At 34.7% G+C, this 137,181-nt stretch overlaps 1 protein-coding gene across 6 annotated transcripts; it reads left to right on the top strand.

Moving 5' to 3' along the window:
* Window positions 1-17,214: 17,214 nt before the first annotated feature.
* Window positions 17,215-121,479, top strand: Brat (tripartite motif-containing protein brain tumor). Of its 6 annotated transcripts, XM_072894495.1 has the most exons (4): window positions 42,560-42,857; window positions 43,409-43,494; window positions 78,635-78,727; window positions 95,887-121,479. In XM_072894495.1, the coding sequence occupies exon 4, from the start codon at window positions 95,906-95,908 to the stop codon at window positions 98,417-98,419; it is 2,514 nt and encodes an 837-aa protein (XP_072750596.1). In that variant the 5' UTR covers window positions 42,560-42,857; window positions 43,409-43,494; window positions 78,635-78,727; window positions 95,887-95,905; the 3' UTR covers window positions 98,420-121,479. The 6 variants fall into 6 exon arrangements, with proteins under 6 accessions (XP_072750597.1, XP_072750596.1, XP_072750595.1 ...); XM_072894496.1 differs by lacking the exons at window positions 42,560-42,857; window positions 78,635-78,727 and adding an exon at window positions 17,215-17,573; XM_072894494.1 differs by lacking the exon at window positions 78,635-78,727.
* Window positions 121,480-137,181: the final 15,702 nt, after the last annotated feature.

The following is a 137,181-nucleotide window of genomic DNA, read 5'->3' on the forward strand; positions in this document are numbered from 1 at the left end:
CGGCCGCTTTTCTTTTCCTCTTGAAAAACTCATTTCGGACGGAATGTCTCGCGTATCGATTGGACCGCATTTCGCGTGTGCTTTCAACATAATTCGCGTTTCAATGAGAAATATTCGAGTTTAAATATGTTTACCTTATACAATTATACGAATCGATACAAATTAGAGACTGTTGTGTTAAATATAGAATTAAAAAAACTTGCAAATTTACTTTGTTTTTGACTTTCATAAATTAAAGCGATAATACGATAAATTCTGTGAACTTTGCTTAATGAATTGAATGTAAAACACAGGCATGTAAATCAGTGTTTATAATTTCCACTAGAATGCAGATGCAAGTATCGATTTCCGTTTCGTATAACAGTTGCGAAAAGTTCATAATAGATATATGTGTATTGTTTTCCAAGATCTTTCCAAGGGCGAGAAGAAAAATCTACAAGATATTATCTGGAACAATATATGTAAACCTGGCGTTTCAGTTCGTAGAAACTCATTAATTGTTGAGAGTTTTGGCTATATTTTTAATAGTTCTTGACAGATTAAACAAATAGTTCTAGCCATCAAGTAAAAAAAAAATCCTCGGCACAAACTGAGACGCCAAGTTTCGCGCTGTTTTACTTTGTCTGCCAACTATTTTTTTAACATTTCTTGCTAGATTTTAAGCGCTTGAGAGTTTCACAATAGTTCTATAAAAAGTTGTATGCATAAAAATTATTAGAATATTAATTAAACAAATTGCCAAATTAAACATTGGTAATATTTCGATAATTCCATCAATTTTAAATGAGATTTCGTATTATTCCATAATCACTTTTAATTTTTAATAAAAGTTGTATGCGTAAAAATCATTAGAATATTTATTAAAAATTAGATAACTCGAGATGACAAACGTATAAATACCAAGGTAAGACGCTAGTCTATTTCGATAGTTCTATCGACTTTAAATGAGATTTCATGTTATTCTGCAATTTTAGTTTCTAGCGAGAATTCTATGTGTATCAATTATTTGAATATTTATTAAACAAATTAAATCGCTTAAGGCGCTGGATATAATACGAAATCTCATTTAAGTCGATAGTATTATCGAACATACGACTAGCGTCTCATCTCGATACATGTCTGGTGTCTCGGACGGTCTAATTTGTTTAATTAATATTCTAATAATTTTAACTAGAAAACATTTCGCTCTAGTAAAAGATAGTAAAACATAGAACTGTTGTAAAACTCTCAAGCGTTAAAAATCTGACAAAAAGAAATAGGTACTAAAAAAATCATTAAAAGAACAAAGTCAGACGTAGTGTGAACTTGGCGTCTCAATTTGTCTCAAGAGAGTTTTTTGGTTTAATGACCAAAACTATTTGTTTACTTCAGATCTCTAGAACTATTAAAAATAAAGCTAAAACTTTCAACAATTAATAAGTTTCTACGAAGTGACATTAGCTTCACACACACACACAAACCACTTATACCAGTATTTGATACGTAATAATAAAATTTTTCTATTTTTTAATCTGCATTTTATAAAATGTAAAAATAAATTCTGTGCATTTTTTACGATATAACATTTGATTCAGTATATCAGTTATTTATCAGTATATGCTTATCATATAAATAACACAATGCATAAAAATTGTAAACAAACATATGCAACAAAAATACATTTAATTATTATTGCATATTTTTGAAATAATTTTTGTCACATTATTAATAAATATTTTTCAATCATGTAGTCATAAAATAATATTTACTATTACTCAATCGTGAAAATAAAGTAACTTGTCTGATAAGTAATCTAACTTAACTCGTTACATAGAGATTAAATATGATATATTTAATTAATTATAAACTTGCCAGTCGTAGTCCCGCTATTTTTTCTGTAACTCATTCATCTTTCTATCTTAAAGTCCTTTGATTATCGATGATACATCATATTTGCAACTGAATCAGTCAATTAGATAATCAATTAGCATCACTCACAAAAGTCGCGATACTTAGAATTGAATAATCACACGGTATTTTTCTCGATACTACCGATGCACATTTATTTATTCATATATTATTAGAAAAAAATAAATGTCGAAAATCAAAATTTGCGATACTTCTACCATTTACTTACGCGACGATGTCCATACTTTCAATGGACATGAATATTAATTACCGATATATATTCACCCGCGTAATTATAATAATCACCCGCCATTTTTCGCTTCGTGCTGCGTGTTACGATATTGTTTGTTCGAACGAAATAATATAATAGTAATTTTGTCTTTACACGGAGAAAATATTATAGTAAAAATTACAATCTATAATATTTGTAATCGTGGAATATAATAACATATATATATATATATATATATATATATATATATATATATATATATGTGTGTATATGTATATACATACATACAAGAAATCACGCGTAATAATTTTATTCAATAATATTATATACGAATATTGTATGTGAATATTATGTTTTACGAAGGAATATTGTAATTATTCAAATATTTGGATACATAAATAAATGAATAATCGTTAATAAATAATGGAACAAAATACATAATTTATCATCTTTATAGTATGTATATATGCACAATTAATTTATTATAGATTATCCGAAATATGAGCGTTTCACCTCGGTTTGTTGCACCTCGAGCAATCTAATTTATTTAATTAATAATTTTTATGCATAAATTTTTATAGAACTATTGTAAAACTCTTAAGCGTTTAAAATCTGGAAAGAATGTTAAAAAATTGTCGACGAACAAAGTGAGACACAGTGTAAACTTGGCATCTCAGTTTATCCCGAGCTATTTTTTTGTTTAATAGCTAGAATTAGAAATGTCAGTTTCACACACACTTTTACACGAAAGTTTTAAAGAATTCAGGAACTAATATCACATACTGGTAAATACGTGATACGTAAAACGTATATATGTAAATATATATATATATATATATATATATATATATATATATATGTATATGTTATTATATACCACGATTACAAATATTATAGATTGTAATTTTTACTATAATTTTTATGTAAAACGTATCACGCATTTACTATTAAAATAAAAAAAGAAAACAATTTCGGGATCACGTTCATCAATAATAGTTAAGAATAATGTGCGCAAATGTAGTTAGAAATAATGCACAAAATAACGGTTGAATAATAGCGTGGATGATTTATGTATAACTCTCTCACTGCAATTCGACATTTGTCTCCGAATTCGCTTGACACATCGAAATCAAATCGTTCGTATTAACAAGCGAACATCTCTGGTCTGCATCGCATGTGTGTTACTTGTCAATAATTCATGTCTCGGTTAATGCATGCAATATGCATCCCAATGCGCATTTGATACAAACAATCAATGAGTTCACTTTTTTCTATTATTTTTATTTAACGCATTTGGTATTTTTTTTATTTATAACCTCTTATTATTAGTACGTATTAATAACATATAAAATAGGAATATATAATAAAAAAAATAATAGATTACAAAAAATAATTTTATAAAATCTATCAATAAAATATAGTTAAAAAAGTTATTAAAATTATTCTCTCTTTCTTCTTACGTATGTTTCTTTCTTAAAAATCATTAAATTGTAAAAAAAAATTTCTGAGTACACAAAGAAAATATTACTAGAAAATACAATATTGTAATAATAGCAAATATAATTTTTGTAATTGTGAAACATATTGACGTATAAGAGAAGTCACGCAATATTTTTACTCAATAATTCAATATATGTATTATGTTTTACAAAGGAGTATTGTAATTATTCATTGTTGCAATAAAACGAAATGTATAATTTATGATTTATATACTAATAAATATCTTTATATCTTTATATTCTCATTTTACAATAAATGTTGTAAAAGAGAATTTTTCATGTAATTTGTGTTATAAAATTTTCTCCATGCACGATTTTTAAAAACAATAATATTTGTGTGATAAAAAGAATTCAATATTATATTTCTTTATTGAACTAAGCGCTTATATAATTCAAGGATAAAATTTCGTTTTGGCCTATTTATAATTTGCAATTCAAGTAGAAAATTTTATTTATAATTTTATGTGCGTCATCTATTTTAACGTATATATATGCAGATAAGTGTTTTTTTTTCTTACTACATGACTCATAAAATTATTATATACGTAAAATTATATGTAAAATTGTGTTGCCAATTTTGTCGCAAATTATATACATAAAGTGTTAAAAGTAGATTTCAAATTTACTTTATAAAACTTTATCTCTCAAGAAAAATAAAGCATAGGTATTGTTTTCAATTTTAGTAAATATTGTGCGCTCGAATATTGTTTATTACGATGTACACGACCAGAAGTTTTGTAAAATACATATTGTCTCTAAGATATCGTATTTCGTTTTTACTTTAAGTTTTTGAAATAGAAAATGTAGTGTTTTTAAAAATAGAAAATGTAGTGAAACATGGCCTAATAATGATTATATATATTACATGTATCATGCATAAATAGATTATATAAAACTTTACTAATTTGCGATGTTACTTATAGTAATCTTCATGTAAAACTAATTTTGAGACACCTAATGTATCTGTCTGTATTTTCTTTATTGAAATTATAAAATTAAATAGCAAAATAATTGCAAGTATCGTTTCCGTTTCAAATTTAAACTGTACAGTGTCGCATGTAAAAGCGTTTAATATTAAACGATATTTACATGAGAGCAAGATGATATTTCTAATTAAAAGTTTCATTTATATTAATCTACATTATAAAGAAGTCTATTATCAAACAATCTATGTAAAAAGTTTTAACCTTCATTTGTAATTCATTATGTTAGTATACCTATCTTTTTTATATAGAAAATTCTGAATAAACAATGCTCTTTTTTATATTCTTTAGTTTTGCTTTTCCTTTGCATTTCTTCGCAAAATTAACACTTACATTAACCGTGTCGTCCGTTTCGAAAGCGCCACTAAAATATTCGTATACAGGGATTTTGTGAACGGTCTTTTGCATCATGCTTCGTGTCCCGCTACTGCGATCTTACCGGCTACGTCAGGATGTCGCAGTGCGGTATGCATGTACGAGCCAATGAAAGAAACCGGACATTACCGCGCTGCTAGCAAGCCTTAAAGTTCCGGCCGCAGCTTTAAGCCGCGCTCGCAGCGGATCTCGAGGGATTAAGCGAGGGTACGAATAAGCTGCCGAGGAAATGCAGATGTAGATGATAGAAAGCTTACGTCTCTCACAATCACTCTTTAACCTTACCGGATAAAGAGCGCTAGTCGAGAAAAAATCCCGATCTCGATTCTTATAGATGTCACCTTCTTCCATATCTCATTGTTCATTCTAAATTATTATTGTGAATTAAAAAAAAAAATTAAACAAAAGATGAATAAATTCTTATTCAAATCCTTAGCGAATCCACGATTGGAGAAAGTCAAATAAATATTTTCAGTATTTTATCGATGTGACACGATACAACAGACTCTTAAAAGGTTTTATAAAAATGCTGGATTAATAATTTAATTTTAATATCGAGCAAAAAGAGAATTATGTTCCAAATTAAAATAAAACTTACGGACCGTATTTACCATAAATTATGCATTATGAGCTCTTTATTTCAACTTTAACCTTTTTTATAAGAGGAGCGACCTACTTCAGAGAAGGACGGCCTAAAACACGTTGGCATTTGTAATGAGAAATCGGTTCGCTTTATACAGCAAGGTTACATGATTTCTTAACCGCGAATAATAGTCCGCAGTAATAATCTTTTGTTTTCCCGGGGGTAATCTCGTTCATTCCCGCGAAAATTGCGAGAAAGGGAGGATTGACCGTATTGTCGGCCGAGGTCCGTTCTCCACGTCGCAGTCTCCCTGTACGATCTTCTCCGACGGTAATCAGAGCCGATACACAATGTTAGGGAATCGCCTCAATTAACGGCGTAACTGTGAGTCATTGTCTCACCCGGAACACATACAGTAGCACCCTGTATTGCGGTACCGCAGCCGATCGCTCATCATCGAAAACGGAGCGAATGTTGCGAACGCGACACTGACTGTACCCAACATCCAATGTCCGATAATCGCCTCTATGCGGAACAAAACGTTCCTGATCGATCCTCTCAATAGTCTAGATGCGTATATATATTCGTATACTAACAATAACTCGTTGACTAATTACAGGGGAAAAAAGGAGACGACAGTAAAATCGTTCTTTTCCACTGGCTCGATATCGTGGTCATCAAGTTTCTCAATATTACTTAAAATATAATTCTTCAATTCCTGATTCTAATTTTAAAAGATTTTCTATGCAAGATGCTGCTTGTAATAGATATATAATTATTTATAAAATTTCTCTTTGAACAGCTTTTCACAGGATAAACAGATTTTTTTTATAAACTTTGTTTGAAAAACGGGAAGAAATTTACTCAACGCTATGAACTCAAAAGTAAACTTCAAAAAGTGAATTTCAAATCGACTTTCGATCATTGATATGCTCGCTTATAAGGATAGTACGAGTGATACGGAAAATCACACGGAAAAATCTCGATTAGACATCTCAAAACGACATTGCTACTATATCGATGGCGACCGAAAAGTCGATGCCGAAACGTTCGAAAAGAGAAGGCCTGAGAAGAGCCGGCTGTTGCCTCGCTCCACTGATTTCGAGGGCTTGTCGCTCGTACTCCTCCCTCGTCCTCTTTCCGCGCTCTTATCCCGGAAGGAATTTAATCAGACTACCCTTCGAATCGAGTCGACTCGAACCAAATTGAATCGAATGGCTTGTAGCGGTAGGGGCGAGAATTTCTCGTGGCGAATGAAAAGACACCCTCGCGAAATATTTGACGAGTTTGAGCGAAAATAGCGAACTGCGCACCAGATACAGGAGCAGGATACAGGAGGAGAAAGTGAAGAAAGAGAAGAAGGAAGATACCGTATTTCCGCCGACGATAAATTTTCCGTCAGTTCCTTGGATCGATCGAGGTAACTCAAAGCACGTCAAAATGAATATATTAGGGTTAGTCAACAACACACAGAAAAGGTTTTTCTGTGATAAAATTAATCTGAATAATCATTAATCTTATATTATTACACAAGAATCATCATTGCGTCGCATTACATAATTACTGTACATGATAATTACTAAGTTATTATAGTACCTATATATAAGAACATATTATACATAGTTATTATATATGTAAAAAAGTTGTTAACAAATAACATTTATTAATTAATTCGATCAATAAAATCGTTGTAAAATAATTAGCTTTAAAGAAGAAACAAAATAAGATTTATATTATTCATTGACAATTTGTTGAAGACCAGTTTGTTCTGGACAGCTAATTCAACTTTATAACAGACATGTTTTCATGCTAAGAATACGCGCGGCCTGGCACAAAACTAGAGCAATATTTTATGTAATTATTTCTCGACTTGGACCGCCTTGAGCGCCGCTTATTTTCCCTTCCTGCTATATCGTTTTCTCCTCTGCGCCTCTTTCCACCATTTCTACGCTAATTCGAAATACTGTGTTTCCTCCGTTTAAGCGTCGGGCGATGTTTTTCGAACATTAAGAGAATAAATGATCATATTCTATTACCATGCGACTAGCAGGTATTCTGTTTCTGAATAAAACACTGACTTCGGTAAAGTGAAGCTAATTAACGATAAAATATCATACCATACCTAATCATATTATACGTCCTTTGATGCAAAACTAAAATTAAATAGACATTCCTCGTGAATTAACATAAATTCTCGTTATTTCATCCTATATAATAGTATAAAGAGAATCTCATAATAAAAAAAAAAAAAAAAAAAAAAAGATCTCTAGATTACATAATTTAAAAATTATCAAAAAATATATATAAATTGCATATGTATAAAATGTAGGTACGTATGTAGAAAAGAGATCGAACATCATAAATGTATTAGCTCGAAAAAATCTCGTGGCAATCTTAAAGCTTGATAGTTTATTCGCGAACGAAGATGAATTCTCCCTCTCCGTAAATCCACGATTAGTCGTCCTGGCTTCCGAATATCATTCCCAACGAGGCGCGTTTTATTCCATCCTCCTCGTTTATCGTCACCGAATCCGTCGCAAATAAGTCGCAATCTCGTCGCAAATAAGAAATAACAATGTCGCGCGCTCCACGTGTTTTTGCGTAGATCGTCGCGTCGATGAGAACGAAATGAAATTTTGTCGGATTAATTGAGAATTACGCATCGGCGTGTTTCCCGTTTCAATCGAGCTGCGATAACTCGATTTTATTCCGCGCGTGCGAGAGACGCGGATTGAATACGTCAACGCGCTGCATCGGGATACAGAAGACGTTCAAATTTAACTTTCATCCTCGGAAGAACTGAGATTAGTGGTTTCCCTAAAAATCTGTCTCTTTCTCTCTTGAACTTTCTCGATTTTAGTCGCGCGACACAATAACATGCAATTACGCGGTGTGCATATACAATTACTGCAATACATTCGACGCTCGTAACCGCTGCTATTTCGAGCCACTATTTCGAAACCAAACCGCAATTTAGCCGCGAGGGTTAGAACAATTCAGGAAAGCTAATATTTTCTTCACGAGCAACTTAACACTTTAAAACCGACTCTGCTGGTATATTCAAATTATCAACAAGCCGTACAAATGTAAATTTATCCTCTCACGTATTATATAATTTACGTGCAAGGAGAGTTTATTTGTATCGTCGCCTCTTGGTAAATATAAAATAAATAATGAAATAAACGCATCTCGAAATATCGCTTAATTTCTTTTCCGGTAATATTTTGTGTCGAACTATTTATATATAACGTTCCTAAAACTATCTTATGAATAAAACTAAAAGCGTGTCGCAACAAAGATTATACTTTGATCAAAACGCATTGAGAGACAGAGAAAAAGATAGAAATGCTTTGGTACGTTGTAGAATTATCTGTTTTTTTTTTTTATATATTTGGACAATGCTTCTGTGAGTGCAGTCATGTGTCCCTAATTCGGACTGACGAGTGAAATCTGGTTTTTAAAATATCCGCCCAAAAGATCATATATTTTAATGCCAGCATACAAAGGTTTTTTGCACATGATTTCACTCGTATTCCCCTTTCAGGCTTTGTTTAATTTTCTTACTCATATTTTTTCACATTCATACAATTCTTTGATCAAAGAAACTTTTTATAGTTTATTATTCCACAATCTTATCTGCAATATATTTATTTTAATACTATTTCTATCTTATTTTTATAATTTATTAATTTTATAATATAACAAAAAAATAGAAAGAGATTTTTTTTTATTATAATATATTAATATTATTTCCAGAATTAGAAAACTGATAAAAGATATTTTGAAATACTCTCTCTCTCTCTCTCTCTCTCTCTCTCTCTCTCTCTCTCTCTCTCTCTCTCTCTCTCTCTCTTTCTTTTTTCTTTGAAAAATGTTCTACAGCTTTTTTCACAAATCTTTTTCTTTTAACGTAAAATCATGATACATTATTCTCTTATAACTTTTTAATCAATCATTCAAACATATAGAATGATTGATTAAAAAAAGATCAAAAAGACTTTTTTGAGCTACTCTATTTCCTCAATATATCGCCAAAGTTTTATAACTCGTTTTATGAACACTATAATTTCACAATCTATTACATAACGTACAAGAATTTCAATCCAAAATTAATTTTCTATGTAAAAAGCAGCTCGAGAGTTTATGCAAGGAAACACATAATTCGTAATAAAGAGTTAAAGGATTCCCATTACTGCCATGAACAGTATGACATTATGAATTCTCTCGACAGCTCGGATCACTTACTGCATGGTGAACTCATTGCGGAAAATTGCATTTCTGTCGACGATAAATCGTCGAGACGCGCCGTCGGTTTAACTAAAGAGCCAAAGAGAGATGGCAAAATATTCGATGTTTCACTTCGACCAACTCCGACGACATTCTTATTGTCCGGATTAAAGTTTTTCCGGGAGACAACTTTTTTAATGCGTTGTATTTTTTAATAACATTGTATCATCCGACGGATTAAATCGTGATCTACGCTTCAGAAGTAATCCTAGAGAGAAATTTTATTTTATAAACTTTTAAAGGATATAGTTAATCAATTTTTTTTAATTCACTTTTAACAAATTAGTAAAATCTCTCGAAATAATATACGCGTTTTCACATTATATAAATTAACAAATTTCGTATATTTCGTAATATATGTGCTAATGGATATGTCGACGAAGGTTCTTCGAGCTTTTAGTATATCATTAGTATGTGCATGCGTACCAATTTAAACATTTAATATTTGCACATTGCAATCCACCATCGTGCAATATCAAAAGTGTGCTATATATTTTGCGATATATTTTACATTTTCATAATATTCTACATTTTCGAAACATATTCCTTGACTAAATCTTCTGCATAAATATGAAAGCACAGTTGTAAAATTGCATGATAGTATAAATACGTCAAAGTGGATTTAAAAGATGAGTAAATTTATAAAAAAAGAAAGAGAGATCGTTTAACAATTTCATAAACTGTCCCTAACTCAAATTGGCAATAAATCAAATGTATTCATAAAAATTAATGTTACATATTTTCAACAATGATGAAAGATGATTTCTTTGCTATTTTTCTGTCAAAATTTTGTGCGAGTTTTTCTTTATAAATATTGTACATAAAGACAAAAAGATTCGTTTTTTTTTTTTTTTTTATTAAAGCTGCTGTAAATATTTTTTAATCAACTGTCAAATTTATTATTTATAAAAAGTTGTAGAACACAAGATATTTATAATTTAATATACCTGGGACACGAAAAAATCTTGTGCACACACACAAACACACACACACACACCCACACACACATATATAGATTTTAATTTTACGCAATGTGTAAGAATTTATTATTCTTACACATCTCTAATTTGTACATTGTCAGAATTCCCAATTTCAACGTATCATGCGAGCAACAAGTCGCAAGGAATAACTCTCACCAAATTCTGTAAGACGTTCTATCATCATGTCGCACAAATAGTATCCAGACGCGATGCATTTCCTACGATTTTCCTTATATTCCTCTTTCACACATCGAAATCTGCCGGGCTCGAGCGATGCGCAAGCACCAAAAAGAATCTACCTTTCCTTTCAAAACTAACTCCGTCGGTCTCCGTAGGGAGCTAAATCCATTAGGCATTCGTCTTCTCTTTTTCTCAAAGATAGACGAGATATGGGTACGGACAAGTATGATAGAAAAGCCGATGCGGAGAAGGAAATCCAAGGCAAGATTCATTGCAAATAACAGATATAAAAAGAACCCGGCAAATTAAAGTATCGAAAGCCGCATACGTTTTCTCGAATTTTTTATCGTGGTTTTGAAGAATTTGCTAAGAGATATTTTTTTCCGTTACGTTATCTGATACATTAACAATTTAAGGATGTAAAATCAGATAAAAAAAACTTTACTTTTTTCGTACCTTCAATTAATTGTTCATTACGAACTGAATAACAGGTGAAATTGCCCTGCAAGACCGACGTTAATTATAGGTCGCATAAGGGATCGTAGCATAACGTAGGTCAGGAAAGCGAGCGAGAGAACAACGAACTTTACTGATGTAAGTTTAAGACATCATGAAAAACCGTCGGACTTTAAAGTCAGTTTTTTTTTATATCACAATGCCGTGATTTCTCGAAAAAAACGAGATTTTTCTTGTATTTTCCACCAGACATTTGGTTTCGATCAAACAGAATATAAAATAAGGTATTCCTTAGTGTTATAATAAATTTAATAATTTCTCAATCCAGCCACTTCAAATTTCTATTAAGTTTCACGAAGTTGCTGCAAGAGAGCGTACGAAGTACAACAGTTGCTACTCGCTGCAATGGTTAGCCTGTTAGTATAAGATTCCAGAACTAACTCGGCAACAACTTCTGCACTTCCATTCTGTGTCTCGTGTTATTCCGAAAATGTATTTTCCATATGCTTTTTGATATTATCTGTATATATATTCTGTAGTTTTAATTTAATAATTACAAAATATTCTTATAAAAACTAATCTTTTTTTAGATTTGTATTTCTTAAAAAAAAAAAAAAAAAAAAAAAAAAAAAAACATAACTATATATGTTTATACTGTTTATTTATTATTCTTGTTCATCAAAAAATTTCATTATTACCAAAAAAATCTTTTGTTTTTCAATAGATTAAAAATTTTACAAACAAAATCTAATTTTCCGTAAACTAGAATAATATACATTAGTTTTATATATATATATTAGATAAAAATGAAATGCCACAATTTCTTAAATCTGTACAAAATAGTGAAATCACTAAATTACCTTAATTTGTCTATATATTGTAAAAATTGTATCGTCAAATATTGTAACATTTTGATATCATAACATTCATGTGGTATTATTAATAGGAATATTCCGTAACTAATATATGTATTTTGCTAACTTTGCGACACAAGAATCAATTACCCGACGAGAAAATGATCTATCTGCGCGAGAAACTCTGCGACAACGAATGGCGGGAATATAGCAATCGAGGGAATCGACATAGAAGCGGGAACGATTAGGGTATTTCAAGGACTCGAACAGAGGGGAGTTGCATTTGTCACGGTTGTTCGGCTCTGTAGAATTGTACGTGTATTGCACGTTTCCTTCTATGATCTCTCCACAGGCCTGCAAATGACAGCTCGTTACAAGAATTTTCGGGGAAACATGAGCGTTGGGTTCATGTTTGCTGCCTAAAGGATCGCTTTCATACGCAAGGTCCGTCGTAGTTATATAAGTCGGTCCTAAGAAAACACATTTTTTTTTTTTTTTTTTATCGTAGAAACATTTCCCTTTTTGGAGAAAACAGACCCCTGCCGCTCAAGGTGATTACTAACGATCCGGGAGATATTCTGAATAAAAGCGATGTAAAAACATATGTCGTGACGAACTAAAATACATAAATGATAAATTGTCAGCTAAAAGTAATGTATAAAACTTAGACTTTTCGATTTCCATAACGATTTTTCAAATGAAATAATCAAGTAATAGCATGAAATAAAAATTTTCACCGTATAATTTATATCCATATATGTATATATCATAAATAAAAAAATAAAAAGTTGTATATTATTCTTGAGTATCAAGACACAATCACAAAAAAATTCATATCGTAATACTATAAAATATATATTATTAAGAAAAAAAAAATATATATATATATAAATGTATAATGTTATTTCTAAAATTAGGATAGCGACATGCTATCTCGTAAATTTATATTCTATGTTATGATAACATCTGTCATGATGTATAGTGTCACGTAAGTTGGATGTTTTTGTATATTCTTGTAAGGATCGATAAAATAATAACATGATTAAGTAGAATAATATAAGCAAACACGTATCATGCACGCAAAACAAACGATCGTAATTAGAAATTCAATATAGACATACCGTTTGCAAACGAGATATTTTCAAACGATTCATACTATTTGTAACCTGATATTGCAGTTATAATATAGTTTCGTTGTACAGATAGAGAGGTTTTCTTCATTTAATTAGAGGTGTCTGAAAACCTCATTCGCGTCAGTAATGTTATGAATTCTTTCTCAAGCGTAACACAAATTTTATTTCAAATTCTGAATAACCTATTAGTGCTTTTTCCTCTACAATTTCACAGGCATATTTTGACAAACAGTTTCTATCAAATTCACCGACAAATATGCTGTGCTGTAGTGTCTGCGAACAAAACATGATTATTGCAAATGATAAACATATCAATTACAAATAAAAATAGAAAATAAAAAAATAGAAAGCCGCATCGCACAATGATCGTATTGGCTAAATAAATAATTCTTCCAACAAAAAAAATTACGACAGCAACGTATTCAATTGTGTAAAAAGCAATTGAAATCTCAATTTATATATATATGAAAATTAATAATTGATTATGTTAATTAATACAATATCAATGTTATTCGAATTCATACGTTTTATACGAATTAGCATAAAGATTTTTAAACATTTCCTATAAAAGTTCTAGTATCTTTCGTAAGTATCCTTCGGATAACTTTCATCACGTAAAACATTTACAACATAATCAAAAAAGAACCAGAACAAACAGTCGGAAGAAAGTTGATAAAATCAGTTTGTTCTTTCTTTTTCTGAATAAATCGCGAATTGAAAATTAGCGTACTGCGCAAAATAAAATCGATCCAAGATATTTCTCGACAACTGCCGTCTCACAAAAGAGGGGTCCACCCCTACAGCGCGATAGTAAACGCCGCATCCTCTCGAGTTTGTTTCCACCCCTCGTTTGCCCCCAGGAGCCCTTGGCCTCGCTAAAGCTCCTGCCACCTGCTAACCCCTGGCTCGCCTGCGACACGTCAATATTCGCCATCCACCCTCCGAAAACCAGCCCCACCATCGCCGCCATCCGCGAGACCAGAGGGGCGCAGGCGCTCTAGAAAGACCAGACTGCATGGAGCTAAACTGCCGCCGAAGAACAAAGCGCTCGGATACACTCATACGAATGCCATGCATTCGATAAATGCCGATACTACCGATAGTCTCATTTAGGGATCATCATTTACAAGCGACGACGAGATGTAAACTTCCTTAGATCAGATCGATATCTGCATTTGTATCTCGTCTTATTTCACAAGTTTGTATTATGATGACTATAATGGCAGATAGAATAATTCTATTAATTCAAGAGTGAAAAATTGATATTTTAATGACAAAATACCGGTGGTTTATAACTTGTTTGCACAAACTAGCAAAGTTTTATGGAATTCAATAAAGTTTGATGCGCTACTAAGGAGAAAGGAGAGAAGATATTTTCCTACATAAAATTATATTTGTTAAAATATGTCTATGTAAACAATGAAAATTCTTGCCATAATGTTAGCACATAATTTTAACATTCACTTTTAATACTTGAGAATAATTTAATTTACAATCCTTTTTGTAATATTTCAACGGATGATTATAAAACATAAATCGAATACAGAAATGTAAACTAGTCTGTAATTTTTCAGAAAAACAATGGAATAAACAGGGAGAATAATAGTGCATTAATTTTCGCTCTAAATCCATAATAATTCGTATTAATACGCGTCTAACACATAGACGCGTCCACGTGTCAAACATGATAATACAAAAGTCAATAAGCGGGGCATATAATCGAATACGGAGGAAACGCTGTCTGTAATCAAATTACAAGACCAAATGCAGCATTTGTATGCATTAGTATCGAACTTTGGCGAGTTTGGCTGCCGAAGCTGTGAGTTCGATTAAAACTCAGTTCATAATTCACGAAGCAGATGGAACTTAAGGGTACTCCATGCGCGCTTTAAATAAATATTATAATAATGCGGAATAGAGAGAGAGAGAGAGAGAGAGAGAGAGAGAGAGAGAGAGAGAGAAAGAGAGAGAAAGAAAGAAAAATAGAGATAGCACGTGATGTTACACGTAATATCTCATAATATTATATATGTCAAGGTTGATAGCGAGCAAGAAATTATTTTAAAAAATAACAAGACTTTCATTGATTTAATATCTCCATGGTTATTTCGAATAAATTCTCCGAAATATTATCTGTTAGAACAATTTTCAGGAATAATCGCTAAAGAACAATTCTTAAAAATAATCTAATGTCTTTAAAGCAATCAGGTTATTATCGAGGATAATACGTTCTTCCAGAATAAATGGTCTCTTTTTCCATTGAACTCATCTTACCTGCGTCTCTACGTATGATAGCACGTATTATACACTTTATATGAGCATCACGCAATATCGCGATTTTTCGCGCAAACTGATCATTGCACTTGAAATAGCAAATAAAAGAATACATGCAGTATAAAATTCATTGAAAATCTCCAAAGAAATTCTTAAAAAGGATTTTATTTAGATATTATTTAGATATAGAGAGCAATCTATTTTCTTCTTGTCAGAAAACTAGTAATATTCTATATCATTTTTGCAAGTTTACGCGTAAATTGAAAAAACTTGAATGGCCGCATTAATGAAAATTGTAGATATTTAGGTAACAAATTACAATAAAACAAATTCAAAAGATCTTCGTTTCGTAAAAACACATTACTTGTAATTCAGCGCGTCAATTATTCTCCATTTCGCAATGCAATAAAATTCTATAATTGTTCCGGCAACACGCTAAGAATACCGCTGCGTACCGGCTATTAATTAAAATTATTTTCGCAGCCCATAAATATTATGTGTGTGTGTGTGTGTGTGTGTGTGTGTGTGTGTGTGTGTGTGTGTGTGTGTATATATATACTGTGGACAATAAATTAAGAATGTCACCTATTAAGGAACACCATGCGCTCTACTTAATACTGACCCGTCCGGGTAGGGAAATTATTTATATTCAAACAGAATTAGTGTTGGGAAAATGAGTCTGCGCGATCATTGTCGACAGAGTTTCTTTCTCGGAAATGTAGCCAGCTGACTTCGACTAGGCCATTGTTGTAGTGCTTTCAAAACGGGCGATTCGAAACAAAGCGACCGAAATAAATGGCAGAACTGGTATTTTCTAAGCTTCCAGACTCTATGCAGAGCATAAGTAAAGAATATTAGTTTATTTTTCCCGAGATAAAAATTCTCCGAAACGAAAATTCTTAGTTTTTCTATGCTAACGTTTTTACCTCCAGAAAATAAATTCAACCTATCTAAACGTAGTATCTTTCAAAAATTAGAATGTTTTTTTACAATTAAAAAATACCAATTTTAAGAAAGGATAAATACGTCTCCTGAGTTTTAGTTTCTCTAGATATAATGAATCATACAATAAATCTCGTCAATTTCTACAAAGACGATTACCTTTAAATAAAAAGGATGTCGAACGTTAAAAGTTCCCCAATTACCGTCACTCTCAATCGTGACAATGTCTTTTGAAGGAAACGATAGGGGTGAGAATTAAGGAAACTGCGGGACGCTCGGCAATTGAGAATGAATTCGACTAGCTGCGCTTGTTTAACAGCGATTTCACGGAGAATGGATCGAAGTAATCTCCGAAGCAAAACCTGCGTTCGCACGAGCGGTAAATATCGCGAGGACGTACGAACCTGCGCCCAGGTTCGCCTCACCTCATCTCACCCTCACCTCCGCACCGCCATTGCTAACCCCCCTCCCTACGGGGTTCCGCATCCCCGCCTCGTATCCATCGCCTCGTCGACTGCTTCGTCGACTGGCGTCAGCGCCGTCAACGTCGTCGTCGGCGTCGTCGTCGTCGTCGCGGTGTCCTCGTCGACCCAAGTCCCGGCGACTGAGACTCCGACTCCGAAGAGCGAAGTTGCACGAGCGCGCTGTATCCGCGATACTCTATTCCGCGTAATCGCGCGCGTTCGGCAAACCGGAAGTGCGTGGGAGCTCGATATATATCGAACAGTTTAGTGTTATTGTTCTATTACTGTTAACGAGTGTTTTCCACTTTGTAGCGATAAGCGTTATCGGAGCTTTAAAGCGATACTTGACGAGCGAAAGAAATTTCCGATCCGATCACGGTGATTTACATTCTTGTGTCACGTGGCGAATGTAACGGAAACGTGTCGTCGCATGGCTGATCAAAGGTAAAAGGAATATTTATGTTTTTGCAAAATGTACATATATCATATTTTCTTCTCGTACATATTTACTAATTTTAACTTTAATTTTATTATCTAATAAAATTCTTGTTAATTTTCATCAATTGTATCTCTGCAAATATTTTTAACAAGGTCGAAATTTAAAAATATTTAGCACATATATTAGAGCTTTTAAATTTATCAAAACATCTTTAAATTTCAGCTTTCTTAATCAATTTCAAGTTAATTCTTTTTAACGAAATTTTAACGAAAATTTCTAGGAAAATTTATGCACGTGTAAACAAAGCTCTATAAATATTTAAATTTATAAATTCTAATTTATGAATTTAAATATTTATTTTGTTTCTGATTTATAAGTTTAAACTTATAATTATATTAACTGTTACAACAAACATGCATCACAAATATTAATATATATTTATAATACATCATAAATTAAATCTGTCGCAACTCTAAAAATTACATGTCTTTATAATCTAAATGCAATTTAAGAGAACGTGTAATATCACTAAAATACTATAAAATACTGTAAAAGATCGATTTTCCAAAGTAAACAATTCACTATGAAAAGTTCTGCTTTCTGTTTTAAGAGCGAAGAATAATTTATAGGATAATATATTTTTGGAAACTGACGCAAATTCGAAAGTTTTATAAATATGTGTAAATATTACAATCATCCATATTTTCTTACCAACATATGACTAAGTATCTATCTCCGATATACTTCTCTGCCTGACCCTTCATCTTTGCGGGTATCTCATCGTCGTGTAACCAGATGCACTTCGGCCGAGCTATTAATATGAGAACCCTATTTCGGTCTGCGGTGTGTTTACAAGCTCGAGCTTGCCCCGTGCGAGAAGCGGAAGTACGGTGGATTCGCTTCTGCATACGACACGTTGGAAAGTCACGTTTAACCAAGTGAACGACTGCCCGTCGTAATTTCCCTGAATTAATTAGATCGCGTTCGCGCTGTCGGCGAGTCAGAACTACGAGGTTGCGAATAGAACGCACGCCAATCAACGTGTTGCTCACAGAAAGATAAAAAACTCGAAGAAAAAATAGTGTTTCATTATAATTAATGAATATCGACATAACGAATCGTCATTATCCGTTACAATTTCTTTTGAGCATGAAAAAGAGGATGCGATTTGTGATTAATAATAAAATAATTAATCATGAGAAATAATGATACTTACAAAATGACATCAATTACTTCTCCGATATAAAGTATGAATGTATAAAGATGTAAAAAAAACATATAAATTCAAGTTCATTATGAGAAAGAACTTTTAAAGCTAAAGACTCGTATCGCATGTTTTTGTTATCTTGATTTTGATAAATACAAAGATGCAAAGATACAACTTAATGTGAAATTTTCATTTCAAAGATTAAAGAAAATAAAAAATAAATTCATCGATGCATATGTTTCCTCGTTTTTGCCAGACTGACTATCAGTTCCTTTCCTCTTTGTGTTCTCTCTATTTACGCTCGCGACCCAAAGATGCCGAGTAAGTGGTTGCGTAATGTACAACGGAGGAGAAAGTCAGCCTTACGAAGACTATGTGGAGTTCTGTTTGTGCGAGCGCGCAGAACGCTGATTCTGTAACCACGATCGCCAAAGCGTTACACAAAAGCGCAGATTTCCATCGCACACTTTCGACGGATAAAACGCTCGCGCGCCGGTCGCATTATCTCGCCCGCTTATCTCTACCGTCGAGTGCTCTGAAAATACACGATCCGTACTTTGACGAACGTTTTGTTGATTTTCCTCGTGGAACTGGAAGTTTCGATTGTTAAAATAACAGGCTCATTTATGTACTCCAGCCTCGAATACAGATACTTTGCGCAAATCGTGCCGAAAAACTATTTTGTTATGTTAATTTTTTACGCGAAAACAAAAATATATTTTAGCCAGAGCTGAGACAAATTTCGATATTTGATTTTAAAAAAATTGATTGATTGAATATTGCAATGTATGTAAATATGTTCGTGGCTAGAAAGAGAGAAAAGAGAACTTGATTCGAACTTTTTCCAATCCGTATAAATATAAAATTAAAATATGCATCTTTCAAATTAATTAAGGATTACGAAAAGAAATTTTATCGTAGCCTGATCGAACGTCGAAATGCACGCCAAGATAATAATTAATGGTGCAATAATACTGATTATTCAAGATGCCCACGAGCGCCACGGTGATTAATCAAAACTTTCTCGGAGCGAGCACATCGATGGGCGTTTCCTGAGAAATGTTAATAGAAAGAAAGACGTTTATTTGTTAAAACGAGAACGTCGACAGGGCGCTTTTGATTCAAAGACAAAGCTCGCTTTGTCTTCGAGTAATCGCGCGCTGCACCGATCCCGATATGGATGACGCGGTTGCAAGGAGACGGTTGCGCTTTTCCCACGAAAGTACACAGCCAAGCCTGCCTTTTTACTGTCAGATACGGCTCTCGCGGCCGTAACGATCCTCTCGCAAAGAAGTCTTTAACTCAAGCCGGATAGCTCGTTAATTTATAGCCGCGCAAAGGAAGAAACGGAAGGCTGTAAAAAGTAAATTTTCCAGTATATTGTGTTCCGCGATCTAAGAATGGTATTACTTTATATAATACAAATTATATTACAGTGTTATACACACATACATATACATTAAAATTGTAACAACGTTATATTTTATTTTGTATTAAAAATTTGACAAGGTAGTAAACTTTTTTTAAAAAGCATTTCACGCGTTATTAAATATACAACTTTTGTTAATATCGAGTTTTTATCGCGCTTTATCAGAATTTACGCTCGTAATATCTCCACCGTATTATTCACTTCAAATCCCCGAACATCTTTGTAAAAGTAATAAAAGCGTTTTGGAATTGTCGCGTTGAAAGAATCTTGATTTACGATTTGAAATCATAAATTTCCGAGGATGAATTCAGAGAATCAAGAACGGTTTTTTTATGCATGATATCGTGCGTTTTCCATCGAATGCAGATTTCTTGATACGTAAATTTGTACTCGATTTTTTAACGAAATTCATAAATGGGTGCCATTCTCTAAAAAAAAAACATCTCACCCTTCTTTCAACAAGAAATGAATTCGTACTGTGTCCTTCAAGGTTCAGATAAAATTACCCCAAGAACAAATTGTCCATCCACTTTAATGATCGCGATTGAATCGCGTATTATACACATATTTTAATTCCCGCGAATATATTAGATTCCTGCGGAAATAATTTCAATACGCAATTTAATTTGCTAATAAGCTCGGGAGCGAGTCACTTGCCTTTGTCTCAGCAATGTCTACCGGGACGAGATAATGGTGGTGGTTGTGGCGCGTATATATAAGATCGCCGCAGGTAAAAATTCCATTTTCTCATGAAAGTCGGATGAATCATATGACCGCGGTCGTTGGCGGCGCAATTCCTCGTCTTTTCTCCTCGAGGTTACGCTCCTAGCCTCCCCCCCCCCTTTCCTCCCCCTCCCTCCCTCCGATTACAGAGCAACGTAATAAGATTTCGCCGTGTGTTTCTCGCCCGTTCGCACCGCAAACTCGAGAGAGTCCCTCGAGAAAGGAGACAGAGCTGCTCTTCTGTAATTGCGCTCTCGATGAGTCGCTAATCCGTTGTCGACCTCACGACTGAAATTGTTTCAACGGGCGAGCTTATCGCGATCGAAGACGACGGAATATTTAATCAGAATTGAATCGACGATTTTGAAAGCGCGTTAAGTCTCAAATATTGATGTTGAAGAGAATACGACGGAACTTTTGTTTTCACTCTGGTTAAAAATTTAAATTATATATTAAATTCGAATCATCTATGCTTTATTCGATTTTCTATTTCAAAACTATCAAGCTAAACAAACATACTACGTGTGTAGATTAATTACGATGTTAATAAGATATTTTTATCATAGACGAAGGGATATACTTAGGATGATTGCAAGAATTGTATAGTTTCTACGAAGAGATCCTCTTTGAAATCCACATACTTTCACTCTTTGCGAATCAGAATCTCTCACAATAGATAAGTACTTTCCATAAATCCGCGAGTCTCTCGTGAGAACCCGACAGGGCTTCCTCTTCGAGTTCTCGAATGAAAATGCTAGATATATCTTGACGGTAATAATAATCAATTTTCAAGACCATTGACTTTTGCGATTTAACGAATTCGATGCTTCAGCGGTTGCCTTTTGTTTTTATAAAAAAGAACTAAAAGCGGAGGCTTGACTATTTTACGATATCGTTTATTCGGGAAGCAAAACCTCTTGTTGAAGAAGATACGTGATAAGGTGCCGACGACGACGTAAAAGTGCTATCTCTACGAAACGCGACACCTCGTCGATATCTACGTACGCGTAATAGGTGTCGATGCGTTCTACGGAAGGTGAGATCTCCTCTCCTCCTCCTGTCCCTCTCTCCTGTGTATATCTTCTCCTCTTTCAACTTTCGATCGCATTCTATTTTATGCGTCGACGAATCTAGGTTATCGCTTAGACGACCATATATCGGCCGCGTACCTATATCGGTTTCTGCACCTAAAAGACACCTCGAAATGTCGCGGTAAAGATACAATCTTCAATAAAATTGCAACGAATTTACAAGAAAGATCGTTACGTTCATCGTAACATTATAGCATGTTTAATCTTAAATCAGACAATCAGCGAAAAAAAAAATATGCTATTAACAATAATTTTACATGATTTTTCTAATCAAGCGCGCCGTGTAATGCCCGAGAAAAAGATACGAAAAAAAGTTTGAGCATCTTCTCACGCCGACGTGAAGATGGAACGAGAAAAATTCAATGAAAGATTTTGCACAACGGGAATGTCTTCGCTCTTTACCTTCTCAGACAGTTTTTGCTAGAATCGCTGTAGACGCTTTTCTACTTCGTATAATCTTGCCAGACGCTTATTCGTCTTTGCCATTCGGTTGATGTGGGTACATTCAAAGAAATTTGGTACACTGACAATGCGTTACTTCACTTATGAGCCAATATTCTATCTCGATGATAGAACAAGCGCATTAAAATTACGCTGACTCGTAAAGAATCGTCAGTATCAATTTACGCGTGCAAAGTGTTTTCTTACGCATTAAGCAACAATAATCATCGAAGAGATATTGTTATTTAAAGACTATATGGATTGCAACCATGTTTGTAAAATTGTCATTTGAATCAATTCATTATGTTCTTAGTTCGAATAAAGATAAAAAATTATTTCGTACCATCACATTTTGTGTATTGCAAGTAAATTTGTAATTTGTAATTTTAATATGACTCTCAATTATAATAGGGAAAAAATCTCGCTTTCTTACAAATACAATGATTCGAATCTCCTGGATATTTATATTAAATATAAATTCATTTTCTGAATCAAACTATTCAATTCACCAGACATAAAGTTCACTTACAATTGACTACGGATCTCTGGAATTGCAACGGTTGGTCACAGCACGGTGAAGTGGCACGAAATGCGAGGCGCAAAGGCATGAGGAAACTTGAATTAATAAAGCAAAGCTTATATGAGAGAGCGAGAGAGCGATAGAGAGAGAGAGAGAGAGAGAGAGAGAGAGAGAGAAGCAGAGAAGCAGTGGCCGCTCATGTATTTATAGATCGTCTTGCAAGTAAGCCACTTTGGTTGCGTTCAATTACGCTTCTTCCGTGTCGTACCGATATGCCCATTTTGGCCCAATCTCCGTTCTCCATTAACTCGATCGTTCGACGGCTCAATTTAAATCGCTAACGCGGTTATCGACCTGAAGAAAAAGGATATAAGACATCGTGCGAATATGCGAACAAACAGATGTGTTCTTTTTCTGAAACAAAACGTAGGTATCTGCGAGAGCTTCGTCGAAAATAAACGACAAGATTATAAAGAGAATTTCTCTTGGTATCTTGAACATGTGCTATTTTATGTCAGATTAATTTTTTCTAGAGATGTCTCATTTATATCTCATTGTCAGAAAAGAGAACGGTTTGTAACAGAGATTTAATGATGAGAGATACAAATTTAAATTTTAACATTACAAACAATATATATTATTTCTCATTAACTATTCAAAAATAATTAAATATAATTATTCAAATATAAATCCATAATTATTCAACTTGTTTATTATTTGTGTTAATTAACTGAAAAGTAAAATTCGAATACTCTCATGAATCAACAATCGACCCGGCGAACTTGCTACGAAAGATTTTTAATCGAATTGTCTGCGACTTTTCCGACCCACCCTATAGTCGAAATGCAACAAATTTAATGCACTCGGTTACAACCGTTGTTGGAACGGTAGACTACTTGTTGTACACCAAGTAGTTAAAGTTTAAACTATCCGCTCTTTAGAACCTCAAGTATCCGACCGAGTGTTCAGCCAAGTGCCTGGAGTGAATGTATACTCGAAAGCGGCCAGAAAGGAAAAACTTGGCCCTTTAGATGCCCTGAGCTCACGTTGTAATTTAAAGTTCGTTTCCGCGTAGATTCTTTTTTTCAGCGGGTTTCAACTTACAGAAAAGATCTATTAGCATATCATGAGGTATCCAACAATATAAATGGAGAGCAATTCACTTCGGGACGTTCGTCATTTTCTTCCCATTGCTCGTTTCTCGCGAAAGATCGGCGAGAGCAAAAGCTCGGAGAACCGCGAGAGAAAGCTCAGAGGCTAAATCTACGTGAAGGAGCTTTCTAACCGAGTGCATGATTAATGCCTGGCAAACTTAACTAACTGCCTCGCCATCGCTGATGTGTATACATTACGCAACGTCAATGTAACATTGGAAACTCGCCGTTCGTAATGCTGTTGAGAACGGCCCTGTTAACATAAAACGGTTAAACTTGTCGTTATATTTTAACGAGCGGAATATATAAAAAAGTTAATAAAAATTTGTGAATATATTCGCTTCATATATTAAAAAAATTAAATTTTGTTAAAAATTTTTAATTTATAAATTTCTAAATAGATTCATAAAAATGTATAAAGATGAATTATTTTATTAATGTACATATTGTGATCGGCTTTTCTTTAAATAAATTATTTCTAAATTTTAATTATAGTTTAAATAAGTCAATTTTTAACAATTTTAATTTTTCGTAAATTTTAATCAAATTACAATTTCTTTAAATTAAATGATTAAATCATAATATATTTTTGAACAGATTAAAATAATTATAACAATTGGACCAATAGTTCCCGAGAGAAAGATTCATAAAAGATACGAAAAATATGATTTTACGGAAAAGCACATTTCAGAGAATTTTATGCCATTCTCATACGTTCAACATTTCGAGAAAAAGATATATAAAAGATATATAAAAGATACAAAATGATACATAAAAGATATGAAAAATATGATTTTATAGGAAACGTTTCAAACATTTTTATGTTATTCTTATATGTTCGACATTGTTTTTAGATTCAAACATATATAATATATCTAAAATTTATATAGTTTAAAATATATATATTTACTTCTTTTTAAAACATGAAAAATGATTTTAATTATTTTCAAGTACATTAATCCAATTAAGTGGTTTAATTCAACATATGAATAACACATGTAATAACAATAAGAATTGTTATTATTATTGTACAATAGAAAAAAAAATATTACATTCACAGATTCATGTGGAGCTAAAATATATATATGTTTATTATAGATATTTTACAATATTCAAATGTATTTAATTTCTCTTCTTATATATATTTAAGTATTTAATCTTTCTCTTTAGACATATTTCTTTTTTAGATGTATATTCAAGAGATATAAATACAATTAATTTAGTAAATCAACATTATATTTTATGAGTTGAAAATTAAATGTATCACGGTGTGGTAAACCACACATTTCTGTATATGTATATTTAAGGAGGTGTTTAAAAATGCGGTTACTACATATTTCTGTCTATTTAAAGAGGTGTTTAAAAATTCCTCTAATTCATGACTGTCTAAAATTAAATTACCCTCCCGCAGAGTTTCATCAAAACCTCGGACTGACATGGAGGTTTCTGGCGCGACGATAAAACTGGCGGCCCACTTGTAAAACGTGGATAACATGATACAGTGGCCATGATAAATTTGCGATTTAATGATAACGGCAAATGGCTATTTACGTCACGATAGAAGCCAATTAACTTTGCAGAGTACCGACCCAGACCCGGACAAACTGTCGCGTCGTTGTCCTATAAAGGACAGCGACATTTAGCGCGAAGCGTTGATTAATTAATTCCGTAAAGATTGCTCGAAGTCCCTTCATCCAGCCAGAGGTCGCAATGTCGCCCTTAATTCCTACTTACGGCTACCTGAGATAACGCGAAATTTTATTCTGATATGCTCGTTCGAAGATGCACTTATTTCACTTTCGTAAAAAAAAAATTTAACAGCAATTTATATCACCATATCAGATATTTATTGTGTGAACTGATATGAAATACAACAAAGAATCGAAACATTAAAATTTCACGTTTTCCACGCGAGGAAACACTCGCATCGCTTACGGCTAAAGTTTCTAAAAATGGTAAGTTTCCAAGGATAGAACTCAGCGAGGCGCAGTATTCTTGCACTCCGCCGTGATTACTCTCGCGAACTATGGCATTTAATCTTCGCGGGTAATCGAAGAAGCTTGTAAAAGCAAATCGAGGCCTTACTTGTTGGACACATGATGCCTGACGATTGATGACTGAGCGTAAACGAACCGAGCGAAGGGAAAGAAAATAGCAAATAGACATTGACCCTCTCTCTAGAAGGGGAGATTTTTACCCTTAGAAAATCATACTTCTTAGCATTATCGTTAAATGGACATTAAGATGTAATGCAACTCTAAAACATTTAATTATTTTCAATCTAATTCAGTTTCTCCTCTAATTTTGCCTTCTTTATATTAAGTAAAGAAAAAAAAAATATACATCTCAATTTATTAAAATATCTTAAAGATTTCTTAAAGTAGAAAATATGCAGAGTTGAAAAGAGAATTTTATGGTAGAGAGTATATGATATTTGACATCATAGCTTTAACAAAATAAGAAAAAAGTGGAAACCATAATTGAACGTCAATTTCGAGTTCTTTCAGAAATACGTGTTATCGTGAAATAAGAATCGCAATTAGAGAAAAGTAACCGCGAAACGGAAAGCGGAGTCGTAAGAATGAAAGACGACGTGGAAGCCCGCGCCGAGGTCAAAGAGAGAAGATGGCAAGGCGATTTTTCAGAGAGCCTTCGCGCGAGAAAGCTCCGAGAAAAGCTTCTCTTTGGCCACGTGGAATATAAAAGATTCTTTTGTCGAGAACGTTGTTTTGTATATTGACGTTAATGATGTTTATCGAATCCGTCTGCGCGAAAACACTATGATTTATGATACAGATAAATGATAAGTCGATCAAACCATTTATATAAAAATTTTTATATTGTATAACGCACAAAAAATTTATAAATCTTATTCTATTTATACCTATTATGTTGGAATATCTCTGAGAGAATGTATGGAAAACAGATGATTGATAGAATAATAGTTTCATTTTTCTTTTAAAAGATGATTGTTATCATATAACAATATATTATTCATTAAAACTGATCATTTGCCAAGGCGTCTACAGATCTTTTGTCTAAATGTAATAATTAAATTTTTACTCACCAAGCTACTTCCATCGAACTCACCGTAAGAGAACAAAACCGCCGTTGTTGCGTCGCGACGCGCAGTATCCCGGATGTATGTATTTGCGATATGTATCTGCGAGAAAGCTGCGGACGAAATTGCATTATGTCGTCCGGGAAACCGTATCCAACTTTCGGTCCCTCGAGGGCGTAAGAGAATCGCTCCGGAGAAAGACAGTGACGTTATCAATTTAATATCCAATTACATGCACCGCGTCTACGCCGCATTATCGACTAATTATTTCCATTAGAATAACGCTGAAATCAAAATTAAACAATAAATAAAGCATTACGTTAATTAAAAATTGCAAGTAAACTACTAATAAATTCTACATATTAATGCTTCCTGTTATTACATTAGATATAATCTCTTGTTTTTTTATTCAAAAACAGGAAATATATATACCTTATGTCATATGAATAAACATAAATGTATTAAATCCATTAAAATATGTATAATAGTTAATGTATAACATTAAAATGAAATTATTTATATATATGTATAGCATATATTATAACTCTTGTTTTCCGTTTTCCACTTTGAAACTCTCCACGTTCAATAACAGAATACGTTAATTATAAATATAAAACTTTTACATATTATGCATTATGTATTATAATTGGATATTACTAAACATAATTTAAGAAAAGTAAATTATATTTATAGTTATTATATAAAAATAAATAAAATGATCACATATTGTGTGATTTACAAACATGTAGGATATGTGGCGTAATATATAAATTAATTTGTGAAAAAATTATTTATCTTTATCATCTCTGTTGTGTCGACAAACATTTCGAGAGTAACGCGGATGCTGTTTTCTTACTTTATTAACGTGCTACAGCTTATGTTTAACCACATCGTGCAAGTATTGCACAAACGAGGTGCGCATTGTAAACACTATGTACACTATGTATACGTTTCGCGTCCTCTAGATAGCAAACGCCATGTTGGTGATAAGTAGGCGATAATAAATACGATATGCTCGGATTAGTTTACACAATTTACTCTTGATGATCGTTCTAAATAAAAGAGTTTATTTTCAAAATGGATTTAAATCCATTAAATTTTTCAAACTGTTTTCTGTCAGGAAAAAATATTTTAACTCTATGTCGTTAAATGTGAAATATTTGAATATTGACATTCTTGTATGATTATATGTATAAGTTTCTTTTAATTTATAACACATTTTGTGAAAATTTTGCGTCGTAGAATGCGAGCTATCGATGAGGAAATGTGTCACTCGCACACTTGGTTTTTTTCTCGCTATTCGCGGTTACACGCAGATGTCGGATATCTTATCTAGAATGATGTGTAAATTCACTTCAATGCAAGACGAAGACGCGAAGTGCGAGCGCGTGAGTCCCGTTCGCATCGTAAATACATCGCCGGTATAGCACAGGTGGACGGTGCACGTGTGTCTCCGGGGATGATGTCATTACTAATGCTCTACCAGTGATCTTTCCATGTTTGATTTTTTGCAATAGCGACGTGCACGTCAAACAGATAGTCTCGTGTCGACGTCATTCCGCAAGTAACGGTGACCACTTATCGTCGATTCGAAAATTGCATTCACTGCACATCTCTCGTCTGAGAGATTAAAAGAAATTATTTATAATAATATCCGGCTTTTTCAATTTTCCATAAATTTATCACGCGTTCCGAAAATCATGCTTTAATCAAGCTAAATAAATTTTTGTGAGAAATTAAATTTTACGTATTAGTAAACTTACTATATCACAATTAATTTGATTTATAGTGAATACTGATTTCAATGCACGGTGGCAAATAGTAGGAGAAAAGCGCATCTCAAATTAATCGTTAAAGTCAATACGAGGCAAAACTTGTGTCAAAAATAAAACTCTAGAGTAGAACGTTCAAAATATAGAAACATATTTAGGACATCATGCATGTGCATGTGTGTATTTTGCATCCGTAATCCACATGATGGATCGACGCATCGCTCGTGTAAGTTTTACGTATCGCATGTTAGAAAGCAAAGGTTGCAAATCCGCAGAAAAAAACTGGCAACAATATACGAACGATATCGAATATGCGAACGGAATTACGATTTATACTACTTCGCTACAGAAATAACCCGACAAATCTCGTGTATTCTTTTCGGGATCGTATATCATCGACGTTGTCAAAAATCCATCGCGATTTACGGACGTGACGAATTCGCCAGACGGACATGTACCAGACGCACATGTAGACGGATGCATGAATTTTTTTCTCCTTTTTTTTGTTCGTTCCATAAGCACAAAAGCGCGCGCAGCCGGTTGATCCATTCTGCGGCTACACCCATCGCACGTCCATGACACGAAATTCATCGTCGCGTCGCTCCGGACGCACGTCCGAATGACGTGATACGAGCCCGTGGAATGCTGCGGTCCATCCGAAACCTATTGGGATTCCGATCTAAACCAATCGACCACGCGTTTCCGGAAGGGGGAATGTTCCGTTCTATGTTTCTCGAGAATGATCGATCCAGCAAGGCCGAGAGTCATCGTTTTCGAGCATCGATCTCTGATTGTCAAACTTTTCAATTGCGATATCAAACATTTAAATGCGTGTTAAACTATATCATCGAAATAAATAAAAAATGAAATATATCTCAAAGAGTGTGTTTGATGAGTGCTCGACGATAGAATGGTCAACATACTTCTGATGCGCGCGCGCGCGCGCGCTCGCGCACACATATCGACGCCGGCGTGTCGCGTCGCCTCGCCTCGCCTCGCCTCGCCTCGCGGCCAGGGTCAACCACTTGTAGAATCCTGGCAAGCGTCTATGCGGCTCGTAACACTCGACCGGATACCGTGCCAAAATTTCACGCGATTATGGCCTTTGTCCCACCGTCAATGACCCCTTAAAGCTCACGCTCGTTATGCTTGGCATTACATCGGTGATCTTCTCCGATAGGCGCTACAAATCTGTCGTTAAATCAGACTATACGCTTGTTGCATTAAGTACACATCGAGCAACGAAGCTTATCTTTATCTTGTTGCATCATTAGAAAGTCGATGTAATAATTGTTCTAAATGAATTTTCGAAAAAATTTCTCCGTTTCACCTGTTGCTCATTTCTATCATTGTCTAATTAATTAATTAAGCGATAACTCCAATCAAAGATTTTGCAAGTTTTGGTATAAAAGAAATTTATAAACGTGTTATTCGCGAAATTCACATTATTTACGATAATTGGCGGAAATCATCAATTTGTCTCGATAGATTATTCTGTTAATCAGAAATGGACATGTCTTGGACTCACGTTTTCAGCCTTTCAGAGCACGCACGTTTCGTCATGCGTACTTAATGTAGATAGGTACTATGTGCGTGGCGTGTGGCGACTATACACATATGCGTGCATACATCGCGCGCAGTGACGTACACGCAAGCCTAAACAACGCGAGCGCCGCATTGCGGAAATTCCAGGACCGCATATATTACCAACGTTAATTCATTCCCTTTATATGTACTCGGCCATGCATGCATTTACGCGCTTGCAAGGTCTTATGTGAATTCTACCGCGCGGCTTTTCAACCGCGGATTCTTTGTTAAAATTAAAATCAACAAAGTGTTATAAACAAAAAAATTTTGAGTAAAATATTCCTCCAAATATCAGAAAAAAAATGTGAGTTAAAAAATTTTGAAGTATTATGTATGAAAAGATATTTCAAAATATTTTTATTTAAATATTTTCAATATATGAAATTCCTGAAACTTTATTCTTTAAAATAATCGATATAAAAAATTAACTTCTTTCCGTCACGAATAGTAATGCGTATATATCAATCTCGTTACGTACGTAAAAAAATAAATCGAGTATCATTATATTGACAATTAACGATATTCTTCAAATATGAGTTTTCGCACTTTCATCACGATGCAATTAATCCTATCTCTCGTAGATTACGATCGGATAATTGGACGACGCGTGAAGATCTTGTTCGCGAGCAATGAACCGCGGTATAATTAGCCGCGTGCAAGTCACGTGGATAGGCCGTTTTATAATCCTGGATATAATAGGGTTCAATTTCGAGATCCATCGGAGAATTTTTATGCGCGAGCGAAAACGACAGATATCTCTTTCCTTCGGTAGGATAATCCGGGACGATAAGTTCTCGATGAAGAAGAGAAAATCCCACTTGTGAAATCTCTTTGTTCTTTTTAAAAACAAAGTTCCCAATTCCTCTTTCCGATTCCCTTCTGCGAATAATTAAACCTATAAATTCTCTTTGGCGGAGATTTAATAATCTGAATGTATAAGTGGCGATTAAATTAACGTCGCCTTCAGCCTCGTTACGTAAATTCGTAGAATCTGCCAGAAATAAACTCATTATTCATATTTACAATTAATAACTGAAGGATGCAATTACTTGTTTCTAATTTTGATGATTACTAGATTAGTTCTCATTAGTAATGTAGAACATTCTTTATCTATGAATAGCGCACAGATCGATTTCGATTAATCGAAACAATTTATAATTATAAATACATGTATAATATTTGGGTATTACCCAAACTTAATTTCATATACAATTACAACTTGAATTTATAATTTGAATAGACGTTAACAGAATTATATATTATAATAATAATTATATAATAATAATAATTATTATATGTATATCGCATAGTTTCAGCTTTATTTATGTATATTTTTAATGTGATATATAAAATATATACATATATATATATATATATATATATATATTTAAAAATATATTAATATTTTATATTATATTAACTAATAATATATTAATATTACATGAGTATTAATTATTATCTGACCTCCTTTCTCTTTTATCATAATAATTACAATTTACGTTGGATTAAACAATGATTTAAGGTAGCAGTAAAGATAGTTAATTAGGAAACGTGAGGAAATTAATATTTTATACACACAGTTGTTTCGACAGCAGCGAACAATGGCATATTGCAATACGATGCTACATTCATATTTTACGAGGAAACTCGATATATCCAAAATTTACAACCTGATTTCGTCAGAAAGAGCACAACGAAAGAAAAAGTAAACTGGATTTATGTATGTAAACGCATCGTTGAATATGGCTTATAGCTGATGTTCCGTCGCCGATAAATCTTATCAGTTGTGTGAAAGAGTTTGCTGATACAACCTATTATGTTATGAATACGATACAGGAAGTACACATATGCTTCCACATATGCTGAATAAGCCTATAGCAATCCGTTACCAATAATGCCTCGGATTTCAATCCTTCGATACATATAAAAATTTTCCTATTTATGAAAATATATTGACATTTAAAATTAATTTTTTTTCTTCATATTATTTAATAAGAAAATTTATAAATATATAAGGACAAATTATATATATATATTTTTTTATGTTAATAAGATAGTGACTTATATATAGGATAAGTAAGATAATAAGAATAAGAAGGATATGGATGGAAGTGAGGGGATAGGAAAGATTATGTAAACCAAGTCCTTTCTTGGCGAAAGCTGAAATAAAGATTTATATATATATATATATATATATCTTTTTAAAGACATCGAAATATTAAACAAATATTTCGTCTCTGTACTTCTTATCTCAACTGTACCAAATTTAGGGAAACATTGTGAAAAAAAAATATACATGTTAAGAGTCTAACTTTCAAAACAACATCTTTATCGTCTACTTCAAATAGCTGTATGTTTTGAGAAACTATTTGAAAACCGCTTACAGATATTTGAGATTATCTGAAATTACTTAGGAATTAAATGATAAAATATTCGATTCGATGTTGCATCTGATATCAGGAATTCCGGTGTACAAACGTCCCTAGATAACATCATATTTATGTACTCTCATCTATACGTATTCCCATTTGGAATTACAGCCAAGCCATCGCATCGGAAGAAATCCACGTTACAATCTTCCCATCCTAAGGTGTAATTTAAATGCGCGTTCTCAGTTACCATATAGCTTCCGTGAAAATTCCATACGAAAATTCTAGATTCTACAACGAAGAGTGCAAGAGCGAAACGGAATATATTATACAAACGTATCGTCTATTGTGCCACGTTTGGCTTATCAACGTATACATATTTAAAAAAAACCATTTACAGATAAAAAAAAGTTTCTAGAAAAACTTGAAATATCAGTTGTAAAATATTCTTATCGCAACGTGTGTGCAACCCGATAATTTTCCCAAATACAACAACCAAAATGTATTGTTTTTTTTTCAATCTAAATTCTTTTCAGTCGATGGAAAACTAACGCGAAGAGATATCTGAGTGATTATTGTCTCTTCTGGAAAGAGAAACGCGCAGCGTCTTTGCATTCTTGGCTGTTCCATCGCCACGGAACCGCCACGTCCGGAGAAAAGAGAGGACGACGAAGGAGGTGGCAGGTAAACCAGTTTCTCCGAGCCCCGGCGGGACCCTCGACTCGGGTCGAGGTCCCTCGAGGTGCCCTTCGTTCAAGAATTCCCAGGCCAAGATTCAGTCCGGCGTACCTTGCCCTGCACCGCGTCTAACGGTCTGTCTATTGTCCGCTCCGGGGTTTGGGGCCTGAAGGCCCCGAATCGCGATCTGAGCGCCCCAAGACCAAGCACCCTCTTTCCTACCTCTTCTTCTCCTCGCTCACTCGCACCATTCACAATACAAATGTAAAAATTACCTCAGAATGGTGTCGTAACGAGAAGAAATTTATATTTTGTAATATATAAATAAATGGCCAGGAAAAGTATGTAATTATCTTTTTCATATTAATTTTTAATTTTTTCATTTTCATTTTAAAATTTTTACTCGTTTATTAACTATGGATTATTAATTATGAAGTATAAATTGAAGAGAGTTATACAAGACTGCATATCGAAATTAATATATGTAATTAATAAAATTTAATAAAAAATTTAAATGCTTAATTACATATATTAAAATTAGCATTTAATTTTTTTCAGGGAGAGAATCTAAAATTTTTTTCAAAATAAATTGGTGATATAGTAAAATAAAAATATAAATTCTTTTCACAAGAGATCTCAACATTTTCGTTGACGTATTTGAAAAAGAGAGAAATGATGTCCTGGTACAAATTATTCTTCATTATCATAGACAAGATTTATAAGATTACTATTTCTTATGGTAGAGCAAAAAGAGGGAAACATGATCGCACGATCGTGACTAGTTGACTACAAGTTCCCTCGTTCAATCGTGGAAGGTCGTGATTACGGAAAATCTAAGTAATGGCTTTCTTTGTCGAGATCGGTCTGTCAGGCAGATTCGTGATTTCACTTTTCCAGAGGGGATCGAAGGTCTCTCTCGTTGCAAAAATGGATTGCCTACGAACATGTGTTCCCTTCCGGACAAATTTACGAGCAAGTTGCACGTCGATTGTGACAGTCCGATAGCACGTAGGGAGAGAATCTAAAATTATTAACCGATCGCACGCCGATATCGATTGTAAAATATTCTCGGCGTGTAACCCCGAGAGGGGTAGATTTTCTGAGACTGGGGATGTTCCTTCTTTGAATCGCAGCTATCAAAAGATGCATTCGTCCGAGGCAGTCTGGAACGGAATGCAGTCAACGGAATGCAACGTTGCACGACCGCTACGAGCAGCGAGACGTATCGCGAGGGATATAATGGTTGTATCCCGGACCAGGAAAGAAGGCGGATGGAAACGTTGAGAGAAGGCGAAACGAGAAGCCGAGAAGATGTGAGAGGTGCAGCGTGAGATGAAAGGGAAATGAAGGATATAAAATAGCAGACATGCTGACAAGGAATTCCACGAGACTTTCATATAAAATCGAAAATCGTAACGTGTAAAAATGAAGAGGAAAAGTTATGAATGGAATTGTAAAATGATAAGAGAAATCTAAGAAGAAAATTATAATAAATAGACGTGAAAAAAATAAAACTTGAAAACAAATTAATTTAAAGTCCAAAAAAAGAAGTTTAAAAACAACATTGGATAATTTATAGCAGAACAAAGTGCTTATCTAATTTAAAACTTATCGAGAGATCGCGAGAGGGGATAAAATAAAGTATACAAGAAAAAAACAGAAACTCGACACGAACGACGACATGGACAAGACATAACAGATAGTAATTAAAAGCGGAAGAAGCAACCTTGTAGAAAGAGTCGCGGCTACAGGAAGGAGAAAAGAAAAGCAAAAAGAGCAAGAACGGAAAGGACGAGAAGGACACTGCAAGAGAAAAGGAAAGGCGACCGCATGTGATCCGAAAGGGACGCAGACCGGGACGGCCCAACCGCCTCCTCCGTTCCAGCGGAAAGGACGAAAAGGATAAGTGGAAGCGCAAACGCGCGGTGTGGGATAAGAGGAGGTCGACGTATGGCAATGAGAGGTGAAGGAGGGAAAGGGGGACGGGGCGGGGAAGGAAGAGGAAGAAAAAGGGAAGAGGACGGCTCGTTGGCTCTCCCGCGTCTCTGCGTGACTTCTACGAAGAGGGACCTCCGCGCGGTCTTGCAGTCTTCGTCTTCGCAAGATCCTCCGCCGCTCCGCTCCGCTCTACTCGGCACGACCCTGACAAAGGAGCGAGAGAGAAAGAGAGAAAAAGACAGAGAGAGAGAGAGGCCTGGTACGAGCATTACGATCTAACTTCGTATTATTATACGCCTTATACGGCAGTGCGCCATATATCACGACGCCAGTCGCTCAATCTTGCCGAGAGTCCGGATTCGGATCCCAGCCAGGATTCGTCGGCGTCGTCGTTCGCTTCCAGTACACGTGTCCTTGGTTGAATTCAATTGAAAATACGGATCTTAAGGACGTTCGTATCTCGGAAGAGTAGAAATAATACTTTTGTATCATCCAATATTAACCGCTTGCTTTATACTAATTCGAATTCCGAGAATTATTGAATTCAATTGAATTGTAGTTTCAAACGACACACAAATATATATATATATATTTAATATATCGTTCTATTTGCGCGTAAAAATTTGAGAGTAAAAATGCAAGTTTTTTTTATATACGCGATTATTAATGTAGTAGAATTTTTGAAATTTTTATTGTAAACTGAACGTAATTTTTTCTCATATAATTATTAAAATAAATGGTTAATTAAAAATACATAAATGGTTCATTGTGCAAAAAGTTGTTATTATTTAATATTTTCATTACCTTTATTAATTTTTATTCTTTTAAAAAAAAATGAGAATATATAATCGTACACACGTGATAAAACTCTTCTCTTTAAAACGATTACTAAACTCAATTTGGAATATTTCATATTCACTGTAATATTCATTGTATAGATTATTAATATTTATTATTATTAACGTTCATTTTCAGGTTGTTCCAAAACTACCAGTATAACTCTTTAATTGCAACGAAATTTAATTTATATTATCGTCATATAGAATAAAATTACAATAAACGATAATTTACAGCAATATTCATAGAGTATAACTACAAAGTTATTATTTTATCAAAAACGCATCCTCTTTGTTATAAATTTTCATGAAAATTACGATTAATATTTTGACCCCGATATCGAACCAAGTTCATGAATGCTTTTTATTTATTCATAAACTTTCATTGTTTATTTTCTTTCGTACATTATTTCAACGTTCTCGCATTTTTCCATCGATGAAAACGTATACGAGACGAAGAATGCGTCGCGATCTTAACGTTCGCGTAGCTGCATAGAAGGCCATCTTCGCCGAGGTCAAAACCAGTTTGGTCATCTTCCGAAAGAAAAGCAACAGCGTCAGGGCAAGGCTTTTCCATAACCAGTTTTACTTGGCCTAGATATCCATGCCAATATAAATATGTCGTTCCCGACCTAGACGCACGAACCTTTTAAAGAGAATTCATCCTCACGGCATACAAATTACTTTATTGCGCGAATGAATTTTCCACTTAGCATCGACGCAAAAAACTATAACGTTATAAGCTGAAGCTCGCGAGTAGACGGATCGCGATCAAACTTTTTAAAACATTCAAGAATTTCAATTCGAACTATTTATAACACAATGAATAATCAAAACTACTTAATTGCAAAATTCGATTGTTAACAACGTTCAAATATCAAAGAAGTTTGAAGTGAAAATATATATAAAATTTACAAAGACAAACATATTTTTTTCCCTTGTCATCCAATATTGCTATTTTGTCTAAGTTTAGATTCAAAATATATTTTCAGAAGTAAAATATGCAAACAATTTAAGATTTGATTTTAAGTTTCACGTTAAAGTTTTGAATTACCGCCGAAAAATTTCGAATACTGTAATAAATTGTCTAATTTTATTCGGCCATTTTATTTAAGCAAACCAATAAATTTTTATTCTTCAGATCTCAAAAATTCGTATTCAAACACAAAAATCGAACTATTGCAATTGTTTGCTGGAAAAAATTCTACGCTTTAATATATATTGAAATGAATATAATAAATAATTACAGTAAGCCTCGATAAACCTCGATAAAGTTATATCTTTCATTTTTCATCATTTACGTCAAACGAATACAATATAATACATCTATAAGATACATTACATTGACGTTTGATTTTGTCATTCATCTACCTTCACTTTCGCCCTCGCAATTTGTCAACCTGTCACTAGAAAACAAATGTCCCGTTAATTTTCACGGATCAAAGGAAAACAGCGGGGACAACTCATTAATATCCCGCCCGTCCATTGTGTATAAATGTTCCGGATGAAAAATTGCACCGACTTCATTGCGATTCCCGCCTCATCTCGCGCCTTTCATCAGTGTCTCAAAGGGTTGAAAACGGGCGAGGTGTCGCGGTGTGACCTCGTTGGCGCAACCACCGGTTGCTTGTCGGAAGTCACTTGCGAGATAGAGGAGAGATAATTCTCTCTCATGCCTTAGAGGAAGAATTCTCACAGCGTCTAACCAGAATATACGAGCGATTCGTTACGCGATAATAATATTCGCCGGCACGCTCGTGATCGCTTTCACGATCGGATCGGCCGATCAAAACTATACGTTTCGGACGTTTCGGCCGCGAGAGATTTCCGGCACTAAGAATTTTACGTACGAAACGACATCCGGTGTCTTAGATAGCGCGCGCGCGCGCCGTTTCCGGCTTGAGGGGGATCGTTAAACCGGAACGCGAGTCGCGTACGGAAATTGCACGTCGACAGGATGCAACCTGATGCACGGCGTGCTAAAATATATCCGCGCACGGAGAAAGAGTCAGAGGGGGAGACTTCGATCGGATACCGGTTTTACGGGAAACTATTAGCTGTGCAAATCGCATACGACGACACGCGCATCGTCATTAATTACGCGCATATGCTCAACTCCGTTAGCGTAACAGCACTATAATCGTTCGCAGAAGCAAATCTTTTTCTCCCTCCAATCAAAGTTTGATAATAATGTCATAATTGACACTTATATTCCTATTTCAAACTCATCTTTCCTATGTTTTATTTTTATGTTATATATGCTACTATTAATTCGATTAATTAGATTATCTTACCGCAATTATTCTTATCCTTCTTTAATTAAATCACTTAATTTTATATGATATCAGATTATATATTTTGAACTATTACATATCTATATGTATAGTATGATATATATTTTCTAAAATTGACAAAAATTAATTCTGAATGGGAAGCATTTAAATATTAGATTAACTGATTTAATCCTTGTGTCTATCTCCGAAGATTAGTTCGCTCGTGACATTTTTTACAACGTTTTGTGAATTAAATTTTAATCTTGTCGGAAACCGATAGAGAGAAAGAGTTCTCGCGCGTTTGATCGATCAGTGTTAAAGCGAATAACGTAGAAGAAGTTAAGTCCGCTGTAATTAAATGAAATATAAACTTATTGAAGTAGGACGAGAAATCGTTATTTCCATTGCAGGGCAAATTTTGCAATCTGTCGAGAGAGACAACATTATATAATTCTTAGTACAAAGTGAATTATTTTGTTTCTTTCTCTCTCATAAGTCCTATTTTGTTATAAAAAAATTCTATATATTTAAATGTAACATGGAACACTTTTAGCTTTTATGGAGAGAATAAAAGCAAAATTTCGCATTTAACTCCGAAAAACAGTTTCAGTGTATTTCCGCTTCCAGCACTGACCTCTTTACTTCATCCCACCGTACCTTTCACCGCGAGAATGCCAATTCGGATTACGATACACGGTCATATTTATGACATCACGAGGCCGAGGCGGGAATAAACGAAAGTTGCAGGATTACTCTCACTCTCGTCACCAAACAGAGACTCGTTTCTTATGTGTAACAACGTCAGGAGAGTACAGGAGAAAATGTATTTTAAGCTTTCTTTCATTTCGTTATTGCACAATTCGCAGCCTTCTTCCATAAATGCGCAATATCTGTATGTATTTGTTGAAGGTGATTATTTTTATTGAATATCGTTATATTTTATTGCAGCGCAAGTGTGACCACGCATTCTATTTTTCACTATCTTGTAACCTTGCACCAATTGCAACTTGTTATGATAAAAAGCTGCTCTTTTTGAAGTACGACACCTACCTTTTCTTTGTAACGTTCCGATATCGTTATGACTAATTATATACTATAGGCATAAGCCTAGCAATACATAATACAAGAAGAGTGTTACATAAATGTTTAATTATTTATTTATTCAATTTTTCCATGGAAATGTTTCTGTCTTATTATTTAATATTTTTATGCATAATCCATTTAATGCATATTAATTTTATTTATTTTTATTTACTTCTGTAAATCTAATACGTAAATTCTGTAATGTATCAATTCTTCATACAGAAATATTATCCTTTAATTAATAATAAATTTTAATCAGAAAGTATATTTTTGAGATAATTAAATAATAAAACAATTGATATATTATCACAATCCGCACATGATTACATATCCTTGATTCATTCAACTATGCTTGAATGAATTTTATCTCATTATCTAGATTACAGTTAGTTAAAAGAAAGGGGAATCGCTAAGCAGAGTTAATTAAGCGAGGGGTTGTTAATACTATTGACTCTTTGTGTTTGTCGAGATTAAATGCAAAATAAAAGGCAAAAGACATAAAGCGCTTTAGATAAGTTTTGCAAAAAAAAAGAGTACGTATCAGTGCGAGTGCACTGTAAAAAATTAACATAAAACTAAGCTCTTTTACTCAAAAGAGTACAGATCTAGTTAAATTCCTGACCTAGCCATCAAGTTTTTACAATAAAACCATCGCACAAAATGCATTCGTATATATAAAAGTATTCTTAGAATATATTCCAATTTTTCTGAAAGTTTGTCAGAGAAGAATATATTTTCAATCTGCTTGTGCATCTTGAAACTTATCCTACATACAAAAGTTTCAAGTATCTACTTGCTAAAATTTCCATTTTATCTTTTATTTATTTATCAGATTAAGTTTTTGTAATACGGGATAGATTTTATTATTTATTCTAAATTATACAGGATGACATTTAAAGTTTTCTGTGTCTGAATTTTAACAACAAATTTTCAACAATTTAATTATGGATTCGTGATCATCTAATCCAAGGTGAAATATACAAATAAAAGGCAGAGACTATATCAGTGTATTAATATTTGACGATTATAAGCGTTCTGCATGCGGGATTTATACAATATCAAAGTGTATAATGCGTTAGATTACTGCGTTGTATGATTCTGATACGTATTTTTATCGATCTACGCCAATCTGTAGCGCTGTCGAAATAGCCGGTATTCCAGATCCACGCGTATAAGCACGTACACGAACCGAAAGAGAGAGCAAAATATTTTTCCGCACGCAATCGATTACAATCTGTTGCCAATGCACTTACTTGGTATACCTGCGAATGCCATAATATTCAAATCGTGGAAAAGCCCAGAAACTCAATCGAGCGCTCGACCAGCGACGTGCCAATGCAACTTCGTTATAAAAACTCCTGCTGGAAAAAAAGGTCACAGTGAATTAAATTGTCTACAATTATTCAATAAATTAAATCAAAATAGCATATTCACTTAAAAGCATTTCAGGAATTCGTTTGCAAGATTCTCTAACGAAATTACATAAATAAAAAAAAATTTGAAAAACTTTAAATTTATTGTTAAACCTACGTTTTACGCACATACATATTGATGTGCATTATTTATACAATACGTACTTATATACGTATATATATATATATATATATATATATACATGATTATACATATACATATAAATATTTATTGTGTAAAAAATTTTTGAAAGGTTTTTTTATGTTATAACCTTATTTACTCGACAGTTTATTACTAGACTACAAATAAGAAGATAAAAAGTATTTTTACAGGATTTAAATTTAATAAAAACAATTATTATTTAAATACAAAAGAAATAAAAACACTCCTTTATAATTATTTGCAAGAGAATTTTACTTTAATACATATTAAATCTCAGATATCTCAAAAGATTTTATATACATAACTGTTTTTTGTTAAATTAGTAATCTATGAAATTAAAAAATATCCTACACAAGATGGTAAAGCAAAATTAAATCCTAAATTTGTATTAATGTTTTTTCAATCTTGTTAAAATTAACCTACATAAATGATATTCTAAATATATTAAATAATTAATTTTATTTTGTACTTACAATTATTGAGCTATATGTGCAAATGAAATTAAAGATTGACAAAGGATCTATGAAGGTAGGACCTTGTAGAGATCTATAAAATGTGCCTGTTTACAAGATATTGAAAACGGTTCCTATTTTAGGATTTTATGGGACAGACGTGAAATGACGAGAATCTATTCTAGCGCTACTCTCGAAGAAGCGGTTTGAATATGGAATCCCGCGCGCGAATACCGCTGACGAGACGATGGCGATGTAAAGTATGCTCGAACAAGACCTACAATCTATAACGTCGAGCCGTGAACTAGGAGATCGAGAGGCGCGAACTAACAAGTTTCGCAGATATCATGGGCGAAGCATTATCTTCCGCTACTCTCGAATCGCGAAATATTATTATACAAGAGAAACGGCGCTTTTTTTTTCCGCCGCGAAATTCACTCTTTACGGACGCGATCGTTAACATCCTTGTGTCTAACAAGAGTCATAAGATTCCATAATTTATCATTTTCTTTCCTCTGCTTTGCGTACAATACATGACATCCGAGTTATTGAAATTAAAGTACGCTTTGAGATAAAGAATTCTCACATTTTTGCTTACCCAGGCTTACCTAAGTCGCCAGATAAAAATCGTTCTTCCGTTCAAATAAATCAACGATGTTGAGACGCAGCCACCTACACGATATCGTGACGCCGCTCACTGCCGCCGCTGTCGCCGCCGCCGCCGCCGCCGTTCGAGCCGGCGAGCCGACCACGGCCGAAGCGAGCCGAGCGCGGCCGAAGCTGATGGGAAGACGCGCGCGAGCGGCGTCGGGTGTCGGGTGTGTACGGAGCGCGCGCCGGTAGGAGTGAGAGAACGATCGTTGTTCGAAAAGTCAAATTTCTGGTGTACGTGAATTTTCGTATTCGGGGAAACGCTGTTGTCCATATTTACACGGATTCGCACGCGTGCATGATTGACGACGTCGCGAGCCGCATCGTCGTAACATTCGGAATCACGGAATCGCCCGGCACGTGCCGGCTATCTCGAACGAACCGGCGAAAACCTAACCTTCAAAGGTTAACTGCGAACGGTGAGAGTGACGCCTTTTGACGAACACGAGGTGAGCATTTTCGATATAGCTTCCGGCTCGGAGAGATATAACCTCGTTCTCGAAAGAGAGAGAGCTCGTTGTAAGCCCGGGATGACGACGTATTGAGCGTATAAAGTTTTTTTTATATCGTACGTTTTTTGACGACGACGTTCAATGTCGCGTCTGTATATATGTTATTTACATGTTGCGTGTGGTTTTTCGAGATCACGGAAACCACTTTTTACACAGTTTATTGTCGGGATGTCATCGAATATACAAATGATAATATTTAGATCTTCTCGCACCGCTTTTTACATGTGATTCTTAGATTCAAAGAATTCATGTGAACCTCAACATTTTGTAATCTTATACAAACATATTAATAGTATTTTAATAACATATGTCATTTTATTACAAACATTAATATTATATTAATACCATATTAATAACATATATCATTGTATATATATATATATATATATATATATATATACAAATTATGCGTCGATATTTAATATCGATTCAAAGACTGAAATGCAATATGTATTTGATATTTCAAAAGACATCTTTTTTATTTACAGGTGCGTAGTGTTGCAGTTCCTATTCGGTCAAATAACCCAGGACTCGGTAACAGCGGTGCTAAAAATTGCCAGCGCCAGTGACGCTGGTGAGTATTTAAAATCTTTATAAATTTATACAAAAGCGAAACTTTCCATTAGCCGCGAATCCGAATGATGGACCGGCGCGATATAATGGCGTGTCCGGACCATCTCTCGGTTTCCACGGCTTTTTTCGTCTCCTTTCTGCCTTCGTCTCGGGAACGACGACGATTCTGAAACGACGATAAACGCCCGACTCGTTCGGGGAAACCAGACAAAAAATCTTAATTTCTTCAGCATGTGCGCCGGAGGTGACGGATCGCGGGCGATAAACGGTTCTCCCGTCCCGTCGACGGTGTCGTCATCGTCGCATAGTGTGTGTGTGTGTGTATATGTATGTGTGTCATACACTTGTGCAAAGTGCCTACATACGGTGCATGCAACGGCGTGTATACGAAAAGAAAAAAAAACTGCCTCGGTTACACTCGAATTCCGTCTTCGGCGCACGTTTTACGATCTTAGCGGGAGGTTCGGTGTAAAATCGGCTGCTACCGTTCGCGGGGAGGTTTCGGAGCCGAGATATAGGTATGCGAAGGAAGGACGAAAAGCCTTGAGAATTATATCTAAAATAGATTCCGAGGAAAAAGTTCCTTGTCACCCTGTTAATCATAAAGCTTTTATATATACAGTATTTAGTAATTTGGATATAACCAACAAAGAGGAAATTTTTTATAAAAAAAAAAGTAAATACACATCAAATTCTTGTCATCAGTTGATTTTTGAATATATATTTATATTGATAATATAATGTATTAACGCTTTTGCAGCTATTTTTTCAAATAATTACACTCGAAGAATTACACAAAATTTTAGTGTCAGAAAAATTTTAATGTATTCGAGGTTGCTGTATCTTGTTATTTTGAAAGGTCAGTGAACTGACAATGATATCAATGTCGCAGTGTAATAGGTGCGTATTGTCATGTAAACAGATTCTAAAGTTAGATGTAAAGAACTATTTTGATAGTCGATAGACGTACAAGGGTCGACACATGATCAAATAATCGGACACTACTTTCAACTTGAAACTTTTTTTTTCTCAAGAAAAACTACATTACATCAAAAAGATTTATTTTATATATTTCTTACTTTTTTTCACAAGAAATTACCTTTTACCACAATTTTCTCAATTCATTCCATTTTTATCTTTAATTATAATTTGTACATGTGACAAAGGGACGATTGGTTCCAAGACAAATTTAATCTATTTTAAGATAATTTATTATTTAGGCAAGTCTTTCCTCTCTTTCAAAGTTGGTGTTAAAGGAGTTAAAAGAACGGAAATAATTAATATTATCATTTAAATAAGTTACTCAAAAGAAAAAAGAAAAAGAAAAGGAACTCGTGGACAACATGAATGATAAATGATTGCGGATATACGCCCATCAGATATTTTCGTCAGTCATTTTACATATTATTATGTAAAAGGCGGCCGTTTCGTGGTGCGATTTGATGTAACGAGTTGCGCGAGAAATCGGCCCTGAGGCGCGAGACGCAACAAAGCGTCTACGTAACCTTGGTACGTTTCCGCAGCGAGAAAAATCGTCAAAGCAGCACGGCCGCTTTCGCTCTCACCGTCTCGCGATACGTCTTGATTTCCCTTTTACTTCTTTTTCTCTCGCAAAATTCTCTTCGTCGCCACAACCTTGAGAGAAGACTATTCGAATCAAGTGCGGTCGTTTGCTTTTCTTTTTTTCTTTGTACGATGCGCAAATATTTAATAATCACAATACTAATGAATCGTTAGTTAAAGCTAAATAAAAAACATTTGCTGCGATATTTCACTTTTATCAATAAATATTATTTTGTTCTCTTTATATTTACATAATTATTATTTAAACATACGTCTCTTTATTATGTATACTATATATGTATAAAATATTGATTAAATATTTATATTGGATATACAAGAAGTTTAGTATCTTTCTATCGATATTTTGTATATTTTGAAAATTAATATATTATTTTATGTACATAGAATAAGATATAATTTTTTTACTTACTGAATACATTAATTAAACGGATACATATTATTTTCAAAAAAAAAATTTTTAATTTATATTATAAATTTTTATATACAATGTTACGTGTTTTTTTTTTATATAATCAAATTATATAGATTGTGAAAGATCTTGATAACATTGCTAAGTTCGATCGTACATACAAAGTATGTATCTCGCAATTTTTATTGGCGGTATGAAGAAGCCGCATTTAATCGCACCATGAGAATTTAATGAGTCAATTTTGCGGTCATATAAAGTATCGATTATACGTCTCAAAAATTTTCGTCGGATAATCGTAAATTATTATTATACGATTTGGTCGTCGGCATTTCTCAATAAATACGAACTCGTTACGTACGTCTTCAGCGACAACAGTTTAATTTGAAATTTCTATTTATCTTCGCGTTATAACTTTTAGAATTAAATGTATAAATGAACCTGAAATCAAATTTTCGTTAACCGGTTTGCCATTCAATTTATTGAAATCAATTTCCGCGTTAACCAAAACCGGTTTGCCGTACAAATTATTGAAATCAATTTGTTTTATTCATTAAACCCTTCATGCACATCAATACATACTTTGTTAACATTTCAAAAATTTGCTAATTATATCGTATTTAAGTTATAAATAAAAAAAAACGAATCAAAAGTAAATATTTGACAAAAAATAATATCTCTAATTTGTGTGACTTTTATTTCGATACACATATTTCGCAATAATTTATATTATTTATATAAGTTGTATTTAACTATGGCACAAATAAATTTAATAAAATTATTTATTTATTATTTATTTATTAGATAAATCATTTAGGAGATTCTCTAAAATATTTTTAATGTTAAATTTACTTGAAGAAATCGAAAATTTGTGTTTGTGGATCGCGCTTGTCTCATACTTTCCGTGTTGCAAATAGGAAAGCTTTCAATCGAGTTGCCAGAATGATTAAAAATCGTCGTTCTCATTTACATTTGAAAAAAGCTCGTCGAACGAAGGTGGAAGCACGATGTGAAACGCGTACCGAGAACGTTCCCATGTTTTTATCGGAGTTCAAATCAAAAGCTTGGGAAACGGTTATAGCTCGTGAGAGGAATGGAATTAGACTTTGCGAAAATCGAGCATAAATTAATAACTCTTCAAAATGGCAATTTTATTCGTTCGTTTATATCGCGCTGATTTATCTCCGTTTATTTTCAACTATTGCGCCACATGTTCATGATAAAGTCTTCGAGAAAAATTTTCAGATCATATGCTTTCATAAATATCAAATGGATGATAATTTTTAGTTTACTCGATATTGATGTACTTGATATAAGTATCAATTAATACAAAAATTGTATATAAAAAATTTACATTTGGTATAAATTTATTTATATTTATATGTAAATATAATTTCAAGGCAATTATAGCATTATAAATTTCCAACTATTCAGCCGCGTAATTTTGTGCCTATTCGTCACGTCGTCCTACTTTTTTGATACGTTCATTCTGCTTCATTCATTCAGGAACTTATGCGTGAATAAATCTCGTAGTTCTTTTTGACGACAGTGAGCGAGGAGATATTCGAAGAAACGAAGCGCGGGTCAGATTAATCGTTCTCATTTTCTTGCTTGAGCATATTCTTGGAATTCTCCAGTCTCATTTTAATTGCGCGATTGGATCAAACAACGTGAACTAGGCGTTGTCGCATCGGCTCTCTCCGATCTCTTTGATCATGGAGCTGTCTATAATAAGTCCTAACATGCGGGAAATTTTACATAAAATGGATATACATCGTTGTATGTGCGTGTACGTATATTACGTGTGTATATTAATTATAGATGAGTAAAATTGTAAAATTCACGAGCACAATTTAATCCGCTGTTCCGAGAAAATACTGCACATACTTTAAGAGATTAGCGATTCACTGAATGATTTTTTTTTCTATCTCTCTCCACTCTTCCGAAAATGTAAACTCGCAATTTTACTTTCATTGATCAATAGTAAGTCGCGAAAGAATAATGCGAACGCGCGTCAATGCATTTAATAGCGTAGCACGGAATGTTTTGAATGATAGTCGGTTATCATGTCGGAGTCTGCGATGCACCTCACGTTACTCGCCCGCCATTGATAAAGGAGATAGTCGTAGGCACTAAAGACAGACTTCTCTGCCCCTCTAACCATTGGGGAGGTATCCATATATGTATATACGGTGGCAACAAACACGTTCAAGTTTTTTATGACCTTTACCGGCGTCTACTTTCCATTATCCATAATACCGTAGGAGGTAATGGACCGACGGTAAATTCCGCCTTCTTCTTTTGCAGTTAAACGGGAAAATAACCCATGGTTAGAAGCGTCACGCGGAAATAACGATCGAAAGTGGAAAATTCTTGTAATTTTCATTACTTGTTGCGCGCATCTTTAAACACGCGCAACGCACTAAAAGTTTTTTTTTCTACCGCACACATATGATTTTGACGCGCTTATAAAGATAGTATTAAAGCTTAGTAACATAAATTATACAAATCGTTGCGTAGTGTAATAAATTAACTTTTGATTGCTGTAATAATTTTATTACAATATATTTGACACTTAGTAGTATTTTATGTTAGCATATATTTAGTATATATTTTAATGCATAAATTATTAAGACTATAATTTTATTGAAACTGTTGCGTCCTTTATAATAATCATGGTATTAAGATATCTAGGAATTTTTTTATATTTCTACATAGTAAAACGAGAACAAGTGAAATAATATTGAACTCAATTGCAATAATGGAAATTTCAATAATTACAATGCAATGTTGCTTTACGGATATTAAGAGCAAGATTGTCTTTCATTTTTTATATTATTTTTATATTATTTGTAAAACTTACTATTAAATTTTTTTTGTTTTGCTTTTTTTACGGAACAACAACATACAAAGAAAATGTTTGATTATTTCGATATTTCGCGCATACAATTATATTGAAATAAGTATGCGCTTGCTTATGGATCGATGCAGGGCACACCCAGTATAAGGAACGCAGACGGTTCTTGGCCCATGCAGAGAAACTGGCCGACCAGCTGCTCTTCGAAAAAGTACAAGTCAGCTGTTTTCCAGCGTGGCTCGCGCCGCGCGAGTTCCCGATGGATCCGCGAGACGAAAGGAGAAACAGGCGATACGCCGAGTTCGCCTTTCATTTTACAAGGCCAATTCTTCAAAAGCGATATTAATTTTTTGAAACGAACGCGACAGTGAATTTGACGTGTTCGAGTCTCTGTTTCATTCACTCGTTTTCCAAAAGAAAAATTTCCAAGCAAACACGTGACTTTCTAATGTCACACGTGTCAAAGTATATAATTTTCTGACCGGTAATAACTGGTTAGCACGATCGTTAAATGTAGAAAAGATAGCTTCCAAAGGGAAAGGTTTGAAGGGACTCGCGCGGATGAGTAAATATATCTAGGAAGCAGCTGCTTTCCCAAAAAGTCAGCTGTTTCCTGACGATCGTGTCGGTTCGTGGCACATACTGATTACTGTACGATAGCGAAAATATCGAGTGAGCCTGGATATGTCCGCCATCGATTTCAAAAATGTGTCGCCAATCATTGTATAATAAATTAACAATTCATATTAGTGTTTACTCCCGTAAGAAATAAATCCATTCTTCATTTCTACTAGAAAATTCAAGTACAAAATGAAAAATTATGAAAGACTGGTCATAAAAACTGACACTTTAAACGACGATGAAAAAAACATGTTTTTTTTTTCTAGAAGATAACAGATACACATGACGCATTTGGCAGATAATTTCATACTTAAAAAATAATATTATCTATGATTTTTCACAGTTTATCTCCGTTATTTTTTCGTGAAACTAACTTCTTCGACAATTTGACGGTCAGTTGAGAACCGCTGTCCTTTATACCCGTTTGCCCGGAACGAAACGGAATGTAACCGACCAGAGAAAATACGTAGGGTATGTCCGTTGCGTGTAACGTCTCTCGGATCCGGAGCAGGTGCCCCTCGCTGCACGACTGGGACCCAGGGCCGTAAACCATTCTTCCGACGTTCCATTCTGGCGGCAAAAACTCATTATGCGTGTCATAATTTAACGCTCGGGAAATCGCAGATAGTTTATAACATTTTTTTATAATTTTAATTATTTATTTTTTAGAAGGTCGCTTGGTTAAATATCTCATGAAAAAATTTTAATCAGAGGTTATACATTTTGAAGAACGAAGGATTGATGTTATAAATTTTTGACAAAAATTTCTTGCGTATAATAAAATGTCTTTTTGGCTTCTTTTAACCAAATTGTCTGTGAGGGAGACTTAGAATTTATCTAATTTAAAAAACGTTTAATTTAAAAAAAAACCGTTAAGGAAAAAATATTAAATAGTTATATTTAAAACATTGCGCATTTTTATATTATTATGAAATCTTATGTTATTCTTTTTAATTTTAGTCTGATCTTATTAGATCTTGTCAAAATTTATGCGTATAAAACTTATTGACAAAAATTATGAATAAATTATGTAAAATTATCAAATTTCAGTGTTAACAGGTTTATGAGAGAAAAAAATCATAAATTTTGTAGAAATCTCTTTTCGCTCGGAGAAAGCGCGAGGAGTAAGAACTCCACTAAATTCACCGACATTCTTAATACGGATACTGGCGAACATCGAGATTCGTCGCCGAATGCAATCGCGATATCGATGGAATTTATGTGGCGACTTTCAAAATATCTGCCAATTTATGAGGAAAAAGTTCGGACTCGTACAAAGTAAGAACTGGAAACCAACTTTATGTGCATGAATTATCCTTTAGAGAGTGATCCTACAAAAGATCTTGTACAACAAAGATCTCATTAATTTTAAAGAAATTCTTTCCAAATAACTAAAATATGAAAAGATGTCAGACAATTTATTTTATACACTCAATAGACTTAAAAGTTATTTTCTTTGGAAATTTTCCTTGAAGTTTTCTTTCGATCCTACAAAAGATCTTGCACGATAAAGATCTCATCAATTTTAAAAAAATTCTTTCCAAATAACTAAAATACGAAAAGATGTCAGGCAATTTATTTTATATAATCAATAGACTTAAAAGTCATTTTCTTTAGAAATTTTCCTTGAAATTTTCTTTTGAAAGTCTGTCTTCGTGGAACTATTACTTTTTGTACTTTTTCTAAAATGGATAAACGAGTAAACAAAAACAAGAAAACAAGAAAAGACCGATACTTATTATTCATGCTTAAGCATTCGATCTTCGTCCATTCCTTACATTATTTATTTCAATTGGATTCGTCTTCAAAAATTACAGACATATTAAAATCACATTTATTTTATTTTTCTTAAATTAATTTTCTTATTTTTATTTTTTTTTATTTATAACATTTAGGAGAGTAGGTAATGCGTGCATGAAAACTGCGATATGTAATTGTAAAATATATTAGTATGCGTGTTTCTAAATAATTTCGAAGATAAATTATTTTAAATATTATAACGACGTGTATGCATATTTATTTTGACCACGTGTAACGCAAAAAGGTATGTGTCATCGTGATACGGTTGTTGAGAACATTGAGTCTTGAGTAATAACTACGGTCGCATCTCTATGACATGGTTAATACTGTCTTCCATGCATGCCAATGAAAGAGACTCGTAATTACACGCGTGCAATGCTCGCAACGAAATGAAAAGGTTTGTGTCTGTGCTCGCGAACATGTTTAACGGTTAGAATGTTTCATCTGCCTTCAAGATTCCTGGCATTAGTTGAGGGAATGATTGGAAAGTCGAGCGCGTGACGAAAGTTAATGACAGCTCGTCTACTTGTCACGCGAATTTGGAATTTTTAAGGCTCATAGAACTTTCGAAAACGAAAACGTTTCTTTTAACATCCGAAATACCTAATTAATAAGTACTTAACATTATTTAAAAACATTATCTAAAAAAATCTTTAAATTAATTTTTTTTAATATAAAAAGATATTCTTTGTAAATCAACAATAAAAATAAGTAATATATAATAAATAAAATAATATAATTAATATATAAGGAAAATAATGTATGCAACTTATCAGATTAATACATATAGTAGACACAGAGAGCATGAGAGAGAGAGAGAGAGAGAGATATTCTTTTCACTTATACAAAAATCACTCGAATCTTTTAATTCTATGCCCTTCGACTAAGACGGCATTCGTCGTTGCTTTTTTGTCGTTTGACTTTATTAGATATTTTTACCACCGATTCGTATAAGATTGTGTTACGCGGATTTTCATCACCGTATAATTGTTTCATTTTATTTCGCACGATACCGCTCGCAACTGCGTGATAATCCATTTGTCAAATAAGTGGAAAAGAAATTCAGCTATTTGTCTTTCCTTCCCTTTTCCTACTCTTTCCTCTTGGCTTCCATAGGGCTACTTTCTCATGGATGTCAGCCTCGTGAAATATTCTCCCTTCTTTACGTGGTAATCTACCTACCTTACAGTATTTTTTTACTGCGTGACATAATGCTAAAACTCGTATAAGCACATGAGAGTTGAAAAAAATCACGCAAAAAACTTTTCATTTCTAATAAAAATTTGCGGCATGTGACATAATGGATTTCACGTATTGTGATATATTAGAGTAGGGTAGTTTTTCTTGCGAATAAATGGATACATTTGCGCAAGATAAATTCCGACATGATCAACGTAATACTTTTCTGTGAGAATATATACTTTTAATTTCTAGCAAAAACTTTCTATACATATAGTAATATTTATATAACAAATTGTTTCAAAATATTTCTCTCGAATCATTTATGACATGATATAAGATGATTTTACAATATTTTACGTACTTCCTGATTTCGTAATCGTATTTACACTTTATTGCCTTTTAATTATGTAATACTATTTTTTATCATAACGCATTCTTTTCTCTCGTTTATGTGCATACAATTCGAATAACGACATTTTTATGATTAGCGCGATAAGAAAAGTGGCGCAAAAGATATATAGCCTCGAGATATACGTTAAGGTTGAATTATGTGCGATGTGTATAGACGTATTACATAGGTGCACATAAACGTCGTTACGGATATTATGTCCAATGAAAGACAAGCAAAACCGCGATCTCCACACAGACGGAAAAACCGCGGTGTGCAGAAAATTTTCCCACGAAGGTAAAACATTCCCTCTCTCGCAATGACCGGCATACTTTTCCTCATTATCTCTCATCCTCACCTGGCGTCCATACCCCCAGGCTTCCCATGCTTGTTTTTTTTTTTTTTTTTTTTTTTCCTTTTTCAGCATATACATGTACTCTATGAATGAATCACGATCTATTTTTATCATTACGAAAAAATTTCGGCGCTACTAATATTTGATATATAATTTAATTTTCATTCTGATATAAAGTCCGATGAACACGATTTTATTTATTCATTAGTAATTAAATATCTTTGTTATATATTATATAAATGCGTAGAATAGAAATGAAAAAACTCATATCCCCAAAAATTACATGTGTGATATAGAAGTTACTACCTTAGCTATTTACGTTATTATTTACGTAAACTTTCGGTTTCCGAAAATTAATGAACAAGTTAAATAAAATAATATTGTAATAAATCTTTGAATGATACTTTGTAAAAAATTTATAAAGTAATACTCGCATGGCTAGGGACTGAAGATTTCTATCTCAAAAAATAAGATATCGTACGAATTTGATTGCGTGGAATGACCGATGCAACTAGAAGAGAGGAAATATAATAGCTTTGTGAAACAGTATAATACGCATCGCGTTTTATTGTCGTAATAGATAGGGGTTTTATTGATTCGTCGGCAAACTACAGTGTATCATAGGTTATGGAACGGATGTGAAACCTGTGTTCGCTTGTAATTGGTTACGGTTTTATGTTCGATTGTCCAACTGCCGCGTCAGTTTTGCATTATTTATCGCGAGTCGTCGCGCAAAAATGCACTTGTAATATGTATCTATCGATAAAAAGATACTATTGATTCTCTCCCATTTATTAACCCGTCGAGAGACTGTCGAAAATTATTTTTTTTTTTTTTCTTTTTTTACTTGACAATCTCATTATATGTACATTCATATACGACGGACATCCCTTTCACGTAATGAGAAAAAAAAAATATTTTTTTCTAATTTCTTCAATCTTCTCAGACACAGTACATGCAATTTCATTCTAACGTCAGTCTTCGATAACCTGCGATTCGATATTCGCAGCTCAAGATCAAGGTTATCGTCCCGAGTCGTTTCGCGTAGTCGTGCCACCGATCGATCGTCATTTAGACAAACTTCTTTCGATCCGGTCACCCGTTATGACAGCAACGGGCGCCGCGTCGCGTCGCGCCGCACCGGGTTGATGCCGCGCGACGAGAGGGTGTTGTGCGCCGTCCGGGAGGGCGAGCAGAAGAGGGAGGGAAAATACCGCCGGCGATGGCGGTGGTGGCCGCGTCGGCGTCGGCGTCGGCGTCGACGTCGGCGTCGGCGTCGGGTAACGATGATGATGGTGGTGGTAGTGGTGGTGGACGCTCGAGAGCTACCCCCCCCACCACTCGAAGCGTCTCGACGCCGCGTTTCGGTCTCCGCTATTGGAGTGTGATCTCAGTTACCAACAGACCGCGCGATCGTTCGCATCGCTGACGCGAAGCGAGGGGAGAGAGAGAGAGAGAGAGAGAGAGAGAGCGAGAGAGAGAGAGAGAGAGAAAGAAAGAACGAATGAGGTAGAGAGCGTGAGAGAGAGAGAAAGGAGTGTCGAGTGTGCATACGCGCGAAGGGAGCGAAAAAGAAAGATCAAAATAATAGGAGGGAAAGGCGTATTGAGGGAGAAAGAAAGAAAGAAAGAAAGAAAGAGTGAACTATGTTACAAGTCGTCGTCATCGTGCCGCTCGGTCTCGCCTGAACAAAGGAAGATTCTTCTCCCTCGGCTCGCCGCGTCGAGGGTCGTTTCCGATCGACGAACCGTCGGGATCCTTCCTCGGGTGTCTTCGGTGAGGTTCGTGCGCCTCGAGCGCACACGAAGCGGTCAGTCACGTAGCAGCGGCCGAGGCGTGAGCAACAAAGGACGGCGGCAGGATCTTTACGAAAGAGAGACAAAAAGACCAGTGACGGGAACAACGTTTTACGGCGGTCGCGCACGACAATATTGTTGATATTTACAATTGATATCGCAATTGGAATCGCCAAATCGAGACTCTTGGTTCCGATCGAATAACGCGAGACGCAACACCGGTATATATTCCGAAAGAAATAGAAGACGCACCCCAAATAGAAGAGTTTTGCGAACAGGAAGAGACTTGCGACGCGTTTCGTCAAGTTCGTCGAATTGTGCATTGTGTTTTGATTTTTTTTTATACTTTTCTATCATAACGATTTTTCTCCCAGTGCGACGAGTCCGGATTAATAGAGAGAAAAAGAAAGGAAAAAGCAGTAACGTACCTGCCTGTCGGACATTCTCCGTATCAAAAGAACGTGATTTGTGAGTGAAAGAGAGAGAAAGAGAGATAACTGGAACCCGAATTTTCTGACGGTATATGTATCTGTACCTGCTTGCCTACCTGCGTAACGAACCGGCGACCTAACCTAACGGCAACGACGGTCGCAGAAGTGCGTGCGAGAAGAATCGGAGGAAGAATCTCGTTGTGTAAAAGGGGAAAGGGGAGAGGCGAAAGGACCGAAAGTGAAAACGTAACCGGCCTTCCTTCGGATTCTCTCCTCCGTCTTTTTAACGACGTCATTGGTTTTCGGTGTGACATGTGCCACAGAGTGTACTACGACTGAAAGAGAGGACTCCGGAAGCGCAATACTTTATTCGACAACACACGGATTATCCTCGTATTTACGGTGAGTTTTTCAGACGCGATTAAACTGCAGGCTGTTCTTCTGCCGCAGTATTGAGGAGGCCGTATGCTGAGAACGGTTGTGAACCACTTCCGTTTTCAGAGCGCGGGAGAACATTCCCGGAATGCGTTCCAGAATGTACGCTTCACGGCGCGTCCCATTGTTACCGGAAACGGCTAATGCTTTTCTTTACAAATCTTTCGTCCTTTATATTTTAACGAAAAATTTGGAAATTTCTTTACGAGAAAGAAAAATAATCACGAAGAATTTTTTTGAAGGATTGCAATAGGAGAAAATAAAATTGTATTGTTAAATTTTTTAATCGAAAAAAAAAAGTTATGGATTAATAAGTGTAGTAGTTGTAGCGTAAAATCTTTTAATATTATTAATAATAAAATATGTAATGAATATTACAGAGAGTCACAGCTTTATGAAATTTTTCGTGTAATTTTTTTTCGCTATATATATATTTCCATGTTAATCATATTGGAAGATATTAATATATACTGCACTCTCTCTACAATTATTATGCTTGGCTCTCTTTTTCTTGTTTGAGAGAATTTACTATTTTTTTTCTTAATTTAAATTTCGAATGGTTTTGAATAAAAATTTTATTCGAGATGCATAGTCGCCAAGATAATTGAAAATTTTTTGCGCAATTTTATAAATAATCTCCGTGTTGAAACAATAAAATTACAATTGTGCGTCACTGTGTGTGTCGTCATCTATACCAGCGTTCGCTTAAATCAATCTCGCATCACGTCAAGTTCTATTTCCTCCCACGCATTAACATCTCAACATTTGTTTGATCGAATCTCGCTCTCTCATTCGTCCGGGCTCGACTTTTCAATGACGAAATTCCCTGGCGGCGTCGCTTTTGATCGTTAGAGAATTCCCGGGAACAATGACACGCTCCAATCTCTCCTTCTTCTCTTCATTCTTACGACCGTAATCACGTTTTTCCATGCGCAGCGTGCGCGGCCCTGAAAGGAATTCCACGAAGCTTCCAGAATAACGTTGTTCGTGTTTTGTGTTCGACGAGCGAGTTTGTCGGCGACGTTTGTATATCATGCTCCAGTTTATTGTTCTTTCGACAGTAAACAGGAACGTTTACGCGATCGGTGGCGTGAGTTCGTCGTTTCCTCGAGGAACGTATGTCGCGGTATACGCGATCGTAAACCGGCGATTCAGGAAATTGTTTCTTTCGCGAGCGACTTCGGCAGCAGCTGTGGTTCAATGCTCGTGTCATGAATAAGTCCTATTTCGCACTAGACATTCACATTGTTAGATGGACTAAAATACAGTTAATGACTGTAATAATCGTCGTTAGACATTATTTTATATTATATTTTTTTTTACCTTTATATTTTGTTAACAAGATAACAAAAGAATAGAAAACTTTTGATAGAAAAATGACATTTCTGCTTCTTTAAAGCTCATACATTGGAAAAATTAATATATTTATTTTTATAAGTATAAAGATTGTCAGTCTCTCGCACTCTTTTTGAACTGGCAGGACTAACTCCGGAATTGGACGGTTACATTTAACTCTAAATGTTCAGTGAGGGTTCGGGGCCTTTGCGAATCGCCGCATCGCGTAACGACGAAGTTAATCGCGTTTGTCGGCAGACACGTTTATAGAGTAGAAAGGTTAATTAGAGAACCGTTCGAAAGCTCGTCTTCTGTACATCGTCTCTTCGTTGACAGTAGTTAATTATTCAAAAGCACATACTATACGTATCCGTACAATATTTTGAAATTGCTGCTTCCGGCAATCTATTCTGTCATCTGCCGATGACGGAGAGAATAAACTATTACGCAAGATGCTGCCGAAGAAAGTAATAAAATCATTTTCCTATACATAATCCGTCAAATGTGTGTGTGTGTGTGTGTGTGTGTGTGTGTGTGTGTGTGTGTGTGTGTGTGTGTGTGGGAAGGAGATAAAATATCAAAGAAATTTTATATTTGAAATTTAATTATTGAAATATATTTTTGAGAATTGAAAAAAAATTAATGCAGTTATTTCTGCATTTATTTATTTATTTTTTTAAATTAAATTATCCACACTCGTTGTAAAAATTAAGCAAGACAGATATACATGTACGAAAAAATTGTAACAAATTTTTTTCAAAATTCTCGTGCTCGACTGCCAGCAAGGCAAAATAATAAAACGTGCATCGCGAACAGGGAAATAGGAAGGGCAATGATTTCCATCGATGTGGATAGACATTGGTGAAAAAAGGGAGGACAATGCACGGATCGTCGGAAAGGGAAAAAGAAAAAGAGGCGAGATGTGTGGAGGAACATCAATTTTCTATAGGATAAGCGAGTAATTAAAATTCTGTCTCGCACGTCGGCATCGGAAATCAAATCGGTTCGCCATTTAAAAGTTGCGTGATATACTGCGTTTTCATTTTCGTTCTCTACTGGTTTCCAATTGATAACGCGAGGAAACTTCGATATCGAGAATCAGCAGTTGAATGCGACTCACACGCTCGCACAACGCACACGCATGATTTATTATGACAATTAGAATTAGGTTGTTTTAATTTCGAATTTTTTTTTTATTTATCTTTAATTATTATAACGTCTTATCTCTAAAAAATATAGTTTTATTCCAGTAAATGTTTTCTGCTCTTGAAGTCTGGCTTGCAATTAAATTTCAGAAAAAGATCCATTATTGATGATATATGAAAGTTCGGAAATTTCAATAAATTTTAAAGTACGAAAGTTTTAATTCTTGACGTAGCAAATTATGCGCTCCTATCGTTTATTAATAATATAATCCATAAAATAATATAACAAAAATTTAATGATTGCAAGTATACAAAATGATTTATTACATTGTTTTTATATAATATTGATAATATGATAAATTTGTTTGTTACAGTAATTCTTTTCAATTTAAAATAATCGAAATCCACTTTTCAATTATAAATCGAGTTTTATTATCATTGACACTTTTGACGAGAACAAAGAAATGTAAAATCCTCGAGCGCGGATAAAAACAGTCAATCTATAAAAATCCAAAAATAAAATTTCTAAAACATACAGCAATTTATCTACGCTGTACTCCGAGTCGATTAACGTACTATAAAACACAAGTAATTTCGTGCTATTGTCTAAAACTCGCGACGCGTAAAATAGAAAGTTTTCATCGTTCAAAATTTTATTTTCTCTGGACGTTTGGATTAACGATTTCCTATATAATATGAAAAATGAAAACTAATGGTTTACATAAATGAAAACAAATTATATCTAACAAAATTTTTGTGTTAACAATTTTTTAATTGACAGAATTCTTTGCATGCCAGCAAGATGATTCAAACAATTTGTGCTTGTTCTTATCTTGAATTATTTCGTAATTATCAAACAACATTTCATTTCTGTCCAATCTTATGACATCATCTTTTACACAATGTTATAAAGAATGAATCATTGTTTCTCTTCTAACTTTTAAACCTAATAAAAATATATAATTTTTTCTTCTATGTGTCACTCTTGAGATTCTTGTTCGATAAATATCATCGCATCAGTTGTATTCTGCACTATTCATTGTTATTTTAATTAAATTATTCTACACAAAATTGATCACTTAAAATATATTTTTTGTTTTTAAAGATATAAAAAAGCATTTTGAAGGACAAAACTACTGAGTAAAGGAAGTAAATTAAATATTTTGTATTTAAAATTTTTATATTTTTTTAAAGCATATATGAAAATAAAGAATCTTTCTCTCTATTAGGTTCAAGCGGTAAATTTATCATTTTAACCCAACTGATTATATTTTACTGTTCTTTATTGAACATCGTCATATAATAGACGTAAACTATATTTAAATAATATAATAAAATTAAACTTTAACCGAATTGTATGAATTTCAATTCCATAAATAGTTTATTTATATATTGCAATTATATATTATTTAATATTTTTATTTATATATTATTTTTATGTATATATATTTTTAAATATATGATCATATATTTTTTACTTTATAAAATTGTAATTATCACGTCTAAAAAATGCGAAATGATGAGTGTTAACGCAATTTAATTTCCTTTAATTTCGGATGTAACATTGTATTTGGTGGTCAAAGTCTAGGAAACGAAAGTTCTCGAGCTTTAAAGCCGTATTTGTTACGGGAGGCTTTTTTTCTGAACCTGACTCTCGAACGCAACCGTTTAGGTCGCAGCGAGTTCACGCAGGCGTTAATATTTGCACCGCGATAAAGCCAACGCATAAATACCCACGTCCTCCCCGGTATTAAAGTGTCATTGCGATTAATGCGTCATCGCCGGTATACGAGCGAAACCGCGCGTAATCGCTTTCCGTTACATTAAAGTTTCAGCGAAGCACGTTCAACGAGGAAATTCCACTACCCTTATATGGAAAACGTCGCCGTAGCGGAAAAATGGTAGAATCGGGTCGCATTTTTTTTTTTTTTTTTTTTTTTTATATAAATCCGTATCGGTTATTTGGAAAAGAAAAGCAGGAAGGAGAATCTCACGTTGAAAATATACGCGGATTGTTTGTGCGAGTATTCGAGCAAGCGTTCCGAAATTCCGAAATGATTGAATAAACAAGACGTTACGAAAGCAATAAAAACAAACTTAGAGAGGATTGAAGGGGGATAGAGAGAGGATTAGTTAAAGTTGTGCTTGCCATACTTATCTATGGACATAATGCTTCTTACATGCAAATTATGTGGTCGATGGTGATTTAACGAGCGGAGACGTTGAGTGATTATACCATTTGCGGCATTGAAATTGAAATTGCTTAAATGTAGGCGATATTTTCGAATTATCGTGTTATTAACGCAAATAATGCCATACATCGCGCCTGTACGTAATAGAAATGTTTCAAATTAATCCATTAAATTTCGAGGGAAATACACGTAGCGCGAATGCACATCCATACTTTGTTCATGTCTCCTCGGTGTTCCGCAACATCATTGGTTTACGTTTGTAATGATCGGTTCAACGACAGCGAATAGTTGTTGTAATTAGTTTTTCATTCGGCATAAACTCGAACCACCTAATTGCTCATCGATTGGCTTTATCTCGCAGAGACAGCTGTTTAAATCAGCCACAAGTATATATTTGCAGTCTGGTGTCAGTTTGGCAATACCTTTTTTTTTTCCTTGATGTTAATTAACACTTTGGTTCGATGAAATTAAATATTAACTATTAATTGTTTGAAAACTGTATTTTCTCATCGATCGAAATATCGTCGAAACATATTGCCGAAAAAATATTAATTTTATCTTAAATTTAAATTTTTCTACAATACACAAAAGTGTGAGAAATTCAACATTTACAGAAGCGTATAAAATCCTCTGTAGTATTCCCTTGGTATACTATACTACAACAATATTTCGTCGTGTATCGAAAAGTTTGCCGCGCTTCGTGAAATAGAACCATAGTACATCTAATTAAGGACATTATACCTTGCACGATACCGCATTTCAAGCAGCATGCCTTATTTAGAAGCGTTTGTGTGAACGTGTGTTAAGCAGCGAAAGTAAACGGCCTGCGCTCCCGCGAGTTCTATCGACGTCGAGACGAAAGTATATCTCTCGCATGTATACATAGGAATAGACTATATGTGACTGTTTATCTCTCGCACGTTATGTACGTAATTATAGAGTAGGGAAACTGATCTTGGAAACTGAATGCAATAATGGCATAAGTTCTATTTCACGTCGTTATTGTACGAAAAGTACTTTTGAAATTCTCTACACGAGTACCTAACTTATTGCAATAGGGATAAAAACTTTTTTTTTTTTTTTTTTTTTTATGCAAGTTTTTTTTGTAGAACAATTATTATATTAACACGCCACAAATTATTAAAATACATTGCACACATTTTTGTTTGAAAGAATTAAATTGTATGGTTATAGAAAAATTATTAAAAAATGTATTTTGAAAAGTTTATTTTTCTTATAATGAAACTATATATCTTGGCAATTTATGTTGTCTGACGATAATTGCAAGTATCTTGCAACTTTCTGGTTATTAAATAATTAACTCGATTATAATTAAGTTGATGATTAACATCAATATTCTTATTATATTTAGCACTAAACCGATTATCTAGCACCATGTTTTGCCGTATACGCTATATATATTTATATACTTGACGCAAACGATGACTCAAAGCAAGTGTGTGCGTTAGCACTTTTAATTCCGGTTTGAAAAGATAAATGTGCACAATTCGTAGGAAATTTCCGGTCGTGATATTGGATAAATTCTACAGATGCAAAGGTCGGACAACAATTATAAATCCGTCCGATTATTATCTGTTGTTTCCAGTAACGAATAAATAAAAAATGAGATGTGTTATTGTATTGTGTGCTTATCGAGCAGTCGTGGCTACTTGAAAAATCATGTAAATAAAAGTGCTAAATATTCATGGGAATTGTACCGGATATTCGATAACGCGTAGCAATATTATCTCACTGGAATTTGCTGGATTCGAATATTCGCAAAATTATAATTTTATTAAATTCATATAACTTTCAGCGAGAAAATTATTTGCACTTATTTCAATTTATTTATTTCGATGTTTCGTTGCAATATCAACTCGTTCGCGAAGAAATGAAAGATTTATATAAAATATGAACATAAAAGATAGACTTTTAGGACTGGCTTTCTTCGGCGTTTTATCAATATTATTTTATCAACACGATTATTCACGTTTTATCATTCTATGATATAATCGCTAAAAAGATTCATATATATATATATATATATATATATAAACAAAATATACCTATTTATTTTTACTTCTATCATATAAACTTTACAAACTTTAATAATTTTAAATACTTTATTTTTTCACATTGGTTTATGAACAGTGCAAAAGAATTTTTATATCCATAAAATCTATTGCAACAGCGCGCAAATATTTTTATATCCATAAAATCTAATGCAAAAAATAATTTTGAAAAATAATAAAAAATGTAGAGTAAACTTTTTTTTTAATTAATACTTTGTTACCATGCCTTTAGGAGTAATTATTGCAGCATAATGATAATTCAATTAAATTAGAAATATAATTTTGCACTTGAGTTTACAAATCTCATCATTTTGTCTTATTTGAGTGTTTTTTTATTATTTCCTGTATGTTAAGTTTGAGTTCTTGCCATAAGTGCTTACATAAAACATGGTGGTTGTATCGTGATAGTTTGGGGATCATTTTCTTATGTGATGAAGTTAGTTTATTGGTCAATTCATTGGTCGAGATCAAGGATAGATGCAATTTCTAATTTAATTGGATCGATGCCTCGTCATTGCACACTAGAAACTTAGCAAATAGATATTTTAATTATTGTTAGGTTTGAGCTTTTTTTTATCATTATATTGTGTAACTTTTATATAGAGCAAATTTCTTACTATTCATTCATTATCGATGTGTGTCGAACTGGAAGCAGATTTGTTTTATGTCCTAATAATTTTGGAATGGATGACACACAACAATGTTGGTTCTTAACTAAATTGCTTTTCTCCATGTAAGTTATAGCTCGAGAGATTGTGATCTGGATACAAATGTATGGATAGGGATTCGCTCAATGATTACATTTGCTTCAACAAGTTTGTCAAGTATAACTGTATCACTGTCTCTCTTTAACGATGATTAATCCTCTTCACTTTAAGCAACACTACTTCCTGTTGTCATCAATCATCTACCATCGTTTAATATAAACAATTTAATTAAATAATATATTAATTTTTCCTATGATATATATATATATATATATATTAATAAAAGGTATAAAAAATCGTTTGTCTTTGATTACAATAAATATGCAAATTTGTTCAGAATATGAGACCTTACTAATACGATAAGTGAATATGATATTTTGCTTAGAGAGATCTCGGATTTAGGCACAAATGACGTCACGATCGTTATGAAAATCACGACTTATTCGCGTCTCATGTTCAGTGCATTTCGATACTTTAGGCTGCCTTTCTAATAGCCGTTTCGTAAGATAGCCTTGTTTCTCTCTCTCTGCGTTGTGATGTACGAGCGCAAATGCAACGCGCAAATATTAGATCTGCATATATTTGTTGCAACAAATCGATATTTCTTTTAAATCGATATTTTTCTTAAACCTCTCGCAAATCGATGAGAAAGAACGATACTGTACACACTATAACATTAAATCTCTGAGGAATACGCAATTCACATGCATATACGCACATAATTATAAATGTAATACCTTTGATAAATTTAATTTAATTAATTTTATTCATTCGCTTTCATAAGCTCGCGTTTGGTTCACACAAAGAGAAACAATTTTCTACGGAATAATTAAGCGAAACCGCTTCGAATAGAAATTAATTTTCATATCTTGATTAAATTATGATGTGTTTACGTGACGCATTATGAAATATAAGTTATAGTTATATAATCCTTTATATAAGAAAAAAAAAAAGAACCGGAAAGGATTATGGCAAAACAGAGAAAGTTCCATGATAAACGCGACTTGTTTCATTTCTAACATAATCATGTATGCGTTTGGCTACTTTTCCACGGTCATTTCTTTTCTTTTCTTTTTTTTTTACACTTTCGCCCGTTATCGTCGTCTCGTGCCATCTCGACAGCCTCTCGATCTCGCGAGAGTGAAATGCCAAAGTGAAAGGGTATGTCTTCCCGTGCGTGCTGTTACCTCACAACTCGTCGCGCCGGTTGTAACTGGGATTCGAGAGGAAGTCGTTAAGAGCCGCGTTATACATCGTGTATCCGCCCATCGAAATGCTAATGCGCTGCATCTCTCTCTTGTGCTCTCTTTTTTTTTTTTTTTTTTTTTTTTTATTTATTTATTTATTACTTGCGCGATTAATTATAAACTCTCAAAAGAATGAAAAAAGACTCGAACGTGCTATAAAGAGGTAAAATATACTTTATAAATACCTTGACTCTGTGTAGAACACGCCGATATTTACAAGGAACGTTAAATAACTCATGTTTACAACAAGTGAAACATTTTACGGAGGAAATATAAAAATAATATAGAGTAACACACACTCTATTCGATATACGTGCAATCCTTTCTCTCACTTTCTCTCGCGCAAAGTTGCATAGTATTATGCAACAAGAAGAAGATAAATTACTTTTTGTCTCATTTCAAGTTAGTAGCAAAAGAGTCTTTACGTCTATAAATTCTTACAGAGTTTCGTAAAATTTCAACAAATAATTTTCCTCTCATTTCATGATGAAAGAAACACGTAGTTCTGTAAATCTTTTCGCGTGTGACCTCGAAGAGGGGACGGGGGGGGGGGGGGTTTGGAAAAATTGCGAAGCTGACGTCATCTATATAAATTCCACGATACATTACGCAGCTCAATTGCGCCATAAATGTTGAATGTCGATTGCGCGCGACGAACTAAACAGTTCGTTGATCGTCCCTCGACTCGTCCGAGAACGTTCGTGTAATATCGCGTGCGCGTTGGCGTTGGCGTGAAAAGGGGTCTTGCGTTTAGTCGCCGCCGAGGGCACGCTGTTCCACGCGTGTTCCACATCGGCCACGTGACGTGTGCACAGCCGATTCGTCCAACGCGAGATCGATATCACGCACGGCTCGCGTTTGCATGACGGTCTTTAACCCTTAGCGGCACGAATCGCTTTAGCAGTTGTGAAGAGTTAATAAAATCGAGAAACATGCTTTCGACGCGAGAATAAATAATTTTGCGCATGTTATGTTTGAAATGTTTTTTTTTTCTCAAAGTTTACATTTATAATAAAACGATCCTCATTTAATTTTATTTTTGGAAGACAGACTAATAAACGAAGTTAATCAGCATTAATAGCACAAAATTAATAAGAATAAATTAAGAAAACTTTGGAAGATTTTATGTTTAAATCTCTGATATCAAAACTGAAAAAAAATATATATGTATATAAATTATGTCTTAAATATATTCTAGTTGTGTTCTTTCAAAATTGAATTGTGAAACATTCAGAATTTACGCGTTTCACAAATTTTTACACGGCATTTATTACAAATGAATGATTCATCAGAAATGTGATACGATCGAACGAGACATAATTAACGCGCGAGATTGCGACATTATCTATCACTAGATATCCGGGAGCAACGACAGTTGAATCAAAGAAATTAATTTGCAGGCAAGAACGGTATCGAAATTTTTATCAAAAATACATGTTAGCCTTTTTTTATTTGATCTTTATTTTTTAAGAAACTATATTTTTTTCATCAAGTTTCTTATATCCAATAATTTAACTCGCTGCAAACAAATGTATTTTTTTATTTTGTATAGATGTACAAGTACAGATGTACAGACATGGTTCTTGCAAGAAATAAGATTGCGATCGATAAAAGTTATATGTCGATGCACCAGTACCGTGCAATATGTAAATGTAGCTAATGTTATGCGTTTGAGTTGTCATGCGTTTGACATTTTCGCGAACTCTTGAGATTCTCGACAACAGAGAAAAGACTCCAATGAATATAGATTTGAAGCTGAGAGGATAAACGTTGGAAGTCATATAGAAATAGTTATAAGAACGATTCTGAATGGATGTACACTTGAGAATTTAATCATCTAAATATGATTCCTAATAGCACAAATTTTCGGATGAACACAAAATTAAGAACAAAATACTTTGAGAATGATAGCAACAGTATCAAGTGGTCATTTGATGCTAAGACTACTGTATCTTTGAGAATTTTATTTTATAATAACAATTTTTTCTCTTTCTCCCTCGATGTGATATCTTTTCCTCCTTTTCTTTTTTGCAATAAGAAAAAATAAAATGGGCAGTTAAAAATAACATCTATTTGAAAAAGCTTGTGTTACGTGAGAATAATTAAATGTACTTTAGTAAAATGATGATCTAATATGAAGACACGTGTACATTACATTTGAAAGCATAGTTTATTTCGAAGTTTCCATACACAATTACATGACGCCCGCGCACGTTAACTTTCATTTCCTTCTCGCGTAACTTCGAGGTTAGACAATCCGTGTGCCAGCGGCAGACATCAAAAGTGAAAGTATAAAAAGCGCCGCAGCCTCCTCTATCTTCCCTTCTCTCGAATTTTCGTGACCGAGTTCGTTCTAATAAACACTTCTTCGGAACGCACTGATCCAGAGATGTGCGTAAAAAAATGTATTACTTGTACTGTACTAAATTTTTTTAAACGTGTTTATTGCGTGTGCGTGACACTTTTCAAAACTTTACGTTACATTTATTATATATATATATATATCCTTCCGTATATATATCTATTCCGTGAGAGTTGATAGATAATATGAATAGAGCTGATATATATATCAGCTCTATTCATATTATCTATCAACTCTCACGGAATCAGACCTATTTCGTTTTTAAATATGTACAGATTTATAGTATAAATAGACATAATAAAATTTTCTTACGCCATTTACCGAGATATAGGGAATACACAAAAAATCGGCATTGTAATAATCAATATATCGATATTACGTTAGCATTTGTAAATATGAAGAATATTGCTTTTTGTAGGAAATTGTAGGCGATAAAAGAGTTTCAAGGGAGACGATACATTGTAGTGTTACACATTGCACTAGAACTGGGTTAAAAACGGTCGCGTCGAATCGCAGCTAAGTTGAGCGATTAATTGCGAACCGGTCCTTTTCAATCGGTCGGCGAGGCCGTCGCGGATAAAAGATGCTCACGCGTGTAGGATCCACGTATCCCACGGATGTATCGCGAGAAAACCGGATAGAGCCGACTATTCCGAGCGAAGGAATCAGACCACAGCCAAAGCACACGGCCCATCATTTTTAACAGTTAGTGTCTGGAGCAATTTAAATTCCCCGCCAGTCGTCGGACTTTACGGGAGTGGAAGAAAAATGGTATCTCAGTCTCTAAAATAAGAAGCTCCAGAGAGATCGATACACTGCAGTTAGTTTTCTTACTTTAAAAGCGTGATTTTTTGCGAATATAATCGGCATTTTAAAACTTGATCAATTAAAACCGAATATAATAAACAACTTTTTTATATTAAATTAAATATTAAATTACAAGAAATTTTTAATGTCTAGTCATCTGTAAAATGTATATTTAATTGCTTTGTCGGTTATTCTACATTGAAATAATTAAAAAAAAAAATAAAACGTCCAATTTTTTAAATTTACTATAAATATTTTATTTTACAGTCAAATCAAGAAATCGAAAACTTAAATGGCAAAATAACACTATAATTATATTAATAACATCTTGGGTTAATCAAACTCTTTAGGATTGTTTTTGCAAAGAGACATTTAGGGGCACAATATTGACAACGATATTTTATGTAGAAATTGCATCATTTTTTTATATCGATATTTATAAAACTACAAGCAGTTTGAGTTATAATATTTTATTGCACATTGAAATTGTCTAAGAAAACATTTCTTCTATTTTACTAGTGTCAGCATTTAAAAAATGTCAAGTATTAAAAGAATAAAATATCTTGTTTTTCGTAGTCCTTTTCTTTGTCCAGGTAAACACATGCCAAAAGAATGCGTATCTGATTCTTGCCGTTGAGAAAGAAGAGAATGTGCTTTGTGTTAACATCTTAATGTAGAACGTTTCAGAAAGGACTCAAGCCAAGGAAACAGAGATTAAAGTGCTTGCAGAGCTGTACCCTCGCTCCATTTTGCTTTGTGCATTAAAACTTTTCTTCTTTATTTCTCTCTACACATTTTTCTTTCCCTTATTAAGAATGTATATACAAAAGGTGATTGTCTTGTGAAAAAATTTTACGAAACGTTTTGCTTTAGATTCCAGTAGGCGACAGATTATAACAGCTGATCGTTTTCGCGCCTATCTCGGATCGATAGATCGTCCGTCAGAATACTTTTGCTAGACCTTCACGCTTCAATATGCGGCCTTGACACGCTTTCTCTTTCTCTCATAGTATCTGCCCTTTCGCACTTTTAAAATCGTAAAATTTCAACTCTGACATTCCTTTATGTATTTTATCGAAAATTTCGAATTAGACAATTCTTTTCATTATGATACACATGATTTGAATTTATGATTTATTTATATATATATATATATATATATATATATATATATATATATATATGTGTACTTTTTTTTAATTAATCGAGATGAATAAAACTCGAGCCTTCAAAAATCAACAAAAACGAAAATGAAAAACATGCAAATTGAATATGAATACAAAAGATAAATATTTTTGTCTCACCTTTCGCCTACATCCTACGAATTGGTCTTCATTTCTGTTTTTTTCCGCCGTAACGTTATAAATTACGATCGATCGAAGAGTTTATTCGGGTGATTTTTTTTTCTCTCGTTGATGTTTGCGTCGTTGTCGTCGCCATCGACGATAAATTGCTACGAGCCGGCTTTCGAGATGGAAAATAGCAGCGTCGAGCAATTTGGAGTTATTGCAATTCGCAATGCGAGTATTTTAGAATTTTGACGCAGTTATAGAGCTCAGTTCTCTCTCACAATATTTGACGTTGTTTATATACGCTGTGCTTTTTCGGCTTTAGATTTATTTATTTCATACAAATATCGTGTTCAATAAAAACATCAAGAAATCTTAATTGTACGCTTTACACATTGAAATAGAATTTTCCCTTTTTCTCTCTCATGTATTATAGATAATTGTTACGATAAATAATATTTATTAGATTTTATTGCATGTACATTTTTTTTAGTTTAATTTATTTCAAGCAATTATTGCATTAAATAATCAATAAATACTAAGTGTTAATTAATTTCAAATTTTAACAATAAACTAATTTTAATAGTAAATATTACTCAGTGTTGCAACTTTATAATTGTTACATATAAATTCTATTATAATTTTTTATTTGCATACTAATCGCATATATAATTAAATTGTTATTAAGAGATTATGATGTTTAATGTAATATTGAAACTCATCAATTTTATTAGAATAAGAGTTAATTTTCAAAGCAAATCTATTTGGATACTTTATCTTTTCTAACATCAAAGTATGTTAATATTTTGCTTTGTAAAAATTACTTATGGAAATACATACCTCTTATGTGTAAGTATGTACATGTCTCTCATATATGAATGCAGGAAATGAACAAAATCTTTTTCGACGAGAATAGTTATTCGAAACAGAATGACATTTAGTTTTTTATTTTGTCCTCGTGTGGAATAATTTTGTTTTCTTTCGCGAGCGTAGTAATTTCAACATAGTCGTTAAGATAAAACAGTGTCTCGTAATCAGCAGAATTTATTCATGGAATTAAACACACGACAGAGATGCAAAGCTCGCTCTCGGACTGCAATCGTCGATGTTTACTGTGTAAATGATTACTCTATCGTTGCAAGTATTTACCAAATACGTAGTACATATTTTATCACTGCCATCTTCTGCGTATTGATTACTGCGTAATGAAATGCTTTTTTTTCTTTTTTTTTTTTTTTTGTTTTTTCATTTAAAAAATCGCGAAATTTGGTGCGAATAAGAATTGACGTTGACTTGTTCCTTGCGTGAAAATCGCTGCGTACAAAATGCAAGGAAAAAAAATCGCGATTTGAAAAATGTCCACAAAGTGTCAGAAACACTCGGTGCACCGCGAACAAAAATTTAAGCTATCCCGCGGCTGTAACTGGAGGTTACAGACAATTACATGTGGAATTCTCGTTTCACCAACACACACGCGAAAAGTCGACGAAACACGTCATCGCGTCATACCAGCAGTGAACGGGTCAACCTCTTACTATATACAGTGTGCAATATACAGGGTGCTCCGCAGGCGCCTTTCACTCTCTTTTTCTCTCGCTTCTTTCTTTCTAATTTATCGATTACAGTTTCTTCCCACGAATATAATTCTATATAAATTATTAATTAAATTTTTTAATTAGGAGTTAATTAGAATTTTAATAAATTAGAAACTTTTTAATCTTTGCCCGTTAATATCTCTGAATAACTAATTAAATATCTCTGAATAACTTTATATCAATTTATAAAATTCTGTTGACGTAAAGTCTATTTAAAAGTGCTTTTCTTTTCATTTACTTTTTTCCTCCGCGTTCTGTTCTATGTGATTCTCCTCACGAAAAATATTATTCTGGCAAAAAATGAGAAATCACGCCGATATGCCATTAGGGGAGGGTTAAAACATGTTTAAGTGACACGTGATGTGGATAGAAATATAATAACACATCTCGTTTCTCTCTCTTTCTCTTTCGATTCCAAATAGAAAACGGCAAGTAGCGTTCATTCGACGCGACGCGACGCGACGCCAGATGGCCGATATATCGACAGAAGTGTCGATTTAATTCCCATCGTTATTCTTTATCTAGTACCACCTCGGCAGATAAGCGCGTTCGATATGTCCGAGATTTATCCCTTCGTGAGTTTCTTTTTTGTCGTAACAAACGATCGTTAAAAGTAATAAACCGACACGCGCGCGATCCCGCGCGCGTAGTCGGACGCGAATTTATCGCCGGAAATGGCCTCCACATTTCCCAAGTCCTTGGTTAAGCTTTTATCATTTGGGCCACGCACGCCGAAGAGAGAAAACACGCGCCTATTGTTTGACACGCAACGTTGTTGTAGAGGATTACATTATTATTCTTTAACAAAAATCGTAGTTGCAAGGTTAAACGGTGTGAATATCATTAGAATATAATTTTGTCACGATAAATATATTAACGCACATATATAATCAGTGCAATTATATAAATCAATGTAATTGATTAATATATATTAATATGTTTGCTTTTTATTTTATAATTTTTTTTTTTTTTTTTTTTTTTTAATTTTGCTTTAAATCCGAGATCGACGAAATCGAATGCAGCAGAACCGATAATAATGACAGAGTAATATACATAACAAAATAATATACACGATTTTTTTATCGTAGAATGTGTTGTAAAAATATAGAGTTTAATTATTGCAGTTGATTATTTTCAATGAGGCAACAAGTTACGAGAATATCAGGAGACTTAAAATTCGAGTTAGCACGAGATTAATAGTCTCAAAGGCAAAATACAAAAAAAGCCGTATATCTCACGAAAATATCTTTTACCAGTCTCTAGCGAGACGTCGGGATATATCCTTATGACACGGGCGTCATGAGATTGGAATTTAAATCGCCGAACGAGCGCCTCGACGAGAGATTTCGTGTCGCAGAGCCGCGAATGTGTGCCGACTCATTAATGCGGAAGGTCGTAGACGAATAGATATCTCGTTTTAGCATTCAGAGGATGTTCTCACGTTTCCGGTTAACCAAAAGTGACAACCATCAAATGGGCCTTCCTCGAATGGGGTGGCTCTTTCCTTTTCTCTCAGCCTCTTTCGTTCTCTCTGTCTCGCTTTGCCATTCAAATCTTCGCACGATTGATCGAAAACACACACGGTCGCGTCATCGAGAACTCGTCCAAGTTTGTACAATTGCAATTTCAGCTTCCGCGAACGCGATTATATTAGAGTTTCATCTTACGCTTACGTGTTCTTAGGAACAATATGTGTTTAGTAAGCATTTAACCTTTAAATGTATTCTATATTAGTATGAAAAGGATATTACAAAACAATCAGAGAGTTATTTTAAGTAAAAATCAACCTCCGTATTCTGTATTATAGTTACTTTTGTACGTATTATTTTCCAGCTCTCTTTTCGTACTAATTATCTATATAAAATTAATTATTTTATTATCAATCGATAAAATAAAGTGCTTAAGGACTCAACTACAGCGTTATGGAAATTACATCTTAACAGAAATTTAATTTAACTTTATTGTCGGGAAATTCAATATTGAAAATTAAAAGTTCTAGAAATGATCGCGTATATGTGCCAATCAATTGTCATTAAAGGGAAAAAGTTGATTCTACGACAATAACTGTCGTTAAAATGTGCGACAAGCATGTCCGCTGACGACTTACGAATAAGATATCAAATTATAAAGCTTGATCGGCACCCTTTTGACCTTGCAGAGTAATAAGACTCAATCAACTCTCGCGATGGAGTTCAATGCGGATTTCGACGAACCCGCTCTGCCGAATCCTCGGTAACCACTCGACGATCCAATCTCTACAGTTTGCCCCTGGTTTGCGCTGCTCGAGCTGCCGTCCTTAATCGAATCCCGACCGACGCTGATGCTCGCAGCCCGTAATCTCCCTGATGGGGTTTGCGCGGCAACGCGTAAACGCTCGCTCGAGCATCCGTCGAGCGCGGGATATATTCGCGCTCGAGTATAGTCAGAGTTAGACCACTTCACATCGTTATATATGTACATGCGAATATGTATGTATATTCGGTCGCTCGTAAACGCCTGCTTGGAACGCCTAACTCTCGGTCTGATAATCGCTGATAGCTTCGTTATCTCAAAGAGAACGTTGCGAGATCAAAATGCGTGTGAAGTGATCCTCGGCGAAGGTATTTATAAAAAAAATTTCGACCAAGTGGCAGAGTGACGTAAAACCGTTTCCGTCTCACAACTTGACGACTCATTTTATCTTGGATATTTCGTGTGACGGCGATTTTATATGTACATAATTAAATAATTATTAATATAATTATTAAATAATATATATATATATATAATTTTGCTTATATACAATATACATATATACATACACATATACATATATATATATATATATAGGTGTGATTAAAATTCTCTGCATTATATTTTATTTTTTTATTTAAATTTTTATGTAACACGCCTTGTTATAACTTCCTTTGTTCAGATTTTTTTTTTCCAGCGCGAGTCAACTTTTGACATTTTTTAATCTCACCAGAAACACGCCGTATTAAATTGATTGATGCAGGCTAAACCTTGGGTGAGGATATAAATGTAAAAGTTATTAGGTATCCGAATTGGTTTGGCGTGATTTTTATACCGCCTAACTTTCTGTAAGTGAAATCTTTATTAATAATATTTTGTTCGACTTTTATTCATCGATTTTAAACAAATTTAAAACATGGTACGATATATTGTTGCAACGAAATATAAAAGTTACGCATTAAAATGAGCTGGTCTATATTCGTGTAAAGTTTTAAATTGTTTTTGAATCGAGTTACTAAATTTCTCATACTCATATTTGTTTTCTTTTTTAGTTCAAAAACAGTTTACATTTTATCCAGATCGATCGGGTTGAATATGATTCACTGCTTGTGGAGCGTGAGAAACCGGAAAATAAAGATCATGGTACACGAACGATTCTTTCCAATGATTTTTAATTTGTAGCCATATATACATACACATTCGCGTGAGTAAAGACACTCATTACTTGAAAGTGACAGCAACACCTGTCATTCTTTCTTCTTTTTTTTTTTTTTTTCTTCTTTTTTTTCGGAACCTGAGACAAGAAGCAAAGTAACGGTACTCTCGTCGAAGCCACTTCCGCTTCATCGACATCAGTTGCAAATTTCTTTCTTGTGACCTAACGCAGAAAAAGTCTATAAGAAGCTTTGCATAAAAATCATGTTGATATCTCTGTTCTGCATAAAACATTTCTCTTTGCCATCGCAAAAGTAAATGAAAAAAATGATAGTTTTGAATTGTTTTCCCGGAGAAATGGACTTTACTATAAGATTATAATTATATATATATAATCTTCTATCTATCTATCTATCTATTCTATTCTATCTATCATCTTGTGTCCATTTTTTCTTAGATATGAAATAAAAAGGGCTGATATCGAATGGCACTGTAAATTTCAATCTTTGAGCGAGTGTTATCGTCGAATATACCTCTTTCATCTAATTAAGAGCACAATTTCGTTCTGCATTGAAAATTATACGGTCCTTTTTTATTGCATTTTTATTCGTCTTGTTTAATGTTCCAGTCATAAAGATTCTATCATTCTCTCTTTCTCTTTCTTTCTCTACTCTTTCATCTTGGTTTATTCAAGCAATGACACAATTTCAAATTGAGTTCGTGCCGGGCCATCTGAATAATACGTAGTATCACAACGTGCGGGAAATCAGAGACACTGTCGATTTACACTGCCAGAATACGCGAAGCAAACACACGCATTTCTCGTGCATGAATATTCCTTGGTCGTGGTTATCGTTCGGCGGCTGTCCTATCGAAGAAAAGTCTCCGGCGCGATAAGAGCACCGCGAAACCGATGACGGAAAGATGCAGGGCGTAGGGAGGGAGGCGAATGGAGACAGAGAGAAAGAGGGTGAAAGGGCGCTCACCGTCGTCGAGGTAGGTCAAGAGGTCACTGACTTCGTGAGAATTTTCGCGCGAATGGAACGCAATACGAATCGAGATCGCGCTGTCGCCTCAAAGAACATGATCGAGTACATGATCGAGTTTGACATCATTCAATATCTCTAATGTGCTGAACGTTTTAGAATTCTAGTATAGGTATATCTATCTACTTTACCTGAATCATAATTTATACAGACATGAATGAAATATTTATTCTAGTCAAAAGTTGTTTTCAAATACATATATGCACGTTTTTTTTTCCGATTATACAAAATTCCTGAAGTGAAATCGGTTTAATTAAATCAAATAAACGTTCATTCCCTTTTACTGCTATTTGATTACATCTAAGCAGATCGATCGGAGGTGATTCTGATGATTATGGAAAATTATATTTTCTGTACAAATGCATTTTTCAACGCGTAATTTATATTCAAAATATTGGAGTGAATGTCAAATGTGCTTCCCGAGAAAATATTGACACATGCAGTTATCGCATTATTACTATCAAATCGCATAAACAGAAGCTTTCGATGGATCGGGACAGGTTTATTAAATCAAACGACGGGGGTAATACACTCGCCGCATTAATATCTAACGAAATGATGAAAATGATGACACGAAGGTCGATGGTGCGCTTTAGTCATCGCCCAGCAAAAAACAAACCCCCTTCCACGTTCGCCATGTATTATTCAGTGAACACAATTTTACGTATCAACTCGCGCGTAACACCGGCTAACGCGATCGATCAGGTAGCGGGGTTTTTGCCGCTCGATTTTCGAACAACGTAAAACCGACGAGCACACGCACGCACACAGGCACCGAGACAGGTTTGCCAAACAATTTGTAGCGGCACGTGGAATATTCATACGGTATCGGTTTGACGATGCGGAACGAGAAAATCAGATCCTGCCTGATCGATACAACTTTTAATTAGCTCATAATAATAATGACTGATCGTCCGTTAATATCGCTCGTTTATGCTTAATGCACGGTTGCTGTCGAATGTTGCATCATTGCGCGCGATCTATTTTTCGTTCGAAGGTGTAATCCGCATATTACATGTTGACATGAAGCGTTAATTGAATCGGGAGAAGGAAAGAAAGAGAGGCATAATATATTCTCGATATAGCTGTGTTGGTTATAAATTTTCGTAGCATCGAAATATTAATTTTGGGAGAGAGAGAGAGAGAGAGAGAGAGAGAAGAGAAACAGGGGGTATTGCATGAATGTAAATTTTGAAATTTACAAACTGTCAGTAAAATATGTAGCATATGATTTACGTAATCAGCGTTCCCAGGCTTGTCAAGTCGTCGTTTCAACGAGGAAGTATATATCCATAAATTTCGCATTACGACATACGCCGAATTAAGACGAGCACATATTTCTCGAGAAGAAACAAAGTACTTGCTGAATCATAACGACGAACTAAGAGATTTATCCGATTTATATTCAGCGATTAATTTTGCGAGATTCAACCGTACATCCGCATCGAAAGTTTTCATAATTTTAATTTCAAATTTAAGAGCAATTATAAATTGCATTCATAAAACGTGAAATAGCATATTTTAGACAGCAAACAATTTTTTTAGAAACAGGCAAATTAAGATAAAAAAATTAAATGGATAATTAGATTATTTTTCTCGGATTTTCGATTTGTATCGATGTTGCACTAAAAAAAAAAATCAGTTGTTTTAATTCATATCTTTATATTTTTATCGCGTCGATTTTTTTTTTAAATCTTTTTAGCAAGATTACGACAATTTCGTTTCTATTCTCGTCGTTTGCACACCTGCGGATTTCACGGTGGCGCGTCCTTGGCTCACTTCCAGACTGTCGTTACTGAATTCCCCATCGAACGATTGTGATGCGCGATTCGTTGTTTTACGACTGCGACTGCAATGTCCCTCTCTTACGCCAGGTGCGTCGGGTAAATTGATGGTGATTAACTTACGCAACGCGTCCCCTCGTTTCCGCGCCCTTCCAAAGTTCCGACTCCGTCGTTACACTTTCCATCATCGTTACGATCGACGCAGACTACATTCCATTTTATGTACGGAAAAAATAATAAAACGCTCTTAAGTACGCAAAGGAACGAATAAAAAATTTGATGATGAAATTGTATCCATAATGTTTATTTTGTACACATTTTTAAAAATTTTTATTTACATATCACAGGAGATTGTGTTTTTATATCTTCGTTGATGTTGGCAATGTATAGGGATGAAAAACATGCGGCAGAAAATGCAGGCATATTACTAAAATTTACCAAAAGAACGGAAGCAACGAGGAAGGCTCTCGCGCATTAAAACTCCCGATAGATTGTTTCATATTCGCCGATTGTTTGTATAAATGAGAACATCAATGGGAAGGGCTGGAAAGGGGGGAAAATTTTACACGACTACGTCGTCGTATTTCTGCGCTGTGTGACTTCGCTTAATATCCACGTCGCGAACGCGTATCGACCGTTGTGAGTTCTCGTGTGGTTTTGTTTGCGCGACCGCGTATGCCGCACGGGTGTCGGTTTCGCCGGAAGTTTCGCTTCGTTGCGTGTTTCCGGCTATCTGTTAAGATCGGACAATGGTATTGCGCGATGCAAACATTTGGTTTTTCTCTGCCGCGTCTCCCCTGCTTTCTTTTACTTCACGCGCATACGTTTAAATCAGACGTCATTATCGTTGCGAAAAAGATAGACGATGAAATTAGTAAAGATTGCACGTGCGATCGTTTTAAGATATTTAAAATCATTTTTTTAATCACATTAATACATTTAATATTCTCTTGAACATAATTGTGTGAATAGTAATTGATAAATATTATATTTATGCATATAATTATATAATTATACATAATATTTTATTATTATTTCTAATTAATTCACTTTTTATTCTAATATACACTATTTACTATTTTGTACATCATTATATTATATATTTATATCATAGAATGTAATATTTTTATATTTGTCACATTTTTATCAATTTGATAATTTTATTACAAAAAACATTACAATTGATTCCAATCTTTATTTTGATTAATATATTTACGCACACATACAAGTCATTATACTTTTTCTATTCAAATTCTCGATATTTAACGAAATATATATATATATATATATATATATATATATATATATATCATATATAAATACATTTAACTGTTTTATCGTCGTTATTAATTTATATTTAATTACTATATACTGTTTCCTCTTGCAATTAAGGGTTCTAATTCTTTTTTCTGTACAATTTTTAATATATTTCAGATATACTCCAGAGAATCAGAAATTTTTTCGATCATATATATATATATATATATATATATATATATATATGCGATAGCTTTGCTGCGAATTAATTTACAGTTTTGCATCAGATTTCTTTTGTCGTGACTTTTTTTCAGGCGAGAACTAAATTTTTCGCAGAAAAATCTCCAATGCTATCGATTCGCTTCTCTCCTGGTTTTTTTGATAGTCAAAAAATAGCGTATTTTACGAGAAAATTCCACGAATCCATTTTACGCATTCTTTTCGGACGTTATAGATTCTACCGTCAATGTAATATCGATTTTGTCACGAATATCGATTTTTGACCATCTTTGATCTTTCGTCTTTGCGGTATCTATTGTGAAATATTTTTGGCATACACTAACTAAAAAATATAATCTCCTTTGGATAAAAAATTTCTGTAGGTGATGTCGGCATTCATCTTTTGAAATCGAGCGATTTCTTTATTTGATTATTCATAAATATGTAAAATATGACAATAAATTTTTATATTACTGTCAGGAATATTTTATTATTTTATGGTTATTATCTCAAAGATTTTATTATTTTATATTAAATTTTGTTTTAATTTTGACAAAGTTATAAATTTTATGTTATAATAAAGAAGAGAGAGACTACTAAATTAACTCTATTATATATTATTATATTTTCTAAAAATAATGACATGAATAAAAGCACAAAATACAATAATACTCTTTGCATAAAAAAATGTAATAAAACAATACTGCGATTGTTTTGCATACAAATATAATACAATAGAAGATTGATTTATATTATAAAAGATTAATTATTGGATGTTTTGTCATCTATGCTCTGGCATGCGCATGCACTTATATTAAACGAAATTTTCTTTCTCTTTTCAGGTGAGTATTGTAATGTCCCGACAGAGTACCGTGAAGACGTCATAAATTTTGCAAGTACTCACGCCACGAGATTACGAGCATTATATCTTCAGGGTAACGTATAGGCTTTTACGCTACTTGTCAGTGCGAGCTCGCTCTTTACGACTTTGCATCACAATCTCAAAGAATGCGCTACAATTTCGCAGAGCAACCTGAGAAAACTCTATAAACACCATTCCCGTTCTGTACAATGTAATAATGTTTATATCGCGAGAGAGACATCTCTTATATTTTAAAGAAAGTTATTCCAACAATGTCATTTCTAGCAAGTCAATATCTTGTTTCGCTTTACGCTGAATATAACGTGCAATCGTGAGAAATCTTTCAATAAGGGGGAAAGGAAAATTAAGAGAGAAAAGAGCAAAGAGCAAAGGGAGGGAAGATCACGTGTCGCAACGATTATCGCAGTTGATATGAGAAAATAGTCGTTTGTTTATTTATTCATTGTCGTTATGAGATTACAATGTGCAAATAAATAAAAACTAATTACAGCCGTCAACTTTTGTCGTCGTGCTGACGCGCATTTCGCTTCTAATATGATTAAACTTGCACGCAATTTGCGTCGGTACACAATGACGCATTGTTTCGCATACCGAACGCGTGGTGAGAGTTTTTGCATATTTTCTTTATAAAAGAGGCGTCTGATCGGCGAATGTCGAACGAGGTTCGAAGAATTCTGCGATACGAAGATAGATCACCCATCTTTCTACGAAGTTAGCATCCTATTTTCAGAATTTTCGATATAATCGATAAAGCTTAATTTCTGGATATGAAAAGACTAATTCTAACGATTAAAGGTAAAAACAGGAATATGTTTTTAGAATGCATTTTGAACAAAAAAACAAAATAAATTTAATTTTTATAAATTGATGAAAACATTAAATATAATTAAATTTATTTGATTTATTATATCGCAAGAAATAAATCTTTATTATATATATTATTCAAATATAAAATAATAAAAATAATTAGACTAAAAAGATTAATTTAAATATTGTAACAATATATTAGAAAGGAAAAAATGAAGTTAAACAACTTCAAGCTCTCTTAAAGTATGATATTAAAAGTTTTCCTTTGCTTATTTGTTTGAGGAAATAAGGAAGAGAAACAAAATTAAGAATCAATAATAAATATAATATTAAAAGATAATAAAATATTATATTTAGAGATTTAAGTTAATTTTGAAGGAAATAAAATATTATAAAAGATTTTAAAAGAAGAAAAGAGAATTATGAAAGAATTTTAAAATATTGGAACAGGAAAAGAGAATAGAAAAAGAGAAAAATAATTAAATATAAATATATGTACATATAAAACAATAGATTATATGAAATTAAAAATTTTATTAAATTTAAGGTTAACAAAATTTATTTAAATAAGTTTAGAAATAAAATAACATTTTGTTTTTAAAAGAAAATGTAGATTTTAAGATAAAAATGTAGAAAAATGACAAAAACAATTTAATACCAAAAAAAAAAAAAATGAAAACTTTCTGATGATAATTAAAAATAAAAATAGATTTAATTATAAGAAATATAGAAGGCGTATCAAATAAATGATGCGCGAAAATTAAAAAAAGAAAGAAAAGTTAAATTGAAAAGAGACAAAAAAAATAGTCAAGCTGAAAAGAGATAAATACACTTTTGAGATGTTGCTTTTTTTTCTTTATTTTGACGTAGGAATTGCTGACAGAAAGAAAACATAAGATATGCGCAGTCCATATTTCCTATGTTTATGGATTTAATAAAAGAAAAATGTACTTATTCTTATTACAAATATATGATGAAGGTATGTTCAGGTGGCTGTAGCTTGCGAGAAAGATTTTATAATCGCAACAGGCCATCTTTGTAAATTCCAATCTCCTGTCTCTCTCTCTCTCTCTCTCCCTGAGGCCGTATCTACGCGTTATAAAGGGCAATTAATCTCGCGATTAATATCAGACGTTATTCACCGCAGGGGTTATCTAAGAGGTTACACTTTAGGAAGGTAACGCCGTTAGATGTCTAACAAGCGTCTTCGGTATGATGTGGCATCTACGGGAATATATATGTTAATGAATCTGTTGGCGAAATACTGTAATCCCGCGCGCGATGAGGCCTTGGGTAATTTATTCGAGGAACATGTTACAAGTTCTACGAATGGACGGGTACACATGACGATTGAACGTTTAGAGTGAGTCGTCAATTCAATGCGTATCGAATTGAAGATTTTACGGCGACTCGGTATACATTCAAGTATTTCCGTGATATAAAGACTGAATCATGCTCGAATCAAATCGATACTGAATTTATCAAAGAAGTCATAGATGAGGCAAGCCGCGATGCTTCCACTCTATGCATAAACAAACTACAGCATTGCGTATGGTTAGAATCAAGCTTCTCTCGCGTAACTTCCGAAATCTAAATAAATCTACGATTGATTGGCTAGAAATCTATCGCGTAGTACATATTTCTAAGACTCACGCAATGGTACCGTCGTGTGTAGGTATCATCATTTATTATTCGAGAATCGCGTTATACTCGACTCGTATGACTCACGCGATCCCTCGGCGCGATTTGCAGGCCGGCGATAATTCATTCCGCTGTGCTGCGAGTTGCAAGGTGTACGTACCTCCCGCCGGATACTCCTCTCGGAGGCATATAAATACGTAAATCGCCGCGTGCTGCCTGCAGTATTTCCGGATTAATCTCGCGCTCGCCGTTAATACGTGCTTAGGATACTGCGGCCCGCGGCTGCTCCTCATGCAAATTATAGCGCAGAAAGGCGAACGGAAGAGTTGTATGATACGCCCTGAAGACGAAAAATTCGTAGCTTCTTCCTTTCTTCCTAAATTATGCTCTCTGGCATGCATGTTGAGGAGTGCTTGCTTCTTGTGCCCATCTTGTTGATTTCCTCTTTACAAATGGTAGATGTTTTATTTATGTTGCTTCAAGATTATTATGTATATAATATTTTACATAGTCACTTTTCAACATTTTTTATTATATATACATATACATTCGAATTTAGCGAAATTATGATTCCATTAATGATATTTTTAATCGAATGAAGAAGATAACTAGATGGAAGAGAAAATTGGCGCGTAGGTCTCGGTAAATTTTCCCATTAGGGTTTTTACGATCAAAGGATTTGTAGGCGTTCGGGAATAAAGAAAATCGAAGGTCGCGCAAAGGGAGACGAATATATCTCCGGACGGTTGGCGTGTATACGGGGAAAAGCAGCACCTACGCGATACGTGCCGACATTCTAAAAATACGGGCTTATTTTAGCGAGAAGAGAGGGATGTGTGTACCCGTGTGAGAGGACGTTACACGGCTAAGTGCTATACGGGCAGGTTTAAAACCACAGCAGAGAGGAAGGTCACAGTGCGAGTTGCGCGCAAAAAAGCGCGAACGCAATATCGCGTTATTCAAATATGCATTTTATGCGAATTTAAAAAAAGAAAATGCACGATAGGATCGCGTGTACCGTACGTATATACAGATACCTCGTCGCAAGTTTATCGCACGCAACAAACCTCCGCGCACCCTTCTATATTATTTGACGCATTTTCCTGTCTTTGGTAAACGTATAATTAAATTTATTTCATCAATTACTGTGACTTTAATTACGAAACTCGACGCTTTTTTTCGAACTGAATTTTACATCTGCGCAAAATAAATTGGGAAAAAGCTTACGTTCGAGGAGAACAAAGAACTGCGAAAGCGAAAAAGTCGCGACCATCTTTTTGAGTCTCGCAACGATATCGATCGTGCGGAAGGTCGCGTGCGTGCACGATTCTCTTGTCCCCGTCTGTCAGCGCGTGCGGCGCCGGACGTCGGGTGCCGCTTTTCTCCCCGACGCTGAAGAAAGAAACGAGAAAGGAGCGGATGCGTCGCGTCGCAGTGTTTAATTATTTCTACCACGGCCCAGACGTGTGTGAGCAAAAAATAAAATTTTTCCCGACAAAGCACATGACTGCGTTCTCTGTAATAAAGGTCGATAGGTCGAGAGGAAATTTTCTCTTCAACATAATTACATTTTCGATAAAAGGAGAAAGAGATATGTGCAGCTTTAATTAAAAAAAAAAAAAAAAAAAAAAAAAAACAGTTATTTTAAGTCGAAAGCAACTTTGACAGTTTCATTTATTTACTCATTTATTGACATTTTATAAGTATTTTATTTTATCAGCTTATATTACACAGCTCGCGTTATATAAATAAATTATTTATAATATATTTTAAGTGCTCTATATATATATATATACAATATGGAATTTTTTTACTAGAGAAAAAAATATTTATTCCTCAATTTTCGATAGATCTAGGTTTTTTTGCACACGAAGCTCGCAAAGAACTTTATAAAAGTACTGCAACTGTTCTTATCCAATTTTCGATCGTCGGAATCTTGCGCCGTTAACGGACGCTGATCTCGTTTCCGGCTGTTCGGCTTTCTCACCAATCGGTGCGCCAAGCTAATTTTAGCCTCTATCGATTCCCACCTGGTAGAATTCGGGCTGGCCTTTCATCCGCGAGCGCGATAGATGATACCGTGTTTAATAATTTCGGCGAATAAATAATGTATCCGTCACGGAAGGATGGAAAAACATTGATTGCATTATAAGTATCTTGTTTTCTTAAAACTTTCTTCCGCTAATAATATTTTTATTGAATATTTATGCGAGTTTGGAACCTTAGAATATATATTGGATCTTGAAGATCCATGATAACATCCCAAAGTCTTCAAGTCTCGGAATCTTGGGACCTTGAAACTTTGACGTGAATCGACGGCAAGTTGGTACTATGAGACTTCGAAACCTTATAGAAGCTTGAAGCTTCAATAGATTTAAAGGTTACAACACTTTGTGTGTCGAAACCTTGTAACAGTAACTACTCGTGGGTGATTGTGAAAATTTCGACATTTTATATGCACGTGATGACAAAAAGCGGAAATCTTTCCGAGAAAAAAATTAATTTGAATCGCACTAATCTTTCCATAAACGTATCCATAAATCATATTTATCGTAGTTTATTCGGAACATAAAGCAGTGCGTAAATATTTCAGCGCCACTGGGATTTTAACAATATTACATGTATTTCTACAACGGATTGATAGCATTTAATAGGCGCCTGTGTAAAAGACGTGTCTGTTGCAGTAACGTCATTTTCACGGTGAAAACCGTCTCGTCGACCGAGCAATATGGGACGTTGCGTTATGCCGCAAATAAGCGAGAGAGCCGGACTCCCGTTTAACATTATAAATATCGGCCATACGTACCCGATATGTATATCGATCGATGTCTCTGACACAACGTGCGTCGTTGTAAACAACCTCACCGCAGTGAAACAAGTCAGAAATAATTTCCGTTCTTTTCACGACGCTTTAGAAAGCTGAATATCACATAAATAGCACATCGGCGTGTGTTGCTCACTAATGTACTGTAACTAGTAGTATTGCCTGAATTGTCGACGATTGATCGCACAAAGTGCTAGAGATTTTTATCTTAATTCGGTCTTATATGCGCAAAAAAATTGTAAGTTAAATAATGCGAATTGAAACTTATTGCGTACGCAAATTAAATGAAATGTACAAATTGAGTTATAATTGAAATATTACAATATATATTTCGAATATAAAATGCGTACTGCGAGATATTTTTTTGGTTCTGCTGCAATTTAAATTTTCAGAATTTTTAAATTAGTCATCTAAAAATTATATATTAATATCTAACTATACAGAATAGTGCTATGTTAAAAATGCACAGTTTATTATATTTAACAAGAATTACTTTATCACAGACAGACATCCTTGACTCGAATACCATTACGTGCATAAAAATGACATCACTAATGCATAAATAAGCACCCTTCAAGAATTCTTGTCACGTGGATAGGGTAATTAAGAAAGTTTTCTTCTAACGGCTGGCAGATTTTCTCCGCGCTTTGAAACATCGCCTCGGGCGATGTCGCGTCTCCAATAAATGAAGGGAAATGAGTCTCCATAAATTAATAAACCTTTGGCACTCGCATGGCACACATCTCTTTCACGTTAAAATTGCATCCTGTGTTTATGTTACCGCAGCCGGTTTGTTCCGTTCTACATTGTAGTCGATGGTGTGTAACGCAACATGAAAGTAAATTTCAGAGGCCGCTGGCCATCGTTGAAAGATTGATCGCAAGGCCGAGAGGTGTAACTTCGACATAGTATTTTCCTTCTCACAACCTGCTGCAACCATAAATCCTTCATCGCTTTTGCAAAATACATTTCGAGACGCGAAACCGGAAGAAGAGAACTTTGGAATTCTCATTTGTGGAATAATAATGATTGCTAAATGTAATGAGAAAATGTTAATAAATGTATCTGCAAGTTTTAATGGCGATTGGAAAAGGTGAAAAAAAAATACGAAACAATTTGAAATAAAAATAGACTGTAAGAGCTTTCGGAGATATAGAATGTGATTAATGATGAAAGAACATGTTTTGTGCGAAAAATATATTTTATTCTAAAGTTATTCTTGTAGCATATTCAATCTTGTTTTTATTTCTACTCTTCAATTGTTTCTTGCTTTTCTCATTTATCTCAGTCACTAAAACTTGCAATCATTTATCTACATCTTTTGTTACATTATCAAATATCTTGATAAAATTCAAACTGATATTCATTAAAATAAACTTGATTCAAAATAAAAACAAGAATAAGTTTGAATTAGAAGAGGTTGTAAAATAAAAAGAGAGAGAGAGAGAGAGAGAGAGAGAGAGAGAGAGAGAGAGAGAGAGAGAGAGAGAGAGAGAGATAGTTTTATTATAATATATCTCAATATTTATGTCTGCGTTTGCAGTGTTTCATATTTTTATCAAAAAATAATCGTGTCAATGGCTTTCTTATCAAACTTTGGCCATTTTTTTCCGCTCTATAGTAATTTGCGAATAATTTGCATAAATTCGCCCTTAGGCTCTCTCCTTAGACCGAGAAAGGAGTGAAACTAGCTACAGTATAATGCAGGTAATCCTAAAGTCTAAGTTAGCACAAAGTGTACGGTTGCTCTTTATTACCTTACCGTGAGAAATTGTTCGCGCAACGAACCGCATTACAATTAGCAATTAACATTGCGGTGGCCGTATGTTAATTAGACTAATAACCGTGATACGCGCACGACTGCTTTGAACCTTAATCGCCTTTCGTGTTCCGGAAAAAAAAATGATAAAATTTATTATTATTAACTTTGACCAAAGAAATTGTTTGGGCGGGCGTCCGAAATACTCTGCAATTATATTAACTGCAGAAACGCGTTCTGTATTATTATTATTATTATTATTATTATTATTATTATTATTATTATTATTATTATTATTATTATTATTTCTTTCCTCTTTTATATATTTTTCTTAATCCTGAAATAGCGTTAAAGCTGTAAAAGTGAAAAATTATTAATTATATTATTATTATAAAAAATATAAAAAGGTATATGGAAAATCAACGCACATTTTATAATTATCTATGGTTTTATTTTTGATTATTTTATTAAATCTAAGAAATACATTGTTTAAAGCATAAACAATAATTGTGAAGAATATATATTATGTAAATAATAATTATATAAATTAAAATAATTCTCTAAATGTATAAATAATATATATATATATATATATATATATATATATATATATATATAATAATTTTATGTAATTATATAAACTTTAAAAGATGTATCAAATATAATTTTATTTAGAAATAAAAAAATTACAAGTTTTAAACGATGAGAAAGATATATTGATACATATAAGTTTCTTAGAAGAATAATATTCTCAAAGTTAGGATTAAAAACTGATCTATAATACTTTAAAGCTTTTACGAACACAGATTGTAGATATATTTTATGATTAGCTTATTCATATCCAACGTAAAAACGTACTTTTTTGGTCATATTGCACTCGCATCCGTGATTTATGTCCTGCGGGTCGCATTGTGTAAGATTCTTAAGACTCTCGATCATGGTACAAATACAAGAAGATGACGTATGCGGGCGACGTTATAATGTTGCCCCCGATGCTTCCGTTAGGCGTAATTGTTTCTACCGCCATTAAGAGAGCTGAGTATCCTTTTTCCTTCTCATATTTCATGAAGCATAAGAAGCTTAAGCTTGGTCTCACGGAAATTTTTATAATATTAAGAAAATATACCAAATTAAAAATAATGAAAATTTTATTAAGTCTTATAAATCTTATAAAGCTAAATTTTTAAGCATAATTATATTGCTTCTTATATTGAAATCTTTATAATTATATTCTATATAGGATATATTTCCTATTTCAATATTGAGTAAAAATATAAAAAATATTTGAAGAGCAAAGAGCAGATATTCACATAATTATTTTATTTCTTATTTTACTTGGCGCAAAAATAAAAGTACATAATGTTTATACAATATATGTATATATTTAAAATTTAATTTTTCGAGAAAAATGATAATTAAGTTGAATTGACTTAACTAAGTCATACCTGCTACATAGTTTGCATATTTTAACTTTTTTTTTTTTTTTTTTTTTTTTTTCATTTCATTTCAGTTCAGTTGGAAATTGTAAATTTAGAAAATTCAAGGTTAAATTTGTTATCGTGAATCTCTCTTCGTAATACTATCCATAGTTATTACACTTCTAGATAGAAGAGGAATTGTCTTCGTTCAAAACTTTGCGAGCTACTTTTTTTTTTGTTGCCTCTAATAATCATTAGCGTTCCACAGGTGTGCATTTTTTTGTCGATGCCTCTTGTGAAGCTTCTTGTCTTTCCCTATTTCTTCTTCCTCATCAGAGTTTAAAATGCCTATCCTTCTGTAAAGCTTTTCATGCCCTTCTGCTTAAAATACAATGTCCTAAAGCGTCACTTCGTCGTAAATTCGCATATGAAGCGCATTACACTCTGTTGCACTTTTATGCATGCCTTTTCGTTGGCTCTTGCTTGTACTCTTGCTGTAAACTTATTTTAATGTTAAAATAATCAATATTAACGTGCGATATTACTTTGATAATATCATATATTTTTTTCAAGGAGTAATTTTAAAAATAATGTATTATATATTTATTGTACCTATTATTTTATTATAATTTTTTTAATTTGATATTTATGCATTAATATTAAAAATAATTTGATATTTTTATAATCTAAAATACATAGTTTAACACATACACATACATATACATTCCTATTTTTTTTTTTTTTTTTTTTTTTTTTTATAATATATCTTATAAAATATGAGATTCATTTACCGCGATTGCTTTAGTCTTCCATCAATTTCCTACTATTTTCTCTCGGCTAGATGAAGCATCATAATTTTTATAACGACAATGACATGCACGTAATTACAACAACGATATTTTCAACACTCTTGTTCGGAGATGTCTAATGTATAAAAAGTTGTTAGTTTCTCTATAATAACACGTTTCTAGAATCTTTAGCGGTGATAGTTTCTTTGAATCTATCTTAAATGTACATTTATATTACTCGTTGTATAAATATCGTTAAATTACATGCTTCTTGAGAAAGTATCGCATAAAGTGGGTATACTGATCTTGTTATTCTCTCTATCTTTAATTAAACAAGCATAATCCTGAATCGACCATTTTGTCTCTAATTACGGGATGATATTGCGATATGAACATATATAGTTTTGCATTAACCATAAGAATCCTTAATTATTGCACGCCAAACTAATTTCTAATACGCTTTGCAATAATAGTTTCAAAAGACTACAACATGAAATACATTTTTTATCATTTGTGTTATGAAAATATCTGAAGAAAGTAATTTCGAGATGTCAAAGTAATTTATATATTAAATTCTACGCGTATCTTTGTAAATTGCACTTTTCTAGAATGATATTAACAGGATAAATTTGTGTAGAAATATATTTAAATTTAAATGTAGAAATATATTTAAGTAAAAAAATTTAAACAAAACAACGATGCCGACCATTTGAGCCGGTCGAGACTTTTAAAGTAATGTTAATTATTTGATAGTCTTAATTGAAATCTTACTTAAGGAGAGCGCTTCGGGCTTGTTTCTGAAATTGGTGGCTTCCGGTTCTCCCACGTCATATGTTCACACGTCACTCTATTGTCATACGTAATGATCGATACAGCACAATTACTTATTTCGAAATGATCATTATTCATTATAGGTTGGATTAATAGATTAAATTACTAACTACATATGCATCCTAATTTTTTAAATATCTAATTGTATCTAACAATGTGCATAAAATACTCGAAACATTTATTTATTAATTACAAAATTTTTTAATATCTTTCTAACAAAAATCCCATCATACTTGATAACATTATGATAAATAACTTATCGAGTGTGTGTGAAAAATTTATATTATGTGATTCACGAATTATTTATTATTTTTTAATTGTAGCATGAGATGAAACGAGTCTCTTAGATCAATCAATCTTAGAATCGAAAACTTTTGCAACCGATTACGTATTGTGGAGCTGAAAGTTTCAAAGGCAAGGGCACGATCGTTGCAAGAGAAATCGCGGCCAATTTCGATTGCAATGATGTTTCGCCGCGCGCGCGAAAACAATTCTGCCAACGTAGCGCCCTGTAGACGTGCGATTTATCCGACCCACCCACATTTAGCCGTGCGATTTAACGAGCCGTCGTGTAACGGTCGCTTAACGATGATTCAGAGACCGGTCAAATGGTGCTTGAACCTCTCCTCCACTCATCCTCCCTTCCGTTCTTGCTCTCTCTCTCTCTCTCTCTCTCTCTCTCTCTCTCTCTCTCTCTCTCTCTCTCTCTCTCTCTCTTTCTCTCTCTCCTCCGCCTTTGATATACACGTCACATTCTCTGGTCTTCTCTAGTACACCGCTCTTGAGTGTTAGTCTCTCCAACTAAGAACCTCGAGAACGAAGCTGCCGGCGGGAAATAATCATAGTAACTTCCTTGCTCCGTGTTTGATAATTATAATCTTTCGTTTCGTCATTTTCTTTTTAGACGTACACGACAAATCGTCAAACATATGTTTATAGCTGATAAATTAAAAAATAATTATTTTCTATTTATTTTTTTTAACCTGTATAATACCAACGATATTTTTTACACGTAAATAAAAATGGCAATTGTATGTGTTTGTATATTTTATCATTTAAATTGTTCTTTAGTATATACGTACAAGTGTTGAAAACATTGTTTCAATAAGCTAAAAAACACCATTATTTAACAAGCATTTCTGCAACGACAGTTATTTATTATAAAACAGAGAAATATAATTAAGAAAAGATATGTACACTTTTACAAAGATTCCTTTCGCCTGCCATAAAACCGTTTTAATTTGATTAAAAAGTAATTTTATTGAAAAAGTAATATTAACAAACTTAATGAAATGATGTATTCTACTTATTAGAATTAACTTAATTCATAGTTGAAATATTGACGTGTTTCTACATTTTGTCCATTTAAATCGACATTCTATCTTGTAGTACAATAAGATTGTTTCCACACTTTTTTGTTACTTCAAAATTTAAATATTTCGCGAAATATCAAAATCATAATCAGTTGACATATGAAATTGATTTTCCAATTCGCGCGATCTCATATCAACGACGAGACAAGTTTGCAGTGCAATAACCTCCTGCGTATTCCGCATGCGGAACGAAACGTCCACGTAGCATCATAACTTCGCGCTCGTAAACCTCCGGCGGCGAAACGAACGGTATTTCCGGAAAGCACGGCCCTGATGCACTTTAGGGGTAAAAATGCATCAGCGGGTTAAGTCTCGAGCAAAGAGAATTCCACTTTTGCGCGAAAAGCACTCGCTCGATTTAGCGTTAAAAGAAATGCTGTTTAAAGTGCTCGAAAATACACTTTGTGCTGCTATAAGATGTTAACAATTCATGAAATAATATTACTTACAATTCTCTCTCTCTCTCTCTCTCTCTCTCTCTCTCTCTCTCTCTCTCTCTCTCTCTCTCTCTTTGACATTAAATAAATTATTCATGTTTGTTTCCTATATACGTATTACGTATTGTATATTATTGATATTAATTAGGGCTATCTATATAGAAAAAAAATTGTTATCCATGTCTAAAAAGAAACACTTTTAACGTTAATAAAATCAAACTTATGGAAAATGGAGTATTTTCAATATTTTAAACATTAATTTGTGGATTAAAACTATTTTATAAATTTTACTCAATTTTGCATTAATTAATGAGCATAAAAATTCTTGAACTGTTAAATATAATTTTATTAAATAACTTATATATTATATATATATATATATTTGTACGTCTACATTATTATCAAAAAATATTTGTACATCTAATATTATTATCAAAATATTTGATCAGAGATAGTTTCTTCGTATGATGATCAAAACAAACATTGCCTCAGCAGAATTTATTTCCCTCAATTGAAACGAAAATTTTCCACTCGCTAGAAATCCTTCGGTGCGCGTTGGGACCTAAACGATCTCGTTACAACCACTTCCGTTTCCGTTGTCGACGCTGGCACGCAGACACGATCGATCTAGCGTCTGGTAGGCTTCCGTCTCGTTTTATCCTTCCTTCTAACTTAGAATATATTCTCTGCTTTTAGGAATAAAATTTATTTCTTCTTAAAAAGGCAGTAATACAACTTTGTTTTTTTTTCTCTCCATTATGTCATTTTTATTTTACTATAAACTATAATCTATTTTTCTTTATTTATTTATTTTATGTATATATTTATTACTTTATAAATACCTAATATATTGTTAGCTTGTCGTTTTTATTTTGACGCAGTTCAGTCTAGAAAAATAATCAATAATCAATTTTTTCTCTCATTAGAATTTTCTTACTCTTTCCTAGTGTAAATATCCTGAATCGTGATATGAGCGATGATACCTCAACTCGATATAGAGCGATTATTGTGTCCACTCTTTTAAGTGAAATCAGTGTATTGTCACTGATAACATTGATTTCAGTTATATAAATACAGCACTATAACTATAAACAATGAAATCTCACCGATTGTGAGAAGAATCTGTTAGCGATAGTTGTTAATTTTTCGATGAAATTTCACTGTATCATAATCAATATAAGACGGAGGGGCAAAAAGGGTCTCCACTGAAAATTACTTTTTTTCGAGAAATGCCTGTTTTAATTAGCCAAATTGTTCTCGCGCATTATTGTTAAATATACAAGACATCGTGGAGCCTTAGCCAATAAAGTTCTTCTTATCCATCCCGGTCTCGCACATTCCCTCGCCCACCTTTCCCATAACCGCAGCGACGCGGCCGTTACCAATCCGTCTGCGGCGCAGGCCGATGGCCTTTTCGCCCGCTTCGTCTCCTCATCTCGTTCCTTGTTCCTCGGCCCGGCAACGTGACTATATACCGCCACCGCCGCGACGCGTATCGATCGCGGTCGATGTTCGCCCGACGAGTGAAATAACATTAATCAAGGAACGGAGGGGGGAAGGGCAGGTAGTAGTGCGACCGCTCCCCTCATTTCGGGCTGAAGAATGATCCGGCAGTGACATTGAAATTACCTACTGGAGTACACGCGAGAAGAGTACTCTCCTGATACTCTATGTATATACGATAAGATTAATGGTTCTTAAAACATTCCTGTGGTGTTTACTTCTTCAATAATCAAAGATACATACGATTTTCCATCCGCGTGTTTTCGATGTTTTTCTCGACAGAAATATCGTGAGAATTTCAGAATATATTCTGAAGTTACAGAGAGTTTGAAAAATAATTACGCATATAGAGTAGAGTTCAAAAAATGTTCGGCAAATTACAAAATATTATATTCAAGTTGTCACAATTTCGGGAACAAATTATCAAGAAATCTATAAATTTTCTGGCAATCTTGAGCATTTTTATAAATCGTGATAACACATGGCATTTAAATGATTCGTAATTACAGTTAGCTTACAAGCTCGCGAAGTCTTAGAATTTCTTCGATTCGTTTCGGAAAATTTTACAGAATTGTTCCCTATATTTATCCGCCGAAAATATTCTTTTCGCTCACCCCGTAGAATAGCACGCACTGCCTACCGGGCTGCGTGAAAGGGCGATGCACCAACGGTTACCATTCCCGAAGGGCGGCGGTTGCCAATCCCCCCTTGGTACCCTCCGCTCCACCACCACCATCATCACCACCACTCGCTGGCGCGAGTGGCAACGGACTCGACCCTCGTCGGAACAACCCCGGTTCGAAGGGTTGGGGCGGTCGATGCAGCGTCACCATGGTAACCAGACGCGCCGTCCGCCACCCCTTCCCACGGTGCATTCAACCGCGGGGCTTGCGATCCGCGTTCGAAAATGCAACGGTACCTCGGTAACGGGAATTATCCTCTAGCCAAGGACACGTTTCTCCGCGTCCGTTTCTCTCCCCGCGCGCGCGAACCACGTCGCATTTTTTATTCAACGCTTCATCCCCATCTCGTGCCGCGAGAGAGAAGGAATTAACCCGTTATATCCCGTCATGTGGCGCTTGATTTGTCATACTTGCCCAATACACGGTCATTGGAAATTTCCTCTATTCTTTCCTCGACAATTTTCGTTAACAATTGAGGCATGCAGAGGCAGATGTTGAGATAAAATAAAAACACAATGGGTATGTGTAATAGATAAGTTATTTTTCAATGTATAAAAATAATAAACATGAATGAATAAATGGAAACACATAGTCTCGACTTTTTATAAATAACTTGTTCGTAATATTTTACACATATTGAATATTCCAGCACATAAATGAATTTAATTTCAATAATAGATATTTACGATTGGCTTTTTCATCATGTCACATAGTAGTTTGTATTGAATTTTTTACGAAATCTATGTGACATTTTTATTAAAGTGACGTTTTATAATTTTCATAATCTTACATAAAAAATTCAACTTCCTCTTTAAAGATTTTAGGAGTTATTTACTCTTAAAAACTCAATTTAAAAAACTACGTTAAAAACTCAAAGAGAGCGTATATTAATCCTCGTACAGCGAACAATGTAACAGCTGCACACATGATAACGGATACTAGATCAATTTTCAATAGAATTTGTAATATATCGGAAAATGAATTTTTAGAAGATTTTTTAATTTTACGTATTGTACTCATGTGCTTTGTATTATATCTTAAATATTTATATTTCTTAAAACATGCTACTTGATAATTAAAAGAAAAAAATATTTTAAAAATAAAAATTATTTATATTTCTGTACAATACATACATGAAATACTTGTTTCCATTATCGCATGAGTATATTTTATGAAACATTTTAAAATATGAGTCACACATGAGTAACCAACCCGGTGTTCGCCGATGGACGAAAAGGACGCATTGGTAAAATACGATGCGTGCGTACTTGAAACATATCTTTTCTAAATATAAAGATATTCTATATTCAGTTAGGAGATATTCTATGTATTTACATAACTATATTTTAACGCAGATATATTTACACTTTATAAAGGCGTGAATTCGCTTTCGGTTTCACGACCTCTACGCGTTACGCTCCTCGCGACTTTGTCGGCCTCGGTATGTTAAACGCGGCTTTCCGGCGACCTCGACTTCACGGACGCTTCCCTCAGGAGCGTTCACCTTTTATCTCGGGGAGTTAATCGAAATTCTTGCACGAAGACGGCGCGCGCGAGAAGGAGTCGCGCTAGTGTTGTAACGCTTTGAAAAGCGTTTCCTGAAGCAGATGCTCTTTGTTCTCTTAGCTCGCCTCCGTCCTTTCCTCTCTGTCTTTCTCTGCTTGACTTCCTTATCTCGCTCGCACATTTCAACGATATATCGGTTGCTTTCTTGACCGCTTACCTTACTCTTGAACACAAAAGAAACATGAATAAAGATTTTAATGGTTCTCTTTTTCTTTTTCTCTCTCTCTCTCTCTCTCTCTCTCACTCTTTTTTTATTTAAACTTTTTTTGTCAATGACGAATACAGTCGCTTGCTATTCAAAGATTGAAGGCCGAGAGACGAAATATTTTCACTTAAAATTTTCACGGATTTCGGGATCGCTGAAAAATGCTTTATATCTCTGCCTCCCTCTCTGTCTCTCCGGCGTTCTCTATCCTTCCTCCTCGGTATTTTATCCTTCTCTTTGCTTCTCCTCCTTCTTCCGAGCGTGGAAAAGCGAACGCGTCGTCGCACGGTACCCGATAAATTCGCTCTGCGTTTGGTGGGAGAGAAGTACGATAACCTTCGCATTCATGACCTTGGACTCGCGGTCTATACCAGTCCTCCCTCGTTCTTCCTTTTCCTTCGCGGCCGGCGCGCGTCGTTCCCTTCCCTCTCCGACCCCCTTAGACTGATCTCCTCTTCTCGCTGCCAGGTGGAACATGGCCGTCCGGCTCGAGCGATTTAATTAGAGGGACGAGTCCTCTGCTTGTCGCGAACCGCGCGAATAACTACTGCTACCGCATCAGGGTTGCAAAGAGAAGAAAGAAGAAAGGAGGAAGGGAGCAGACGTACGCGTGGGAATCGTAATAAAAGACAACTTTGAGATAGGAAATGCCGTAATAACGATTATGTACCAACGACTTTCGAGGAACAGCCATGAGCGACCGATAGTTAAAGATTATTACAACGTTATTATGGCATCATACCAGTATAATAGATACCATTGCCGCGGAACAATATAATATTCTTTCGTTACTATCTGAACAATGCGAGATGTATATATAAGATAAAAATATTTTTATTAGCGCGTTATTAAAACTTTGTTTTCATACAAATATATATATATATTATATATAGCAGCAAAAGATGAGGAGAAAGGAATGAAATGTGAGCTCTCCAAAATAATAAAATTACAAAAACTGATAAACTCTACTTTTTGTAATTTTTAAAAAATTTTAATACTAGAGCACTAATCATCTGATATTAAAATAAAGAAATTTGTAAAAAGTAAAGTTGATGATCAGCTTAAAAGATTTATATACGTGTATATACGTATATTAATTGGCTAAAGTCTACGTGTTAATAATTAATAATTAACAATTAATTACATTTCAATAAAAAGTTAATAATATAATAATTTATCAGTTGATGGAAAATAATAAAATTAACGTATAGAGCAATTGCTAAAATCTTGTCAATGACAATTATTAAAAAGAGCAGTAAACGGAAAAATTTTCTCAATCTAAATATGATACATATATAAAGTCTATAATGGCACGCGTTCTAAAAGCAAAAATTTAACGACTCTGTAAAATAATTGGTATGTCTTTCTGTTTGCAGGGATGCCGGTTGACTGAAGATGGCCTCGCCGACACCCTCGCTGGAATCGCGCGCGAATTCCCTCGGGTCCCCGGTCTCGCTGTCCCCTGTAACAGTGAGCGGCAGTTCGCCGCCTGCTAGCGACTCGGCAATCTGCGACGTTGACAGCTGCGATTTGTGCCTGGACGCACCGAAGTCGGGCGAGGATCCGTGCCCACGCTGCCGGCTGGGTAGCACCGGTCGCACCCGCTGCACCGGCTGCAAGTCCAGTGCGGCCGACGCTGTTGCGCGTTGTTACGATTGCGACCAATTTCTTTGTCCGAATTGCGTAATGGCGCATCAGTACATGCTCTGTTTCGAGGGCCATCGGGTGCTGAACCTGGCCGATTCCAAGTTGGAGACCGTTGGCGGTGGCAACAACGGCAGTAGCAGTGGTGGTAGTGGCACGATTACCGCGACAACGGAATTATCAAAGAGCACCTGCAACGGTAGCAACGGCGGCAGCGCCAATGGCGGCGGTAACAGCTTAGTGATCAACGGTAGCAGCGGTAACAGCAACAACAGTAACAACAGCGAGAAGGTGCACTTTTGCACGAGACACAAGCAGGAGATAGTCAAATATTTCTGCCGGACTTGCAACATGATGATATGCAAGGAGTGCACGTTAACGGAGCATACGACGCCGCTGCACGATTGCGCCCACATCTCGGAGGTGGGCGCACAGCAGATCGAGGCGTTGGTGCGGACTGTCCAAGAGTGCCGCGCGAAGGCGGCAGACGCCCGTGCAGCCGTCAAGGCGGCGGATCACAGCGCCGCGGTGCTACAGGTGCAGTATCACAAAGCGCAGAACGAGATCAATGATACATTTCAATTCTATCGATCGATGCTAGACGAGCGAAAACAAGAGCTATTGAAAGAACTCGACTCGGTGTTTTCAACCAAGCAGATCTCCCTCAACGTGCTCGGGCAACGCGCCAACGAGATGGCCGACAAGATTTTGCAAGCGTGCGACTTTGTCGAGCGCATTACCAAGGTTACCACCATCACTGATTTCCTCTTAGTCAAGAAGGTCTTTGAGTCCAAACTTCAGACTCTGCTCAATTGCGCGCCGAATACGGACATAGCCAATCAGACCGTGGACCTCGAATTCGTCAGCAACTATCAGGCGATACAAGTAGGCGTGAGAAATACTTTCGGTTACGTGCGGAGTAGTAGTAGTAGCGAGAACAGCGGTTCGATCGGCAAGCAACCACCGATTGCACGACCTACCGCCTTGTCGAGCAACGGCATCGGCAGCAGTGGCAGCAACATTAGCAATGGACCAGGAAGCGGTACGGGCTCCTTAGGCGGTCTTCTCCTAGACCGTACTTACAGTAACGGCCTGATCTCCTCCAGTATGAATTGCGGATCGTCGTCGTCACCTTCCTCGATCGACACCATCAGCACCGTGATCTCGAAACGCTTCAGTTCGGCCAACAGTCTAGGACCATTCTCCACAACGGTCAGTGATGTTAATCTGAACGGTATGAACGCTAATCCGTACGAAAAGTGGAGCAACGGCGGTAGCGACGCTTATCCGGTTGTAACGACAAACGACCATTTCGCGATGCCGTCGGCGGTAGCCGTGGCGGCGAATACCGCGCCCGGCGATTCCGTCCTCGACTTGACATCGAAGTTGATGTCCGCTACCGCAATATTCCCTCCCAAGTCGCAGATCAAGCGACAGAAGATGATCTACCATTGCAAGTTTGGTGAGTTTGGCGTAATGGAGGGCCAATTTACGGAACCGTCGGGCGTCGCGGTAAACGCGCAGAATGACATCATCGTTGCCGATACAAACAATCACCGGATTCAGATCTTTGACAAAGAAGGCAGGTTCAAGTTTCAATTTGGCGAGTGTGGTAAACGCGATGGACAACTGCTTTACCCGAATCGAGTTGCCGTTGTGAAGACGTCCGGTGATATTATCGTCACAGAACGCTCACCAACTCATCAAATACAGATCTACAATCAGTATGGTCAGTTTGTACGCAAATTTGGTGCGAACATTCTCCAACACCCACGCGGCGTCACCGTTGATTCGAAGGGACGTATTGTCGTAGTGGAGTGCAAAGTAATGCGCGTCATTATCTTTGATCAAACTGGCAACGTCCTACAAAAGTTTGGCTGTTCGAAGCATCTCGAATTCCCGAATGGCGTAGTGGTAAACGACAAACAGGAGATTTTCATCAGCGACAATCGCGCCCACTGCGTCAAGGTTTTCAATTACGAAGGTGCTTACCTACGACAGATTGGCGGTGAGGGTATCACCAACTATCCCATCGGCGTAGGCATCAACACTCATGGCGAGATACTGATAGCGGACAATCATAACAACTTCAATCTAACCATCTTCACACAAGACGGTCAACTGGTTTCGGCCCTTGAGAGCAAAGTCAAGCACGCGCAGTGTTTCGATGTTGCGTTAATGGACGACGGCTCAGTGGTACTCGCTAGCAAGGACTATCGGCTTTACATATACCGTTATGTGCAGGTACCGCCGATCGGCATGTAGAGCAGCGACGCGTCACGACGACGACGATGATCGTCGTGCGCCAGTGTCAACATTTGTCATCGTATCATCATCATCATCATCCTTGTTATCGTCATCATCGCCGCTCCGCATCATTGGACGGCCGCGTGGGATCATCGCGATCTCGTCGATCTTTCCTTTCACCTACGCTCGCCTGTCTTCTTCTACATCCGCCATTCTACCACCAACGCTCGCGCGCTCAATTCACCACTGTTGCCATCACCTTCTTCGCCCGCCCCCATCTACAAGACGTTTCACGAACCGCCGACCATTAGAGAAGGGGCGCACTATACGCTCCGTATACGCGAGGGATCGACTCCCTCGAGCGAGTGTCGTTCACGCGGCAAGAATGGAGTTCCCAAAACGTTTCTCCTGTGGACTCCGCCGTACGACATCATCGGACATCATCGACCGACGACGGTATGCGGGAAAGCATAACGCGCGCGCGCGTTTCCCTTCGACACTCTCTCCGCGTCATCGCGAGCGTGGACGAAAAGAAGGAGAGACACGCGACGCTCTATGTGTAATCCTCGCGACGTCGAATGTCGAGGACCCGCAACAAGAGAGAAAAGAGAGAGGACGTAATCAACCTTGCTGCCCCGACAAATTCGCGCGCGCTCCTTTCTTCGTGCGTACGCGCCGTATATTCGCGCGCGCGTGCGCGATAACTTACTTGTTAATGTTGTTATAATACTGAAAATACTGTTGTTGTTGTTTAGTTGTAGAGCTCGCCGCCGCTAGTCACTTCCCCCCCTCTCTCCCCCGCCCCAGCTCCAACCCCACCCTCGCCTTCCATTCTCCCTCATCCTACTTCCTCTTTTCTTCGCATCCGTTACCAAGCCTCCCTTCCCCTATCCCGCACTAACCACGATCTTCTCTCTGAGACCTCGTCCGATAATCATCACACCGAGAAGCGCGTTTCTATCTGATGACATGGGCCCATACGAACGTCACGCGTGCCTCGACGCGCGTTTTACACGTTTTCGTTACTCTCTCCGACGTGGTTGTCGATCAATATGTCACTTCCGGTCACCGCGGTTCGAAGCGTCCCCGTACAAAGGTTCGCGAGGAACGTGTCGCGCGAGATGCTATTATTTCATCGTATTCTGAGAGATCCACTAAGTTCCATACGATATTGCAACCAACCTGCTCAGATCTTAATGGTTTCGGTCTCTGGTTCTACGACGGGAATGAACGAAACTAGACTCTCTGTTGGACGACTTGTATGGTCTTAGACTCGACAGTAAGTTACAAGTTACTAATCCATACACATCGCCAACATGTCTCGAATATCTCTGATTAATCGGTTTCCCAAATTGTTCGCGCGCTATCTGGAATGGATAATTGGTTGATCTTACTGAGGTAAAACATCCAATTGATCCATGCGGTATGTTTGCGCTAAATAGTTTGAGAAATTCTTTAGGAAGATGAAATTTCAATATAACATTTCAGTATAGAGCGTCGACAGATTTGGATAACAGCAGGACCGTTGAATCGCGTACGGACGCGTGTTGTTTAATAGAACTTTGCTGATCATCTGAGATTAATGATGATTGAATCGTCGCGAGAATCGTAGATTCCCAATTAACAAGACGTTTATACGTTTACGAATCGATAGATCGAGAACGGTATCCCCGCCATTGATTCCTTCACGATTATTTTTGCATATGGATTTTTTTGTGTATAACGATTATTGACAATTCCTACGGAAATTCATTCTGAGGTGCGTTTCGTATTCATTTATGACAGCGACAACAACGACAATGTCGTCGAACGGTCATCGCGCACGTTTATTTCTCCTAAATTCAATTTACTGTTATCGATTAATTTTTTTTTACTTAGTTAATTTTTCTATGTTTCTCATCTCTCTTCCGTGCATTTGTTTCTGTTATTTTATCGCGACGTCGTCGAGTTTGAGCCCATCTATATTAAATGCTTGATCGTACGCACAATTTTTCTAACTAGTTTTATCGTCAAGAGATCGCGTTGATAAATTTATTACTCATTTTTATCGGTAAGCGACGTTATTCAATTTGTTTAAAACTGTTATTCTTCGCGAAGATAAGTAAATAATTTATCTGTCATCCGAGGAAGTATCTTGGCAAAGTACGAAGTTCTGATGTTAAGTAACTCGCTCATAAATTGACGGCAGGTATAAATTTATGGAAAATAAAGATTGTCTAATTCACGGAGAGGTACCACAGAAACCGGGCGCTCGTAGAGATTAGAATGGCGTAGTATTATTATACAAGGGATGAAGTTTTAAGAAAAAGATGAGAGTGCACACGTGGCATTTTGAGCGTATCCGCTACGTATAATTAATGACATTAGTTTGTCGAAATTTATTCTCGGCCCTCGTAACAAAAAAAAAAAAAAAAAAAAAAAAATGACGCATTCACGCATGTTTATCGTTTATATCATCCTGGTCAACGAACGAAAGCAGAAGGCGAATCAGTTGCTTTCTCCAACCTCCCATCCTTGGGCGAAATCCTCTTCTTTTTCTTTTTTTATTTTATTTTATTATTTTTTTTTTATTATTATTATCATTAGTTTAGTAGTATCGTAGCGCATATAGTAGTTATTTTAGTTGTTTTAGTAAGCGTGTAAGACTTTCCTTTTTTCACTCTGTATCTCGTTCTCTGGATAAGTTATCACAACTACTGTGGAACACATTTCTGTTCTTCTCTGATTTTCGCTTGTATCGTTGCTGCTTTACGTTCTTGAATTTGGATAAAAACGCCAACGAGATTAGAACTGACATCCTCCGAGACTCCCCCCACCCGACTGCCACGCAGCCGTTTTAGGTTCGCGTTGGCATTATCGTTTTTGCTCTCAAACTTATAGTATTAATATATTTTGTTGGATAGGGATAAAAAAAAAATCACGCCAATCATACACACACGCGGGAGTTCCCATAGTTCTTCGCCGCGCGACTCCACGCACGTACATGTTTGCTCTATTATTATATTATATTTTTATTAATATTATTGTATTTTTTATTATTATATTTTTATTATTATTACTATTATTAACGTTTGTGTCTTGCGACTTTCGATGGTCGATACGAGACGTTATTCAACGTTCTCTTCCTCTAGTGGTGTATACTGTGAAGGGAAAAGGGCTAGCTGGCACATAATCCTAATTTTAACCCTCTTACTTGACTATGATCATCTCGCGGATTACAGATCTTCGATTATTGATTTATCGCTCGCGCAAACATATGGCGCAATTCTGAAAGTTTTGGAGAGTCCTCTAAGGTCGATCCAAACCTTTCAGACTTAGGTGCCTAATCGTTATTCATGAAAAACAAAAATATTATCTCAATCGAAAGATACGATAGATTTTTTATGTATAATGAACGATTAATTTAATCAAATTATTTTAAAGATTGATCACCCATCACTCGATCGTTGCAATAGTTGCTTTCGATCAAGTTTTGGATATTGTTTCAACTTGAAATAACAGATTTTTAAACAAATAATAAGTAATTACGAATATAAGTTAAAAAAAGAGTAATAATTTATTAATAGTTGATCTGTGATTTGACTAAATAAACAATAATTAAAATGCGCGAGATCGCTTCTACGTCTTTGAATTCGATTTCGAAGACGATTAATCATAATCGAAGATCCTGGGATAATCGTGGTCATCGGCAATTTTGTGATTACTTGATTTGGTAGTCAAGATTTGAATAATTAGTAGTTTGGTATGAGTGAACATTTGTGAGATTGAATTAAAGAGTTTTGTTGGCTTTGATTAATTAAAAATTTTGATCTAAAGATTTAAAAAATTTGTATCAGTTATTAAGCATTTATAATGCTCGATCAAACAAAAGCATAAATTGTGATCTAAACATTTTATAACTGTTATACAGATTAATACGATAAATTGCCATTATTTAAAGATATTACTTTTTTAAAGAAAAAAGAACAAAAAGGAAAGAAACATATGATGAAGAACAAGTTTCGTTCACGTAAACATTATGTGAATCTCATAAAATTGATCTTTATGAATTATAACATTTAGAGACGCGAGTTACGATAAACTTTTGCATCGTGCGATCAACAAATTTATAAAGTATGACAGATATAAATACATTAAGGTAGATCTATTGAAAAAAAAAATTATAGATTCATCAATTGCGCGGATTAAATTACGATTAAATTACAATAAAAGACTACCGAACCAGGTGATCGTTACAGATCCTCGTTCTTGTTCGCCCTCCAGATAAATTCCGTAAACATTCCGTGAGTATTTTTTATCGATTTTCTTCGAATCGCAAACGAAAGGATGACATTAGCGATCAATTTTTACGTTCGTCATTCATCGTTTCGATTGGAAGAATCGATGTTATATTATTGTTGCCCGCAAATTCTGGACATTTTATGACCGGAGAACGTCCTTGCGCAATGTACGAGGACTAAGCTCTAAGGACGAACAAGGACGACAAAAATTAATAGGGTGTTCGAGGAAAAAAAAAAGGAAAGGAAACACCGAGCTGCAGGAGTCGTCGAAACTTATTTTGATTATTCTTGTTTTTTTTCACATAGCGATTTATTTCGATATCTCTGTTTGATTTTTCGATCGGGTCCCATTTTCGCACCGCCTCGAGCAAATCATCAAACTCTCTTTTTAATTTTTAGATTCATCAAACCGTTTCAACGTGAATCGATTTCGCGTTTCTTTTTCATTTTTTTTTTTTTTTTTAATAACTTGACAAACTGATAACAGCGGTGCAGGAATATTTCATCAGAGACTATTCTAGTTATCTTGACATCTTTCAGTGAAACAAAAAATGGATTTATCTTTTTTTGGCTCTTTCTATCTATTTATTCAATTGGCCATAATTATTTAAGCTTCAACTACATATTTTATCACTATCTGTAATTGCGATGTTGAAAAATAAATTCGACAACCAGACAAACTGGAACGCCGAGAGAATACGGCGCGAAAGCGGGACACCCGGGTATCTTTCTTTCGAGAAAGAGAATATAATATTTCGCGGTGCGAGGGAAAAAAGGAAGGCTTGCACCATCGAGATGGCATCACAAAGATATCTGTCCATTAGTATTTATATCGCATAAGCATGTGTTGATTCGTAGTTACATTACTGTCTCATTATTATCATTATATCTATTATTATTAATTAGTTACTGTATTATTATCTGGATATATATTTAGTTACTATTATAATATTATTATTACATTATTTTATAATATTATTCTTATTAATTCAGTTATTGTGTATCGTTACTACGTTATTATAACGCGAAATACCGAGAAGAGAGACGATGCGCCACCTTGCCAGCTAGCCATCACTACCAGTAATTTGCCGCACTCGCAATCAGTAGTAATCCGACTGCGTGAGGCGCGCGCACAAGACAAGAGAGATTAAATTCCATTCCTACGCATTACTCCTAAATAAGAATCGAGAGATGTACGTACATCATGCGTGCGTGTATTATGTGAATGTGTGCGTGTGTATGTATGATGTATATATATATATATATATATGTTACTACGTGCCTACGTGCGTATTTTATATATTCGTGCGCACTCGCGTTATCAAGAATGTGAGACGCGCGCGAGAAGAGAACGAGTACCGTTTCGACATATTGTCACTTTCTCACACTGTCAGCCTCTCTTCTTCCTTTTTTTTGTATTGGTTTGTTATGTTATTATTATTAATATTATTATAATATTGTATTATTATTATTATTATTTTTAGATCATACAACTCGATTGTTCTTAATTTAATTGTAAATCGTATTTTTGTTTGTTTTTTAGTTATTTTTTGTTGTAAAATGCTTTTTAATAATATTTTCAGTTCACATTACGCACGAGCAGTGTGGTTTTACTTTTTTTTTCTTTATCTCTCTACGTCTCTTCTCTACGCCTGCTGTTTCCGACAACGTCGACGGTCCCCGCTTCGGAAAATCAATATCTCCTCTTTTGAGGAAAGTCCATTTTGAAGCACATCGAATCACAGAAATCCAATTCTTAAGAAAAGTCCACTATTGAAACGGGAAAGAAAGATTTAATTATTGATATAGAGATTTACAGCTTTCCTATTTTACATTTAGATTAAATATTTTTTTTTTCAATCTAACGACATAATTTTTTAAAAATCTTGATTACTTATTCATTATTCCAATAATTCTCGGATAATGACTTTTTTTTCATTTTCCAGCTCAGAATCGTATCATCGCATAACGTAAAGCCGTATCGATTGACATTTTCCGATCCGATCCACCGATATCTTCTCATCCGATTAACAATTGGTATCTCCACCTACGATCCCTGTAGGCGTATTATATACGCTTTTAATGCAAGTATATAATCGACGAGAGGACCTGTTTCCCCGACGAAGCTTTCTCGCCGCTGGTGATCAGTTACATTCCACTATAATGTGTGGCGTTACGTAGCAGTGTGTTCCTGTTTGATTATAGACGATGCATTATAATTTATAGATACATCTTAGCGTAGTTTGTTGTCCATCAATACACGCGATGCTCTCATGAACATAACGCAATCGCTGACGTTTTTCATAGCAATTTAAAATCGCTCCATCTATGTAAGAAGAAACACTATTCAAAAATAACTAAATTTTTATATTTTTTGGCTTTATTAAGATTTTATTTTTTTTTTATTTGATAACAATGTTAACAAATATATTAATTTATTATCATATACAGTTAAATTCGGATTTCACAGTTATTTTAATATCTCTTCTGTTGTAGAAAAAAAATTTGGTTTCTAAAAGCAGAAAATGTTTAATTAAATATTATATAAATATTGACTTTCCTTTATTTAATTTAAATTATTTGCTTTAATAAAGACATAGAAGTGTCTGCATCACGCGTCATAAATGCGAAAGAAAAAGTAACTCAAGGTAATAAATTGAGGAATTATAAATAATAGAAATAGTCTCAGAAAACATCAGTTGCAACAGTCATCCCGTAAATCGGATACGATTAAGTCGGACAGATAATCAAATCAAATCGAATTGCTTTTATTCTTTTGAATTGTTGAATTTTGCTTATCTCGTTCCTACGTGATACATATTTTCCTTTTAGTATTTTAACGCGAGTTGCGCGTGGCTTGATCATTTTGTAATTTAATTTTCGATCCCACTTTTCCCGACACACTTTCCTTTTCATGCGACGATTTCTCGCGACGGACAATCGGTAAGATAGAGAAAACGGAAGAGAGAAACGAAACGAGGTCCACGGAAGTCCAACCGAAGGAAGAATTCGCGAATAATTGCAGGCTCCCTAAGCGGCGCTCGGCGACGTCGATCGCCGATGAATTAATAATAATAACGAGAGAGAAAAAAAAAGAGACGAGTTTTTAGAAACCTATAGCGGATTATAAATGTCACATATATATTTTTGTACGTTCGCAGCGCGCGTTAATTGTATGCCGATCGCGCCGAGCGCCACCGACGACCAAACGACTTTTAAAAAATCGAATTGATTGATATTATCCTCGAAATCTCGTTCGATTCTCTTGGCAGCTTTTATGGCATAATAAAATCGCAGATGCATCTGTTACCGAGTTTCGGTCGAGGATCGGAGGATACCCTTCCCTATGGGAGAGCAGGAGGTCGGAGAGGAGATCGAGCCTGACCATGCAAAAGGTATTGTCATTTCGAGAAAAGAGGGGAAATTTTTTTTTATCGTCCACATACACAATGCCACACAATGCGAGACACAAAAGACATTAGCGGCGCGCGGCGACTCTGTGTAACTTTTGCGAGAAAGAGAGAGGGAGAAAAAAAAAAAGAAGAAAAATTACATTCTTCCCGGGCCCAAGTAATGTTACTTAATGAGTAAAACCAAAAAGAGCAACTGTGAAAGTGAAACGATGAGAGTGTGAGAGAAAGAGAGAAAGGGAGAGAGAGAGAGAGAGAGAGAGAGAGAGAAAGAGAGAAAGAAAAATATTGGGGGAGAGAAAGGGAGGGAGATCGAATGGTTGATCGCTATTTTTAACTCGTGAAAAATACCACTCCAAGTATTGTTGCATGCCTAGTTATATACACATTGTACTTGCTGCCGAGTTGCAGTCTCTCTGACACCACATGATGGATATTATACGACGCTGTAAACGAAACGCGAAGGATCGGCGCGTCGCGACGTCGGCTCGACTCTGGTTGCCAATTATCACATTATCACGCGTTCTTCTCGTCTTTCCCGGGGGGTACATTATTGGATTATAATTTAACGAAGAGGTAGAGTGCCGAATCGGCACGCTGACCGGAGTCCGGCAGATCGGCGACGCGCGCGATCGCGATTTCCTTAGTCAGTAAGCGATATACGCGAATTAATTATCGTACGCATATATCACTAGCATGATTAAACGTGGTGTATACGTATCCGCGGGTAACGTGCGCCAATCGACGGTTCGGATGGCAAGGAGTAATGGTTCATGAACGGAGACAAACGACGGTTATTAATGACTTTGAAATTTCCAAGATCAGTATTGATCGAGGAACTACGGGCTACAAGATATCGTTAATGTTATCGATAAATTTAGCTCGCCAATCTCTCGATGTAATATCTCTCGTTGCTCGAACATGCAGCTCTGAAAAACACAAATGGATGGACAAGAATCGAGACAAAGGTACCTTTGATAAAAAAAAAAAAAAAAAAAACCCGACAAAGCGAAATATGCGTGCGCGGAAAATGACATTATACGAAGAGCAGGAGATTCGAAGGAAAGAGAAAAAGAAGAGAGAGTTGACGCGAATGTTCGAAGTACAAAGGTGATGCCGAAAGTTTTTTTTTTTTTTTTTTTTTTTTTTTTTTTTTTTTTTATTCCTACAGCCCGATGGATTTCGAGCAAATTATTTCAGGCCCCGGTCGCGTTGTTCCACCCCGGAATTTAAGTAGATCTTAAGATGTTATTCAATGTTGAATGGCCAGTTATCGTTGATCGTTGAACCGCCCTTGCTTCTTACTTACCTCGGGGAAAAGTTTTTAATAGATCGTCCGTATATTGAAGGCGAAACGGCGCGATCGGTCTGCCAATTCATTTCTATTAAAGAACCTCTCCCTTTGCATTTTTCTCTTCTTCGTCGAAGAATCGCCGTCGATTTTTCAATGTCTTTTCTCTATCTCTATAAAATTATAAATTACACGAAACAACAGCTTTATTCAATTAAATCAAATCAAATCTCTTGTACAGCAAACTATCTGGTATTTAGAGTTGCATGTCCAGTAATAAAATATAAAATTGAGATACATAAAATCGATGCTCCAAACTCCGATTTTGACCAAGGAAAAAAAAGCTACTTGATAATTTCAATATATTTTAACGCTTTTTCGATAAAGATGTATAATCGTAAAGGTGTCATATAATATAGATTTCGCGTGGACCAGTTTGCGATTAACTTAATACATTCCATTAAGAGAGAAAGATTATCGGAAGGAGAGCGTGGGCGAACGCACAGTTTCCTTTCCCTGATGAACCGTCGCTTTCTTTTGCTGAAAGGAAGGCTTCTCTTTGAAGGAAAGGAAAAGAGAGAAAAGAGGACAACCGGAAGTTAAAAATATAAAAATATGAGATCGAATTGTAAATCGGTTGTCTCGTTGAAGGCCGTTGATTGGCCACAGCACGTGGTATACGGTATGTGTTGTAATTTAAGATACGTTTTTCTAGGCTTAGAGATCTCGTGCGTTTTTAAGATTTAACTCTAGCGAATGAATAAGAAAGAGAAGGAGGGAGAAAGAAGAGGTAAAATGTACATGCATAAACAAGGGAGTAAGATTTTGCTATGTGGTGTATAGATAAGAAGCCTCCAGTATTCCAGGATGTCTGTATCGTAATCGTTCACCCTCTTTTTAATTTTCGAACGAGAGAAGGAGGGAGAAGGGGGTGCCGAGCATCTCCTTTAACTGTTTAAGGGAATTAATACTGAAAGTAAGAGAGATGGGAAGCGCATTTGGAAAGAGGGATAGAAGGAAAGAGAAAGAGAGAGAGAGAGAGAGAGAGAGAGAGAGAGAGAGAAAGAGGAGAACCTATGTGTACATTACATGTATGATTAATATATAATTATAAGTCGAGTGTTTTATTCGTCGGCAAATTTTCCGGTGCCGCCCGCCATCTTGTTATTACTATTGTATAAGTCGTATGGCAAGAAACTTATACGATTGAATGTCTAGTCATGGCCTCTCGATATCTTTGCTACTTCGCATCGCGTGTAAAACAAGTTAAACACTCAGCGTATGTAATAATTAACACTATTAGCCGGTAAGGGGACACACGTACACACATACGTATAAATATACATACGACACGCGCATGACACATGTACACGCGGGAGGGCACGTGCGCGAAGCACAGGGATAATTACTATTATTAACACTCTATTATTACTATTACTATTAATATTAATATTACTATTATTATTATTATTATTACTCTATTATTATTGCTCTATTATTATCATTATTATTAGAGAAAGGGAATCTAATAAGGTTCTTACTATTTTGTGCGTCGTCGTGATGTCAGTCGCACATCATTATTATCATTAATTATTATTGACATACGACAATTACAATTAATATTATCCCCGCCATTGAGAGACTCTGTTGCCAAACGCGCGAGAGATCGCGCCATTTATAATATTATCGGATCATTATAACATAAACGCCGTTTATTATATTGTCTTGTCGGATTGACTCTTTTTGCGATTTCTCTTTAGAATTTACTTTTAATCGCGCATTTATTTGTAATTCGTGATTTTTATCATTGTCTCTTTGCGCAAAAAAGAGCATCGCGGTACAACTCTAGTCGCCAACCACTGATCCCTGCGATGCGGTTTTATTATTGCAATTATATTATTATATTTATTTATTTATTTATTATTCTATTACCACACATATTATGATATATTGCTAATATTATTAGTTTTACTATTATTATTATTATTATTATTATTATTATTATTATTATTATTATTATTATTATTATTGTCATTATCATCGATAAATTATTGTCTAATCTAACGTACGCGTCATTATATTCCACATAAATCCTATTCATATCTATATTCGCTAATCGAGCATATAATACAGACACATAATATATGCATAATACATTACATTATAAATATACGACATGCATATTTAAATTAACTATTATTATTACATAGATTGTGGTAGGATTTTATTAAGGAAGTTAATATGAGTAAGAGGAACAGAGGGACAGGAAGAGGAAGAGCGCAGGGAGCGAGATAAGCGTTATTTGACAAGTTGAACAAAAAAAGAGAAGAATAAAGAAAAAAGTAAAAATAGTTAGACCGCGCCCGTCGCGACGCGCGTGTCCGGTTGAGAGTATATATGTATTTTTTTAAATTTTGAAATTAACAAAGAACACATAAAAAAAAAATTGTGTGTGCGTGAGTTTGAGAGGGAGGCGCGATGAATAAATAAAACTGGGAACAGTACTATACTTGTAGGTTATTAATTAACAACTATTTAGAGAGCCGTGTGCGAACCGATGACGTCACGGTGATACCACTCGCGTTGATAACACGACAAAACGATGAGAGAAACCGAGAATATGAGAGAGATAAAAGCGACGTGAATGACGCGCGGGGGGAGAGTAAGCTGAGATTGTTCGAAAAGAAAAGGGAGGGAGAGGGAGAGAGAGAGAGAGAGAGAGAGAGAGAGAGAGCTAAATGTTTCTCGCATACTTTTGGTTAGACGATAGTATGTTACGATTATCGCTCGTTATCAATACAGTTGAATGTCTGCGATTACTATCGAATAACATTCCTATGTAATGTTTGCAGCGGCTCGTCCAGAGACAGCTGCGTACGTTTTGATTTTCTCTCGCAACATTCCCGGATTACGGTAATCAATAGCTCGTAACACTTCCGGCGAGCAGCAAGAGAGGATGCGGTAAAAAGAAAGGCTCAGCGCGATAAAACGCGACAATAGCAGCTTAATAATTTGCATAACAGATCCGCGACGCTTGACGCGTGTCGAGCGCTTAATCCTTGTACTCTCAGAGAATCAGGTGGACATAATATAATACGATATCGCGCGATATACATGTACTTTTTAAATCAAAATATCTTATCTATAAAATACGAATTTATGAATGAGAATTTCTCTCTTCGTATCTCGCGATCTCTTAGCTACAATAATATTTAAAAATAAAAAAAAAGGTCGAAATAAACTTTTCTCCGATTGGATCAGCTTCCACTCTCGAGTCATCTCTCTTGAATAGTTCTGGTAGTACAATAATTAAGAAACAGCGCACCACGACGTATGTATCGATGATGAAAGGGCGAAACATTCGGGAACGCGGATTGACGATTTTCTTTAACGCGCGATCGCGCTATTGTCTTTACTTCCATGCGGAATTCACTTCTGCGAAAGAATAGGGGAGAGTTGATAGAAAAGCTACACGTGGAGGACTCGAGTCGCGTCTGTTAAAAGCGAGAACAAAGCACTTTTCTAATCTATTTAAAATCAATGCGCCTTTGCTCTATCCACTTTCCTCTGCACATGTCGGAAGAAACAGCATTCGGCGATAGAAATCATATTTCCATCAAAGGGAACAATTGCTTCCACAAATTTTCACTTCTTTTACTGTAGCTTTTACGAAAATAATTTGTATTCAATGTGCAAAATTCAAAGGAAATGTACAATATATATATATCTCCGAAGCTTTGCGAGAATAGTTTTCTATCGTGCAACAAAGAAAAAAATCTGAGAGATTGAGAATTTTGAAAATCTTATCAAAAATATATCATCGTGTAGAGTGCAAGATGTCATTTTAAAAAAAATGTGTCGATGATTCGAAAAAAAAAAAAAAAAAAAAAAAAAAAAAAAACAACTCTTCCCAAGATCGATTTCCATCGCCGAGCGCGAAGCGCGTTGAGAAAATTGTAGGTGGGTGAGAGAGAAAAGGGTAAAAAGAAGAATCGAGTCAGGCCGTTTACAGTGGAAGAGAGGCATAAACTATAAGTATATCTTCACATGTCAATTACTCTAGGGAACATCAAAGCCAAGGGTGAAACGTAAACCTTTGCGAACCACCAGTGAACCTTTTATCCCGCGAGAATCTTTTTTCTACCACCCTAAAACACGCGCGTACTCTTAATACTCGCGCATCCGGTTATATCGGCCGATTCGTCCACCGCTTCCGCACTTCTTCTCGGTATACCGTTCAATTTCGACGCCGGAGGAATAAATGAAATACGCGAACAAAAGGGAACCACATCGATCGCGTGAAAAGCATAGCTTGCAGCTCGGAATCCGCGATTCGTCCCAAACCAAAAGTGAGAAGGAAAGAGAGAGAGAGAGAGAGAGAGAGAGAGAGAGAGAAAGAGAAATAGGAAAACTCGAACAGGTTTCGGACGGGACGCCCGATTCTTTCTGGAATCGAAGTTTGTTTTGAAAGTACCGTTACAACATTTTTACACTTTGAATTAAAAGAACAATGGAAAGAAGGAAAAGAAGCGCGCGCCAACTTCCCCAAGTGTCGAATCCTCGCTGATTTGATCGGTGAACGATCGTTAATCGCGCTCAGTTGATAAATGCCGACGATCGTTGATCTCTCAGAGTTATTCTTTGGAAATTTTATTTTTGCAAGGCGAAAAACCGACATAAGATAAAATATAGCGACTGCCGAGAGAGAAGAACGACGTCTGATAAGATACCTATCACGCGTATTATTATAATTCTCAATATGAAAGAATAAACATTCCTTCCAAGCTGATCGACAGATAAAATTAAAAAAGAAAAAAAAAACAAACAAAAGCGAGAGATGAGTAGAAAGGGCGTGGGAGCAAAATAATTAGTCTTTCACAGACAGGTGCGAATTTTTATATACCACTTAATCCTTTCGAGGCATTTTTCTACTTAAAAAAAATTGACGCTAGCATATCTTTCATTGATAAGTGAAATTATTCTCTTTTTCGTTGAACATTGATATTCTTTAATGAATTAAATAGAGAAAAATGAGAGTTTGCGACATATCGATCTTTCAAAATGCGTTGAATTTCCTAAATTTTATTTTTGTAAAAGGATGCCTTCGCAATATATATTTTTCCGTGAAAATTTTTATGAAATTCAATCGCAATATTTGCATATATATTTTTACAATCTCTCTTTGTGATCTCGAAAGGTTTAAAAATTTTTTAAAAAACGATCGCCAAAGCATCGAATGTTTGTTTCGAAAATTTGTATCGATCAAACTTTTCAACTGGGATCGGACAAGATGCGCGACGAAATTCAATCAACAAGTCTGATTGTTAGATGTTTTGATTGAAAGTTGAACGAAGAAAGTTTACAATCATTTTTACGTTGTCGGGGAGCACAATACTTTATCGACTAATTCCATTTCGATATAATCGTACGTAGATTCGTTAGAATTAGGATACTTTTAACTTGTAATAATGTAGAGAGACCAGCATGTTTGAATTGTTGAGGAATTGTAAAACGCAAAACGCGCGCGCAAAAATTATAAGACGAGACGCGCTAATTCACGCGAGGATGGATGTGCTTATTGTTACCGAGAATAGCCTCGAACAACACGTGTGATTCTGTTTTTTGATCGTGAAAGCGTTTTACATATATTGATAGATCGGACGGTGATTATATAATTATTTATATATAGACAATCTTGTTTCTAACTATTATACCGTGGTAAGAGACGATAAAATATCGATGCTCGTATACCGGGATGTAATCTCCCTCGACTCGTGCACATTTGATAAAAAATAATAGACTATAACCTTTAGTACGCGGGATGTATGATATAATCCTACTATTATTACATCGAATTATTGTTAAATTTAGATCGAGACTGCTTGCTCGTGATACTCTCTTTCATGTCCCGCGCTTAGAAACAGTTTTACGCGATTTACGTAAATTCGCGACATTTCCATAATGAGCGATCGAATCCGAGAAGAAATTCGCGGAACGATATCTCCGGATTTAACGAGTAAAAATTTTCTATTTTATTGAGGCGAAAAGGGAAACGAGAATGGGATTTCTACTCTCTATCCGAATTATTGTTCTTCACGAATTGAACATTTTACAAATCAAACGGTGACGATCATTGACGGATTTCAACCAATTTCTCTCCGCCATAACGTGTGCGCAAATTTTCCCGCAAAATGTTACAATCACAATTGATCTCGTACAACATATTTTACAATTTCTAAAAATCGAGTTATTTGATTATTCCTTTGATTTCCTTATCGTTCGACTAGACGTGATCTGGATTCGGCCTACGATATTGATATCGAATGAACCTGAGATACACGTGTCGCGATTATTACAGCTTTATTAATTCTCGGTATGTTAAATATTTTTGTTTGATATTTGTTGAAATACAGGCCGCGTGCGAAAATAGGCTTTAAGCAGATTCATAGAGGGTGTCTCGCTCGCTCAAACGAACCGAGTCCTCGTCGAGGATGTTACTCGCCACAGGATCGAATTTAAATATTGAAGAAGATGGTCGGAAGACTTTTAAGACTTACTTACATGGAGAACGAGAGAAGGGGATGCGAAAGAGAGGGAGGGCGGGAGAGAGGAGAACGATTTTTAGAGCATTATTTTGTCAAGGTGTAGCGCGCGGCGCGGCGCGTTTATCATATTTATATATTATACATTACGCATTATATAGGAAGCCAAAAAAAGAATATATCGATTAACAATATACGCGCATATAACGCGTAATATATACGCGGGTATAGCTATTAGTAGGAGACACTACGACTATTTATATTTATCGAACTGTACGATATTAACGATTTATCGGATATGTTATAGCGTGTTTGTACGTAATTTTTAATTATATCGATTGACTGCGTTTTGCTCATGTTGCGGGGGGAATTTTCACGTGTTATCGCATTCGCTCGATTTGTGTAGAATAAAGGTGGAAGGGTTTGCTTGGTTTCCGGACGCGTTCTTAGCGGTAACTTTGTAAACATCCAACTTTGTGCTAATACTCTCTCTTCTGTCAAAAGACTTTTCTTTGAAAACATTTAGATTCAGTAAATGTTGTCGTTGAATCGGTTAAGGAAAACTTGTACGAGTGAAAAATCCTTTTGAAAAATTATTTTCAATTCGGAAAAGGAAGGAAAAAAAAGAATTTTTGAAATGAAAAACCTTGGTGCTTGTATAATTCACTTACGAATCAAATTACAAGTGTAAAATGACATCGAGCGATATATTAGAAGAGACGATGTGTGTGAGTAGCATAAACGAGGTTTACAAAAAGCAAGCGTTGTTTAACATCTTAAGAAAGAAAAGGTAGAAAAGTAAGATTCTAGTCTTCTGAATGATGCGAATGGTCATCGTATGACTGTACTATTTGTACAATTACGATCATTGGCACGATTGCTACGACATTAATACGACAGTTTTACTATATTACTACATTATACGACTATGTAAACATATATTTATATACATACATACATATACATATATATGCATGTATGTATACACCATCGTCGTTACATTTATATCGATCTTAATGTCGTCCCTATCGATTCCGATCAAACGCGGTGTACCTCTCGATTACATGTCATTAGAAGCAACTAACAGACCCCCTTTTACTAGGTACTCTTACTCGACAAAGGTTTCGTATAAATACGAGGATCGTGTGTATGTACGATGTGAAACTATATATCGTATGTCACACACAGAGGACCGCTGTTTGTGCTATTTCCCCCGTATTGTCTACGCAAGTAACGCCACTACCCTATTTAAGTATATAGTAGCGCTTGTGTGCTGAGTGTAATATTATAGTCGGCTTTGCTAAAACTGAACCCATTTTCCCCTGACTCCCCCCTCCCCTCCCCCTGCCCCCTCCTCACCATCCCCCCTCTCCGCATAGCACGCAACCGACAACATACGGAAGAGTGACGATAAACTGTAACTGAACACCAATATAACTGTAACAAAGTAACAAACCATCCCTTTCCCCATTTTAATCACGTTAGTGTTACCACGTCCGCACAAGTTTCTATACACCCCAAACTTATCGAGTCGCAGCGATGGCTCTCTCTAATTATCGCGGCATTATAATTGGCCTATGCGTGTTACGTGATCAAACGATGGTGTTCCGTCGCCTCGAATTTCCCGTAAAACGTCGAAGGGTATTGCGTTTCCCGAAAAATTGGCGCAAAATAGCTCATTCGATACACATTCGCGTTGAATATTAATTTTATGTATATCTCGCAACAATTTGCCCAATTATATATAATCGGTGAAAAATTAAAGAAAAATCTATAATTATTTTGTATTATGATAGTAATCAATTATAATTCAGTTATTACAAGGCGCATCAAACCAGGTTGTTATTAATAATCGAAATAACTGAATATCTCTGTGTCGCGAACTTGAAACGCTGTGATTTTTTTGATAGAACAATTCGCGAGTTTGATGTTTTTTTTAGTCGCACAGTTATATCGTATATTTATTTAATTTTATTCCTAAAGAGAGTCTAATCTCATTGCTCTTTTGATATATTTTTTCCTCATAAAACTGATATTACATTGTATATTATTGAAGATATTTGCGCGAAAGATGCATTAAAATCGCTGAAATTAATGCATTATTCGGCTAAGTTATTGATGCTTCTCGTATGTTAATTCTTTTAAAGGAACACTTTTTCGATAATCAAAATTTATAGATAAACATACGTTTTTCATTAACAAATTTATTTGACGCTATTTTAATTACTATTTTTTTCACATATCCAATTTTACGCGATCTACTTTACTTCTCTATCAAAATTTCCGTACTTAATACACTTATGTCAGATACGACGCACACTGTAGTAGCTTTATCGCGGTAATGTCAATAGATCGATACCTGGAATCGACACAAAGTATATTCCGCGCGCTTCTGTTTATATCAAACGTTCGATAAAGCCCGCATATGTTGTCTTCAATTTCCGCAAATCCCCGAAATTGGTTAATATCGCATAATTAATGTGTAATATGAAAAGCTGTGTATAATATAGTCGCTCGCGCTAACTAACTCCGATCTAATGAGAACGTCGAGAGTAAATTATTTAAAGCTCGGTGAAATCATTTTCACGCATTTTACACACAATTTACTCTACGCGATTATATTAAATTACACATTATATCTGTATAATATGAGCGAAATTGTTTAAAGATGATTTCAAATGCGTTTTGTTTAAAAAAAAAAAAAAAAAAAACTAATCAGGATTGTAACGATAAAGAATAATGCTCATCCTCAGTTTATAATACAAAGTAGATTTTCTTTTACAAAACGTCATACATCCTCGTTTGCGGTAAATTGAGAATTTTACTTGAAAAAAATTTGAAAAATAAAACTTACAGAACCCAATCAAATATCTCTTCTTCAACTTACACTGACGCGATTATTTACTATAGTATTGCATTGTTGATTGATATCGAATTTTTAATAGCTTTTTCATCTATTGTAATATTTTAACGTTAGATAATTCAGTGAAGCTCATTCTCATCATGGATTTAACTATTATTGACGCTATTACAATTTATTCTGTAACAATCAACTCTCATGAAGACAACGTTCAATATATCTTATCAATATGCCGATAACCGCACCGTTCAATAAGGGAACGCATTATTCGAGACCGATGCGAAACAATATGTTGACGAGACAATATGTCACGAGCGAAACGGAAAATATACTTATTTATCGAAACAATTATTACTTGTTAGCGATAATTATTTAAATGACGTATAAAGCCAACCTTTTGTAAATTTTGTCAATCATTCTTCGAGGATATTTTTCTGCGAGCAGAATATTTTTTTATCGAGAGAGTTAGCGAATTAAGAGATTAACGCGATAATCCATTATGTAATCGTTGAGAATTATTTCCAACACTGATACATATATCCGTTTCCCCTTTTTAATCTTGCCACGCACAATAAATATTTATCGTATACTAAAATTGTGATTAAATAATAGAGAGGTAATTTTGTTTTGTAGTAATTAAAAAAATATCTTTCGATATATCAAAAAGGAGGCGAAAATCGAAAATCTTGCAAATATTTAGATTAGAATGAATTATTTTATTCGACATTACGTAATAATATTGTACAATCCTTATTACTATTGGCGATGCCAAGAGAGCTATCTCCGTTGATACCATTTTGCGGTAACATTAGTTTGGGGAATGTAGAATTACATACAAGAGCTCATGATTCGTCAAGTTTAACGCAGTTTGCGTTCGAGATTTTTAACGTCTCTCGAGGGAATACAATGTTCTGTATTTTCATCGTGTTTTAGCGCTGAATACGACTAAATTTTATTTATCTGTCGACCAAAGAATTTGACATTAATATAAGATTGAAAGAAAAATTGAAAGAACACTGCCGCTGTGAGTTGAAGACTTAAAAACAAAATACTATTTCACAATGCAAATCTTCTTGGAAAGGAATTCTTTTTGAATCATAGCCAAGATAAAGTACTTTATTAAGAAGTAAATTTTTATCGAGAAAAATAATTTTGATTTTACGCGCTTAGAATGCATCTGATAAAAATGAGTAAAAATCTTACTCCGAATTGATAAAGAAAGATATTTGCAAGCTTGCATGAAACTTAAGTATTATACATTTGCATCATTCTTGCACAGGTAGAATCGAACAGTCGCGAATGACGTATCAGCGCTAAAAGGCGTGCCGAGAAAAAAGGCGGTCCGTTATCTCGTAATAACGCAAACCGAATCGATAACTATTTTTCCTTCAGTGCGACGTTATACGATCGCGCGTATATACCCGCGTAGAATTGTAGACGTATATTTCATATTGTAGTAAGACGCTCGTAGTAAGTCACGTAGAGCCGAGCGTGAAGAACGCTCGGATCGTTTTTAGGGATCGCTTTAAGCGTAAGGACTTAAGTGTGTTGTAGTCACTCGATTTTTTCTCTTCTTGTCGATAGGATATTATAGGCGGGGTCCACCTCAAGAGGTCGACCGCGGTCACGCGTGTAGATTAGCAATAGTGAGTCGTAGCGTAGCGATTATTTCGACGCACCTATTATTGTGTACCCCTTCGCGCGCGGATACAAAAGGAAAAATTTTCCCCTTCCCCACCCCCCACCCCCTCCCTCCCTCGTCCTCTCCCATCCCTCGGATTCACACAAAGTATGAGAAGGTATACACGCGAATACGTTCTCCCTCGCACCCCCTATCGTTCGGTGAGTCTGATTGTGAGTCGTGAGTCCCTCGCCAAGGGTGGTCGCCGACAAGGCGCCAACGGAGAGAATAGGGTCTCGTATTTTTGTCTCGTTGAAACGTTGGTTGTACCGATATGTGTACAGGATGCTTCTTAACATGCGTCAAGTGTCTCAGGGACGAGTTTGGAATTCAAAGGAAAGATCTATACGAATCGTTTATATTATATCTTTCTTTTTTATCCGACATATACATGTATATCTATGAAACACAAATGTATAGATCTAAGACGAGAGAGAAATATTTTATCGAATGTGTTTTATTAAATAATGAACACATGAAGGAAAAAGAGAGAGAGAGAGAGAGAGAGAGAGGGAGAGAAAGTAAACAAAAGATCGCTCTCGATTAATCGAGGCCGTGTGAACGATGACTGAGCAAAGTCAAGTGAGCTTAGGGGGTGACGATCCTGCGATAACGACGCGTGTTAAGAAACGTCTCGTAGCGTCGGTGTTATCTCATTATTAAACGTTTGAGAGAAAATTTATTTTTCTACTGCATATATCGCGCGCGTGTCGCATCGCATCGTGCACACATTTTCGTTTTTGCGAGACGGCATTCTCGCGATACGATCCTCATATACGGATCCTCCTCGATCTCTCGGGAAATCGAAGATCGTTAACGCTAGAACACCCCGGGAATTCGCCGACAATTTTCACAGGATTTTTGTAATCTGCCGAAAAGAGTGTTACGAAAAATAATGTTAATCATATAGGCATATATTTTCCTCGTCGATATATTTGAACAAAAAAAAAAAAAAAAAAAAAACAACGCGCAGGCAGAGATTGGGCACCGTTTGTCCGAAACTCCGGACGTAAAAGTGTCACTATCTGGAAAAAAAGACTCCCTTTTTCCTCTGTATTCAAATTTCGAAAGAACGTTACATATACGTTCTATTAACGCGTATATAGACACCAGCGATGTCGATACGCGTGACACGTGGTGTCGAGCCGCAAAGTTGTCGCTCTTTCCTTTTACATTATTCACTCGGCACGACTTAGTTTTCGATTTGATTGCGTACGGTGAGTTCTGGAAGAGCGGTGTTCGATCGCAAAACGTTGACCGGACGTGTTCTAGTGTTAAGCAAAAAAAAAGGAAAGGGAATCTTTCTGCGAAGGAACAAAGGGACTAATTAAAAGCAGAACGAAATCTCCCGGGTGGATTAAGAATAATGAATAGAGAGAAAGAAGGAGAAAGAAAAAGGGATGGAGATATCCCAATATATTTCTCCGTCATTCTCAAATCGAGGACTCGCGACAACGCACACGCATTTTACGCACACGAATGGAGGGAGGGAAAGAGGGGACGCGGGGGAGGGAATTAACGTAACAGACGCGTATAAAAATATGAAAGACACACGTATATATCGACATGCTATGCGCGCACAACATTCGATATGATCGCCATATTATAATCGCCACGCTGTATAAAGAAATCACCGTTAGCGTAACTATTACCTTCGAAAGGGAGATGTGTGTAAAGAACACCTTTCGCGTGTATTATGTTTTTGCACGCAAGTCATATTCTCCCCGCGACATCGATATCCCTCTTTCGTGTCTCCGCGCACTAAGATTTCATCGCAAAATCGATCGAGAATAATCGATCGGTCGTATATATATATATATATCTCCCTCGCGCGATCAAAAAAGGAGATTGAATTCTTCCTCGGCAAAATATATAGTTTGTTTCGAAAAACCTCCATCTTGCGCGAAACATTGTTGCTTTCTAATGGACTTTAAATATTCAGAAATAATCTACGCCGTGCTACATTTGCGAAGCGATATTTGCGAAAGTCAGTCGTCGGTACAAAGAGTCTCGTTGCTCCCCGGGGCGGGAGCACACAGACGAAAGAGAGAGAAAGAGAAAAGCATCTGGAAGAAAGAATCGCCGTGAGGGAGGTCGCACGTTTTAGAAACCGCCACACCATAACCGCCTGCGCACTTTCACCCATCCTTTAAGACTGAACGATTCTTCGTATATCCTCGCGTGACTTCTGAAAGGGACGTGACAGGCGTACGATCCTCGTTTCTAAAAAAAAAAAAAAAAAAAAACAGAAAAGAAAAAAAAGAAAAATGAGAGAGGAGAAATTTTGCGCGCTTTTGAGACGTGCACATGTGACGAATAGACACGTGACGAGGGATGCTTGCGCGCGCGAACGAGAGATTGGATGACAGAACAATGAACCTGTACATTTATCAAATAACTTGAGTAGGTTTCTCGTCGCGAGAGTTGAACGCTGCCCGGCGTTAAGGATCGGAAGTTGTGCAACCGGCAGAGTTTTAGTTTCTCGAAGAGAGCGTGAGATTTTTCTCGAAGGGGACACGTCTCGAGAGTCATTCGCGGAAAATAAAACTCCCGAGCGAGCACTACGAAGCGCGACGAAGGACGAGAAGAGGGCGCGGGGACGGAGGAATATTAATGAGTAAAATCGATAAAAAAGGAGGAGAAAAAAAAAAGAAAACAAACATAATAAGAAAACGATTGATTCTAACTCTATCTCTATATTCTTCTACCAATTATATTTTTCTAATTATATTTGTATGTTGACTCGTAAGCTAATCGACCAAGCGATGTTTCGTGCTTGTGGTAGAACGAGGAGAGGACAGAGGGGAGAAGAAAACTTGACAATTGAATTAAGGAAAAAAGAATGAAAAAAAAAAAAACAGGAAAAAAATGAGAAAAGACGAAAGAGGAAGACGGATTATACGCGGTACTGGATGAAAACTAGGAGAACGGGATGAAAGCAGCGATAAGGCTTGCAGTTCGCGACGACCACGATAAATCGCGTCGCCCGTTTTCGCGTAGACGAGATTCGGTCTATCTGCCCTTTTTTTTATTCTCGACGATCGGCCCTTTAGTCTTACTGCTGGTCCACACACATATAGAGGAGCGCGTTAATACTCGTATACATGAGCGAGAGCATGATCTCGAATCGATATATAATTTCAGCGTTTCCTGGATGTAGCAGCCTTCACGGTTATTTGTCGGAAAAAATATGCAAACCCGATGATTCGGGCGACATTCTTTTAACCTACGAGGTCGCGATATTGAAAACCGAACTCGCTGAAATTATATCGATTTCGGTTTCTGTGCGAAATGTACGACTTCGAGTCATGTCAATATCGCTCTTATACATACAACGCGATGGCGACATTTTTAGCGAGCAGAGCTGGGTCGAAGGATAACGAGCTCTTATTTTCTTGCTAAATATAATATTTTCACTCTTGCCGTTTACGGAATTGAAGGAAAATTACTATTCAACAGAAATTGCATTTTTTATCGATCGAAATTTATTAAAAAACCTCCAAGGAAGGTAGCAAATCTCACTACACCTTTTTATATTCGTATCATTCGTTTACTAGCTCGAATAAACGAGATGAAAAATCATCGTGTTTAAAATTCTCTTTAAAGCTAGTCACGCGCGCGTGGGTCGTAATGTATTCTCTTTTATTCGCTCGGCTCTGCGCGCAAGAACGTACTTAAGACTCTAACTACGCATGCACAAAACTGTATCAGATCGAATTTATTAGGTCGATTTCACGCCGCGCCTGGTTCCCGACGACAGTTTTTCGGTCGAAAAAAAAAAGAAAAAAAAAACTAGAGAGGTACGTCTGCTTGTGATCCGATTACGAGACACGACGAATATCGACTAGCGAAATAGGTATTTTATCACGATCTCCAAAAGTACTATTCGAAATTTTGTGCGGTACGACGGAAAAAAATTCTTTCACTAAGACTAAAGCAATCTATTAGAACTTATTTTTATACTGCAAAGAGGGGAGTCCTTGTGTCCAACGCGAAATGCGCATTCGTGCGAATATCAAGCGGAACTCTTTCAAAGATTTTTCCTACGGACTTTCCGCGTCGAGGTCATTCCGATTGTGGCCGAAAACAATGAGAAAAAAAACTCTAATATTATCTCTATTAAACTACGATATATTATGCTAGTATATTATTATTACTGCGACTGCTATTCTCTCTGCCGAGCAGTATTGTCGGATTTATGGCGATTCCTGTGGCTTTCATCGACCGAGACGATGCTTATCGAAAATCAAAAACAAAATGAGTCACTCTATATATCGTGAATCCGCAAAGCTCGTATTTTTTGCGCGTGAAAGGAGCGAAATGTGCACCGACGCGTTCTCCACAGAGCCACAAGAGGCACTTGTTACGACTAATTTCGCACAAGAAACACATCTAGACAAACACACACATACACACACACACGCACACAGATATGCGATTAAAGGGGAGGCGCGGTGGTTCGAAATCGCATGAAAGAAAAAAAATAGAAACGAGGAGAGCGACGTCGGGCCCGAGGCGCGGCACTTTTTTTTTCGAGCACCAGAAACAAGAAAAAAAAAGTCTTTATCAATCAGCGGACAAAAAAAATTATCTAATAAACACTGTAGGTTCGGTGACGAACAGCGTGGACAATTTTTTTATATCGCGTTTTATCCGGCGTTGTTAAGTCTTAGCGTATTAGTGATCGGCCAAAGGAAATGCACACCAACGCGATATGGCGCATACACACGTGTATGAGACATACGCATACATACACACACACACACACACATACATATATATACAAGGATTCTTCATTTTTCTCACCGCTCCTTCCAGGTATAAAACAATGAGAGACGATGGGACATCGGTTTTACCTACCATCGGTGATCGGCCGGCCATTCGCCGATGTCTCGCACACAGTGTACATTACAAATGTACAATTTATCACACAGCACACACATAAACACATGTACGAGTCTTATGAAAATCCGCGAATCCGTGTGAATGGTATTTGCATAATTATTGCGTACGTATATACGTATATTAATCACGAATACGTGTACACTAGTATATCTATTATACGTACACACACCTGTAATATAATAAACATATATTATCAAAAAGCGAAGTAGAACTTTTACGTTCTACGTAAGCTGATTGCGATGTCGACTACAACCAATCAAATTTGCATGTTGCAAGGACGATGTTTTGCGAGGGAGACTTGTGAGAATGAGAGCGAACGAGAGAGGAAAATGAAGAGAGAGAAAGAAAGAAAGAAAGAGAGAGAGAGAGAGAGAGAGCGAGATGATCGGAAGGAAAGAAGAATGATGGAGACGCGAATAATAATAATTAACGATGACTGTAAACGGTTAAACAAGCGCCGCGGGAGGAGGCGCGAGGAGTACGCGGGTGGCCGATATCTTCGAATATTTTGCACGAAAAAAAAACAAGGAATCGAAAAAAAAAATTTTGTCGAAGCGCTCGTGATGAATGGCCTTCTGTAAAATATTCCAGTGATAAAATTGATGGTAGTTATACATAACTATCAAATATTTATTCCAATAAGGTTTCGTAAAAAGATTGCTGAAGAATCGTAAAGATCGCGCATAAATTTGAGATTTTTATTATTTGAGAAATGAAAATTGGTCCTTCATAAATTTTCACTTTTGCAATTCGATTCACAAAGTCTTTCTATATTCTTCAAAAAGTATTTCTTTATTCTTTAGCAAATTGAAGGAAGAATATTCAAACATGGTTTATATAGAAAAGCATAAACATTTTTAACTTGATAAAAAATATCAATTATGTGTGAAGAGAAGTAGAGATAAAATATCTTACAGATAAAAAAAGGAAATTGCTTTATACATTACATAAAATACGAAACGAGACTTTGTTACTGGAAGGAAACGACGACGGAATCGCATTTACTCCCCCATCATGATCGCTCCGATAAAGTTTATAGCGTTGATAAAATCGGTACTTCTTGGGTGAGCTTCCTATTTGATATTTGCGAGGGGGAAAGAAACTTTCGAACGATATTTGAAACGATTCGGTGATTAGTTTTTAAATCAAGAAGCGATGATATATGTACGTCTCGTTCCGCATCATATATCAACGACTGTAAATCTAAACATATATAAAGGGTTTTCCAATTGAAATAATTATTTTATCAACTTTGCATCTTGTTTGTACGTTTTTACGATGAGAGGAGAGAGAAGAAAGAGTATATATATTTGCGATGACGTGATATACATATACATATACATATATATGTATATTGCGCGCTTTTGGAATTTTGGCTCAATTCTTTCTCAATCGCGAGAAGATTGACTTGTCGCTTTCAAATGTATTTTTGTTACCAATGTTAGACATACACCTGAGATTCATCTCTTTCTCTCTCTTTTTCTCTATCTTTCGGAGAGGAAAATTCTCGCGCGGCAATGTCGCTTTCAATTTGTTTGTAGAAAGAAAATTTTGCCGTGCGAAATAAATCCTCGTTGAAAGTTCACTCTCGAAATATGAATTTTTCGTCGTTTTCTCATGTAGGTATAGAGAAATTCATCTCACATCTATCGAGAATCATTCTCGAAAAGAGGAAACTCTCATGTGTATGTCAGACCTTGCTCGTACGTGCAGCAATGACGTTGTTGACAGAACGAATTCATATTAACTGCGTACGTGCTCGCGCATGTTTCGAACGCGAAAGGAGAAAGCAATTTTTTTCGCGATATATCGCGAATACGGCACGTCAACGTCGGGTTTGCGAAGGGTCCTTTTTTCCGTAGATCGGCGCAACATCCGCAACCCCTCGTTCGCAGAGCCACCCCCCGTCGGTCGCCGATTCATGTTTGTTTGGTTTTTATTGTCAGAAGTTTCTATTTTTCCATAATACGATAAGGGACGATAATATTTACTACTGATATATGTGTATATGTGTGTATGTGTATGTGCGAATAAGTGACAGAATCGAGAGCACGAGAGAAAGAGTGAGAATAAAAGAGAGAGAGAGAGAGAGAGAGAGAGAGCAACCAGAGCGAAACAAGTTTTATAGCGACACGGTTTGTTAAGTATTAAAAAGAGGCCACGAGTTTGCGAAAGGTACTTTAACAGTGCCCATCGTCGGGGCTCGAAAATCGCGTCCGCCATGTTGAGGAGTTGTTGCAATTAAATATATAGAGGAAGCTTGATTAAAACCAATTATAAGATTTGTAAGGAAAATAAAAGTTTAAGAGAGACCTAGTAGTTCTTTTTCTTCTTTTTTTTTTTTTTTACTTTTTACTTTTCGAGCCCCGTATCTGTTACTACCTATGATAGATGATACGAGAAAAGTGTAACGATGAAGATAAAGCAGAGAAAAAAAATGTTGTGAAGTTACTCAAGTTGAAACGATAAGGATGCGGAGAATAGAGGAGAACGGTAGAGCGAAGGCAAATCGGATACGAGTGAGTGCGAGCGAGAGGGAGAGATAATTTTTTTCTTGTTATGAACTAAGTGTGCCTAGTCAATAGAATATATCTCGTCAATTTTAATATTATATATATATTATATATATTATATATATTACTAATATATATATAAAAATACACACGATTATATGATTTAAAACTTGATACTGTAATATTAACGATGTGGAAAACTCATCGAACGTGTGAGAGGAAAAAGAAGAAAAAAAACGAGAAAAACCGTAATGATACGACAATGATTGTGCTGTGTTGTACTACGAAATGTTGGCCTGTGACTTATATTTGTAGCGATTATACATACGTACCCGCATGAGAGAAGAGGAGGTAACAATTGGAATACAGAAGGATGAGGTAATAATAAAGATACGTGAGTCGCATACGCATACGTACATATATATACGTGTCTATATATGTAGGTTGTGCCACTTTATTCAGCCGAGAGAGTCGAATCCGTCTGAGAATCGCGAACGATCGATCGCGATCGACAAAGACCGATACGATTTATAGAAATATCAAAATTTCAATCTCTCTATTTCTATCGAATCCGTGTCTTTCTTTTCAACGAGAGAGAAGCAATATAATTATTTTTTTATTGAGATATAGACGAGAGAGAGCTCGAAAAAAAATGAGGAGTAAACTCTAAATTCTTTTTTTACGAAAAAAAAAAATTGGAGTCTCAAAATTGTCGTTAAGAAACTTCGCGATTCTCATTCTTTTCAATCGCGCATATTGAATATTAAGACCAACAATACTCATGCGCGCTTTGACTCGTAAGGAGAGTAAGAGAGAAAGAGAGAGAGAGAGAGAGAGAGAGAGAGAGAGAGAGAGAGAGAGAGAGCCACGAAGAATAAAAAGGAATTTTGAAAATAGCAAAGTATATAAATGTGGATACAGCAATGATAAATTTGTTTGATTCTCCGTCGCTTTGTCTCTTTTCTCTCTCTTCTCTCTCCTCTCTCCTCTTTCTCTGTCTCTCTCTCTTTTGTTTTCTCCTGCCCCTCTCTCTTTCTCTATCTGATGCATTTTTTGTGTTGGAAATGGGAAATTCAATTTGAAGGAGTATGTTATGGAGAGAACCAAGATTCCGCAAAGTAATAAAAAAACATACGCAAAAGTGCGAAAATGTGTGTATGTGTTTTGTGCGTATATGTTTGTTGTATGCATGTGAAATAAAAACACCGAGCGAGAAATATTTTTTCTAATGAAGACTCGTCCCGATCATGACAAGTAACCCCCTACTCTGTTACGAAACCGATTCAATGTTAATGATTGGTTCGTGAAAAAAAACAGATTTTGGATCGAATGAGAGAGAGAGAGAGAGAGAGAGAGAGAGAGAGAGAGAATTTCTCTTAAAACCAAAGAAAGCGTGAGAGGGAAATAAAATAGTGAGAGTGAGAGTGAGCGAGAGAGGGAGAGAGAGAGAGAGAGAAAGAGAGAAATAAGAAAAGCTGATATTAAAGCAAAGGCAGATATTAAAGGGTCATATCAAGATTGGTTATGGAATAAGAGGGCTATTTATTTAGGATATAACTAAATGGTCTGTTTTAATGTGTCACGGGCTACACGTACTGTACTATAATATCTAACAATAAAGTATTTTGTTTGCTTCAAGAGGCTTTACACTTCATTCCTTAATTGTTGTTTCACTTAAAAATTCTACATGGAAATCTTTTAAAGAAAAATAAGTATAGAGAAATAACGGATATTTAAATAAATATGAACTATTATTGTACATTAAATTGAATAGAAAAACAATTCTTAGAACGTAAATTATTTATTTAAGTAATTCACATCAAATGCGACAATTTAAATACAATAAATAATACCGACAGAATAAAACAATATAAAATAAACAATAAAAATATATAATACATGTATAGATATAGATAAGAGAAATGTATTATCTATATTAATTATATTAATTACAAATTATATAATTTTTCTCATCAATGTACATTACCACGCATCAATATTATAATATTACTGGGATGAATATCGCTGAGAACGTACTATGAATAATAGAAGCTGTCTATTTTTTCGATCAACTTTGGCAAATACTCTGAGTGAGAGAACGCAGTCTTTTGATATAGATTTTAAGTAAATCAAATCAAATTTAATCAGATAAAACGACTGTTCTTTCTGTGTTTAATTCATAGTTGAGATTTTTATGACGCTGATACGTATATTAATGAATAAAGATCAAGCGATGTCGGTATTTACATTTACCTATACTACTGCCAATCGATAACTATCCGACAAGTAGAGAAAATAATGCATAATGCTACATAAAGACATACATATGCAAATTATTTATTTATACAAATTATTTAGATAACTTTAAGAATTCACGAAGTAATTACTAGATGACGTTTTTCATAGACCATCTTATCATTATTTTAATGATTCCAAGAATTCGAGAGAGAGAGAGTTTGCGATAAATTTGTACGATTGTTAAATTCGTATATTCATATCGTATTGATTAAACAATGTGTGTCAACATCACAGTATATACACTTGACGATATAACAAAAGTCATCAGAAAATAGACGACATATTTGGATTTATGAAACATTTGATAAGCAAATACGTCTGCCGTCAGTTTTATTCATTTATAATTAAAATACTCATTTAATATGCTCTTTCATTCATAATTAATATATTAATATTAATACTTTTACGCTATACAGAGTGTTTTATTTTATTAACATTCAACAAAACTAATATGATTATAAATTTATGAAAGAAATTAAATCCTTTAGTACATTAGGCTTTTGGATGGATTATAAATATACTCATAATCTATTTTTTATATTTTTAATGAAATATGAAAATTTAAATGATAAATATCCTTTGTATGTATATGTTTTTTAATATGTACAATTATTCTTTTTACAAATTTTTCATTTTGTTACATTTTTTTATATTTAAACAGAATAAAATAATTAAACACACACTCATTTGATAGAAAACGAAAAGAAAAAAAATAAATGTCAAAATGATTGAAGGAACAAAACTTGTGTCTTTTATTTGATAACTGTCTATGAGTTTTGTCCGAGAGGGACGAAGTAAGCTCTCCTTTGATCATGAACCGAAGAGGATAAGATATACAACTAGAAAGTAAGTACATAACTATATCTCTACATTACGGCTGAAAGTGCAAAACTTTTCCAATCGAGCGTCGTTTCTTCGTAGCGATCTATTTGTATTTCTGAGGCGTTCCAATTTACTACGTATAAGCTGAGCTTCGTAAAAGAGATTTGTACATCAACGAATTAATCGAATTGCTACCCTGAAATTATCGTTACGTAACTTTCAGCCGTATACATATAATTATAGAAGATATACATAATAAGTATCACAATTCCATAAAAAATATTTCAGAGATATATTCCTCAAAAATTTTTTTACAATTTTTTAACTTAAATTGCGACATATTTTTCAATTTAAATTTTTCAAATCAAATATTATAAATAATGTTTGTAGTAATAATATTCGTTATTATCGTTTATTTAAAAAAAAATTTTACATGTTGAATTACATTTTCAAAAGTTTATCTTTTTTAAAAAATTATTTAACCCTTTTGCGCTGGCAAACATCACGTATATATATTTTAAATTTATATATATATATATATTTTAAATTTCATTTTATATATAATAGATTGGTCATAACATTTGTACATTTAAAAGCAATTATATAATAATAAATATTAATATTAGAATTATATTATTATTATATCTATTATAAATGGATGGAACATTAATCTCAGAGAGAGAATAATATCGAAACAAACTGCGCAGGGGGAGGTAATTTCCTATTTACGGATATTTTGTTTTTATAATAAACGCTAATCGCGAATGCATTTATTATGTGGAATGTGATTAAACGAATTAATTGTTAAATGAACAAGCGAACGCAACAGTATTCACATTTAAGTTAATGTAAAGGATTAAAAATATCTCCATTTTCATTTGCTAAAGATTTCTCTCTCTCTCTCTCTCTCTCTCTCTCTCTCTCTCTCTCTCTCTTTCTTTTTCTCTTTCTTTCTTCCACCCACGCGTACATTTAATTTCTTATCTCACGCGTTGCCGGCGACTCCTCTATTTCGCCGGCAAGTATATCCACTCCCGTGGACGCGCTTCGCAGGGGCAAACACCGCCGGCGGGGGACGGGGCGACGAGGGAGGGAACTCTATCGCACCCCCGCAGAGTCTCGTCTCCCTCGCTCTCTTTCTCGACCCCTGCAGTCCCTCGCGACCGACACGATCGATGGAGCGTCGCCCGCGGTGAGTAACCGGTCGACGCGTCGCGACGCCGCGGGCTTGACACACGTAAAACGTCGCGTAGCACGCATCGACGCAAAATGCCACGAATGCAAGTGATTTATTTTTATTTCATTCAAAAATACATTGTACCCGATCGTGATTTAAAGTAGTGAACGTAAAAAGTTATGAAAGTATAAAATAAAATGGAAAAGAAAAGGATATATATATATATATATATATATATAATATAATGAAAAATCGAAATAAAAATATATATTGAAATTTCTTCTGCGCGCTTTAAACACCCATTCCAGGATCCAAGAACCGTTTTTCGAGTAAGAATAACTTAGCAGTTCGTTACTTACTGGTTCAACTTCTGCTCGTAGACGAATTGCGAACGTAAACGCGAACGGCCAATTTTGCGAAATAAAGTTAAACGAGCAACGCGATGAGCTCAAGCTCGGCACGAAAATAATTAACCCTCAGATACTATCGGATAAGTTAAACGTTGGTTCGTAATAATTAGAGTTAAATATATTGCGCCCTAGGAGCATTCTTTCGAATAACTGCAGCTTCGTCATGTTTGCGCAATAAAAAAAGGAGAGCACACAGACTAGAATAAAATTTAGTATGGAACGATAGAGAGATAATATTGTTGCTTTGAGAGAAATTTTCTTTTTATAATAATAATATAAGATCGAAAAAAAATTTACAAATCAAGTTTATTGACTCGTACCAGAAAAAAAGCAACTAACGCGATATTAAATTTTATTCAAAGTTTCTCTCTGATAAATTTTAATTAAAGATTTCTTTTGTGTCGTATAGAATCGGCTTAGAATTTAAAAAGATAAATCTTGCTTTTGTACTTAACTACTTTTCCTATTTCATCTATATGAAACTTTAATTATTTAGGTATATAATATATTAAATAATATGAAATAATAATACGTATACTGAATAATTATATATAGAATTATTACATATTGAATAATGAAATAATATACATAAATGAATAAATCATGTAATATACTTGAAAGAAAAATTATTTTCCGTGTACAATTAATACTGGAATTTTATTTCCACGTATATTATTTTGTATGTAGTAAATTAAACTGCGAGATTAAGGATAATATTAAGTAAAAGTAATTATTACAATAATAATTACTTTTACTTAACAAAAATGCGAAGCTCACATTCTCTGTAAGGAAACATTTCGAAACCTTTATTATGTCCATCATAAGGATCGCAATTTTTACTATTCTACGGGTTAAAAGAAATACGTGTGTACGGTCGCTTTAAAAATATATGTGACTCAATATCGAAAGTACCTATATAAACACACCTACACACACACACAACTGGCAATGACGCGTTAGATTGAATGTGACCTTCGTTAAGAAAGATTTTCAGGTCGCAGAAATATGATTCACAATCGCGCGTAGTCTTCATGGCTCTGAATCATTACGCGTCATTGGAGAGAATGTTGATTACGTTTCTCCTGATTACTCGGTCAACTCTACAGGTGTACAGAAGTTACAACTTACATGGAAACCTACACATAAACACCGAACAAGACAAGTTACATGCAATACCGTAGAAGCCCGGGGTTGCGTTGTTCCCTTCGATCGTTTAGAATATTAGCATAATGCAATGGAAGTTAGCTAATCTCTAGCAGTACTTGAAAGTAATGAGTATTCAAATCAATTAACAATAAAGAATCGATATCGTAAAACTCGTTTATAGTACATAAAAATTTTATAAAATTGATAATAATTTTTATTTAAGATGTAAGTAATTATTGAAATGGAAAAATGACAGTATAAAACACAGAAAAAAATTCAAATTCAACGAATTGTTGCAATGTAATTTTACTTTGTTATCCTTTTTTTATATTTTATAATTTAAATATTTTTATATTTTATAATTGTATAATATTTTTATATTCTGTTAATTTGATAATTTTTTTTAAACTTCAAGTTTTAACAAAGTTTATTAATACTACACATACAAAATGCATATTATATTATATTCTTGAAATTTCATTACTTTTCAAATTAGTTTAGTGTATTGATTTGTTTGATATGTTTATTGTGTTAATATATAATAATACATTAACGCAATAAACATATCAAACAAATCAATACACTAAACTATTTTGAAAAGTAATGAAATTTCAAGAGCGACACTCTAGAGAATATGTACAATTTAAATCACGTTTTATCATTTTATCTATATAATATATAACTTTTGTCAGAGTTATGAGTAATATAATAATATAATATAATACTAAAAACACAATTAAAAAGCTTTTGTATTTCAAATATTCCAAAAAAATATTTTATATATTATAATTTATATATGCGTAAAATTAAATATAAAGATATTAATTATTAAGTCGAGAATAAATAATAATGTTAAAATTGAAAATTATATCACATGATTTATAGTCAATTTACGTTAGAAAAAAATATAGGATTTAAATATTTATTTACGTTATATTTAAAAAAAAAGATAAAATTTCCAACAAAAGAAACCATTTTTCTGCTGAAGATATGTCGAGTTTTGCTGTAAATACGGACTGCAAGAGCCATCTAGCAAAATAGGATTGGTGTAGTGGTTTACATTACCAAGCGGTCATTCCAGTGTTGTTCGTGAAATCATCGACGAGAGGTACAGTACCTCGTCGATGATAAAACACATATGTTATGTCAGAAAGAAACCTGAGAGAGGCCATGGTGTCATTTTTCATATAACGCTTTTTCTATGTTGTACACTAGCGTTACATGCATTTTTACGGCTGTCTAGAACTACATGGCCACAATCATTTTCGATGATGATAAAAGAGTTATGGATGTAGATCAGGAATACGGCCATTTATACGCATATGCAATAAAATTAACTTTTTTTTTAATACAATGTAGAAGAAATAATATTTGCAGTAAATATTATTTCTTCTATTTTATTATCCTAGAAAAAAATATATAAGCTCTTTTATCAAAAACAATATTAAATTATATATAGTGCTTTTAATTTTTATAATAAACTTGATCAGATATATATTAGTTGGTAGTAATATATTTAAGACTATTGTGTTATTTTTATTATTATTTATATTAAATACAAATTAGTTGCGCAAATATGTATATGTACTGCACATTCTCTTTTATTGTGCAGTATTAATGTATTAATATTAAATACAATTTAATATTTTAATATTTATTATAAAAATATTTGTTATTATACATATATGTATATGTGTTTATTATGAATTAATCTATTTAATTTATTCTGTCAAATATGAATTTTTATTTCAATTATCTAGTTAATCTTATAAAAATTCATAATTTATTCTCAAATATTTTTCGATTTATGAAAATTACTTGTTCACTATATTATATTTGTTAGTTCTTATATAATTATCTATTATTATAAAATTCTTTTTATGAATTATAAATAATTTTTAATAATTAAGATTAAAATTCATATTTAATTTTAAACCGAATAAATTAAATATAATATCTATAATAAACACATATATATAATAAAAAATATTTTTGCAATAAATATTAAAATATCAAATTTTTTGTATTTAGTAAATTAATTTTTAAAAGTAATGATACAGAATAAAGCAATAAAATATCTGTTCTTTTCTTTCTCTCTTTCCTTGAAAGAAAAAGACAAACACATGTGTATGTGTAATATAAAAGAATAATTAAATAGTTACGAGAGAAAGAATATTTATTTAATATAATATGATCAATTTTTTTTATAATAGCATAGAGTTATATTCAATAAATGTATTACGCGATAAATTTCTACATATTTTTCTATTGATTTACATTTATGTCTAATAAATATATGCGTGTTGCATAATGTATCTTTCACAAATAATCGTATATCATTGATATAATTGTCATTACAATGTACATATGTTCATTATAATGAATATAATAAGGAAATAGAATTCTTGTATGTACATACAGTTTGTACACAGCAAGTCATAAAATTGCTTTGATTAAAATACTTTATGCAACATATTTCGTAATCGCGTTTCACGTATACGTGTTAAATGTATAAATAAATATCATTTTAAGGAATCTTATCGATTTTATGTATTTTAAAATCGCTTGATGTACATATTTTAATCCGTCAATTTTATCAAATAAGATAGTACGTATTTGTTGTTTGGCACAAAAAGAGAGAGAGAGAGAGAGCATCTCTTCTTGACGTCACCGCGTTGCGCAGTAAGAGGTGGGGACGCGTGAGCGCGATATCGACGCATGAGCGCGGCGTCCATTCATTCCGACTCTAGCAGGCGTAGGGTACGCACGCACCCCACTCGGGCTCCGTGCGTGCGTCGCAGACTCGCGCTCGGTCACCTCGAAGTTGAACGCGCCTTAAACATTCTCGCCACAATAATAAAACATCATACTACGCGAAAAAATTTAATGCGACAAACTTAAAATACGTGCAAAACGATTCCGAATAATCATTACAAAATATTCAATGCATTAAAGCAAATAAACTACGGTTATGAAATATATACGTATAATATTTTATCAACACGTTTTTTTTTCATCACGATATTATACATTAAATAATACACGTTAAATATTACGCGATAAATTTTAACGAGTTAAAATACCTAGCAAATGATTTCGAAATACGTAAGTAAAATAATAACATGGCATTTGGCCTTGATAACGTATAGCGCGCTATTGTTTACATTCATCTCGGCTTCGTTTCGTAATCGCGATCGTGGTCGTGTTTTCGTTTATAATATCCTGATTTTGATCACGAAATTGTTGTCGGGAATCGTATTTGATGTCGACTAAATGGGTTTCTGTCAGCGTTGCTTTCCAGTGAAAAATGATTGATTGAAAAAGATATCGAATTGATGTCGTTTATTGGCCCTTATTTGGCGTTTTTTCAATTATCATTTCTTAATGGGCAACGACGTTTACACGCCTCAGTATCGTGATCGCGTAGATAGATGTAGGTTCATGTATAGAGAAATACATATGTTCGCGCGGTTAATATTGAGCTAACGCTCGATAATCTGTTGTTGAGAGCACGATCTGCTTCGACAAACAGGTTTCTGGTCCCAATCGATTAGAGGTCGATCGATTGTTGAAATAAATAGTTGATGGGTCCTTTTTTTTGCATTGTCTACCAGCAATACGTATCGCATTGAGGACGTCAACTGGAGGATTTAAATCATAATTTACGCTCGGTAAAGAGGTCCGATCTATTTGATAAATGTTTAGATTATTGAACATTTATGAAATGAGTGTTCTCTCTTGATCCGTCTACCTGCCTTATGACGTATCATGTGGACTGTCTGTATGATAGACACATATGCTCATCTGAAATCATGCCTAACGAGTTTAAGTCGGGACTGAGATGTGGACCTGCATGAACGAGAATCGAGCGAACCCCATTCGCGATCGATTCCCTCGATCTTTCGTCTTCTTCCGTTTCGAACTTAACTATTGCTCGAAGTTTGGTCGCGCCCGACTTGTCGATTCCAAGTATGATTCTCGTGCGTGAGGAAATGGGATTTTCGATCGTTCCGAAATTCGGGAGTGCCGTCAAAGCGCGTTTTCTTTACTTTTTAAAAATATTGCGCGATTTTATTTTTGTGTAAGACAATAAATCTTGACGTTCCTGACAATCTGAGAGGAGGAGAAGGCCTAGGAAAGGCATCTTGCATCGGCGGAGCACCCCTAGGGTAAGTATTATTATTTGTATATTAATTATTATAAATCGCGTACTATTTGGTTATTTATTTGAATGATTTTAACAAGAGAGATTTATTGTCAGAGAAAAAACTTTTATACAAATCCTACAAACATTTTTATTTAAAAAATAGATTTTTTTTAATTTCTAAAATTATTCTATATTTCTATATCTGCTTATTATTTTACGCATCAAATATAAAATTTAATGGGTACAATAATAAATTCTTGAATATTAATTAGTTTAAACGCTGCTATAATTTGGACTTTATAATTGTATGTTACAGACTACGTAGCTTTAATATCGACAACTCCGCTGTTACACATCAGTCGGTGAGTTATAAAAAGCTTTTATTTTCAAGCAACGGATTTGTAGAAATTTATAGAGAGATAGAAATATAGATTGTAGATAAATTCGTTGCTTTTAACCCTCAGACAGCGGGATACGTGGTAGTCTCTGGATCAATTTTAAATCTTAAAATAATTCTTTTTATACGCATTATATTCTAAGATAAAATTTTATATTAAAATAATTTTAGAATAAAAATATATTTATTTCAATTTTATTCAAGACATACATGAAATAGTTATTTCAATTATGTAGATATATAATGAGTTTTATAAAACGCAGTAAAGATACAGATTTCAATAACTCGCTGATAGAGGGTTAATGAATATGCATGCTAATATATTTTACATACATTGATTATACTTGTCTTTTGCGACTTTTGACGACTGAATAAAATATGAAAAAACGATCGTAACATCGTATATAATCTTGAAGAAATATAAGTCGTCTTATCTGCCGGTGATAATTAACCGGCAGTAGAAGGAGTTATTCTTCTTCGATTCTTGACTCGTGAAAATCGAGTCAGAATGAATATGGTCAGAAGCAAAAATAGGTCCAATAATTATGGTAATGTAATTTTACTTTGTTAATCTTTTTTAAATTTTATAATTTGAAAATTTCTATTTTTTATGTTATAATTTTTTAAAACTTCGAGTTTTAAGTAATTTTGTTAATATTATTGTACATATATAAAATATATTAATGCAATGCACATATCAAACAAATAATTTTGAAAAATAATCAAGTTTCAAGAGCGCAACTCTAGAGAATGTGTACATTTTGAATCATGTTTTATTTAAAAATGTACAACTCTTTTGCCAGAGTTATGAGTAAAATAATAATAATAAAAACACAATTAAAAAGCTTTATTAAACGATATTGTAGGAAAATATTCATATATTATATAATTTATAGATGCA

The sequence above is a fragment of the Anoplolepis gracilipes genome, chromosome 6, assembly GCF_047496725.1.
Source record: "Anoplolepis gracilipes chromosome 6, ASM4749672v1, whole genome shotgun sequence".
Classification (NCBI taxonomy): Eukaryota; Metazoa; Arthropoda; class Insecta; order Hymenoptera; family Formicidae; genus Anoplolepis; species Anoplolepis gracilipes.

Bases quoted from the DNA above. Each gene is read 5' to 3' on its own strand.
- Brat (XM_072894496.1), top strand. From the start codon at position 95,906: ATGGCCTCGCCGACACCCTCGCTGGAATCGCGCGCGAATTCCCTCGGG.